Raw genomic sequence first — 121,307 nt, forward strand, 5'->3', positions numbered from 1 at the left:
AGTGAGAACTAAGTAGGCACAACAGCTAGGCATGTGACACGAAAGCTGGATGGATGGCTGGTTGGTTAGTTGGTTGGTTTGGTTTGGTTTTTTGAGACAGGGTTTCACTGTGTAGCCCTGGCTGCCTAGAAATCACTCTGTAGACCAGGCTGGCCTCCAATTCAGAGAACAGCCTGTCTGAGTGCTGGGATTAAAGGTGTACACTGCCAACAGGGTCTCACTAGAGCAGAAGCTGGTCTCAAACTCACTATTACATCCTGCCTCTGCCTCCGGCGTCCTAGATTACAGGTATGCATGGCCTCTCACAGCCAAAGCTGTAATTTTTAAATATTTGCTGTCTGGAGCTAGGCATGGTGGTGCACTCCTGTATTCCCAGCACTCAGGAGGCTGAAGCAGAACCAGTTCAAGTTCTATGCTGTCCAGGGATCTATAAAAGTCCTGTCTCATAGAAGTAAAGAAAAAAAGGAAGGAAGAAGCAGGAAGAGAAAAAACGAGTTATCTATCCTACCTCGTCCCTTTATGTCCAGTTACCAGGATAATAGAGATGTGAACTTATTGTTAGAAAGACAATCTTCCTAGTTTCCCAAAGCAACTCATTTCCATGTCACCAATTTCTCAATGGGAAAATTCCTCCCTCGCCTGCCCCATTCCGTTGACGCTCATCTGCTGCTGTTGTCCGCGTGAGCCGAATGGTTAGCAACTTCTAGCAAATCTGCAGAGTGCACGATTCTGGGGTTAACATGTTCATTCACTTCAAGCTAACCCAAGAAGCATCTCTGTTGCCCCACGGTCTGGTGCTTTGTATGTGGGTGCTAATAGCTTACTCCCTGAGACTCTTACTGTTCTACAAGCAAACCTTCACATATGCCAAGTGATGATGCTGTACAGCCTCGCCTCCGAATGATCCCTCATTGACCGACAAATGCCTACACCTGGGCAGGGCAGACATGAGGTAGGCGGAGCTAAGGTTCTTGGGCTTGGAGGGCAGAAGGATGGCAGGGCGGGGACGAGGGAAAGAACAGGAGAAGCAGGGAGGAGAGAGAGGAGTCGACCTGGGTTAGCGTGGAGAGAACCGCGTGGCCAGGAGAAGCGTACTCTGAGGATCGGCGACGGAGGGAAGCAGCCCAGATGCAAAGCGTGCGCAGGTACTTACGGGAATTATGGATGGGAAGGAGCCCAGAGAGGGATAAAGCAACTGGCATGGGATGTGGGGCTGGGAGGTAACGAGGTAGCTTAGAGCGTTTATATCTGCCCAGCCCCAGATTTTAAGGCATTTTTTTAAACTAACATCTGTGTCTTTTATTAGTATGATAGTGGGTCAAATAATAACTGCCATAATAATTATATGGATCAATAGTAAATATTAATAACCACCATGTTCTACACCACATCTCCATGATGGGTAAACACACTAGTAGAATTCTTCTGTAGTGACGCCTACTCCTCATTCATGCAAACTGTACAACAAATTATAATCCTTTGGAAAGGCCTACTTATTCTCATTTGAAGGACAACAAATTTGAAACAAACGGAAGAGAATGCTATTCCAAAAGGGCGGGTGATGTCGTTGCTGATGGTATTCCCTGCTCATCTCCTCTCACTTTGCCAATCCCTTCAAGGCATGAGTAACACAGATGTCTCTCCTACAGACACAGCCTGACAGCATGGCTCTGTGCAGATGCACAGTCCAACTCACCATGTTAAAGAGGCCACTTTTCATGTGTTCCATAGAAACGTGCAAGCTCCAAGCATCACACAAACACGATGACCCGGTGTCTTAGTCACTGTCCTACTGCTGTGAAGAGACACCATGACCAAGGCAATTCTTTTAAGGGAAAGCACTTAATTGGGGGCTGGCTTACGGTTTCAGAGGTTTAGCCCATTATCACCATGCTGTGGAGCATGGCAGCACGGAGCACGGTGACAGGAAGACATGGTGCCAGATCTGCAAGCAGAGAAAGAGACTTGGTCTGGAATGGGCTTTTGAAACCTCAAAGCCCAGTGACACACTTCCTCCAACAAGACCATACCTCCTAATCCTTTCAAAGAGTTCTACACCTAGTGACTAAGCATTCCAATATATGAGCTTATAGGAGCCATTCTTATCCAAACCACGACAGCCAGTGAAAAAATAATAAGTAGATTAGGAAAAACTCCTCACTGTCCCCCTAATATATAGACATATCTTTGGGATGATGAGATGGTTCCGTGGTTAAGAATGCTGGTTGTTCTTCCTGCAGTCCCAGATTCAGTTCCAGGCACCCACACGGTGGCTCACAATTGTCTGGGACTGGATGAGATGATGCCCTCTTCTGGCCTCCGAGGGCACTGCACACATGTGGAGCCCAGGCATACATGCAGGCAAAACACCCATACAAACAAAACAAAACAAAAAATTTACATAAGCACCATGCCTGCCTTTCCCCCCTTGATGGGCAACTTTACACATAGAATGAAACTAGACTTTTCAATTCACTCCAACATAAGTTTCAGCAATCAATAATGCCAGGGTCCCATATGCCATATGGAAGTCGTGAAGACATAAAGAGTCAATTTGCTAATTAAACAATACATTAATTTATGGCAATTAAGCTAAGCCCAGATATTACTCCTTCTGCTCCAATCAACAAAAGACTAAACTAAGGTGAGCTTTGGCCTGCATTTTTAATGATGTTGGAAAGTGACCTGGCTATGAGACAGCCTATGAGACTTGTGGAAATACCCTGAATTTGACCTTAAGTTTGTGGAAACTAAAATGCTCTTAAAATAGTGCAGATCAACACAATTCACAAGACTTAGAATCTGAACAGTAAATACCACGAGCTCTGAAAAAATGATTCCAAGCCACTGAGCCTCCCAGCAGGCTTTCTACTTGAAACGGCAAGGCCCCTGTGCAGTTACACATGGCTTTCAATCCATCCATCCACCGGCAATCAAGCCACTGTGGCAGGATTGATTTAATGCTTGGGAGAATTTTGAATTTGATAAATATACGACAGCTGTTTATTTGGGCCTTTTTTTTTCCCCCTCCGTAAAAACAGTAGCTAACATTGTTTGGAAAGCTCTAGATGAAAATTCTATTTCTTCCCCTATTTCACTTATCAGGACGCATGTGAAGTAACATCCACTGAGTAGGAAAGAAATGGCCCTGGGAAGCCGCTTGGCAGAGAGGATGTAGTGTGGTGCTGAGACTGGGCATGGGAGCGAACCAAGGGCTTAGAGTGTGGTGCAAGCCCGTGCCTTCCCTGGTCAGCACCAAGGCCACTCTCTGTGGCCCCAGCTTAGTTCTCTTTGACTCCCCTCAAGTCATGACAGTTCTCCAGCCTTGACACTTGCATTGTCCGTACCTGTTATTTTGGATAATCTTGTTGCGACAGGGACCTTTATAAGGCTCTTCATGTTATCCAAGGTCTCTCATTCACCACTACCTACTCTTCACACACACACACACACACACACACACAACACACACCACACACATCTTTTCATTGAGATTGCCTCCAGCCACTAGCAGGCAAGGAGTGGTTTCCTTGTCCCCCTTTGTTATGGTCAGTGACTATTCCTCAATGGTTTTCTATGAGCTGGTAAAGGTTAAAAGAACTCTTAGATCAAATGGTAGAAAGGAAAGACTGTGCTGGGGAAATTCTCCACTCGGAGAATGGAGCTGGAGTTGGTGGTGAGCAGCCTGACACCCAGCGAGCTAATGCTCCTCAGCTGGCAGTCTGCCCTCTGCCCTTCACCAGCTAAGAGCATGTGGGGCAAACGCAGTAAGGAACAAATCCACAGCACATGCTACAGTGGCTCATATACCCGCACTTACAAACTCAAGCATAGCATAGATTTTTGTTCAATTCTATGCATTCTAGGAAAGCGTTTTAAACACAAATAAAATTACAGCGAATCAGAGTGACGCAAAACATGAAAACCTTTGTCTTTCTGGGAAATGCTTCGGTTTTCTGAGAAAGACCCTTTAACGCTCCAGCTTACTTTGAAAGCTTCCATTCCAAACTCAAGGGCAACTACAGGGGTCATTTTTGAATTATACTGAAACTCTTGCTTGGCCTGAGCTATTCACCTGGAAACTTTTAGGAGTTGTTTCTGGTGGAGGTTAAGGGGGACACGAGCAATGTCGCTGATGATCCTGGGTCAAGGAGCGCAGGTGGGAAGGGAGGTAACAGCTTGAGTTACAGGGCAGCACTGCAGGGAGTCTGCACAGTGTAGGGCAGAAAGAGAAGGGCAGCAAGCAAAGGTCTCAGGCCTCATGATGAAGACGCTGAAACTGGCTTGAGAATTCTCCCATCAGATTTGGGCATGAGCAATTGCAGAAGCAGCACGAATGGATTACTTTTTTTTTTTTAATTTAGTAAGATCACTTATTGTAATGAACTCACAAATAAAAACATCAGACAGCTAGATTAAGGTAGGCACTCAGGCAAACACTTGCCCTGTCCCAAATCCTATAAATTTCAAGTGAACTTCTATGCAGTTAGAATGGACTACTTTCTTTTTTTTTTTTTTAATAATATATTTGATTTTATGTGCATTGGTGTGAGGGTGTCAGATCACCTGGAACTGGAATTGTGACATAGAGTGAGCTGCCATGTGGGTGCTGGGAATTGAACCCAGGTCCTTTGGAAGAGCAGACAGTGCTCTTAACCAAGGAGCCATCCTTCAATCCCATAGAATGGACTACTTTTAATTAAAGGTTGGGGTGATAAGAAACTGGGACGATAATGTGTTCTGGCCACTGTGGGGCTCAAGCACATGAAAGACTAGACCAGTGCTTCTCAACCTCCCTAACACCGTGACCCTTTAATGCAGCACCTCATGTTGTGGTGACCCCAACCATAAAATTATTTTTATTGCTACTTCATAACTGTAATTTTTCTACTGTTATGAATCATAAAGCAAATATCTGTGTTTCCCAATGGTCTTAGGCAACCCCTGTGAAAGGGTTGGTCAACAACCAAAGGAGTCTTGACCCATGGGTTGAGACTAAGTTTCAGCCACTCTCTCTTGGGGACTCTGGCCCAGCAAACTGTAAGCTGTAGTTGAGCTGTGTGGAGGAGGGGGAGGTATGTGAGCTAGTTTTCAGTTTCTGTAACAATACATCTGAGATCGTCAGCTTTAAAAAAAAAAAAAAAGAAAATATTTATTTTGTGATTCTCTCTCTCTCTCTCTCTCTCTCTCTCTCTCTCTCTCTCTCTCTCTCTTTCTCTCTCTCTCTCTTTCTCTCTCTCTCCCTGATCCTTTTCACTGGCCAAACACAAAAGAAAGAAGAGCCCAGATGCAATGCAGCAATACATTTGAGACCTCCCAGAGCCAGAGCAGGGCAGACAGGTGTGGGCCATTAAAATGCAGGCCACACTAAGAATCCAGTAATGTCTACATGCGAAAAATGGATAAAGAAAGTGTGGTACATTTACACAATGGAATACGTCTCAGCTATTAAAAAACAAGAAAATATTGAAATTTGCAGGCAAATGGATGGAACTAGAAAAGATCATCCTGAGTGAGGTAACCCAGACCCAGAAAGACACACATGGTATATGCTCACTTATAAGTGGATATTAGCCATATAGTACAGGACAACCACACTACAATTAATCACAGACCCAAAGAATCTAAGTAACAAGGAGGGCCCAAGGGAGAATGTTTAAATCTCACTCAGAAGGGGAAACAGAATAGACAGCGGAAGTTGTTGATGAGAGGGACCAAGGTAGGAGAGAGAGTGCAGAGGAAAATGAGGGTGGAGATCAGATCTGGGAAGAGCCGGGGCGGCAGGACAGAAGGCCTGCAGAGAGAAGAGAGAGAAACAGGGGGTGAGGGCATCTCTGTGACAAGCTGGAGACCTAAGGTAAGGTAGGCTTCTGAGAGGATATGGGGGTGACTCTAGCTGAGACTCCTAGTAGCGGGGATCATGGGGACTAAAGAGGACACCCTCTAATAGAACAGGACGCCTAGTGGAAGGAGGGGAACACCAACCCACCCACAAGAATTTCAACCCAAAATTTACCCTGCCTACCAGATATGCAGGGATAAAGATGGGACAGAGACTGAGAGAATATCCATCCAATGACTGGCCCAACCTGCAACCCACCCCACAGGAGAGAGCCAGTCCCTGACAATATTAATAATACTCTGCTGTGCTTGCTGACGGGAGCCCGGCAGAGCTGTCCCTTGAAAGGCTCCACCCAGCAATGGATGGAAACAGATGCTGAGACTCACAGACAAACATTGGACAAAGTGTAGGGAGTCCTGTGGAAAAGTGGAGGGAAGGATGGAAGGACCTGGAGGAGACAGGAGCTTCACAAGGAAACCAACAGAACCAACTAACCAGGGCCCAGAGGGGCTGGCTGAGCCCGAAGCAGCAACCAAGAACCATGCATGGACTGGACCTAGGCCTCCTACACAGATGTAGCCAATGGACAGCTCAGGCTTCATGTGGGTTCCCTAGTAAGGGGAACAGGTTGAGAGGGCGGCTCGCAGAGGGTGGGAGGCCTGTCTCTGACATGAACTCTGTTGCCTGCTTTTTGATCACTGCTCTCTGGTAAGGCTGCCTCACCAGGCCACAGGGGAAAAGGACCTGCTCAGTCCTGATAAGACTTGATGAGCTATTTTGGGTTGGGGGAGGGGGGCAGGGGAGGGGGAGGGAGAAGAGGGAGGAAGGGTGGGACCAGGAGGAGAGGAGAAAAGGGGCTTCCATAGGAATGTAAAGTTAGTTAATTAAAAAGAACGTCCAACCCAGCTCAGGAGCTGTCCAGAGAAAGGCTCTGAGGGAGCAGATGCACACAGCTATGCTTTGGACCCCCCCATCCAAACCTAAGTGTCTAGCTTGCTTCTAATTCAGGGTAGTGGGTAGGAGACTTTTTGCTTATTAGTTTAGAGTCTTCCTTCAGTTTGGCCCAAGTACCAGCTCATCGGTCCTCCAGACACCTTTTCACAGGGTCAGTATTTCAGTGCTCAAAGACCCAGTCAAAAACCTCGGTAAATATGGCAGCCCAGGAGACTGGTACCAGCTTCCCCACTTGCAAGTACATCAGCCACGTGAATCATTTAAAAAGTCGGATGAAAGGAACCCCAGCAGCCTTTAGAAGCCAGTCAGCTCAAATTTCCCAGGAGCCTTCACCAACACAGACCACACCTCCTGCACACCAAACCAGGGCCACAGACTTTAGCAGGTGTCACAACATGGACTGTGTCTCCACCTTGCTGCTACTTCCCAGTCACCCTCCAGTGCTGGAAACCATATAATCACTGCCAGGCAAGGCCAAGGCAACTGCCATTTCCCAGGTCGCTAAGCAGCAACCCCCACCACCACCACCACCACCACTTTCTCTCCTTCACTGTTCCCCCAGGTTGTAATATCTGTTTGCTCGCTTGCTTAATTAGGCTCATTTAGCCTCTAGGCTGTGGCAGGAGGTCAGCCCACAGTGTGGAATTTGATCAGCAGGGTCCCAGCATGAAGTCCATGCCTCTACTCTGTCCTGCCCCCAGGTAAATTCCTTTCCTTTTGCCCTAAGTGCTCTCTAAGTGGTTGTTAAAAGGGAAAAAAAAAGCCTCTCCTCCTCTTCTTTCTTTTTTCTGTGTGTTGCCTCAGACTTCTTACCAGCCGTGATTTTAACCTTTCCCTTCACTCTTCTGACCCACTGGGGTGCCTTGGTAAACACAAGCTTTATGGATGTTTTTGCAAAGGTGAGATGGTGTTTAGGGACTCTGCACTGGGGCTGGCAATCCTCTTCCTAGCCATTTCGCTCACAGTCGAATCCAGATGCTACACAGCTTGATGGGTTCATAATTAGCTTGACCCAGAGAAGCTGGTACCTTCCATAAGTGGTTTCTGGAAGAGCCGTACAAATCATCACCATTATAATAGAAGCCGCTGTTTATGGAGGCTAACTAGGTGCTGTGCACTAAACAGTGTGCCTTCCATATTTATCCTTTAATCTTCACAGTGGTCAGTGCCTTATGTATTATTAACTTCACATTAGAAATTAGCCTAGAGAACTTAGGGAATGTCCCCAAGATGAAAAGCTAGGAAGCTGGAAAGACAGGATTGGAATTAACACGGCCAGAGAAAACTAATCTCAGTGGCCAATGTGTCTCCCACCTCAATGGGGAGGGGCGGGGTGTGTCACAGCTTCCACAGCCCAGGCAGGCAGTGAGACGAATTCATCTTCTTATACAGAAGGACAAGAACATGTTCATTTAAAACAGTAACAGGGCCGAAGCACGCCACTCACATCATGGACATGAAAATAATATGGCTCCGTAACCAAACAGGATGGTCTGTGTTTTCACCTCATCACAGTAACCTGAGTATTCTTTGATGCACATTGTACACTCACTACTTTCTAGAAACTACTGCATAATTCACATTTCATTTTCTTAGCACTAGTGGAAATATTTCAAGTACAGGGCAATTAATATTTTCACAACCTTATTAATATATTTAACTATGATGAGAGCGGAGAACACAGCTCTGTGCTAAAGTGCATGCCTAGCACGCACGAGGCCGTAGATTCAATGTCTAGTACTACCCAAAACAAAACAGAAGCAGCAGCCATGATCAAGGTTATGATTGCAGTCAAGGGCAGCAACATCCCTTCCTTGAGTGCATTTCTAACATCTATAAGTACGCAGGGGTCGCTGGGCTTGTCACTGCCACCCTCCCTGGTGGCCTGTACTTTTCTTTCAGTGCCCCACTGTGACATGATCTTTTAGGAAAGGAATGATGTCTTTCCTTAACTGTCATTGTGTCGATGGCTAAGGCACCTATCTCTGACCTAAGATGGATAACAGAAACACAGCCAAAGGCATCAATAATAAGTTCTATTGGACACAGTAGGCTTTGTAAGGAAGCTAAGACTCAGACAAGAAAGCGCGTGTGCTTTTATGCTTGGGTTTGATGGAGAGATGGGTTGTAATGGCAAAGCTTGACTGGACAAAGCAGGTGGCCGAGTGGTCATCAGAGGACAACACACAAAGCCCGTTTGCTCAGATTCATCTCTGCATCTATATAGCTTCGGGGATAGAGATGTTTCTTTCTTCTGGACACAGAAAGGGTAGTTTTATGAGTAGCTTTGGGAGAAAACAACAACAAAGGGAAGATGGGAATAGCCTTCTTGCTTCTGCTGTTGGCTCAAATGTCATGGATCCACACGTGACACACCATAGAGAGGTGGCATGTCCTGATGAACCCTAACAACCTCAGAGGTGACTCCCAGTAGATGACGATGTCAGCAAGATCGCCACTGTGGACCCACAGTTTCCCCGTGCCCAAAAAAGACAGGCAATGGACCAGGCTCCTTCCCCCAGGTGCTGACAGGCTGAACCCAAAGCTCAACAAAATGAAGTGTACACACACACACACACACACACACACACACACACACAGACAGACAAACCCCATCCCCAAAGTCAAACTGAAAAACTGGTGGAACAAATAAAAATAAAAATAAATGAAACTTTTAAACCTTGCATTTAAAGGCACCAACAGGCCCCTGTCAGGTACCATTTCAAAGGCTCGCATATGTAGGCTGTCTTTTCTCTTAAAGATCTTGAAATGAAGAAAAGCAACTGGCTTTTCCCTGTTCAGCCACTCTGCTTTGCCCACGGACTCTCCCAACAAATAAGAAACCGAGTCAGACACCTCCGACCTCTCTTCCCATGATAGGAAGAGCCATGAACGCTTGACTGCCACAAGCCAGTTATCCCTGTGGTGACTTTTCTGACAGCTCCTGCTTAAAACCCACAAGGTCAGAAGGATCGTGAGGCCCTGCTTCCATGCTCTGTATTCATACCGAAAACCAAGATCAAGCGAGCTTTTGCCCTTCTGCTCCACAGGAGGTTTCTGTCCTCCCTGAGCTCGCCTTAGGACACCTGCATTACCATTTGACAATGCACCGCCCCGCCTCTCTTCCAACTTGGCACCTCTGGAACTGTTCCTTGAAGCTCCACCCCTGCAGGAGGGGTAGTTGGGTGACTGAAGCTTTCCAGTGGCTACACACCCAGAACCCCAAGTCATCCACTTTCCATCCCACATCTCCTGGGTTTTCATGGGACAGAGACGTTTTAAGAAAGAAAGGGAGGCAGGAAAAAAGGAGAGAGAGAAAAAGAAAGGAAAAAGTTACCTAGTACTGCAAATACAGTAAAGTAAAAGCTGAAAACATCCCCTACTTGTTCAAGATGGCTTAAACCTACATCTAAGCGTCTTGTTCCCCTTCAAGGGCCATGCCCCCAGAAAAGCCACAGGCCCTTTCAGTCCACAGTACTTGAGTAAGCACTGATGGCTCAGGCATCTGGAAAGAAAAGGGAAAACCACAGGCTTCAAGTTAGGGGAAGACAGCCTGGACAGGAGAGGCAGGATGAAGTGCTTCGGCCTGGATGCTTCCGTGCTTTCATCTTATTCCCTTCTCCAAGCCTGGACTGCACTGGGCATTTGTAGTCAGGCTGAGAAGAGTAGTGGAGCTCTCTAGCTAACATTTCCAGCAGCTCTCTGTCCTACCTTCCTGTCCCTCTCAGTGCTCTAAAAATCACACTGACAACTCTGCAGTCAGATAAAATCTATACGACTGACACTAGGGTAATTCCTGGACCGAGGAAGCCTCCCTGGCGGGGTCTTTTTTTCATGGAGGAATCTCACATTCCTGGCCCTAAGAGGTACAGCCCAGAGGGCAAACTCCTGTGCTGGGTTCAGTTCTCTGGGAGAAGTGTTTAGAAAAGTCCTGACAACACAGTGTACCAATTTCTATGCAAATTTGTGCCTGTGAGGGAAACAAGATTGGCCCAACCATCCTGTGCTAATGGCCCACGTACTCCAGTGGAGTGTGGCGGGGGACAGGGGGAGACTTCGATTTGTTCAGCTTTTGTGTCTGCCTCCACACTGATGCTCAAAGTCAAGGACTGCCTAGGAAAGAGGAGTCACAGTCTCTTCCTAGAGGGACTCCAGGACAAGACTGTTCATGGGCAGAACAAAAGCCGGCCCATCCATGATTCATGAACTACGAAAGCCGGTTACTGACGGAATAATAATTACAAAGGAATAATAATTAATAATTTCCTACTTGAACTTGAGTTCCGGGTAGCCATGGGGCCATCACTCACAAGGCAGAGATGGAGACAGTGAGTGGCAGGCTGAGTTCAGGGTCTAGAGAGTATCCTAGTCTCCTCTTCCATGAGTCAGGGCAGGTGGAAATAAAGACAGTGGGATTCAGTCAAGTCCTCAGGGCCCTCCATTCCGCAGCAGGTCCAAGACCCCTGGTGCCTGAAGTCTCCAAGATGTACCAGGCCAAGAAAAGCCTGGGGGACTCGGCTGCCAAACCTTTGAGGACAGCATCCTTCTTTTCTAAGACCAATCTGTGTCTGGAGGTGCCTCCAGCTGTCTGTCTCCTACCTTGAGAGAGAAAAAGCATATTTACCTCAGTCTTACTTGGGTTCAGTTTTTGAAATATAAAAACCTCAACAACAACAACAACAACAAAAGAGAAAGAAAAGAAAGAAATATAAAAGCCTCTGTGAGGCCGGGAGGCAGAGGCAGGCGGATCGATGTGAGTTCGAGGCCAGCCTGGTCTACAAAGCGAGTCCAGGACAGCCAAGGCTACACAGAGAAAGCCTGTCTCAGGGAGAAAAAAAGCCTCTGTGGCTTCCTCCAGAGGGAGCCTCTGCAAGGAGTAAAAAAAAAAAAAAAAAAAAAAAAAAGCAAAGAAACTTCAGGAAGACTGATAGCATGAAAAGCTTTGTGATCTCTCTTCTCTCTCTCTCTCTCTCTCTCTCTCTCTCTCTCTCTCTCTCTCTCTCTCTCTCTCTCTCTCCCCCTCTTCCCTTCCCCCTGTCTCGTCTCTCCTGTTTCTCTCTCAGTATCTGTCTCTGTCTCTCCCTCCCTCCCTCCCTCCCTTTCTCCCTCCCTTTCTCCCTCCCTTTCTCCCTCCCTTTCTCCCATTTTCTTCTTTCAGGTCTTAAAATTAAAAGTCAGAAGCAAGAAACTCCCAAAACACTGCATATTAACATGTCTATTTGAATTAAAAGCTGAAATAAGACTTTTTTTTTTCCTGACAGAAATATACAAATTGGCAGGATGGCTTGACAACAGATCTAGCCGCACCAATTAATTTATGTGATGGACAGTTTCTATAAACTTAATGAGCTCACTGAAGTTTAGACAAAAATGTTCTTTAACATTTTATTTGATATAGGTAGATCATGTGACATTCACTTTGCAAGTATTTAAAGTTACAATAAAAGTTTCAGAGACCAATTCTTAAAGGGTTTCCAATTCTTTTGTGGAATACGCAAACAGCAAATGTGAAGCTGCTGGTCTGTTCAGTTCTTTCTAGATCAGCACATGCCCATGATGCCAGCGCTTGTATAGAGACAAGGAGGATTCGAAATTCAAGATCATCCTCCTCTATCCAGCAAACTCAAGGCCAGCCTGGGCTAAGTGAGTGCCTGTTTCCAATCAATCAATAGCTTTTCCAAGTGCATCGCCTGTCTTGGTATCTTTCTTTCTCTAGCTAGCATTCAAGGCTGCTCTGCTGTCCTGCTTCGTCAGCCGTATCTGAAAGCACCCACAGCTTCTAGTACTCCGTGTATTGTTTAAAGTTTCCCCACCACCACCACCCAAATGAAACACACCTGAAGTACCTAGAAAAGAAGTAAAACAAGCTATGCGTGCCCACTGTAAAATCTGACAAGCACCCCACACTTTGACCGTCCTATATGGCAAGGGACAAGAATGTAATCTGAGTTTACAACCAGTTCCTCCAACGGATTAAATTCAATATTTCCTTCCCACTCATAATAAACGGCTATGTTATTCAAGGTCATCACTTTTATTTACCTTTTTTAATTTTTTTACTTTTAATTTTTTTTTGTATGTGTGTCATTCTAATTGGACTTAAGGCCTGCCCACTCCACAAGATGGAGCCCATGCCCTGACTCTGCTCGGGTGGCCATAGCCATGTGCCTACAAAAACCAAATACCATTGTTCTGCTAAAGGAACACAGAAGAAAAATGACTCTTAACAACATCCTCTTGTAGCCACCATTCAGTGTCTCACTCAGCCATCATCAGAGAAGCGTCCCTTTGCGGCAGATGGGACCAAACACAGAGCTCCACAACTGGGCAGTGTCCACAGAGAGACCGTGAAGCACTGAGCCCTAAGTGGGATGGCTCCATCAGACCCTTCCCCTCAGGGTCCAGGGAGAGGCAGTGGGGATGGAGGACGCCAAGGAAACGGTGTCCACCTGACACAACAGGACTGGCACACATATGAACTCGCAGAGACTGTGGAAGCATGCACAGGGCCTGCAGAGGTCCAAGCAGCAGGATCCTAGCACTGAGAGAGGAAAACAGACAGGGCCTTCCATCACTAACCAAGAAGCTATCTGCAGTCGGTACCCATTTGCTAAGGAAAACTTAATTTTCTCCAATAGAGTCTCATTGGGTATATTAGCCACACTCCATGCCCAACAGTCGGGGCAACACAAAAGGAATTCAATGGTATTTTTTGTAGGCTTTTGTCTGATATTGCCTTGTTTGGGCAATTCCTGTCTTAGTAGTCTTGTGTGTGTGTGTGTGTGTGTGTGTGTGTGTGTGTGTGTGTGTTATATAATGCTTTCCCGCTTCATGTTTTTATGGGGTTTTTGTATATGTGTCTGTGTGTATTTCTTGTGATTTTTCTTTGTTATTTTTTCTTTTCTTATTGTTCTGTTCTGTTTGCCTGGTTTTTTCTTCTGTTTTGTGTGTGTGTGTGTGTGTGTGTGTGTGTGTGTGTGTGTGTGTGTGTGTGTGTTTGAAGATAAGATTTCTCAGTGTATCCCTGGCTGTCCTGGAACTCACTCTGTAGACCACACTGGCCTTAAACTCATAGATATCTGACTACTTCTGCCTCCCTGAGTGCTGGGATTAAAGATGTGAACCACCACCACCCAGCACCTGGTTTTTTTCTAAAGAGAGAAAGAAATAAAGCCATGGAGTTGAGGGGTGGGGAGGATCTAGAAGCAGTTAGAGGAGGAGAAATCATGATCAGAATATATTATATGAAAATTTTATTCAATAAAAATTTTCAAAAAAAAAAGCTGGGCAGTGGTGGAACTTACCAACTACCTCATATAAGTGCCTTTTTTTTTTCAAATTGCTTTCATACATCCATATCCTAAGTCATATTTTTCTTAAGGTAGCAATTCTTTCCCCTGTGTGGTAAGGCAGGAATTATTATTAAATAATGTCATGGTTTTAAGACTTACCCAAAGCTGGGCGTGGTGGCCCACACCTTTAATCCCAGCACTCAGAAGGCAGAGGCAGATGGATCTCTGAGAGTTTGAGGGAAGCCTGGGCTACAAAGTGAGTCCAGGATAGCCAAGGCTATTACACAGAGAAACCCTGTCTCAAAAAAAAAAAAACAACAACAACAACAACAAAAACAAAAACAAAAAGCACAAAGCACAAAGACCCGGGCCAGGGCTCTGGTGCCCCCCTTTGCAATTCAGTCATTTTCCATGCAGTCTTCTTTGCCACGCAATCTCAGTCAGGAAAACTGCTGCTAAGTATACCCTGAAGTCTCCTGACCCCCTTCGTGGGAAGACCTTATTGCTCCCCCTCACCCAAAAGGTCCATGTGTGATTATCCTACCAGACATCCGGGAAATAACAAATCCCGAACCCTTGTAACTTCTGCAACTTGAGACAGTATCTCTCACTGGCATGAAATTCATAAACTAGTCCAGGCTGGCTGGCCAGGAAGTTCCAGGAACCTATCTTTCTCTATCTTTCTTATACACTGGAATTACAAGAACGCCCAATCATGCCTGCTTTTTTGTTATTGTCTGTCTGTCTGTCTGTCTGATTTCTGGGGATCAAACCCAGGTCCTTATGCTAGCAAAGCAAGCACTTTACCAGTTAAGCTATCTCCCCAATCCTCTCAGTGAGTCTTTCCCTGGGAGAAGATGCCTCTTTTGCTCCTCCCACTACACTTAAGACTAAATTGCCATGATCAAAACTGCAAACCTTTGGCCGGGCGTCGTGGCACAGGCCTTTAATCCCAGCCCTCGGGAGGCAGAGGCAGGTGGATCGCTGTGAGTTCAAGGCCAGCCTGGTCTACAAAGCGAGTCCAGGACAGCCAGGGCACCACAGAGAAACCCTGTCTTGGGGGGTTGGGGTGGGGGGAAGCAAACTTTTGGATAAGAAAAGTCTGGATTTCTGACCTTCCCTAGCTCCATCCGTCATTTACTACTGTGTTCTAGTCTGTGACTGAGACACAGCCTAGTCTGAGACAAATACGGGTTTCGGGGGGCTGCTGAAAGGATTAAAGCAGTGGGAACAGCACTACAGGATAAGTGACTACTATAATAATATAATATTCATGAAGATGCAAATAAGTCGGTATAGTTCCAGTACAGATATACAAGCTGAACTTAAGTAAAATTATAGATACATATGTGCATGTTACATACACATGTCAAATTTAACTATTTATATTTTCCATTTTCACCAGGCATGTTCTTTTATTTCACAAGCATCTACATAAAAGAGTGTGTGGAGGAGTCATGGTAGGATAGTGTTAGGGCTGAGCCCAGAACCTTGTCCTTGTAAAGCAAGTGTTTTACTACTACACCACACCTCCTGGCCACACTTTTTTCAATCACTCTTATATACCAGCATTTTAACTAGTCTTTATTGTGAAGCTCTATCTGTCTTGGGAAAACATTCAAATGCAATAGTTAGGGTCAGCTGATCACAAAGAACACAGCATGATGAAAATGCCCTCAGAGCACCACAAAGAAACACTTCAGTATTTACAACGGTTGATGGACTCCAACGACTGAGAGACAATCTGCCTATCAGCAGCTCAGTTTCAAATATATAGCACTTGGCTCCAACCTGCAGCCCACTGAATGTGACCAACACAAGGACAAGACACTGAACTAAGTTATTTCCCAACACAAAGACAGAGAGGACAAGACAATCGTGGGTTAGTAGATGCTAGTCGATGCTTGAGTTAGTCGATGCTAGTCAGTGCTAGTCGATGCTTGGGTTAGTCGATGGCTAGTAGATGTCATCCTGGACTAGCTGATATGAAGGTTAACGTTGCAGACTCCCTCGGCGAATCCTCTTTAGAGAAAGCAATGTTCCAATTCAGCTGGGTTAGTATTGCAACACCCTCTTAACGGTTAAAAATCTGTCAATATCCCTTCATCTGGGAAGTGCTTAGGGCTCAGCTTTTAACCAGTCTTGGCAGGGAGTAATCTACCTCACAATTCAAGTGCAGCTTGCTTCATTTACACAGACTCCTCCCAATGGGGGACTCCAGAACTCTGTGCGGAGGTAACAGGGAAGGCAGAGCTTCAGGGGGCTTCCAAAGTTCTGAGGTTTTGTCTTCCAGGTAACAACAACACAACACATTTAGGGAAACACGGAAATTCCTCAATTTGATGTAAGTACAGTATGCGAGTTATCCATGATGCCACAACCAAATACCGCACATTTTAAAAGCAGATTTAGTAATATCAGTTAGGAGATTAAAAGTTCAAAGCGCAAGTCGTCATCAGGGCTGGCTGCTTCTAAGAGCTGAGAGAGAATCTGTCCAAGCCTCACCTAGTTTCTGGAGACCCTAGATGGTCTGTAGCTTGTGGCTCTCTAACTGCAGTCTCTGTCTCCATCCTCACACAGCTGAGCTCTCTCTGTGCGTGTCACATCATCTTCCCCCCACGCACATCTGCCTGTCCATTTTTTTTTTTTTATCCTTTTTGAGTCAGGGTCTTAATATATAATCCTCTCTGGCCGGAACTCACTATGTAGACCACGCCAGCCTTGAACTTGTGTTTATCTTTCTGCTGCCATCTTACTTGAGTGTTAGAACTATAAGTGGGAGCTGCCACACCTCACCCAAATATCCATCTTAGGTCCTATCTTGAGTAATATTAGAGTAGACCCATCCTGGTCATCTTATTCTCATTTAATTAGTTCTGAAAATAGTGTCCTTTTCTGAGATAATGAAGTCTAAGATTCAACATCATTTTAATGTCCTGGTGGGAACAAATTTAACCCACAGCATACACTATGCGAAGCTTCCAAGACAAACAGAGCAAGGAGATGACAGTCACAGCAATGGAGACTTGGGCAAAACACCAGAGCAGGCCAGAGAAGCCCTCCCAGAATGTGATGCCAACTCCCCGTTGCTTAGTCCCATTTCTTCAAGCCATTTACCTTTAATATTACTTCATATCCAGCCACTACAGTAGATAACTCTTTTCCCAGATCAGTTCTGGGAAACCTAGCTCCTAAGTGGGTTCTTCTGTCACATACAAAATCCCTCCAACAGAAGTTTACAAGAACGCTGCCGGTCCTTCTGTCTCTCATTTTCCTTAGAACAATACATGTGGATGATGATTACAACTGAGTGTGTTAGTCATTAACTGACTTTTTCTTTTAACCTTCTAAACAGAAGCTTATCATTTATTTTGTAGAGACCAAAAAAAAAATATGTTTTTCCTCTCTTCACCTCTTGCATCTGCATCTTAGAACAAACCCCACCTAGGAGCTGGTCAAATAAAGAATGGACAGCATGTACGGTCTCCTCACACTGTAAATAGTCCTCTGGCAAGGACGAGGCTCCTAGAAATGGACTTTCAGGTTCCTTTTATATTCAATGAAGAACGCTAGAAATCATGATGCCTTCTCCCCTTTCCCACAGCTCGTTTTAAGCTCTTGAACAAGGTAGCAACTGCTGTATTCAAGACAAGAGACTAGTTAATACTAACCATATCTGAACCCAATCTTGGATCTAACGTAGGCTTTGGGGGCTGTGCTTCTCAGTAGAAGCATTAGCGTAGGAGGAAAAAACTGAAACGGGAAGTACGCAGCCTGCGCTGGGAATGCAGCTCAGCTGGTGGAGCGCTTGTCTTGCCAACCCAAGACCCAGCTTCCGTTGCCACCAACGCACAAGCCAAACACAGTAATGTACGCCTGTGATTTCAGCCCTTGGAAGGTAGAAGTAAGATCAGAAATCCAACGTCATCCTGGTTTACCTAGTAAATGTTTTGTTTTGTTTTGTTTGTCAAGACAGGGTTTCTCTGTGTAGTCAGGGCTGTCCTGGACTCGCTTTGTAGACCAGGCTGGCCTCAGACTCACAGTGATCCACCCGCCTCTGCCTCCCGAATGCTGGGATTAAAGGTATGCGCCATCACCCCCGGCTTACCTAATAAATCTGAAGCCAAACTGAGCTACACGAGTCCCTTTCTCAAAACGATAAGTTTGCAGATTTCAAAGCTAGAAGGGAAACCGGAACACACATAAAGGCTCAGAATCACATAAAGAAAAACCAAAGGGAAAAAAATGTCTCATTGCTAAAATTTACAAATCAGGAGAACAAAGTTGCCAAATCCAAGGAACGTGTAGCAGCCTGTTTTTCCTGCGTAACTAGAGTAACGGAAAATCCAGCTACAGAAAGCACATGAGCGATAGAAGCAGGCCAGGCTCATGTTCAGCCTACAGTACCGGGCTCTCCATAGGTGCTAACAAAGAAAGTAATAACAACAGCGGCATATTAGAGTCATCTCCCCAAACATGAACTATTAACTCTGAGGAGACGTCACTTGGCTTAAATTGCTGTTTGTCTATGATAGAATGCTGGCCTTGGAAATCTTTGTCCCAAGTGGAATTGTGGCTTTGTCATACGCTCACTTAAGACATCACCTACCACTGGTCTGTCACAGCTAAGATAGCTGTGGTGCAGGATGTCAAAACTAAGCCTTAATTCTTTCTCCTCTAGTGGAAACTAAAAGTCGCTCGGGTCGTCTATTGCAGACCCTCCCTTTTGTCCCACAAGCGGTGCTGTGGGATGGCCGTACAACTGCAACTTGAGATCAACACCCCCGCCCTGATCGGCTGTATCTGGCTAGCACTCCTACCAAATCTAGAAACAGCCCCAAATGGAACCCTGCCCATGCCATCCACCCCTGCCAACACAAAACGCCACTGTCTACCTCTTCCCGTTGCCACTAACGGGGGCTGACCTGTTCTGCGCATGCCACTACTCCCTAACTCTATTTGCTGTGACTATACGCTAGCCAGAAAGAGCGGCCCTGCACTTCTGCCCTTACAACAAAGGTAAAGGCCAGATGAAAAGTGACATCTTTGCTGGACTTAAATATATTTGCTGCTGCAGTTGGCCTTTGTGGGCTTTATTGAGTGGCGCTTATGTCACTATTTTTGAAACCTCTTTCTGGTCAGTGAAAAGAGCAAGCATTACCTTCAGTGATCATAAGATCCAAATAGCCAGTTCCAGGAACATCCCCGGGCATAAGTCATATGTCCGATCAGCTGATTTATAATAAATCTGCCCCCTCGTGAATCTTGATAAAAGCAGGACCTTTTAGGACTTTTATTTCAAGTTCTCTACCAAAGCTTTCTTTTTCATATTATACAAGTTTATAATTTTTCCTCATTGACTATGGATATGATTGGACTCATAATCCTTCAAAGCGTTACCTTGAAATACAGTTAATTGGCCCCATTTCATTTCATACACACACACACATCCTGACACATACCTGCACATGTGTACATGTGTATATGTACACACACATACACAAAGAAAGAAAATAGGTCCTGCTCTCAACATTGTCTCTCCTTGTCTTTTTTCTTTTTCATTAAACTGCAAAAGGTTTCATGCAGGGCAGCGCAGCTGGTGCCTGCTCACTCCCATTGCTGCGACAATCCTCTTCATTATTAATAACAGTCATGACAATAAGCACAGTAGCAACGTCCACGCGCCTTCCCGGGAGCACAGAGGTCGTGGCCCTGAGCGCAGCACAGGCTTGCACTAAGACACACAGCTGGTGCTGCCTATGATTTTTTTTAACTCCCTGAATGTCAAAGCCAGTTGTTTGTTTTTTTTGTTGTTGTTGTTTTGTTTTTTTAAGTTACTATGAACGGTCTAACAATTCCTAGTTACCAACGGGAGGAAAGTAACAAAATAACAATAATAATAATTGAAATCAGCCTCTCTCTTCCTTTACCTTTTAACAGAGCCATTTCACACTTTCAGCCTTTCAACTCTCTCTCTCTCTCATGTGTGTGTGTGTATGTGTGTGTGTGTGTGTGTGTGTGTATGTGTGTGTGTGTGTGTGTGTGTGTGTGTGTGTGTGTGTGTGTTAAATGTAGTGATGCTACATAGGTATCACAGAAATATTAAATAATATATAACATGGAAGACTAGCATTTATGAAGAGCCATTATCTTCCTGACCATGCAAGTATCCAGATGTCTGTGTCTTATCTAGACACAGGCCATGTCTCTGAGGCAGGAAAAATGGCCTTCAGACCCAGTCTGAACTGTTCTCTTCCACTCAGAGTACTTTACCAAAACTCTTCCCTTATTAAATTGGCCCTTTAGAACTGTGGTTTGTCTTTGAGTCATCTGGTAGACCCCTTACAGTCAATAATGAGCTTTGGTAAATTTTTTTCCTTGACATCGCACATGCCAAGCCAAAGGCAGCCATGGCGGTGGTGTCACACACCTTTAATCCCAGCACTCAGGAGGCAGAGGCAGGCAGATCACTGTGAGTTCGAGGCCAGCCTGGTCTACAAAGTGAATCTAGGACAGCCAAGGCTACACAGAGAAACCCTGGCTTGAGGGGGGGGAGGAGAGAGAGAGAGAGAGAGAGAGAGAGAGAGAGAGAGAGAGAGAGAGAGAGAGAGAGAGAGAGATTGAGTTCTTCTGAAATACAGCAAGAGAATTGGAAAATTTTTAACCCAAACTTTTTTTCCATTCAATTCAATTTACTGAACATTCACAGAACTCTAATTGTCCTAGAAAAAGTTCCCTGAACAATTCTAAGCTTTCTGCTCTCCGGGAATTTATAAACCCAGAACAGTTAGAGTGGTGGAAACTGAGAACTGAGGCAGATACGCTTAAGAGCCAATATGGGGTCTTATTGTGTTACCAAATCACTATATCACAAAGAGATGTGATTGCTAGGGATACAGAGAAGCTGCCACCCAGGCTCCTCTCAGCACCAATGTGCTGGAGCTGTACAAGTCAGATGTCATTTAAAATATAAGAAACTCAAGGCTCTAGAGAGATCACATTGGGGACATCTTGTATCTAATTATATGCAACAACCTCTCATCTCCTAGTCAAATATGACTGTGGAGATTATAATTTATGAATAATCAAATATGGCCTACCTCTATCTTCAAATCACAAATAGAAAAAAGTGTTTTCTGGTCACTGATTTCCTTTAAGGGCACAATGTAATGGTATATGAGTTTTTTCAAAATTGTTTTCCTTTATGAATGTCTCTTAATGTAGTATTTGCAGACAATGAGCATCAATCAAAGAGAAAATATTTGGTCTCCTCCTAAAGAAGTTTTCTTTCTGAGACCCTCTGGACTAGCAGAATTAAGTAAACATGAGCAAGAACTTAGAAGGATCATAGGTCTCATGGTGGCCTCCACCGAGCACATGAGCAGCATCGCCAGTGTGCTGGGAGAAAAGAGGAGAATTCAGAAGAATAAAGTATTTTCTTCTCTGTTGTGCAAATAACACAGAGGGGCCTCCCCTCCTCCACCTCAATCTAATCTTCTTTTTTTTAATATGTATTTATTTATTGTGTATACAATGTTGTGTCTGCATGTACAACTGCACACCAGAAGAGGGCACCAGATCTCATTGTAGATGGCTGTGAGCCACCATGTGGTTGCTGGGAATTGAACTCAGAAACTCCGGAAGAGCAGCCAGTGCTCTTAAGCTCTGAACCATCTCTCCAGCCCCCTGTAATCTAATCTTGAAACTCCCTAACAGACATGTACAGAGCATTATTTCCATGGCAATCATAAGTTCTACCCAGTTGACAAACAAGATTAATCATGCCAAATTCCTCCTCAGAATACTTGCTTTTCCAGGGCTGGAGAGATGGTTCAGCAACTAAGAACACTGGCTGCTCTTACTGAAGACCCAGGTTCAATTCCCAGCACCCACATGGCAGCTCACAACTGCCTGTAACTCTTCTGGCTTCCACGGTCACTGGGCATGTACATGGTGCACACACATGCAGGCAGGCAAAAAACACCCATACACACAAAGTAAAAATAAGTAAATCTTTTTCTTTTAAGTGATGTCACATGTCTTTAATCTCAGCACTTGAGAGGCAGAAGCAGCTGGGTCTCTGTGAGTTCATGATCAATCTAGTCTACATAGTGAGTTCCAAATCAGCCAGGGCTACCCAGTGAGACTGTGTGTGAAAACAAAAACAAAAAACAAAAATCTGCTTTTCCATATGTTAGGAAGTCAGCAGTATCCTACATTTCCTATTTTTAAGCAGTTCATATTTCTTTTCTTCTTTTATTCAGTCAAAATTAGATTACAAATTTTTTTCTCTTTGACTATTGTTGAATTTTTCCCCAAACCTTCCTTTATAAAATCATTAACATTCATGAAGTCATTTGCATATTAAATTTACATAAGTATGTGATAATAGGAAACTTTCCACCCCCAAGATTTATTCTTATGCCAGGAGACTCAGGGGCTCCTATAAATACCAATTTTTATGGCTTTGCTTTCATATTTGGCTTTTCTCCTATCTTCCCATGGAGCCATGAATAAAAACAGAAAGGCCCACGAGGTGGATGGGGCTCTGACCACACCAAGATGCCCTACCCCTATGCTGATGGGCTGTGATCTAAAGTCATCCTGCCATCAGCTGCTCCTGTAAGGTACTTTGTCTTGGTTATGAGAAAAACTAACTGAACAGTATTCTCTCTCTCTCTCTCTCTCTCTCTCTCTCTCTCTCTCTCTCTCTCTCTCTCTCTTCTTCAGTTAAGGATATGCACCCAGGACTAGTTAGGTGGCTCGCTGGGCCATCAACCTGGGTTCAATCTCCAGGACCCACCTGGTGGAAGGAAAGGACCAGCTCCTGCAAGATGTCCTCTGACCTCCACCCTGGTGCTGCGGCACACATGCACACATGCAAACTCTCTTTTAAAAGCTTCCAGAGTTCTGATGAAGGTAGAACTAAAGAAACTGCTTCCTGCAATGTTGTAAGCTTAGGATAAATGCTACTGGGTCTCCATCCATGACTTTGCTTTGACCACCCAGAAGGTGCTTTTCTGAGACATCTGTAGCTCTGCTGGGACCATGCACAGTGCCTCAAGTTTGATTCCCCAGAACCACACAAACAAGCACTGTGGCACACACTTGCCACTCTAGAAGAAGAGGCAGCAAAGAGATCAGAAGGTCAGCGCTGTCTTTGGCCACCTAGGGAATCTGAGGCCAGCCTGGGTTATGTGGGACCCTGTCTCAGAAAGAAGACATGACTTCTTTTATTAGTTCTATTGCTATCAACTTTTAAAACTTGGTTGAATTTTTACAAATGAACACACTCTGCTTTGATTATTAAAACCTATAGCTGTCTTTTCTAACTCAAAGTCATATTTAACTTCTTTGAGTGTTGTGTTGTGTGCCTTGGTTTGTGTGCAGAAGTGCATGCAGGGTTGTGCAAGGGTGTGTGGGTGTGTGTCTGGGTCTTTGTCTCTGTGTATCTGTAAGTGCTGTGTGTATGAAGAAGACTGCAGAGGGCAGAAGAGACCAGTGGATTCATTAGTGTTGAAGCTGTAAGCCATGTGAAGTGAACGCTGGGAATCAGACCAAGGTTCCTGTGGGGGTGGGGGAGCAAGTGGTCTTAACTTCTGAGCCATCTCCCTGGTCTTTCTTTCTTCCTTCCTTTCAGTCTTTCTTCCTTCCTTTATTGCTGTCTTCCTTCCTTCCTTTCTATGACACTGGACACATGCGTGACACTATTCATGGTTTAGTGAGTTGTGAAAGAGAGCTAGGGCTGAGAATAGAATAAGACCCTCAAAGCCCGACCTCCAGTGATCAACCTCTAACAGCCAAGGTTCCCCAGACTCTCATGAAAGGACCAATATGAGCAGCCATGATGGTGCACACCATTAATGCCAGGACTTAGAAGGCAGAAGCCGGCCAACCTCTGTGAGTTTGAGGCAAGCTTTGCCTACATAGAGAGTTCTAGGCAGACCAGAGGTGCATATTTAAAACCAACAAAAAACAAACAAACAAAAAAACTCACCAGCAGCTGGAGTTCAAGTATTCAATCAAATATCTGTGGGGACAGCTCATATTTTACATTCATATAATCACAAACTCTTGTAAAAACCGAGCCAAATTAGAAGAAGATAGAGCAAGAAGTGAAATTTTTCTTTAATCTCTGTAAATTCCAAGACCCTTTCACATAAATAAATTGTGCTGTGTGCACTTTCAGACCTTTTGTGGTACATTTTACACATACACACACACACACACACACACACACACACATACACACGGGGGAGGGAGGGAGGAAGGGGGGGGCAGATTTAGCATGTCCAGAAAATCCAAAGGGGTGAGGAAAATGATTAGAAGTTAAAATATCATAGTGAAAAGATGGATACTTTGGGGGAAATAACTGACATGCCTGAGTATGTATTGAAATGTTTTATTTTGTGACAAGTGAGGTAGGTAAACATCTAGGGTTGGAGTTGAAGTATATTTGGTTTAAAACAAGAAGAAATGGAGGCACAGCTGAAAACAACATGTAGCTAAAAATTCTTGCGGTGAATGCTGGAGGAGTGCAAAACCATCCTCTAAAGGCTGAGGGGCTACCATGGTAACACAGAAATCAAAAGGAGCGAGACTGCCAAAACTGAGATTCCCCAGGCTCAAAGTGTTTGCAAGGTCCTCCTCCTCCTCCACGCAGGAAAAGAGGAGCCACTGTTAAGCAGGAAACAGCGTGACATAACCAGTGTTTTAGGAGGAGTCACACGGCAGCCACAGGCAAAGAATATACTCTTGGAAGAACAGGGGCAGAAAGTAATACAAGATCCCAAAGGTGGGAAGTATATATTGTCAAGGGAAGATAAAGATGTATATAGTCCAGCCTTTTCATTACAGGTTAGAACAGAATAATAGTCTCTTAAACACAGAAATGACCAAAATATTCCAAAAGAGAATGGAGCTAAGTCAAGTATGATATTTGGTGCCGTTAAAAATGGTGCTTTTGAGAAGCACTAGTAACACGAAAGTGCTGGTGGTGCAGTGCTGAGTGGAAACACTGACACGGAATTGCAGCTGAGATTGACCCCAATTACAAGGATTTTCCTTGAGGACACTATTGTGATGATCTTGCTATAGAAGAAAAGACCATTAGTGGTAATGAACATGCTTTCGTTTATAATGCTCTTTTAGTAAATAAATTAAAGAAAATTTTCATGGATCAGCATGACCTAGCTAGAGGGTACTCTGATTCCTAGTAGATGTTCAGAAACCAACAATAACTGGACTTCACTTCCTGGGTGCGTGGTAGAAACACGTGAGACACAGGACGGAGTTGCTCTCATGGGGACCAAGTGCCCTGTCATAGACCTCCTCAACGCCTTTGGTTTCATTGTAATATTAATAGTACCCTTCATACTTAGGGAGTTGCTTGTTTAATTAAATTTAATCTTGAGACGTGGGTGAGGGCACGCACAACCAGCAGGATAGGTGGTAGGGCTGGTGGTGCAGGCCATGTTCATACTCTTTCCACCCTGCTATAGGCTGGCGCTTGTTTGATAACAGCATGGTGACAACATAGACGAGAACCAGGTTGTGACCCGTTACGCCTATGTACTCTTCTACCGTTGGCGAAACTCTCCTGTGGAGAGACATTCCCACCCCCCACCCCCAGGGCAGGTCACTCTGAACACCACCCAGACCTAGGCCCTAAAGCTGAGGCTGCTGCCAGCCAGGGAATAGGCCCTGGCCAGGCGCCCGTGGTGGCTCCCACATGGACAGCTCCTGAACGCTTCTCCCCCAATGTGGACCGCCAAGCCCTCACGTACAGCAACATGAAAGAGGTCAATTAGCAGGCCCCTGGCTGATGGAGGGACTGGGTTTGGGGGATCCCCTACAGAGGGCCACCTCTTTGCCACTTTTTCTTCTGTCACTAAGAGGACACTGGTTCCACCAATGGGAAATTGAGGTTGTGATTTGGGGGTGGGAACCTCACAAATTGTGACCTCGTGTCAACTGGGTCCCCAGGTTAGTGGGGCCTTGGCTTTTTCAGCTGCCTTTAGTACTGCGTGTTGTACCTTTAATTCTTTCTGACCTGCATTATAAACATTATAATTTTATCCTAAGAATTGTAAATTTTTTTGCAGTTTGGAAGTGATTGTTGCTGTTTAAATATATCTTAAAATAAGTAGAAAAAAATTTAATCTTGAGTAAAGGAACAAGTGCTTAAGACTGTGAAGTATAAAGGCAGGAAAATGGGAGAGACGCAGAAGTTCCTTCTGACTCTGGGTTCAGAGACTTGACCACCTTCATGCTTCCCAAATCAGCAGGGATAACCCATCACCTACTGGCCACAGTCTTTATGCAGGAATGACACCTCGAGACCATATGGAATGTCCCATCAACCCTAGCAAGAACTGTACTGGGCAATTATGCAAAACTCAATAGGCAGAATATCAGATACTAGTTAATATAAATGAAACATATTCTAATTTTACTAGTAAAAAGGTTTTTTTAAGGACACAGAGTTGGGTGAGTAGGGAAGGGGGTATGGACCTGAGAAGAGTTGAGGGAAGGAATATGATTCAAACATAACTGTTCCAAACATGAAGCTCTCAAAGAACTAATTTTTGTAAAGGGTAGCAAATCCCGGGGTGGTGGTGCACACCTTTAATCACAGTACTAGGGAGGCAGAGGCAGGCGGATCTCTGAGCTCAAGGCCAGACTGGTCTACAGAATAAGTTTCAGTCCACTCAGAACTATACAGAGAAACCCTGTCATGGGAAAAAAAAAACCGTAAAAGGGTAACAAAAGTTTATCTCACAACCTATGGGGCACTGGTTCCAATCAAAGGATAACAATTGTAGCAAAAGGTTAACCAATGCCACACCCCCACATCTCTGCAGTCTCGGTATGTCTATATTTTGGACTTGTCTTTACTTTCTTTTCATTTTTAAATTTTTTTTATTTTTATGTGTATGGGTGTTTTGTCTGTATGCATGTCTATGTACCATGTGGGTGCCAGGTTCCTGTGGCAGCCAAAAGAAGGTATTAGACCTTCTGAAAATGCAGTTATGGACAGTTGTGGCTAACATGTGAGTACTGGGAATTGAACCCAGGTCCTCTGGAAGAGCAACCAGTGCTCTTAATCACTGAGCCATCTCTCCAGCCATTTGTCTTTGGCTTCTAATCTTACACTTGCCAATCAAGTCCTCTGAACTGGGTTTTATACCTCCATATTCTCTGAAATTGGCTAACCTCCCTATGACTCATGGCTTTACCAGAAAAGTGAGTTTAGTAAATATTTACGAGGCTCAAAAGGCACTGCTAAACAAGTACGCATCAGAAATTGCCCGCTTATTTCACCGGAAGAGACTTTAACACCATTATTTGCTTTTCTGATTCTTGGTTATTAGATATCCTTCTTCAAAGTCTCCTCCATTCAATACCAGGTGACAATGCAGCTGTTCCAGGTGACGATCCAGCTGTTCTCTACAAGCATCTCTGGGTTCAGGTGTCTCATGAATCCTCTCACTTTTTTTTTTAATCTGAGACAGGGTTTCTCTGTGTAGTCTTGGCTGTCCTGGACTCACTTTGTAGACCAGGCTGGCCTCAAACTCACAAAGATCCACCTGCTTCTGCCTCCCGAGTGCTGGGAATAAGAGCGTGCGCCACCACGCCCAGAGAATCATCTACCTCCTGAAGGGCATCCACCATGTGTAGTGAGATGGGGCTGTCAGCCATGTGACACTGAGTAATGCTGCTGTTGTGACCTGTGAAAAAGTTCCAAAGGAGGGAGATCTGTGTGCCTATGCTACCTAATGTCACAATTTCCTTTTTCTAGGCTGCTACTCCTCATGCTCACTTGACCCCCACCACTGGATGGTTGGAACCTGGCACATTCTTTCTTTAGCATCTTTGGTGTTTTCTCGGCCCCTTCTACAGGCAGTCTCCTTCGGGTTTGCTGAATGCATTTTAGATGTGTCCACAGGTGGCAAACAAATATTCATTTCCACTAGAGAAAGTCTGTTTGGTGAAGCTTGGGGTTCTACACCCGACAGCTTCCTTTTCCTCCATTTTCCTTTGTCTGTGGTCTTCCCTGCCATCCAATAGCATCCGCCTTCCCTTGCTTGCCAGCTATGCCCGAAGTTCAAGGCATAGAGATACCCAGTCCTATTAACTAGGTCTTTATTGAAAGCAATGATTATCAAGGACATCCTAGTTCAAATAACTAAAAGAAAACGTCTTTTGATGAGGTAGCCGAGTTTCTGGCAATGTGGCATTACTGCGCTTCAGGACCCAGAGCCCTCCCTCCCTCTGTGAGGTGAGGACAAAAATTCCTGAATAAAATATAAAAATACCACCTTTACTGCATCCGCATGAGAGCCAAGTGGCAAGAAAGGCCCCTCGGACAGCTCTAGTGACTCGCAAGACTCAGTGAACTTGCGCACAGCTCGCACACTCTGGAGGCAGAAGGCAAAGCACGGAGACCACCCAAGTCGGCACGACCTACATCACAACCTTCATAACCCTGCAGCCCACAGCACACCCTCGCTGAAGGAGGGAGCTAACATAAACTCTCCACCACTCCTCCCCTAGAAACGATGTGGAAAATTAACATCTCAAAACCTAGCAGTGAGGAAAACAGGAGGAATTATACTCTGGGAACGTACAGCCAAAAGCTTGGGCCTCACACAAGTTTGCACACAAAGGCCGGGCGTGGTGGCGCACGCCTTTAATCCCAGCACTCGGGAGGCAGAGGCAGGCGGATCGCTGTGAGTTCGAGGCCAGCCTGGTCTACAAAGCGAGTCTAGGACAGCCAAGGCTACACAGAGAAACCTTGTCTCAAAAAACCAAAAAAAAAAAAAAAAAAAAAAAAAAAAGTTTGCACACAAATCCATGTTTCAAGCTGTCTTTTTAAAAAGAAAATTAACGTGAAAGTAATCTTATGAGATTGGTCCTGGAGTAACAATGTCCCAGGAACGTAACTAAGGCAAGTGCAAATCCTTTGTTGAAAATGCCTCCTTCATTCCAAGGCACAAAGACACTCCATCGACAAAGGCGCAAGAAACCTAAACAACTCAAGGTTCAAAAGTAATAAACACACAGGGCACTGAGGCTATGAGAAACAGCCTGCAGAAACAAGAAGTCTCCAGACGCCTGGATTACCCAACACAGGATATTAAAAAACATCTTTAACACATTTGTACTAGAAACTATTGATTGCTATATTTAATAGCTGGTTAAACATAGCGCCACAGAGAGACTGCTATTGTTAGATTAACAAAGAAATTGTCAAGAATAGCAGTCAAGGTGGTGAAGGAATTTAAACACTAAAAGGACAGAAAGAAAAGTTTATGTACCAAAAGCTATTATAAAGAAAAAAGGAGGGAGCTGCAGAAACGGCTCAGTGGTTAAGGGCATTGATTGGACCACCTCCCCTCGGTGGGGAGGCCTGGTGGCACTCAAAGAAAGAATAAGCAGGCTACCAAGTTGAGACTTGATAGCCTATGACCATATAGTGGGGGAGGAGGTCCCCCTCGGTCATAGACCTAGGGGAGGGGAATAGGGTAAAAGAGAGAGGGAGGGAGGAATGGGAGGATACAAATAATAGGATAACAATTTAATTGTAATCTGAATAAATTAATAAAATTAAAATTAAAAATTTAAAAAAAAGAACACTGATTGGTCTCCCAGAGGTCCTGAGTTCAATTCCCAGGAACCACTCGGTGCCTTGTCACAACCATCTATAATGGGATCCAATGTCCTCTTCAGGTATGCAGACGTACATGAAAACATAGCACTCATATACATAAAATACATAAATAAATAAATCTTTTATTTTAAAAAAAAACTCACAGCAATCCACCTGCCTCTGCTGCCTGAGGGCTAGAGACTGGCTATAATTTCTAAAAGCTGAAAATGACAAGCATTGGCATGTAGGTTTAGAACTGGAACTTTCTGTTAGCTCAGCTACTTTAAAATATAAACATATAATTACTATATGACTCACAATTCCTTTCCTAGTTGCGTATCCGAAGGCACCTGAACATTTGCTAACCTGAAGTGCCCCACGATCTAAAATTTCAAGTACCAAAGCAAAAGACAACAAAAATCTATTTTAATCAGGTCTAACGGACAAATAACATTCAGAGACAAGTAAATATTAGTAAACATAAATACAATAATTGCACACAAGTGAAAATTTCAGTTCATTGGAAGACATGCATAATATATTCTTCACGTACTTATACTTAATGATACTTTCAGCACAAATGTAACAATGTTAGAACGAACCACACTGAAAATCTGACTAACCTGTCATACTGAGATATTTTAGAACTTTTCTTGGCAATGCACTGTGAAAATGGAGAAATTGGGCTGGAGAGATGGCTCAGTGGTTGGGAGCACTGACTGTTCTTCCAGAGGACCCAGGTTCAATTCCCAGCACCCACATTGCAGCTCACAACTGTCTGTAACTCCAAGATCTGACACCCGTAGACATACAATGCACATAAAATAAAAATAAATAAATTTTTAAAAAAGAAAATGGAGAAATATACCAGCACTTATCTATAAATCAATGAATACATTTAAATTAGGAGGACACGTATGAACTGGAGGCCCTCCCTATTCAGTCCAAAAATGTGAGCAAAAGAAGCAAAAAGTGTAAGCATTCATTCAAAATTGTATGATTCCCCCACAGAGATAAGTTTTCAAAATAAAATATTCTGTAAAATGCTGGTATAAAACTGTTGTACAAACATTGATGTATTTCAATATTCCTAGAATAAGCAGGAAGTTAAAGGGTATGTATTATATTAAAGTATGAAGTGCTTAGAAAAATATCTAATAAAAGATGTTAAGCCTTAAGACAAAAACACAAATGTTTATTGAAATATATGACAAAGACTTTAATTAGTGAAGGGAGATCCATTATGACAGACACTTTCTTAGTTTGCAATCTCAGTCCTTAGAAGACTGAGGCAGGAGGATAAAACATTCAAGGCTATCCTGGGCTACACAACAAGACCCTGTCTCAGGAAACAAAATACGGAAAAAAACAGAAAGAGAACAGGCCTTTCCCTCAAGCAATGAAACAGCTGGGAACCCAGCTCACACCTGACAGTGATCCAAACACAGACCAGTGGGGAAATCATCACATTTTTTTCAATCAATAGTGCTGGAACAATTTGTTTCAAAATAAAGACATGAAGTTAAACGCATACTTCACAAAATCAGCCAAAATTAGTTTCAGGTAAATTAAAACCTAACTATGAAAAGCAAGAACACAAAACTTCTAGAAGACAAAGCCCTGAGCTATCTTTATGACTCCAACTGAGGAAGGAGTTTTTAAACCAGACAGAAGAAATCCAAGCTACAGGGCTGGAGAGCTAGCTCAGAGGTTAGGAACACTGACTATTCTTCCAGAGCTCGTGAGTTCAATTCCAAGCAACCACATGGTGGCTGAAAACCATCTATAATGGAATCTAATGCCTTCTTCTGGCCTGGAGATGAATATGTGGGCAGAGCAATGTATACATGATAATAAATAAAGAAATCTTAGAAAGAAAGAAAGAAAGAAAGAAAGAAAGAAAGAAAGAAAGAAAGAAATCCAAGCTATAAAGGAAGCTATCGACTTGTGAAACTAACGCCGTATGTGGACCAAAAGGCATTACATGAAGTGACAGAAAGGACAGATTGGGAAACAATGATGACAGCACATGAACGCTATGTCAGACTGCTTTTGGAAAACAGCTTTTAACGTTCTACAAGTCAGAAAGAATGACAAAGAACCAAATCACTGGATGAAGCGTAAGTAGCTCATAAACTCAGAAGAGGAGCTCAGGGCTGTGGCCAATAAGAGAAATTCAAACCATGGAAGGCCCATTCCCAAACAACCGGGCTTGAGAAGCGCAATAAAACGGTTTGATGAGGTTACAGGGCAGAGCATGTTCAAACTCTGCTGATGAGAATGAAAATCTGTGCCTTAGGGCCGGGCGTGGTGGCGCACGCCTTTAATCCCAGCACTCAGAAGGCAGAGGCAGGCGGATCTCTGTAAATTCAAGGCCAGCCTGGTCTACATAGTGAGTCCACGACAGCCAAGACTACACAGAGAAACCCTGTTTCAAAAGAGAAAAGAAAAATCTGTGCATTTTTTTGGTAGGCAGCTTGGTATTGCTTAGCAAAATTAAATGTGTTCCCATTCGAGAGACATCTTGTATGTGTGCACTGAGAGAAACAGAAGGACATGTAGGCTGGGTTGGGATCACAGAGCTGGAAAATAATATAAGTATATTTAACAGATGGCATCAATAAGGTATGAGGTCTTTTCATAATGAACTCCATGTAGAGCAATACAAATTAATAAGCTACAATCACCAACCACAATGAATCTGAAAACCAACACGTGAGATTAAAAGAAGCGAGTCGCAGGCAAATCCACGCAGTATGTTTTCATTTAAGGGATGTTTAGAAACAATTCAAACTGAGCAACTCCAGGTCTAACCACACACCAGGAAGTAGTGGTGACTGCGAAGACTAAAGGATGTGGCCAAAGCTCAGAGCAGATGCTGGCAGAGAAGGAAGAAGGAGACACCTAAGGACTTTCGGACACGGCGATGTCCTGCTTCTCAGCCCAGGTGCTAGAGGCAAAGCAGCCTGTTCCAAATAGTTCTGTATACCTGCTTTACATTATTAAAAATACATCAGAAGACAGGAGTGGTGGGCTGGAGAGATGGCCCGCCTGTTAAAGGCTAGGCTCACAACCAAAAATATAAGAAGACAGACATGGTGACACACACCTTTAAACCCAGCACTCAGGGAGGTGGAGGCAGGCGGATCACTGTGAGTTCGAGGCCAGTCTAGTCGACAAAGTGAGTCCAGGACAGCAAGGCTACACAGAGAACCTCTGCCTCGCAAAAAATAAAAATAAAAATAAAAATAAAAATATATATATAATTTAGATGCCTTTATTATTTGAATATTTCAAATAAAACTATTTTGTCCCACACAATAAGAAAAGGTACTTTAGTGTCCTCTTTGGTAACTTATAAAAGGCAGCCACAACACCTGGGGTTCTCTCTTTTATAAGATGATAATCAAGTGTTTTTGTGGGGCTGCAGTTAGGGACTGAACCTGGGCCTTCAAACATTCCAGGCAAGTACTAGACCAGTGACCAGCACACAAGCCCTAACGCACACTTCTAGGAATGCTCCCTGTCAATCAGCAACAGGTCTCAAGTAAACCCTGGACGGTCTCTGCATCTCAAAAACCATGGTAGAAAACTCTATTGTGTCTCATTTGCTCATAAGAGCTCTCACGCTGTTTAAGGGGTGTCATCCTACGGTTTTGCTGTCTAGTGAAAACGTAGCGTAAGCCAAACGTGTAATTTTATGGCTTCTGGAAGCCACATTTCAATATCTGATCAATACCTTTAAATTATTAGCAAGGTGTTTTATCTCTTTTTCCATAGTCTGTTTTCAAATCCAGTGTGTGCTTTACTCTCCCAGCACTTTTCCCCCCCGGAGACAGGGTTTCTCTGTGTAGCCTTGGCTGTCCTGGACTTGCTTTATAGACCAGGCTGGCCTTGAACTCACAGCGATCTGCTTGCCTCTGCCTCCCGAATGCTGGGATTAAAGGCGTGCGCCACCACGCCTAGCTCTCTTCCAATGCTTCTTGAAGAACACTAACCACATGCTGAGCAGGATGTAGTTGGTGACTGCCATCCTAAACTGCTGGGCTTGATGGGGGTGACCACCCCCAAGGCTCTGGCCTGTGACCAATGAGAGAGCCCAGCACCTCAAACACACCTCCCTGTGACAAAGGTGCAGAGTTCCGGCGGCTTTAGCGCTAAGTCGAGGCATGCACCTTATCCACACAGAAAAGTAGAAAACAGGTTGTTCTCAGTCTTATCTTTTCTTTCTTTATAGCTCCCTGATTGTCCTCTGAATCGGACCTGAAGGAACGTCTTGGGAAGCGGAAAATAATAATGCTTCGGAATTCTTAAGCCCATTTTCCTCAGGAATCTAAAAAAAAAAAAAAAAATTTAAAGACTACCACTCATCAATCAACAGCTTCTCAACACAGTTGACGCAGGCTGCCATTTTATTTCCGCTTTATTTAGAAAAATGGAGCCTAAACATAGACTGGCCAACATCCAATATGTAAACTAAAGTGGAGTGAGCGTGGGGCATGCGGAGTCCCAAGGCTCCCCTGAGCTAACGGCCCTGAGGACACACGCACGTTTCCTCACACGATTAGATTGGGCTTAGATTCCACCTGTCGGATTGTTCATGGTTAATTCCCTACATTATTTATACTGCAGCTATTGTTCTTCCGTTTCTATATTCACCCACGGCCTCTGCCTCAGTCATGACAGAAACCAAATTGAAAAGGCTGACTTCATGACTTATTTAGCGGTGTTCTGAGGGGAAATATACAGTTGCCAAGAGCTTCTGCTTCCTTCTTTCTTAAGGACCAGATATTATAATTTCTGTAGAACAACTTTTGTAGTAATAAAAGCCAAATACTGACTAATTAGCAGGGAGCTGCAGAAATGAGATCATCAATATTTATGGGAATTTTCTCCCCACCCGTTTTCGCTTCGTAGCGTTTCTAGTGTTGTTTAGTGAGTGTATTCATTCTGCAGTGGTAATTGCAGAAAGGTGTTAGTAATGAGAGCCAAGCATCTCTTCCCGGGATTCATTTGTATGCTTATAAGAACATTCATTTTCCAGGTCTTCCCCTGTTTTGTAAACCGTATTTTATCCAAAGCAGCTCAGAATAGTCTTCACTAACCCCGGCACCTGGGTTTTTTTCTACTTTTCAAACTTCATAAGCCAATAAAAATATTTTAATTATGATGTTAGCATAAAGGCACTAGTTCCATGTTTGGCCGCTTACAGTTATAGAAAAATGTAAATTGAACACTTATTTTCTACCTCATCGTCCCATTCAAGCAGCATTAGCTCACATCAGTTACACACACACACACACACACACACACACACACACACACACACACACACACACACACACGCCCTGCAAAGCACCTACTCAATTGTCCCTGGTTGGGCGTGGGAACTGCCTTTCTTGCAGGCTTACATATGCTGCTGATGCCAATGGACCTGACGCTCTGAAAATGCCTGTGTTGAAGAGAGGCCGCTTCAGGAGCAAGAATGGACACAGAGATAATCTGGTATTTAAGGATAAAGCCTACACTGAGAAAACACGGCTTTGTTTCTCTCTGGAGGTTTAAGTGAGGCTGCTTGCAGTAGCATTTAGAAATACTCTCTAAGCAACCTGGTGTGGCATCTGGATGCCTCCGACGCAGTTGATCTGGACAGAAATGTGCTGATCGGGTGAGGCACACCACAGAGCTTCTGAGGTTTTCTAACCCCAGAAAAACGTATATTTCATTAGCTATTTGTCTGTTCCTTGTTTCGAGGAAAGCTCTCGATCTACAACCTGGACAGTCCTGGAATTCTTGGTAAGCCCCTTGCCTCGGCCTCTCAAGTGCTGGAATTATGTGGGACCCACCGCCCAGCTTTTACTATTGTTTACATTGACTGGAGTTGAACTCATCACATTTTAGATGGACAGACTTAGATAAACGGCTTGTAGGTGGTAACATATCTAGTTTGACGTTATGTGACGTGATATGGCTGCTAGAACAGTTGCTGTCCTGTGTGGCTCTTGTAATGACCTTACCCAACAGGACTCCCCTAGAGCAGTGGTCTTGTTGGTCTCTCACCCATCAGCAGCACTTGAGACCTTGTGAGAAATACCTTCTCCACACTCAACCAGAGTCTCTGGGAATGGGGCTCAACATGTGAAAAACCCTCCAACCATCTCTGACCCATGTAGATGTTTTGAGTGCTGTGCTGGGACAGTGTCTGTCAAACTTTAATGTGCACACACACACACACACACACACACACACACACACACACACACACACACACACACAGAGCCTGGTGAACATCTCCAGCTCAGATTCTCATGCAGCAGGTAAAAGGTAGAATTCAAGCTCCTGCACCGTAGATTCAGGACACTGCTAATCCTGGATCCTTCCTTGGAAAAACCCAGAACATTCTCTCCAGCACCAATGAAATCAGCACACTTCCCTTCTCCAAGAAGTGGGACCTCAAGAGCCCACTGCACTGAGGGGTGGGGGGGGAGGGGGGCTGTGTTCTTTTGACAAGACATGTTTAGTCAGGACCCTTTGAGAGCTATAAATAGATTCTCCCTTCTGGTTGTTTGCATTATCAGACAACCTGCCACGTGTCCGCGCTCCCATTTCCTCCAGTAGGTTAACAGTGATTCAATCTATTCGGACCTGGAAGCCGATTCTACGAGGCTGGAACATTTGAATGAAAAATGGGTAATCCCGCCGCATCTCCCTTGGCGAAGTGGTATTTAATCAGCACTACTGTTTGTATCTGAAGACCTACGGTTTAATCTGAATTACTGTCTGCTGACTTTGGCTCCAGAGAAGGCAAAAAGAATAACGGACAGACAGGAAGCTCTGCAGCAGTGCTGAGGCCACTCGAGTTTGCCCATCACAATCACAGCCAAGAGCTGGTCAGACTGTCTCAAGTTCAGCTTGCTTGGTTCTCAGGAGATGTCATGAGGTGTTCAAGAAAAACAGTTGCCCTCCACGTGGGATGGGGCATCCTTTTTAAATTATTTCCCCACCTGAGTCTTCTATTATTACACTTTCCCCCACATCTTCCTATAGAAGGAAAATAGAGCAAACGTCTTTGGTAGTAATTGTTAACATAATACCATAATTTTGTCATCTTATGTCTTTTAAGAACTAGAGCACATGGGCTGGAGAGATGGCTCAGCGGTTAAGAGCACTGACTGCTCTTCCAGAGGTCATGAGTTCAATTCCCACCAACCACATGGTGGCTCACAACCATCTATAATGTGATCTGATACCATCCTCTGGCCTGCAGATGTACATGCAGGCAGGCTCTGTATACATAATAATAAATAATAAATCTTTTAAAAATTAAATGTTAAGTTTTTAAAAAAAAAGAACTAGAGCACAAAACGAAAAGTTAGGAAGTCCTGCTGTGTCTACAGAGTGAGTTCCAGGGCAGCCGGGGCTATACAGAGAGACTCTGTCTTGAAAAAACAAAAATAAACAAACAAAAATCTTTGATATAACACCGTGAAAGCCCTTCACTTTCTTTTTTTGAAGGGGAGGTGGGGTAGAGAGGCTGACCTCAAACTGAGAGAGCCGCCTGCCTCTGCCAGGTGAGTGCTGGGATTAAAGACATGCACCACCATGCCTGGCAAGGTTCCAGTTTCCAACCAAAAAATTTTTTTCATTATTTATTAAGAAAAAACAAAGCCAGAATTAAATAGTTAATTTGTTGGGGAGTTTTGGGTTGGGTTGGTTTTAATTTGGGGAGTTTTGTTGTTATTGGTGGTGTTGGTGGTGGTTGGTTGGTTTTTGGTTTGGGTTTTTTATTTGTTTTGGGTTTTGTTTTGTCGTGTGTGTGTGTGTGTGTGTGTGTGTGTGTGTGTGTGTGTGTTTAGTTTGATTTATTACCTTTCTCTTTCAGTTTTGGCAAAAACCTATAGTACATGGAACATAATTTGTGTAATACAAGAGTGTCCTGCAAGGTAGACTCATGGTAGATACATACAGATATAGTCATACACATGTGAACTTCCTTTTCAAAATTAAAACTATGAGTTAAACTCAACAATTAAGCTCAGTTTATAGAGTAAGACTCATAAGGAGTAGGTCCTGCTGTGTCTACATCTCTGTGCCCCTGAAGAAGGCAAGCCAGGCCAATAGGATGAAACTTTTAACTACTGAGATCTATGTTAATTGATCCTTACATCGCTATAAATATAAAACAATCAGTTATTGTTTGAACAGAGAATGTGAAAACAAGTTCTACAAATCAATACAGTAAGAGGTTAAATTCAGAGGTCCATTGTACTTGAAAATAAGCAATTTGTGTGGTTTGTTTATTTGGTTGATTGGTTGGTTTTTGAGACAGTGTTTCACTATGTAGCCTTTGCTGGCCTTGGACTACCATGTACACACACACACACACACACACACACACACACACACACACACACACACACACCACCCTCCTGAAACTCACAGAAATCTGCCTGCCTCTGCCTAGTGCTTGAGATTAAAGGCATGTACCACCCTACCTGGTTAACTTGGGTCTTTTGTATGAATTTAGATACCTGTAGATTATAAATGAGGTGGGATTTTATAGCTATTGAATTTACTATGAAAGCACATCATGTTGTCACCCAAAGAAGGAAGGCTGTATCCTGGATGGTCTGGATGCTTAGTAGCCCCTCTCTTGGGGTAGGAAACTCACAGGTGTGACAAATTTCACTTACAAGGAATTGATTGTGCATGTCACCTCTTCACACTTACCAGCCTGTTGACTTTGAACAAAGGCCCTTAACCTCCCTCAGCCCCAGATTCCTTAACTCACACCACCCACAAATAAGGATGAAGAGTTCCAACTTGTTTTCTGAATAAATTCTGTTCTTCCTTGTTGAAGCACGGGACCACAACATGTACTTTTCCGTGCTGTGGGACTATTGGCCCTGGCTGGAAACCCCTCCCACCACACCCAGCCAGCTCTTTCAGAGACCTAGCACATCAGTCCCTCTCAGCAACAACCCCTCCCCCACCCACCCCCACCCCCACGGCTCAGTCCCTCCCCCATTTGCTCCACCCACCACACTGGGCACTCTTCTGCTGAACTGACTGCTCCTCCTAGAGGCCAGAGACTCAAAAGAGCATCACTAACAAGTTCCCATGAATGATGCAGCTGCCAATCCAAAAAAAAAAAAGATTCCTTCAGAACACTTGCTTTAGCCTACCAGAGCTTTGAGGAGAAGAAGGCCAGTTTATTTTCTTTAGAATCCCTGACTCCAAGCAGACATCTGCCGACTAGGAGAATAGGTAGACAAGTTGTCCCTCTTGCCAGCAGTGGATATAAAATTTCAAACTATCCTCAGTGCACCAAAAGGGCCCGAGGCCCTTCATCATGATCCAGCTCTCTCCAAGGACAAGCACAGACGAAGGGCCCCCTGCTGAGCTCAGAACTTCAGCCTGCTATCCAATGTTGCTGAAAATGCCACCAGAAAATGCCTTTTCTCTTTTACTTTGTTGTGTCATGTTGTGGGGTGTGTGTGTGTGTGTGTGTGTGTGTGTGTGTGTGTGTGTGTGTGTGTGTGTGTGTAACTGCATCTGCAGTCCACAAATTTTGTTTTGAATCTATGAAATGATCCTCTAGGATCAGACACTTGGAAATAAATATGATAAACCTTGTCCTCTGACAAGGACCTCCTACTTAATGGTGCTCATATGTCAACGCATAAAGGAAGACATGTACGACACCAACTAATGAAACATGTCTTTAGAGCTGCTAGGTTCATTTCCAAAGTACACTATTAAGTGCTCTCTCTAAAATCAATATCCTAAATCAAGTTGAATTAAATTTCTCTGACTGTCCAGGAAACTTTTCAAAACTACAGGTACCCTGGGCGGACGGACGGACACACACACACACACACACACACACACACACACACACACGCAAATCAACTTTTTTTTTTAAGTTTCTGGTGGGTCCCACATGCAGTCGTTTGAACACACCGATTAATACTTAAGTAATATACATGTAGCTGAGAATCATTCCAGGAAGCCAGAAAATCGAGAATTTCCTCTTGAAAGGATTTTTGACCTAATAATGTTTCACCTGGACTAGGTTAGGTCACCGTGTGAAAGGCAGGGTTTTCAACCTGGAATGTTACTCTATTGCCCTTTGGTTTCCTGGAGGGGAGAAATGTGGGAGGCATTTCTTCCAAAGATCAAGTTTTGCGTCATGGTGCTATGGGGCATGAGGTACTCCACAATAACAATAGGGCCATTAGTCAATAGGCCAGGAAGAAGGGAAGCCTGTCACAGGATGACGCCAATTACCCAATTATTCTGAACTCAAACACTAAATCCCTAACTTTGTCTCCTGGCATCATGACTGGGCTCTGACCTGGAGAAGCAATCACCAGAACTTCCTGCATCGCCATTCCTGCTGGTACCACATCCGGGTAAACTAAGGTGGGTTTAGGAATGTACTGAGGCAGATTGACTGAAGATGAGTCTGCCTTTGAGTACAAATATGGTGGCGTCAACAATTAACCTCCCATTGAAAATACTTTTCCTGTTTATGCCCACGCTCTGGTGGGAAAAAATGGGGCCCTGAATATTAAGTTCGGAACATGACTTCCTTTGTGCTTAGTTTACTTAAGGTGGAATTATAGTTTTAATTCAGAGAGAGAAAATTTCTTTTTTAAAATCAAATTACCTTGGAGCCATACTTGCTTCCTACCTCTCTTCACCTTCTTGCCTTCCCACTAAGTCTCAAAGATAAAACCCAAGGATTTGCCATGCTACTCTGGACTGGCCTCTGCCCGAGGAATGGAAAAGGCCGGTGAGGCTCTGTGCAGTCTGAGACGGTTCAGTTCATTAAATTGCTTAATGTGAACACTAATTTTTACAATCAGGTAATAAAAATAGATGTTTTCCAAAATGGACAGTAGACAAAGACAGAAAAGGATATAGGTCTCTCTGACGCGGGCCCACGGGCCACTTTATAGCTTGTTAGCCCGCAACGGCACACCAGTCACCAATGAGTGTTTGATGGCATTCGTTTCCTCGGTAACTGCTGGTGTCTTTCATTAAACAACTACTATCAAAGAAAGTGTTTCTTACAAAAGGATGATATGAGGAATGAAAGGCTGTGAACGTGCAAACTAAAGTTCACTGCGTTTTTTTTTTAAATAATAATTTCAAGCCCAATAAAGATTTTATAACCAAATATATCACAGGGGAGGGGATGCTGATGCCACATTAAAGGCTACAACGCTAGGCCCCGCGCCTCTTCCTTTTATTTCTCCTCCTGCCCAAAGTAATACCCTCCCTTTCAAAGGAAGCAGGTGTGAGATCCTGCTACAGTCCGTGCGTCTAATGTCTGTAAAATCCAGGGGACATCGTAGTTTGACCTCTTCAACCCCACAGCTCATGATAGAAGGCAGGGTGGGGGTAGGGGGGGCTACACTCAGCCACTGGAGATGTAGATGCAGCAGATTCTCTTTAACCCTTGCATGGGAGGTAAATGAGCTAAAATGTACAGGAAAACACTCACCAAGGTGGCAATAAGGACGAGCTCCCTGCCTATCATCGCCTGAATTTATGTGGGTGCTGAAGTTTACAAAATTGGGCACATTTTCAGTGCCTCGCTTGCCAGAGCGACATTTCAAGCTCCCAAGAGCTGTCTGTAGCTCATTGTCATATTTAAAAGGACAGAGAGCAATGGCTATCACAGTTTGTCACAGGGGGCACGGCTGAGGAAGGGCATAAGCCTCCCAAGGCTTGAGGTATCAACCAAGGAGAGAAGAAAGAAACATGTCAGCGCTATATCCCCACCCTGTCTGCCCACGTGGATTCCATCCTTTCTCTTGCCAACTTCTGCCTGTCTTCCTGAGCAAAGAGGAAAAAAGAGAGTGGTAGTGTATGAGAGACTTTTTTGTTTGGTTTGGTTTGGATTTTTGAAACAGGGTTTCTCTGTGTAGCCCTGGCTGTCCTGGACTCACTTTGTAGACCAGGCTGGCCTCCAACTCACAGAGATCTGCCTGCCTCTGACTCCCGAGTGCTGGGATTAAAGGCGCGCGCCACCACGCCCACCCAGCTGTGTGAGAGACTTCTGAAGGCAGTCTATTTAAATACTGATCCAGCCCACTAAATGTGGTAGCATGCCTCATCCACACCATGGTTTCACACAGTAAACCTGTTCCTGGGGCTAACTCTTGTAAGAAAGTTGCTGTTGGGATTCCAGGGCCTTCCATATGACCACATCCATCCAAACAAAATTATTTTATTATGTAATCATCATACTGGCTGGCATTTGGAATTCATCTTTACGCTGCCTCTCACAATAGTCTTGGAAATCAATTGCAAGGCTTCAAAATAATAGCTTTAATATTGATAAAGACCAATCTTGTTACTACCTTTAAATAAAAATCTAACTAGGAGGAAAATCCCCCATATATTAAAATATAGTAAGATCCAATAATAATGAAATCTTTTTTTTTTTAATTTGTGCCTGGAAAAAAAAAACCAATCCTTTTATTTCCAATACACACAGGTAGATTTGGCAAGACTGTCTACGGGAGAGATTGGTAGCATTTTCCAATATTTAGCTGTTCATCATTTCAGGGTACACAGAGGTCAGAAATCCTCATCCCCTGGAGTGGGGATACAGCATGGAATTATATCTAGCCAATAAACAGAGAGCAGACAGGAAGCACCTTGCTTCCAGGCAGAGTGTCTGTTGGCAGTGGCTGGCTTCATTCTTCTCTTCCCGAGTGACAAGCCCTGAGGTCACATAGATGCTGCTGGTCCTCTGCCTCTCAGAAAGATACAAACTCAAAGCAGATTTGCCACCCATCTACACACCAATCTGCAATCAACATGGCTGCTGTACAAAGTAGTAAACCTTTCTCAGTTCAGTTGCTGATACTCAGAGTCACTTTATTTGTTGTTGTTTTTTAATTTAGTGCATGGGTGCATGTACGTGTGTGTTTGCGTGTGTTTGCACATACTCATGTACATCCCATGGTGTGTGTGTGTGTGTGTGTGTGTGTGTGTGTGTGTTTGTATGTATTCACACACATGTACATGGTACCGGGTGTGTGTATATTTGTGTGTGTGTGTCTGTGTTGCACATGCCATGGTGTGTGTGTGCATGTGTGAGGGGATGGGTATATGTATGTGTGTTTGTGTGTGTTCACAAACACACATGTACATGGTATGGGGTGTATGTGTGTGTTCTTATGTGTCTGTGTTTGCACATGCCATGGTGTGTGTGTGTGTGTGTGTGTGTGTGTGTGTGTGTGTGTGTGTATGTCAGAGAACAACTTTCAGGAGTTGGTTCTTCCTTCTACCTTGTGAGTCAGGGTCTCTCTTGTTTCTTCTGTGCTTTGTACTCAGGCTAGCTGGCTCAAAAGCTTCCAGATGATTCTCCAGGCTCTGCTTCCCATCTCACTGTAGGAACGGCGGGACTACAGATGCACATCACTATACCTGGATTTTTTATGCATCAAACTCGGGTCATCAGCTTTGCAAAGCAAGTGCTTTTACCCATTGAGCCATCTCACTGACCTCTGAGGCACAGCTAGTCTCTGAACAGTGCTCCAACCATAACCAATGCTGTCTTTCCCCGTAACCACTACAGTTCCTTCAAGTCACGAGAACTGGTGTTTCCTTGTGTTCGAGAGCTAGATACCTTTTGACATGCCATTGACTGCTTCCTTGGACGTTCACGGTTTGATATGCCATGGATTTCCTGGAGCTGTCCTTTCAGTACTGTCCCCACTTTCCTTGCCCTGTGGACCGTCATTCCAAGATCTACATAGCTGAGCTTCCCCTGACTTATTCTCAGGCACGCTCCCCTCCTGCTCTGGCTGGAGTGAACTGTGTAGTCACATAGCCCACTTACTCACCTACAAGAAGGTGAACTTCCAAGAGAAGGGCTTTTGTGTAACTTCTGTGCCCCCAGAGCCTCGCACAGTGACAGAGCGTAGGCAACCGTTAACACCTGAGAGAAGTAACGTATGGTTTGCAGATCTGCTTGCACCTGGCATGATCTAGGCACTCACAGCCAACTCTCTGTCTTTATAATTAACTTCATATTATTGTTGCTGTGCTTTAAAACTCCTAGGATGGCTTGCAATTAGCATATTAAAGTACTAGAAAGATGAGTCATTTGTTGAAAGCCTTTAAATGCTGCTCACCAGTACACAAAGCAAATGATATATGGATAGAAGCAACCAACGTAGGGTAGCCTGGGCAGCTGTGCTATTGACAGTCATTAAAAAACCATTTTAGAAAAAGTAATTCCCAACTTTTCTAAGTGTCGTCCTCTTAACTGATTATTGGATTCTGTGATGCCCTCAATCCCAGCTCATTTATCTCATATATTTACTTTCAAAATAACTGCAGAAGACATCAGTTTTGACCACATATTTCTTTTGTTTCTCCTTCGGAGCTTTAAAGACAAAAGGCGGTCATGACCTCAGTGTGATGCTAAGGAGGTAACCAGCTTGGTCTCAGCCTGGCTGTTTATTAGAACCACTGGGGAGATTCAGGTACATGCCTGGGCCTCACCCACCAGAAGCGTTCAACATAATTGACCTAGGGCACGATCCAGGTGTTTTCTAAATCCTCCACTTAGCATTGAAGACTGCTACTTTCGTCCAGTGACCTATAGAAAATAATGTTGGATTAGAAGTGAGGGACTCATCCATCCATTCAACAATCAAACCCGTAAACCATCTGGGTAAACACTAGGCATTACACTGAGACCTGGAATACAAAAAAAAAATGAATTTTAAAAAATTCTACTAAGGCTCACCTTCCAGTTAAAGAGAAAGGTAAATTACCTAAGTGCTAGGATTGAAAAAACAAAAAGAAGGCCTTGCAAACAAAGGAAGGCAATTAATTAGCCCATGCTGGGGAAGTTAGAACATGCTTCCTGGAGAAGAGATTGCCCTGGATTCGGAGCAATGGGCAGCATTTGGTCTGCCAAAGAAGGATGTCAAAGACACGCAATAGAGAAGATAGCTGTCACAGAGCGCAGGGTTATGATGCCTGCAGGGGACTCCAGCAATTAATGCAGCCACAGTCTGCCACTGAGTATGCGGAGGCGACAGGTGGAGGCCAGATCAGGGTACGACCGAGGGCCTCAAGCCTTAGCATCAAAGTCACCAGAGAGTCAGAAGCCAGTTGGCTACGTGTGACATGAGACTTAACCTCAGTGCCTGAAGGTCGCTGCTAGTGATGTACGACACACCTGGAAATGAGTTCTTATCTTCTTTAGAGCCCCTTTTCCTGCACAGCAACGGCCTATAGAGATGGTCAAGGGCTAGGCATAGGAAGATTTAGTCCCTCATCATCTGTCTTCATTCTCCTTTTCCCGGGACCATCTGAAATACATGCACAACCTTCTAGAAGACATGAATTCTTCTACAAACTGAACTATCTCTTCCCATTGTTACTGAACTTGGGGCTCCACCACCCAGCTACAAGAAGCTGATAAAATGACCAAATGAATAGTTTTGATCAGGGTGGGGGGTGGGGGGAGATTAGTTTAATGTGGCCACATTGGAATGACTCCCTCCAATAATTCCTTCCGGTTCTGAGATGAGCTTGAGGGTCAAAGCCATGTATATCTTAGAAGTCCTCCGTCCAAGTCTTTCTGAGAGGCGCCTCCTCTGGCTGGCACAAGGCTTTAGGCTTTCTCTTCTTCCAGCGTGAAATTCCTAGGAATTCCAGTTTCTCTCTCTCTCTCTCTCTCTCTCTCTCTCTCTCTCTCTCTCTCTCTCTCTCTCTCCCTCCCTCCCCCCTCTAATTTGTTTATTTTTATTTCATGTGTATTGGTGTTTTGCCTGTATGGATGTCCGTGTACAGGTGTCAGACTCCTGGAACTAGAATTATAGAGAGTTTTGAGCCGCCACGTGGGGGCTGGGAATTGAACCAAGGTCTATTTGAAGAGCGGCCAGTGCTCTTCCATCTCTCCAGTTGAGGGCCATCTCTGACCATCCCCAATTTTAGTTTCTCGGGGATGTTGTTTTGGGAATCTGATAGGCAAAATAAGGGACGAGGATGTGTCTTCAAAATATCTTCATTGCTGCTGGGCTGCAATGTGCGCGCACTCACGCATGCGCGCGCACACACAGACACACACAGACACACACACACACACACACACACACACACACACACACACACACACACACACCGTCTTTCCTGAAGGAGACACACTGAGTGCAGTGGTTCGCAGCCTCTCTGTGTATCAGAACCACACAGTGAACTTCAAAAGAAATCAGATCTGCCTTTGGCCCAACCTCACCCACCCGGCACCACTCCATAACCCCACAAGATACAGACTAACAAATGTGGACGTGTAAGACCTACAGTCTTTTTTAAACAAAGCTTCCCAGGTAATTTTAGTGAAATTGGGACACCTCCCCTTCCCCTTGACTTAAATAGAGCCCTAAATTTTGACAAGTATTTGTAGTCACTGGATTCATCAGGAGAAGTTACAGAGGTGATAAGAAGCTAGTCCTAAATGGGAGGACAAACCCTAGGTGCCCACCAAAAGAGGAACAAAAAACAGATAAAAATAATAAAAATAAAAAAACAAATAAAGGAAATGTGGTGTCTATTCACAATAGGATGGTTTTTTTTTTTCCCCGATATTGTTTGCAGAAAAGTGGCCTCAATTGGAGATAATCATACGAAGTAAATTGGATCAGGCTCAAGGTGCCTAGCATGTACTCCCTCAGTTGTGTGTCTTAGACCTCATAGATGCATAAAAATCACACATGTATAGATGACATGAAAGAAGAAACTAGGGGAACAAGGGAGAAAGAAGGGAAGGGCTGGTGGGTGCGATTGTGAGGAAATGACTAAAGGACGTCATACATTTGTATAAAATGGCTTTATACAACTCAGTATACAAAATAAATTAAATCTAAACAGAAGATGAGAAGGAGGAGCCTGCGTCTAGCCTGGCTTGATGGTTGGGGTGGGCCGCCTCAGTGGTAGAGTACTAACCGCCACCCCTAGCGAGCTGGAAACCCTATGTTCCATCCTCACTTTGCAAAGCAGAGCTAACCTGGAGCTTGAGAGAGGTTTCTACAAAGACTGGTCAGGTGCTTAAGGCCTCCCCTGTTCTACCACAGGCTTAACTGTCTCCATGTCTGAACCTGTGCTTCCTACTGCAGACCTTCGCTTCCTTACTCTCTACACCTTGACCAAGGTGCTTCAACCCTGACTTGCTGTGTTCTCTCCTCCTCCTCCTCCTCCTCCTCCTCCTCCTCCTCCCCTTCCTCCTCCTCCTCCTCCTCCTCCTCCCCTTCTCCTCCTCCTCCTCTTTCCTCTCCTCTTGCTCCTCCTCCTCCTCCCCTTCTCTCTTCTCTTTCCTCTCCTCCTTCCTTCTTTGAGACAGTCACACCATGCAACCCAGGCTGGTCTTAGACCTGAGCTCCTTCCACCCTTAGCCTCTGAGTGCCAGGATTTCAGGCGCACACTACCACACCCAGAGAACACTCGTCCCCTCCTCAGCTACAGCCACTCTGGGCTCTGCTGCTGGCTTGGTGGTCACTCAGAACTGCAGAGAGCCCTCCCGGCTGTCCACCAACAATCTAAACTTTTTACTGGGGAGGGGAGACTTTTTTCCTGAACATGATCAGAATTAGAAGAGACTTTCTTGGGTCATAGTGCAAGGAAGGAAGTATAAAAGCTCTTCTTCTTTAAAAAAAAAAAAAAAAAAAAAAAAGAGGACTAGACACTCAGGAGGCAGAGGCAGGCAGATCGCTGTGAGTTCGAGGCTAGCCTGGTCTACAAAGTGAGTCCAGGACAGCCAAGGCTACACAGAAACACCCTGTTTCGAAAAACTAAAAAAAAAGAGGACGAGGGGTATCCTAGAATCAATTTCTCAGAGGTGACGTTGTAGTTATATACCATTCTCCTCACTTCCGCCTCAGCTAATCTTTAATTTTAATTTTTAAAAAATTTTATAATAGTTTTATTTTATGTGTGTTCTGTCTGCATGTATGTCTGTGTACTTCATGCAGAGGTCAGAAGTCACCATATTTCCTGGAACTGGAGTTCCCGATGGCAGTGAGGCCCCATGTCAGTGCTGGGGACTAAGCCTGGGTCCTCCACAGGAGCACAGGTGCTCTTAACTGCTGAGCTGTCTCTCCAACCCCCTTCATCTGATTTTAACGGCAAAATATCTAGCAACCAAGAAGAAAATTAAACAGTAAAGTACTGCAATTGTGCCCTTTTGGTTTTGAAAATTCCATAGCAAAATGTTTTAAGGTTGACTCAGAGGTTAGAAAACACTTATTTTAAAATGTGCCCTTATAAATTAAATCACGGTTTAGTAGAGTTCATTCTAAGTGCAATTAAAGGTCACTGAGGGCTTGAGCGGAGATCAGACAGAAACTAGTCTGCCTTCATACAGGCCTCTCCAGTTGCACATAGCAAATACTGTACAGAAGGCAGAAGCAGGGAAGCTACTCCAGGGGCACACACAAGATGACCAGGCCAGGAAGGTAAATGTGGGTGACGGCAGAAGAGACCAATGAGAGCTATTCTTGGACTCGCCAGTGGGTTAGACTGGAGGGAGCGCAGGAAGGGATGCCGGGTGGCTTCGGGCTTCCAGCCTGAGCCTCTGGAAGGGGCCACTTTACTATCATGGAAGACTAGCAAAGATGGCGTCTTTGGAAGGACCTGCTGAGGTATTATGATAACACCACGGGGGGGGGGGGGCAAGCACCACAGTGACGGGGGGGGGGGGGGGGGGGCTGGCGAGGCAAGCAAAGCCACCCCAGTCCGACTAGTAGAGCAGCCAAAATCAGACATCTAGGTCTGCGTTTAACATTAAGAGGATTGATGAGACGAGTCGGGCATCAAATATCAGTTACGTAGATCCTCACAGTTTCAGTAACTGAGATTTTCAGAGAGAAAGGAAGCATTAGATGGAGTTTGGGCACAAGCAATGAAGCAGTGTTATCAACTGCTCAAAACCCAGATCTAGGACTGGTCGAGAGCAGAGAAGATCTGAGATGAACTCTCGGATCCAGCGCCACCCTTGTCAGGGTCTTATTATTCAAATATTTGTTAAACAGCCTTATTAACTTCATGAATATTTATGAAGTATTTGCTATATGCCAAGCACCATTCCAAGTACCTTAAATATATTGAATTGTTTCATTCTCATCACCACCCTCTAAAGTAAAAACGTTAGCCCTGTTTTCCGAATAATACAAGTGAGGTATTGATGATGGACACCCAGAATGCCTCAAGCACCCTACTACCACAAATAGCATAGTAGCACTCACAGCTAACCCACTATAATACACAGCTAAGAAAGGGCCTAAGGTAATCACATAGTCTGTCTAAATAATGACAGTTTGATTTCCACAAAGGTACAAAAACAGTGCATTAAGGTTCCTCTTGCTTATTTCTTTGGCAATGTTTATAATCCACCTGTTAATTTATGTCAGTTGAACAAGTATAAAGAGATTTCTTATTTGTGTTTGCTCTATAGTTACAGACAAATCTCAGATTTGTTCACATCTATATGTTACATATTTTAGTATATTCTTGCCTTGAGAAAAATAATCTGCAGGATGTGGTGGTACACGCCTTTGATCCCAGCACTCAGGAGGCAGAGGCAGGCAGATTTCTCTGACTTCAAGACCAGGCTGGTTTCCATAAAGAGCTACAGGACAGCCAAGTCTACCTAGTAAGACTCTTTCAAAAGAAAGAAAGAAAACTGCTCACATCTTTGACCACTGCTCTATCAGGCTTATTTTTTCCTTGTTGGTTTTCATAAGGTCCTTTGTCAGTCTTTCTGTTAATTCTTTGTCACTTTTAAACATCACAACTGTCTTCCTCCAGCCTGCCATGCCTCAGTTAAATTTATCTGTGAATTTTCTATGGCAAGCAATAAGAACTTCTCATAAGATGGCATTCTTTTCTTTGAAAGAGACTGGAAAAGTGTGAAGACTTTCAACTCTCATAACTGCAATGCCGTGTCCCCGCCAAACCGTGAGACATGGCGGCTAAGGAAGGGTGCCTGGGAAATACATAGGAAGCCCTAATTGCCAGGCTACTAAATTGGTGATTAAAAGATAATTTTGGTGCCTTCTATTAATAATACAGAGTGTCTTTGTTTACCCAAGCTTGTTCCCACAAAGGCTCTAAGGAAGCTTGAAAGAAAGCAAGCAATAAAATTAAAAAACACAAATTTTACGAATCAGGAACACAGCAGAACACACAGCAGAACAGAAGGTCAAGCTCAGGAAGAGACCAAAACCTCAGGTATGTAGGCCACAGGCCCTGGCAGTTCTCAGGGCAAAGCCAGCTCCTCGGCCCTGAGCTTCTTGGCAACCAGAGAGAAAAGGGAAAAGGGCGCACAATTGAGCACATTTAACAATATTCTCTTTGTTGATAAGAAAATATACAAGTTCCTCATTGGAAGATAAGCTTTTCCTGACCCTAAGTTCAGGAAAAGGCTCAGAGGGGGCAGCTCCCTCACCAACATTTCTGTGGTGGAAGCAACTGTTCTTGTTTCTGTGTGATGTCCCACCATGATACAAATGGCCACATGGATTCCCTCATGAAAATCAACCCAGTTGATGAACTTCCACTTAGACATGAAAAGGAGAAAATAAAACAGGATAAAAACAGCTGCAACCAAACAGGAATCTTTGGGAATCTAAATTTAGTACAATAATCAAGGTATTATAAGCCTGCTTTAAAAAAAAAAAATCTCAGTAGCTCAACACAAAGCAACTTATTTGTCACTCATACAAAAACCACAAGACCATGCTGGGTAGTGGTGGCGCACACCATTAATCCCAGCACTCGGGAGACAGAGGCAGGTGGATCTCTGTGAGTTCGAGGCCAGCCTGGTCTACAAAGGGAGTCCAGAACAGCCAAGGCTGTCACAGAAGGAAAACACACACACACACACACACACACACAACACACACACACACATACACACACACACAGACCAGGCTCCTACCATCTTAGGACCCCACCATCTACTGGAAAAGAATGAGGGTCTCGCAGCCCTGAAGACGATACTGTATCCCTCCCACTTACACTGTACTGGCTGACACTAAGCCATGTGGTCACTCTTAACCATGAGAGGAATGGGACAGTCTGGAGTCATGGCTTCAGGGAAACACATAACACTTACTGGGATCATTTGTACCTTCCAAATAGTTCCTCATCATGTCAATTCCCTAAATTAGGCCCAGCAGTATATAGTCTACAGGCTAACTTTTTTTTTCTTCTGAGCCAAGGTCTTACTACATAGCGCAGGCTATCCCCAAGCTTTTTATGGTGCTATCTCAGCCTCTCAAGTGCTGAGATTACAGGCCTATGCTACCACACCCAGATCTCCATTTTTGTAATGGCTAGAGGGGTCAAAAAATATTCTTTTGTGACATATAAAAAAATAGGAAAGTCGGGCCAGGCGTAGTGGCATATGCCTTTAATCCCAGCACTCAGGAGGCAGAGGCAGGTGGATGTCTGTGAGTTCGAGGCCAACCTGGTCTACAAAGTGAGTCCCAGATAGCCAAAGCTACACAGAGAAACCCTGTCTTGAAAACTAAAAAAAAAAAAAAAAAAAAAAAAAAAAAGGAAAGTTATTATTATTGAAAATACATATTATTATGGTTGGGGTTTAGCTCAGTGGTAGAGCACTTGCCTAGCAAGGGCAAGGCCCAGGGTTTAGCCCTCAGCTCTGAAAAAAAAATACATATTATTACATACCTACATCAGAGGTAATATTTGCTCACCCCCACCCTCACCCCAGTAGCAACAACTTTGCATGCCATTCTTTCATAAAGCCCTGGGACCCACAATTCCAAAATTCTACACTTAGCTGCTGGGGAACAGAGTCCCAGCAATGGAGACCACAGGAAGGAAAAGGCTACAGTGTTGATCTCTGGTCCTTGACAGAGAAAGTTTACAAATCCCTTTTAAAACCAGGCAGTGGTGGCACAACCCTTTAATCCCAGCACTCAAGAGGCAGAGGCAGGCGGATCTCTGTGAGTTCCAGGACAGCCTGGTCTACAAAGGAAGTCCAGGACAGCCAGAGATACATAGAGAGACCCTGTCTCAAAAACAAAACTAAACAAAAACAGCAAATGCCTTTTAAACCAGTAAAAGTTCATTCAAGTTGAGCAACAGGGTCTTTCTAGCCAGTAACCTGAAACTCTGCTATGCCTGGTTGGTTGGCTACACATATTAATGGCAAAAACTGATGTTTTGTTTTGTTTTGTTTTTCAAGACAGGGTTTCTTTGTGTAGCCCTAGCTGTCCTGGACTTGCTTTGTAGACCAGGCTGGCCTCGAACTCACAAAAATCCGCCTGCCTCTGCTCCTGAGTGCTGGGATTAAAGGCATGCACCACCACACCCGGCCCAAAACTGATTTTTTACAAAGGGATGCTGGGCCGTCTAGACAAGAGGACATCGGCCCTTCACCAATGTGCAGAGCTGGATTAGGGAGAACTGGTTGGCAAAGCCAGCTTTTTTTTTTTTTTGTCAGCAGCATTTCCCAACACTAAATCTCATCTCAGTATTAATATTCATTTTTACATGAGCCAGAGAAGAAAACATTGCCTGAATTCCTTAAATAAGAAAGGGTTCCTTCTATAGACTTTCTGGCATTTACCTGAGTATGGCTTGTTTTAAACAATTCACTCATCTTAGTGTTATAGAAAGGCTCCCGCTTTCTGGGCTTTTTAAATACCTTAATTCTAATGGTGAAAAGACGAAGGAAGGAGACTAAGGATCATATTTCAAAAAAAAAATCAAATATCAAAGAGTTTGCTTACAGTTTCCTGGTGATTGTTTTAACATAACTTGCATTGTTTCTTCATAGTCCAGACATCAGATCAGGAGCAAAAGTAACCTAAATGCTCCAATTCTGACTGACAGCATTTCTCTCTACTGAAGGTGGAAAAGATAAACAGGCTCACCATGAACAGGTCCAGCTAGTGCACAGCTGCTCCCATGGCTTAGGGCAGAAACCTCACCACAATTTCCTCTAACCCACTAAAGCTGTCTTCAGCCAGTGCCAACAAAACTCTCTACCTTGGGGAGCCAGGCTACCTAAGACCAGGGTGCCCCATCCTTGGGAATGACCTCAGAGACCATTGCTCCAGGGTCCCCACCTCCCTTCTTGTTTTATATAAGAGGAAAACTGAGTACAGGCTAAGTAAGGCATCTGCCCACACCACACAGCTGGACCACAGCCCTGGCCTAAGGTCTTCGGCCTGCCACTTTCTCATCTGGTATTCTTCCTCTACAGCACAATTCCTCCCATACCCTGGCTCTCTCCCGAGCCATAGCTGACTCCTGATAATTATGCTCAACTATGTGTCCATCTCCTAAGATAGATAAATTCAAGTCTAACACCACTTCACCTCTTTGCTCGCTGGAATCTCTTTCTAAGTGAGACCTATAAAGAAGAGGTCCTGTTGGTTCTGCAGGGCCCCAAAATTCCCACTGTGTCTTTTTGCAAGAGCTGATTTTACCTCAACTCTCTGGCCAATGGCCCAAGAGTCTTCCACACTTCCCCTCTCATGCTCACTCCCACCCCTACCTTCCCTGCCTCCTCCCTCTGTAGCAACAGCTTTATACATCACTCTTTCACAGAGCCCTGGGACCAACAACTCCCAAATCCTCCACTCGACCACAGGAGACCAGATCCCCAGGCAGTTACTCTATACTAAGCCTGTGTGATCACATCCAGGATATGTTGGTAGATTTATTTCTGTTAAATGATTTTTAAAGTAACTAAAGTCATGATGAAATTGTATCAATTTTTTTGTTTGTTTAATTCTAAGACATCCCAACGAGTGTCACTTTCCCTTCTCTTTCTTGACAAGTTATTAGGGGGAAAAATTCTAATCAACCAAACATAATTACTATTTGGTGTTACTTAACAAAAGTAAATAGTAATCTCCAACTTCCCCCAGCTTTTATATGGGACCAGATCTCAATTAATGGCATTGATTTATTTCAAACAAACAAACAAAAAAAAAACTCTATTTCTTCTCCAGTTCCCAATTGCAAGTCCCACAATTTCTAACTAGCAATGATTTATTCTGCACAACTATTCTTTTTCTCATCAATTCCCAATATGCATTCTCAGGTGTTGCTTCCAATCCTGACCAGAGACACCAGAGTTCTTTCAAAATCCAGCAAAGCAGATAGCATTCAAAGGGGTCTAACACTGGATGGAGAGGCGACTCAGCAGTTAAGAGCACTTGGCTACTCTTCCAGAAGGCCCAGGTTCAATTCCCACCACCCAGCCCACTGCAGGTGGTGTCAGCCCTGGGCATCTGGTCCTGGATGGTATACAAACACAGGCGGAGCAAGCCATGGGCAGCAAGGCAGGAAGCATCATTCTCCCGTGGCCTCTGCTTCAATTCCTGCCTCCAGGTTCCTGCCTTGCTTGAGTTCCTGCCATGACTTCCTTCACTGGCAGACTACAACCTGCAAGCTGAAACAAAGCCTTTTCCTCTCCAAAATTTCTTTTGGCCACAGTGTTTTCTCACAGTGCTTTCTCTTAGAAACCCTAACTAAGACAAGTTATAAGAATAATTTTCATTCAAGAGTTTTTGACCATGCTGGGCATCTCCCACGGTTTCTGAGTCCCCTACCTAGGTCTCTGCCTCGTAGTGAGGCACAGAACTGCGCAGAACCACCTCACAAGCAGGAGTAGCTGAATAGGAGGCAGCTATGTCTCAGAGAACAAACCTGGGAAGGCCACCTACCCATCTGGGAGTGTGAGAACCACCGCGGATGCAGGTCACCTCTCGCTTTCACGGAGGTCCGTGAGCATGAGGAGGAGAGAGTGTGGAATTCTACAGTCCTGTCCCTGTCTTTAGGAGATCATCATCAACAGGCACTGTGGCTAGAGGCCACACCCGGGGTGGGATGACAAGGCTGCAAACGCTGTCGCCATCAACTTCTCTATCAGTGTTCTGGTTTATAAAATAGGATGACAACGGCACAATCCACTTGGTGAGGCTCAGGATGAACTAATAGGCACATACTTATAAAGAAAGAGCTTACTACCTAGGAAACATTGATGAACAGTTTGATAAATTAGGATCCAAAGGCCACTGAGGTTATGTTACTTACCCAGGGTACCAGCTCAAGAGGCACTCGAGTTCCATGCCTCCCCGCTCCACACCCAGAGCTCTCCACAATGCATCCTCCTCCTCAGATCTGTACAGACCGAGAAAACAGGCCTAAATGACATTTAGTGTCATGCCACATGCAAGAATAACCAAAGCTTACCTGGCACTTTGTGCCCTTTAATCAACAACTCTCCATCTTCACATGCACACACACACACACACACACACACACACGCTCCAGTTGAAGGCACAATTGTAGCCTTGCCTGCAGCTTCACGGCCATTTAGGATGGGGTTGCTATTGTCCAAAAGCTGTTCCTCTCGCTGCGCCTTGAGAAGGGGATGAGCTCTGCCCTCAGTTATGAAACAGTACAGGGCTGTCCAAGGAGATCACCCTCCTTCCTAGCCACCTCCTTATGACAATGCACAAAGATACAGGCAGGCACCAACTTCCTCCAGGAATGTGAGCATTCAAATCATTTATTCCTTGTATGGGAACAAATCTAATAAAGAAGCCCATTTTTCATGCCACTAAAGACCAAATGAGGCCAAACAAGTAATGTAGAATCAATTTGAGAGAGAAAGTAATTCCGTTATCATCAGTCAGAGAAGCGTGCCCTTACTTAATAATAGTTCTTTAAGTTTTGGGCTGTCTCACATGGTGATGAAATTCAAATGGACTATACTTTTTAACTTCAGGATGGAAGGAGAAAGGACCATAAGCTGATCACACCTTGAAGGCTTGAAAAGGGATATTTAAAAGTTCTCCTCGACTAGTCCCAATAGTGTGTGAGCCAGAGTACTCATTACAAAATCTCTTGTAATGTGTAATATGTGAAGTAGATAAAAATATCCAATAAGGAAGAAATAGATAAGTGATGACACATTCCCATAAGAGAATACTATACAATCATCAACATTATTGGGTATAAATCTATTGTTGTATGAAGTTGCTCATGAGGAACATCAGTTATTGTTATCAATAGTAACTTTCATGATCACAGGTCAATAAAATATGTGGTAAAAATAATAGTTCCCAAAGCAGAGCATGGTGGTGCATGCCTTTAGTCCCAGCACTCAGGAGGCAGAGGCAGGCAGATCTCTGTGAGTTTGAGATGAGCCTGGACTATAGAGTGAATCCAGGACAGCCAAGGCTCCACAGAGAAACTCTGTCTAAGAAAACAAAAAACAAACAAAAAACGTAATAGTTCCCATGTATATTTAGACTTAGAAAGAAAGACTGGAAGGACATACACCAAAATAGTAACATTCGGGGACTGGAGAGATGGCTCAGAGGTTAAGAGCACTGGCTATTCTTCCAAAGGTCCTGAGTTCAATTCCCAGCAGCCACATGGTGGCTCACAACCATCTATAATGAGATCTGATGCCCTCTTCTGGTGTGTATGCAGAATACTGTATAAATAATAAATAAATCTTTAAAAAAAAGAAAAAACAAAATAGTAACATTCGTTTCTAGGCAGGAGAACTATGAGGGGCTATTTATGTCTTCTAAATGTTTACATTCATATGTTTACCTGCTTAAATAAGGCGCGTAGTACCTCAGAAAGAGATTTGTCCAAAAACAGATAATTATGACGCTCTCTCGGGAGGCAGGAGCAGGTCTAGCTTTATGATTTTGAAGCCAGCCTGGTCTATATAACAAATTCCAAGATACATAGTAAGATCCTGTTAAGAAAAAAATAAAGGAAGGAAGGAAGGAAGGAAGGAAGGAAGGAAGGAAGAAAGAAAGAAAGAAAGAAAGAAAGAAAGAAAGAATTGGTTTCAGGCCAAGGGGTAAGACTCAGGAACAAAGTACCACATAAGCACAGAGACCAGAGTTCATACCTCTGGCACCCTCATAAAAGTGAGGCATGGTGACAGGTGTCTGTAATTCCATCCCTGGGAGTTAGAACCAAAGTTAGGGGACAGCTGGGCGGTGGTGGCGCACGCCTTTATCCCAGCACTCAGGAGGCAGAGGCAGGTGGATCGCTGTGAGTCTGAAGCCAGCCTAGTCTACAAAGTGAGTCTAGGACAGCCAGAGCTACACAGAGAAACCCTGTCTTGAAAAACCAAAAAATAAAAATAAAGTTAGGGGACAAAAACAAGCAGATCCCAGGGGCTCACTGGGCAGCCAGCCTAGCAAAAATGGCAAACTCCAGGTTCACTGAGAGATTTTGTCCCAAAAACAAAAGTGGAGAAAGACTAAGGAAGACAAAGAACCATTAGCCTCTTACAAGGAAGGGAGAAAGGCAGGCAAAGGGTTACAGAAGTGGGGGTGGGGGGCGGTAGGGGCCTCAATTGTCTGGTGCTTAGCTCTGCAGCAATAGACTCCACACCTGGGTCACCTGGCTAAACAAGGAATTGCTTTATTTCTTCCATCACTGGCTAAACTAAGTTATTAAGGAAAATCAGAGGAGGCAAAACTAATCAAAGCACAAAGGCTATGGTCTGTTACAAGGGCTCACTGACTCATGTATCCAATGAACACTCAGCACGCAGCTAGGACCTAAGGAACACGAGAACACGTGCGCAGGCCTTGCTTTCAAAACTATAGTTTCTATGACAATAGGAAGCTTTAAGGAGGCTACAAAAAAACATGTATGAAGGGCGGGTTCCTTCCATTCCGAGAAGTAGAGAAACACCCTTGAACAATGAAAGAAGCACAGTTGAGACTCAGTGTTGGAAAGACAAATTCTTGAAAACAGATCTCTGTCTCTTACCCTGTACAAAAACCAGCTCCAGACATGAGAGTTGCCTCAATGGTTAAAAGCACTCACTGCTCTTCCAAAGGATCCGGGTTCGATTCTCAGTGCATATACACATATGGTGGCTCACAAAAACTAATTCCAAATGAATCCTCGGCCACCAGGTACACTTGCCTAGACATACGTGTAGGCAAAAAACTCATACACACAAAACAAATAAATGTTTTTTTAAATTTATTCACTTGCTATTTATTACATATACAGTGTCGTGCCTGCACACCAGAATAGGGCACCAGATCTCATTATAGATGGTCATGAGCCATCATGTATGTGCTGGGAATTGAACTCAGGACCTTTGGAAGAGCAGACAGTTCTCTTATCCTCTGAGCCATCTCTCCAGCCCACAAATAAGTCTTTTAAAAAAATAAATAAATAATGTCATCTGTCCTCTTCCTTTAATGGCCAGGAAGAAAGCACTAAGTTCCCAGGGGCTCTATGCTTAAATAACATGATATGAATAATTGGCTGGAACTGATAAATAAGAGCTAGAATATTCCATTTCTAGAAGAGAATGCTAAGGTTACATCCGTTACCCTGCTCTCTCTGCAGAGATCGGATGCAAATACTGTTAGGCTCTTCATTTTTGTTTCTCTATTCAGATTTTTGAAACAAAGCCTCATGGAACCCAGCCTGGCCTCACGCTCACTATGTGTGCTTGCCGAGTCTGGCCTTGAACTCCTGTTCCTCCTCCTGCCATTGCCCAAGTGCTTCACTCATGGGTGTGAGCTACCATGAGGTCAATCTTATATTTTTATATTAGAAATATCCAAAAGTGTCTGGCGTATAAATTCAAACTAGGGAAATAGACCGTTAAGTACTGTAATGGATAATAACAACAAAACCAAGCAAAGGCACATCTAAAATAAGTGTTCCTGAAAGTCTTTGCCGGTGAGCAAGATCTTCAGCTAGAGTGAGGAAGGCTAGCACACAAACCCCTGCGAACTTGGGAGCTGGCTGCTTAAGCCGCTTCCAAAGCCAGGGCTCCACAGTTCTATGACAAACACGAAGCATCAGACAGCCTTAGAATCTGTGCACAAAGGAGCCAAAAGTGCAACACTCAAACTCATCACAAGAAGCGTCATATAAGAGTCACTGAAGAAAAGACTCACAGAATGTAAGACTTCCTGAGGATGTATATAGGACACAGATTTCTGGAAAACTCCAGGCTGATTTCTTCATACATATTTGCAAAGCTTTCTAATTTTTTTAATTAGCTGGTTATTTAATAATTCAGAATGCCCTAAATAAAATTTTATATTAGTCCAATATAATTCTTTTGGCTCCAAAATGCATTCAGCACATACAGTGGTGTGTGCAGCCGGAATAAGAAATGTCGCCACAGCTCTTGGCTCTTCTTACGTATCAACTGTTATATTGTTCCCTTCTTGGGCCATTATTTTTATTTTAAATATAAAACTGCTATAATAACTTATATGTTACCAAACAGCCTTTGTATCTCTGCCTTTCCAAAAAAAGAAAGAAAGGAAAGGAACGGGAAAAATAGTGAATGAGTGCCCCAAACCTATTGATTTAGTACCAAATTTAAATAAACCCAGAAGCCCTCTCCTAAGGCACACTGAGTCGAACAAGGTCAGACTGGGCATCTTCCAAATGCAAGGGCTTAATTGGACTAACTCTTTCATGACAATAATGTATATTTAAGATAGCCACTAAAAGTTGTCAATGCTAATTTAGTAGATCAATTCCATTAAAGGCTCTGAACTTTTCCCTACTTGCTAATCTCATCTATTACAGATGCTGCTTTGGTGGGAAAACTGAAGCTATAACTTAATATCAAGCCACAACGGTTATAACCAGGTCTGAAATACACTTTCCTGTATGTGAAATGAAACCTCAGAAGATCTTGAGTCAACAATTTAAGCCATAAAACTGTTTTTGGCAATTGGTATTATTGTAAGATGCCTACAGCATATGATTTGTGGGGAGGGAGGGTTGGGTTTGGAGGGGTTTTTTATGTATATTTTTGTTTATTTTTGTTTTCCAAGACAGGGTTTCTCTGTGTAGCCTTGGCTATCCTGGACTCACTTCTAGACCAGGCTGGCCTCAAACTCTTTAGCGATCCACCTGCCTCTGCCTCCCAGAGTGCTGGTTTATGTATCTTTTTAAACACATACTTTTCCTCTGCCCAAAGTAAAGCTTCTACTTTTGTAATTATTGGTCAAAGACCAACCAACCTTTATACAACCATAAAGTTCAGGTTCAGGTTTTAGTATCAAACACAACGTTATTGAGGGACTAGCCCGACTCACGTCAATAAAAACGTCCAGCCTGTACTTAACATCTAGGTGAGCAAGGTAGACAGTAGGACTGGCGGCGAGTACAAAAATAACAGATCCATTAATCAGCTAATGAGGAATTCAAGAAGGCTCCAGAACCCTTGTCCACGCCCACCACGGCGCATCTGTTTGAAGCTGGGTCTCTGAAGCTATTTTTGCGCCCTGACTGAGCACCCGGGTCCTCTGGGTGATAGTTGAGGAAACAGATGCAGGGAATCTGTGGGCCAGCGCGGCTCTGACTCACGCGTCGGCTCCCGCTTTGTACTCACATGAGAAGGGGTGGAGCGAGCGAAAGGCTGACTTCCAGCCTGGCTGCCAGCTTCCTCAGAGTTTCCACTTACGCATTTGCCTCCCTTACCAACTTCGTTTGAAGTTCCCTAGCCAAAATCCTGAACGGCGTGTTCCCAGGATGCATTAAATTTGAAAAGAAAGAAAAAAAAAATCAGCGGGGATTTTCCAACTGAAATAAAAAGTAAATTGAAAACTAAGAAGAGACAATCTTTTTTCTTTTCTTTTCAATTTTCTTCTTCTGCCCCCCACCCCCATCCCTCTTTGAGTTGTTCCTCACTGAGGACAGCTGGCATCTGCGGAGCGAGACTTAGGTATGAAAATTACATTGAAAATGTTCCCCTCAATTCTTACTGGGGACCCATAACCCTTCCCACCGCTTCCTACCCCCTGATTATTTACTGTGAAACGATTGAAACTAATAGCATCCAAATCTATTTGGAGATTACATGTCAATTGTCAATTAAAATTAACGTTTATTAAGTGTCCACAAGATATAAATCTTTATTCTTTCTTACTGTATCAGGGCTGACAAGAATACAGGGGCAATAAAATCTATGATGCTTAAATACTTTTTATACTGGATTTAAAACAGAAACATGGGCCGTGTTATAGGCTGAAAGTGTGGTTTCTCAAGCAGCAGTTTCCATTAAAGCTAAGCCTTTTACAGAGAAATTAAATTCAATAGCCAGAGTTTTACAGAGCTTTACTATAAGCTACTTTTCATTCACTCCGTTTAAAACAATTGGCTCTGTAAAGGTAATTTTTTTTATTCTGATTTTTACTTAAATGAGTGAAATTTGCTTCTTGGGTGCCACTGTAATTTCTGTGATTTAATGACTGCCTAGAATAATTAATTCAGGCTTTGGGGTTTTTTTCTTGATTGTTGTTGGTGGCGGTGGTGGTTGTTTTGGAGGGTTTTTTGGGGTTTTGCTTTGTTTTGTTTTTTGTTTTTCGTCACTTTGTAGATGAGTCTGGCCTCGAACTCACAGAGATCCACCTGCCTCTGCCTCCCAAATGCTGTGATTAAAGGAATGTGCCACCACCGCCCGGACTAATTTAGGCTATTTTTACAGTAGGAATATACAGCAATTGTTAATGCCTTTCCGTTGAAACGAGTGTGACTCGGGTTCCCCGGTGTAACTGCAGCACCATCCCTGTGACAAAAATCTGTCAGTTGCTAGGTAGAGTTGGGGAAAGTATTCATTTGTTTCCACATACCTTAAGAGCCTAATAAAAGGCCAGGCGGTAGTAGCACACGCCTTTAATGCCAGCACTCGGGAGGCAGAGGCAGGTGGATCGCTGTGTGTTCCAGGCCAGCCTGGTCTACAAAGTGAGTCCAGGACAGCCAAGGGTACACAGAGAAACTCTGTCTCGAAAAACAAAACAAAACAAAAAGAACCGAATAAAGACTGAATTAACACTTTGCATTATAAAATGACTGACCAGGGAAGGGGTGGGGCTCAGGGGTAGGACCCCGGACTTCCGGTGCTCAAGGCCCTGGGTTTAATCTCAGCAGTGTAGATGACTGAAAATCTATCGTCGTGGTGACTACCGTATTGTTCTCTGGGGAATCACTCATCAGTTGACTGGACCCCCTCACTATCACCTCAAGAATATTTCTTGGGTCTGGAAAGATGGTTCAGCGTTTAAGAGCAATTTCTGCTCTTGCAGAGAAGCCAGGTTCAGTTCCCAATGTCCACATGTTGGCTCCCATTGTCCAGACTTCTGTTCCAAGGGATCCAACACCCTCTTCTGGCCTCTTTGGGCCCCAGGCACACGTGTACAGCACATACATACATGCAGACAAAAGCACTTATACATGTAAAATAAATAAATCTTTTTCTAAAACAAATAAATAGTTCTTGACAGCTCCAGGAGGGAAATATATGGCACCAATCTGTAACATTCTGGAGGGAAATGGAGCACATTAAATGAGGGAAGCGACTTCCATGGAAACGAAACGCAGTGCGATGCTCAAAAGGACCAAACTCAGTCTTGACCTGGAGAGTTTCCAGTGGACGGCAGCCTCACGCTTAGAACCGCTACACCCACCCCAACATCCGCACAAAATCCGATCTCTGGGGCTAGAGATGTGGTTCGGTGGTAGAGCTCATAGGGTTGATACCAGACACTGAGACCACACTACATTTAAATTTTCCCAATTATATTTTGCACAGATATTAAAAGACAACCAGACACGGGGTGGGAGGGAGGAGGACATACCTCTGTAGCTTTAACTGGCAACCAAAGCTTCGTGGCTATACTTAATTCAGTAATACATACTTAATTCAGAAATTAAGCAAGTCTGAGCAACTATTTGGCCTCCCAGGCAAAGAGGTAAATTCACTATTGATATACAATTTTTTTAGACAGGCTCTCCTGGGTGCCCTGGAATTCACTATGTAGATCGGGTTGGTCTCAAACTCACAGAGATCTGCCTGCCTCTGCCTCTGAATGCTGGGATTAAAGACATGGCCAACACATATTTTTTTTTAAGGCAATGTCTACCATACAGTGATACATATTAGGGAAGGGAGAACTATTTCAATCAGTGGTTCTCAACTTGTGGGTCACAACTCCTTTGGCAAACCTCTGTCACCAAAATTATTTACATTACAACTCATAACCGTAGCAATATTACAATTATAATGTAGCAACAGCATGAGAAATTGTATTAAAGGGTCACAGCATCAGGAAGGTTGAGAACCACTGCCTTTACTGAGCACGTCAACCCTGGTATATAAAATCACAAAAGGGTGTTTCTTCCTTCGTACGTAAATACAGTGCCTCACCCACATCCTAGGCAACGCCCGTTGAGGGAAGACATTCTGTCTTTGTAATGTCCCCTGATTCCATCACATGGCCCAGTAAGTATAATACTGAAGACCAATCCTCCAGCATCTCAGGGGTTAAATTCTTCTGTTGTGCCTAATTTTGAAGAAGTATCCCAGTAAAGCAACCTGCTTAGGCTAGTTCCGCATGGGGACTGTTCCATAATGAGGCTTGGCCTCACCGGTCCCAGTAGAATTAATTTCGTGCAGTAGAACACCTAGATAAATTAGTTTTGCTTTAAATATTGAGTCCTAAAAGAGTTAAAAGAGGGAGAATATCAATCAATAATTTTTAGATTAACTACTTTGTATATGACAAAACAAAATTAACTTTGGCATTATAACCCCTTCACCTGGCATTTCTGACTGGCCCTGAGTTCTAAATAAAGAATTAGGCAATGTTAAAAACCAACCAACATGTGCGTGTGTTTTCTTGGCACACAAAGCTAACTCACTGCCTTGTTTATAAGAGACAGAATGATTACCTACCACACATTTTGAAAGACTGTAAACACAATTGCTACTTATTAAAATAATACTTTCCTGGAAATAATTTTGAAGAAAACGAAGTGGGTTTCTGTAAGGTTTTTTGTGTGTATTTGTTTTATTTTAATATTGAAGGCACTCAGCTTAAAATTTAAGTGAAACTAAAATAATGACTAATGTTAGGTTTTTTTAATTACACTTTAGTCAGCTACATTTTCCTACTAGCTAACTTTCCTGGTTACATTTTTTCTGCCATCTAACTTTCCCTTTCATATAACTGACTTCTACTGAAATTCCGTTATGGAGTTAAAGTCAGTTCTAGAAGTGACAACAAATTTAAACTAAAACTCTAGTACCTTAATGGTCTTTTCAGGTTAAATACCTACCAAAATGTAAACAGAAGATTTCTTTTCAAGCAGGATGAAATTGGGTTTTTAACCTGGCCAATTGCTCATATAAACAATCTTTAATATTATGTAGTCATCTTTTGGTAATTAAAATGGCATATCACAACCACGTTGGATCCATATCCATGTGACAAGAAAGTTATTTAGATCATAACTGTGGATAGAGGAGATGTCTCTTTAACAGATTCTTTGACGGGCACATCTAACAGGAAACAACTGCTTTCAAACGCACATAAAAACTAGACGCAGTTGAACAGCGCCACCCAGAGGTAAAGAGTATATTACATCTGAAGATTACATCGCTACCCTTAACTCTTTCTCAGCCGTCCTTCCTGCCACTTCCAGATGTTTCTCTAGTAACATCAGAAATCGCTGGCTCCTGGTTCTGTATTGAAATCTCACATCTTAAGAGGTAAATGTTTTGGTGTAGAAAAGGTGCTTTATTTCTGCGTGTTATTTTCTCTCTTTTGAAACCATAAGCAAGCCAACTGAACAGCAGGCAAAAGGCCTTCCATCTTCTTGTAACTCAGTAAAATTATTAGGAAAGCCCATCTTTAAAGGACTACTCTGTCGTTACTCCACTGTCTCCATACACCCTTCCTTGCACTTCTGTCGTTTTTGTTGAACTACGCCTTATTTCTGAACCAAGAACCAAGAGTCTTTTTGTTTTGTTTCGTTTTTCGAGACAGGGTCTCCCTGTGTAGCCTTGCCTGTCTTGGACTCGCTTTGTAGACCAGGCTGGCCTCGAACTCACAGGGATCCACCTGCCTCTGCCTCCCAAGTGCTGGGATTAAAGGAATTTTTTTTTACCACCGCCCAGCCAAACCAGGAAATCCATAGAACCTTCCCCATCAGCACCCAAGTAAGAGGGTGGTCATAAGAAGGCTGGTCAAGTGTGAAAACACGAATAAAGAGTGCTTTTTTTTTTTTAATTATTCTACAGGAACTATAAATTTAGCCTTTTAAATACTATTTTGTGCACAGATGTAGTACACAGACATACATGCAGGCAAAACATCTATACACACAAAAATAATTTAAAATTGCTTAATCTTATTTGGACAGAAATCAGAATGAGCTTGCCTATCTGTGACTACAGAAGCCAGGTACCCTCTGAACCCAAGACAAGGCGCCGCTGCACCGATGAGAATTCCTGAACCGTGCTGCAGAAAAAGGGCCTCCTGTTCCCACCGCCCTCCACCAGATAAACCAGCACAGGCAAGCTTTTGAGAAACGCGTAGAACCGGTCTCGGGGGTTGCTCCTAAGCAAAGATGCACGCGTGTAGTAGGTAGCCCAGGGTTTGCAGGGCGTGCCAGCCTAGTCTGTAACTGCGTTGCCATGGCTATCGTCATGCGGTTCTGTCCAGGCAGCTTTCTTGTGACAAGAATCAGGCTCGCTGGTTCTGATCTGCATCTTTAGCCTAACAATGAGAAATGGGTTTCCATAAACTTAAAAAAGGCAGGGAAGCGATGCCAAAGACATTGCTTACTGCTCCGGGCTGGAAAGAAGACACCTGTCCCTTTTTAGACGAGTAATAAAGGAGAAAACGATGACAAAGCCTTTAGCGTTTCATCTAAAAATAAAGGGAATCGGCTGGCGCGCTCCTAAAGGAAAGCAAAATGCCTTCACCTCCCACACTGAAAGCTGAAATCTGCATCAGGATCTAGCCTTGATTTCATGTTGTGTTCAACCTTACAAAAGAAGAGAAAATTATACTCTCATGAAAACCAAGACAGAAGGAGCTTCCCCGCCCCCCCCTTACCCACCCCCACCCCCTGCCCCACCCCCCAAGATAGGGTTTCTCTGTGTAGCCTTGGTTGTCCTGGACTCACTCTGTAGACCAGGCTGGCCTTGAACTCACAGCCATCCTCTGCCTGCCTCTGCCTCCTGCCACCACGCCCGCCGAATCTTTTTTTTTTTTAATGCTTCCCTCTTGTCTTTATCCCTTTCCTCTAAACTGCAGTGTCACAGCCCACATCAGTATTTCGGTTTTAAGCAGCTTGGGGGTGGGGGGGGCTTCTGGTTTTGCAGCCTGCGGCTTGAGGTTGGGCAGGCTGCAAACTGCAGCTGAGAGCATGTCTGTAGTAACAGCTTGTGGGAACCCCGTGGCTTAAGGCATTTGGAGTTGGCCTTACCCAAACTGCCTCACCCAGAATAGCACAGCGTTCCCTAGAGCCTGGTTTTTTAAAAAATCCACAGAAGTTACCGCTAAGGCCTGTGCGCGCCACCTAGTGGACACTGTCTGCCTGGGGCGTCATCAGGACACGGTGGAGTTATATAAAAATCTGCAAACCCCAATAGTCGACCAATAAGAACAATTTTCTTCATACTATATTTGAATCGGTGAGGATGGAGACGTGTTTAAAAGAAAATGGCAAACAAGCAAACGAGTCAATTCATAAGACGGCCTTTCCGAGCATAAATACAAATCTTACTGAGGCCTGAACAGGATGTCTCTATCAAATCCCGCCCTTTGAGGCTTCAGGGAACCTTGAGGGGAAGAGGAGGCAGAAAGAGTGTAAGACCCAGAGGGGATACAGGACACCAAGAAAACCAGGGCTTTAAACACAGCAGGACTAATGCAGAGATCCTATCGGCATGCGCAGGACCTGCCTGAGTCTGAAGAAGTGGGCACCTGTGCCCTCCTCCCTAACCCGGAAGCTATCTACAGCTGATAACCACTTGCAAATGAAAAATTAGTTGTCTCCAAAGGAGTCTCACTGGGGAAACACACCACTCTTAAGGGCAAGCCACGTGCCCAGCACTAGACAGCTGGTCTCGAACTCACAGTGATCTGCTTGCCTCTGCCTCACAAGTCCTGGGATTAAAGGTGTACGCCACCACCCCTGGCCTTAAGCTTTTATCTCTATGAAGGAAGTGTTCATAGCATATTTGCTGGCACATATGAAGCCCTGGGGTTGAATCTCAGCAATGCATTCAGTCACCCCAACAATTTGATTTGCATCACCCCAAAAATAGGTCTTTCTTGTTCCCCCCTCTGTCTTTGGACACATTATTTGTCTTAGCCAAGTTGTATAGGATCTCATCCAAACTGCAGCTCCTGGAAAGCACCTCAGGCTGCTCAGTACTCACCTCCCGCTTCACCTTCCTAAACATGGCTTCTAACTGTCACTTGTTATGATTTCCCAATTGTCTCATCCCACGATCAGTACTTCTATGTGATTGGCGTCGTCTGCCCCCGAAAGCTTCTTTAGTGTTGAGTAAATGGCTATGACACAGATGACAGCTCTGTTGGGATGTTTTGGGTTTTTTTGTTTTTTGTTTTTTGTTTTTTTGGTTTTTGGGTTTTTTTTGTTTGTTTGTTTGTTTGTTTTTGTTTTGTTGGGTTTTGTTTTTTTTTTTCAAGACAGGGTTTCTCTGTGTAGCCTTGACTGTCCTGGACTCACTTTGTAGTCCAGGCTGGCCTCGAACTCACAGCGATCCGCCTGCCTCTGCCTCCCGAGTGCCGGGATTAAAGGCGTGCGCCACCACACCCGGCTGCTCTGTTGGGATGTTACAAATACCCAGCATCCCCTCCCGTGCACGAACTATACCAAAAAAAATGCCCCCCAGGAAAGCCAGCCCTTTGCACATAGGCACTGGGTGCTCACCGCAGCCCCTCTCGGTGCTCACCACAGCCATATGAAATGCATTCAATACAAGGGCTGTTCTCACTCTGAGATGAGGAGAGCTAAGCATGAGAGACAGGAGCCTGAGTGAGTAGCACAAGGAATAAGGAGAGAGCCACGTGGGGACCGTAGCTCAGCTTTTCTGGCTCCAGAGCTTAGACACTGAACCACTCACCTGCATGTTGTGGTTACGTAAAAGCTGCACTTTAATCTTACTGTCGGCTGTGCCCCATTTCATCTCATCGCCTCCCTTCTCCAACAATCAGTTGTCAGCTGATTCCCCCATCAGTCAAATCACTCTAGATAGTTGGAGGAAAAGGAAAAAAAAAAAAAAGAAAACCCTATTTGAATTTGTGAATACTTCCTACTTTGTTTGTTCCTCAAAGGATGAAGTTACTACAGTCAAAAGATTTGCACAGAGGAAGGAAAAGAAATTACTGATCAAAGGGCCAAGGTAAGAAAATACGCCAGCTGGCTTCATCTCTGGCTAAGATTGAAACAATGAAGTGCAGAGCTGCGGGAAGCGGAGATCTGGTGCTAAGAGGCTCTTTGTTTTTCAGTTCACCTGACCTCTTTGGACAATCTGGTTGAGGAATAAATACTCTCGGGGCTCCTCGGCTCGCCTCGGCCTGGTAAGTAGGCAAAGCGATTCGACGGGACCACCCAACAGCTTCAGATGCAGGAGGAGGAAGGAATCCCAAGGCTCTCAAATATTTGAAGATACTTAAAAGTTGAGCTTGGAACTCGTGGTTGCAGCAAGGGACTTTTCAAAGAAGCAGGCGACGTCCCAGTTGTGAACCCTCAAAATAGCCTGTAAGTTCCTAAGTCATAAATTGGACAAGTGACATGGGACTCGTATAATCAGATACTGCTAGGTGGTAGAGCACTTTCCTGGCTTGTACAAAGCCCTGGATTTGCTCCCTAGCGCTGAAAGGGGGAATAAAAGAAGAGGAAGAAGAAGAAGAAGAAGAAGAAGAAGAAGAAGAAGAAGAAGAAGAAGAAGAAGAAGAAAAGGTATTTAAACAGAATTTCAAAATCAAGGCCATTAATGGTCACTTCAAAATGCATGAGGAAAAAAAAAAGCAGTTTTGTACTTGACTCGTGTTTTTGGTGAGAGTTTACCAGCTTTCCGGTCGCCGACATACATAGGGAGAGAAGAGCAGCATGGAGCTCTGTCCTAAGACGGGGAGGGGCTGTCATCAGACTTGGATTCTCCCTAAAGCCCAGCTACTTAGCCACTGTGAGCCTCCGGCTGCCATGTAAACCTCTCAAGTCCTCAGCGGCTCAGCTATAAAACAGAGACCGCTTAACCCTATGTCACAGGATCATCTCAAGGCTTAAACTGCTTACTGCCGGGAGGTTTCATCTACTGGATCCAAAGCAGAGGAGGAACTCACCCTGGGAAACAGAAAGGCTGAAAACCCACAGGCTACCATCCCCGAGGTCCCTTTCCACTCATCTCTGGGTCACTCCTCGGCCCAACTGGCTTCTTCGAAAATCACTCACCTGGGACGACCCTAGCAAGAGTCACCAGGGACCTTCTAGTCACCAAATTCAAGGAACAGGCTTTGTCTGTATCCTTTGTCAATGTTGCCTACAGCTTCCTCAAAACTTTCATCCCCGTGTCTTCTTTGATACCCTTCCTCACACTGCCCAGCCTGATGCCAAGCCTTCCTAAGTTTCCTTGTAACCAGCAACAGCCTCGTCACTGGTCCTCAGCAGGATGGCCCCTCTGTCGTCCCCCCCCTCTCACCATAGCCAGTATTTGTCCCGCCTCTTCCTTGACTGGAGTCAGCACATTCCCTCCATTTTCTCTGTCCTTCACTCAGAGTGCGCCTTTCTTGCCTCACCATTCCCATGATCCAAAAAGAAGTGGGTGATGTGGGCGGGGGGGGAAAAATCAGTTTCCTAAGGGTGGCAGACAATTTGATTTTGGAAAGTAAGGCCTCCGTGGGTTAAGAAGCAGCTGGTAGAAAAGCCAGGTGGTACAAATGACTACAGTCGGGTGAGTGCAGCAGTGGGTGAGCGTAAAGACCTGCCAGGCCCTCAGAGGCCGAACAAAAATAAGCATGCAGCAAGAAAGTGGGAAGGCGGCTCGGTGGGTAAAGCGCCTGTTCACTCTGATCCTCAGCACCCATGTTAAGAAGCCGTACACAGAAGGATGCTCCTGTAACCCCAATGCTGAAAGGCGAGACATGTGGAACCCAGGAGCTCACTGCCAGCCAGTCTAGTCCAAACAGCAAACTCCAGATTCAGCGAGAGACCCGTCTCAATAACAACAATGATGACGACGATGACGATGATGATGATGATGATGATGATGATACATCCTGCTTTTACTCTTACCTATACACACAAACACATTCCTTGTATACATATGCACTTATATATATATATATCATGCATACACACATATAAGAATTAAAACAGTAAGTGTTCAACAGATATTTGTTATTATTAAGTCATTATTAAAGCTGTACATGGTGACTCATGCCTTTAATCCCAGCAGTCAAGAGGCAATGGCAGGTGGATCTCTGTTAGTCTGAGGCCAGCCTAATCTACATGGCAAGTTTCAGGCTAGGTTAGCCAAGTCTATATAACAAGCCATTATCAAAAAGAAAACACATGCCAGGTGTGGTGGCTCACGCCTTTAATCCCAGCACTCGGGAGGCAGAGGCAGTAGGATCTCTATAAGTTCGAGACCGCCTGGTCTACAAAGTGAGTCCAGGACAGCCAAGATTATACAGAGAAACCCTGTCTCATAAAAGAAAAAAGAAAACACACACACAAATCACTGTAATGCCCTGTGCTTTTCAAAACTAAAGGTCACCTTGGTATGGGCAAAGCCTCAGTAACTATATTTTCACCCAAAGGAAACATTCTAAAATATGTTTCTATCAAGTGTGAAGTAGGGGCGGGTAGGCAAGACAATGTAACCCTTTTGCTTATTCTATAGCTAAACAATCTAAACTAGAATAAATTAAATGAAAATATAGATTCTGGGCTGCTCTTCCAGAGGTCCTGAGTTCAATTCCCAGCAACCACATGGTAGCTCACAATCATCTATAATGAGATCTGATGCCCTCTTCTGGTGGGCAGGCACACATGCAGTCTGTGCATATATAATAAATAAATAAATCTTTTTTTTAAGAAAATAAAATATAGATTCCACGCAATAAATGATAGCAGATAGCATCTTCATACTGAAACCTGTCTGTGTTTTTACTAAATATGTACGTTTTTTTGTTGAACATGATTTAAAGATATGGTATAAAAATTATACCAACACAGGCCAGGCGGTGGTGGCATACGCCTTTAATCCCAGCGCTTGGGAGGAAGAGGCAGGGGGATCTCTGTGAGTTCAAGGCCACCCTAGTCTAAAGAGTGAGTGCCAGGACAGCAACAGCTGTTACACAGAAAAACTCTATCTCAAAAAAAAAAAAAAATTTATACCATCACAAAAAACTAATTTTGCTATTTCTAGTTTATGTGCATAAATTTTCAACTAAAATGCTATTATATTTTAAAATGATGAGTTTGAAGAATGTAATAGAAACAGAAATACAGAAATGAAAAGAAACTAAATTATTTGCATGCACAGGAGGGAGGGGGAGAGGGGAGAGGATTTTCAAGACAGGTTGTCTCTGTGTAGCCCTGGCTGTCTTGGAACTCACTCTGTAGACCAGGCTGATCTCGAACTCAGACACTGGCCTGTCTCTGCTTCCCGACACACCACCACCCTGTCTTAAGTGCTGGTATTAAAGGTGTGCGCCACCATGCCCAGCAGAAACTGAATTCTTAAATACAATGTTATGATGACATTCGCATGGCCTTTGTAAATATCTTTGGAAGTTAAATTATATTATCTATTTTATTAATTAAATTACATAAGTATATAATTTATATTACAGATATTCTTTAAAAAATCATACTTTTCCATCATTCACCTAACAATGAATGGACTGGTTACCTACAAAACTGACCTCCTCAACCTCAGGAGCTGTTCTCCCACAAAAACACAAGCCTGAGTCACTCCACTTGAGCGGAGAATGTTGTGCCAATGGGATTCATATGACAAGTATTTTCCACACTGTATTCTTCATGTCCAGAACTGTACTGGCTAAGATAATACATTTTTGAAAGTCAATAGTGCTTATTTTGAAGTATAAAGCATCATGCTTTAAAAAAAAAAAGAAGAAGAAGTCATTTCCTTTAACAGGAAATGCATTAATAATGACACAAAAGACCGTACAAGTCATACTAGTATAGAGTACTATGTTTCCCTGGAGGAAAAAAAAAAATCCCAGTCTCAAAGGGCAATAGAAACCCGTTAGCATAGTTGTAAAAAGAAAAAAGAAAAGCAAGGAAACTGTCAAGAGGGAAATTCTATACTTCCTCTGACACGCACATGTTTTGCTGAGCTGGGATCAACTGAAACATTTATGTATTTTCCTCAGGATTGAAGTTGGGAATACCTGAAATTTATAACCTCATCGACATAATCTAGGTCTTGCCAAATAAATCCTATCTGATTTCAACATACATCGCTCATTTATGTTTATGCCCGCATCTAAAGGCTGCCAGTCCCGCAAAATGACCCCCTGAGGTGGTGCAAAGATGGCTTGCGAAACTGATACATGTCTGCAGGTTCCTAAAGTTTGAATACTTCTAAACCGAGTGTCTAAAATGGAAACATTTTACTGGTGTTTAATTGTACTTTATTTATTTGCAATGACGCTACAGAATGATATGGGAGGTTTGATTCCAAGCAATTTCATTGGCCATCAATTCAAAGCCCTGAAGAGTCACTAACAGTGTATTTTCATTTCCTATTAGCTAAACTATACAACTTTATTTTCTGTCTCAATTCACTGCCATACTCATTTTTTTTCCAACAAGCTTGATTTTTGAGACAGGGTTTCTCTGTGTACCCTTGTCTGTCCTGGACTCACTTTGTAGACCAAGCTAGCCTCTGAACTCACAGAGATCCACCTGCCTCTGCCTCTGCCTCCTAAGTGCCAAGGCTACACAGAGAGACCCTGTCTTGAAAAACCAAAATAAATAAATAAATATACAGATAAATAAATAAATTCCTCAGCTTGTATACACTGAGGATAATGGTCCATGCCTGTAATTACAGCACTCAGAAGGTGAAGGTAGGAACATCAATATTTCTTTTTTTTAATGTATTTAATTATTATGTATAGAGAGGGCACCAGATCTCATTATAGATGGTTGTAAACCACCATGTGGTTGGGAATTGAACTCAGGACCTTTGGAAATACAGCCAGTGCTCTTAATCTCTGAGCCATCTCTCCAGCCCAAAGGTCAGTATTTCAAGGTCATCTTCAACTAAAAAGACAGCTCAAGGCTATCCTGGGCTATATCAGATGCTGTCTGGAAACCCTTAAGGCTAGCCTAGGCTACATGAAACTCTCTGAAAGAAGAAGAAAAAGAGAATGATGAGCTTGGACCAACTATTCTAAGATCTTTTCCCTAAACAGCTAGCAAACAGATTTTCTTACAAAAAACAAATGCCTTTGTGGACAAATGCCTGTGTGGACTCGTCCATGACGTCATCCCATATTTGCAAGCACAACTTCCTCAGGGGAAAGTCTTTCTTTTCCCAGGTTCAGGATACAAGATCTCTAGAGATTAGCAGTTTATCACTTTTTGAAAAGTGACTTTCAAAGACAGGACTACAAGCTTCTACATCTATTGCCTTGAGTTTGCGATGGCTGCCCAAGCATCCAGGGTGACCGTTTCCCCCCTTGAAGACAATGTATTATTAAGTCCTGGTTTGAGAAGTGATTTGGAAAACATTTCTTTGAAGTCTCATTTTTATGAGCAGAAGATAGGTAAAGATGGGGAGGAGAAATGGCAAAGGTGGGATTTTAATTTTTTTAAGATTTATTTATTAATGTATTTATGTAAGAGTGCTCTGTCTTCATGCACACCAGAAGAGGGCATCAGATCCCATCATAGATGGTTGTGAGCCACCATGTGGTTGCTGGGAATTGAACTCAAGACCTCTGGAAGAGCAGCCAGTGCTCTTAACCTCTGAGCCATCTCTCTAGGCCCTGGATTTTTTTTTTTTTAATGAAACTGGAGAGTGCATAAATATATTGGCATGAAGAGGCATGAGTTTCCCATGTGAACTATAGTGTTAGGCAAACATGGAAACACCAAGCACCGTGTCACTCAGTTAAGGTGACAAGAGAGAAGCCAGTGCATACAGGTGGTTTAGTGACAATCTCTACATCCTCAGAGCACACATGGGAGCAAGGGTGACTCAGACTTTGCTGGTTCTTGTTTGTTTGTTTTGTTTTGTTTTGTTTTGTTTTGAGACAGGTTTTCCCTTGTAGCCTTGGCTGTCCTGGAGTCGCTTTGTAGACCAGGCTGGCCTTGAACTCACAGAGATCCGCCTGCCTCTGCCTCCTGAGTGCTGGGATTAAAGCCGCGTGCCACCACACCTGGCTTTTGCTATTTCTTGAACTGCTTTGTGAGCCCAGGTGCCCACCACTTTAGACAACATGATGTAAAGGGATGTAAAAAATCTAGAAGAGGCTGGATGTGGTGGCGTACGCCTTTAATCCCAGCACTCGGGAGACAGAGGCAGGTGGATCACTGTGAGTTCGAGGCCAGCCTGGTCTACAAAGTGAGCCCAAGACAGCCAAGGCTACACAGGGAGACTTTGTCTCAAAAAAAAAAAAAAAAAATCCAGAAGAAATGAAACCACATGCACAAAAATATTTCCTTTCTCCAAATATTTTTCCTAATAGCATGTGAGTTTTACTACACTATTAAATTACTCAAAGGACAAGCACTGAGTCCACCCAGACTGCATGATGCTTGATCACGAACTCTCTCTCTCCTGGATGAACACAAATCCTGCCACGCTCAGACAAAGGAGATTTTTTTTTTTTTTTTTTTTTTTGGTTTTTCAAGACAAGGTTTCCCTGTGTAGCCTTGGCTGTCCTATACTCACTTTGTAGACCAGGCTGGCCTGGAACTCACAGCAATCCACCTGCCTCTGCCTCCCAAGTGCTGGGATTAAAGGCGTGCGCCACCACACCCGTCTTAAAGGGGAATTTTTAAATGTTCTTTGTTACCTTTTTCATTTCCTTGTCAAACCTCTTTCCAGTCCTTAAATGCAAGAACTCAAAGAAATTGTTGAAAAGCTCAGACAAGGACCCCAAGCTAAAGGGTTTGCTCACTATTAAGGAAAAATGAAGTAAATTTCCAATGTGAACTCATATATAGGAGTGCTGGTCTGGTTAGACCCAGTGATTCTCAGCCCATGGGTCACAACCCCTTGTGGGGGGGGGGTGTCACATAATCAGATATTTACATTCATAACTGCAGCAAAACTACAGTTATAATAAAGTAGCAGTAAAATAATTTTATGGTTGGGGATCAGCACAACAGAAGGAGCTGAATTAAAGTGTCTCGGCATTAGGAAGGTTGAGAGCCACTGGACTAGAGCCTTATAAAAGGAAGAACACAGAGCAAATGTTCTGTTCCGATTCGTGAACATTTGGTTACTGGATAATGAAATACATTCTTTATCATAAAAATTTTGTGACCCAAAATTCAGTGGGTGGCAGTCCGTCCTCAACTTCATACACTCCTATAAATCCTAATTCTAACCTTACTTCATTGAGCAGTCGGAGTAGTGGACTAAGTGATGAAAATAATTCGGGCACACAGCTTCTCACCAGCCCACCACTGGGATTGCCTGTTAAAATACCAAAGGACAAATAACAGATGTCTGCAGCGCGGGCATTCCAACCTTCGTGAAAAGCCACCCATAAATAAAACCCCCTCCACCCCCTCCACCCCCTCCACCCCCTCCACCCCCTCCACCCCCTCCACCCCCTCCACCCTCTCCAAGGAGCCTGTGGGCCTAGGAGAGTCTGGACCGTTTGTAACCTAGAGTCTGATACAAGGTTTCGGAATGAGCCCTACCGAGAGCCAGGGACTCTGGTGGACCGCCAACTCTTAGATTACCTGCTAAAGAGAGGCCGTTAGGGCAGATTGTCTCACCGCCCTACTTCAAAGAAAAGGCAACAGAGCTGCGTTAAATTCAGGAAAGTTGTTTAGTTGCCTCTTTGTTAACAATTTGGAAGCATCCATTGTATGACTTCTGTAATATGCTATTGAGCTGGTTTTATTAAGGGAAATTTATAGCAATGTTAGAAATTAATACCACTCCTATTTCCTCCACTGCCTGACTTTATTGAATGCCATGGGGCATATTAATCAGTAAAGCCAAGTAGTGCATGAAATAAAAGTATAAATTAACCTGTAACATGAATGTAAAAAGGGCTTAATAAAATAGAAATAAATAACACTTTAATGATAACCAACCTGCCCTTCCTGAGCCAAGCAAAAATTGTGACAATGCCAAACACCGGCTCTCAAGAGCCCTATCTATCCACACGAAGTCAAGCGGAAGTTCACACAGACGCGGAAGTCAGAGATGACCAGGAGCCATGGTCTGAAGGAACACAGCAGATGAACTCGGGCGCTGGTTTCACTGCTTTTGAACACTGCACAGTTAAGTACCTATGTTTTGCCAACTAGTTCTGTTTTTGGTTTGGGAGAGCTGTTTGGTATTTTTAGGGATAGGGTGGGGCAGCTGGTTTTGAGGACAGGGTCTCTCTGAGCTGTCGTCCAGATTGGTTTAGAACTCACTCTGTAGCCCAAGCTGCCCTCAGAGCCTCCTGGCTCAGCCTCCTCCCAAGTACTGAGGCACAGGCCTGTACTCCCCCGCCCCGGTGGCTGGTCACACAGTCTGGAAGAAAAGGACTGTCTTAGCCAGCTGCGGTGGTACATACCTGCAATCCTACTACTTGGAAAGCTGAGGCAGGAGGATCTCAAGTTCAAGGCTACCCTGTGCTATACCACAAGGCCCTCTGAAAAACAAAATGAAAAAGAAAATGTTTGCCTTATTGAGCCTTCTCCCCATCCCAATATGTTATGGTACTTTTAAAAAGATACATACCCTACCCAGATCTAGCCAATGGACAGGACATTCTCCACAGTTGAGTGGAGAGTGGGGTCTGACTTTCACACGTATTCTGGTGCCTCATATTTGACCATGTTCCCTGGAGGGGGAGACCTGGTGGCACTCAGAGGAAGGATAGCAGGCTACCAAGAAGAGACTTGATACCCTATGAGCATATACAGGGGGAGGAGGTCCCCTCAGTCACAGTCATAGGGGAGGGGAGTAAGGGGAAAATGGGAGGGAGGGAGGAATGGGAAGATACAAGGGATAGGATAACCATTGAGATGTAATGAGAAAAAAATTAATTAAAAAATAAAAAAATAAAAAAATAAAAAGATACATATCCAGCACTTAGGAGGCAGAGGCAGGCGGATCGTTGTGAGTTCGAAGCTAGCCTGGTCTACAAAGCAAGTCCAGGCTAACCAAGGCTAACACTGAGAGACCCTGTCTTGAAAAACAGAAAGAAAAAAAAAAAAAGAAATCAAGTGATCTATTTTAATTTCTCTGCTGGGGGTGGGGTGGGGTGGGGGAGAATGAAAATTAAAAAGCTGGGACTGGAGACACATTAGGTAAGAGCAGGGGCTACTCTCACAGAAGACCAGGCTCAGTTCCTGGCACCCACATGGTGGCTCACAAACAGGACCCGACCTCGGACACCAGACATGAGCATGGTGAAAACACATGCATGCGGACAAACACCCATACACACAAAATAAAAATCCAAAGAAAAAGAAATGTACGCTGTAGCTACAAGTGACAGAAGACAGCTGCAAAACTGCGTAGGCACTTCAGATGATTTCAATAAAGGTTTGTGTTTTGTTTTGTTTTGTTTTGTTTTGTTTTTCTGGTCTACATTAAAAGACAAAGGAGCCAGTTGGTGGTGCACTCCTTAATCCCAGCACTTAGGAGGTAGAGACAGGCAGATCTCTATAAATCGAGGCCAGCCTGGTCTACAGAGTGAGTTCCAGGACAGCCAGGGCTACACAAAGAAATGCTGTCTCAAAACAAACAAACAAAATAAAAATAAAAATAAAAATAAATAAAAACAAAACAACCAAAAAAAGAGAAGGGAGAAAATTGTTGCTGTCAAGTTCTCATCAGTTATTCAGCTCCTCCATTTACACACACACACACACACACACACACACACACACACACACACACACACACACAGCCCCCACCCACCCTGTGTTCCTTGCATCCTGGCAAGGTCAGATATTTAAAGAATAAAAATGAAACCTCTGTGACTTAAAATTGTCATTTAGTGAACGGTGATTGTGTTCTACAATCTTTGTTACACATGTACACAGACTGTAAACATCTATGTTCTAATTGTAAGACCCGCAAATGTCATATTTATTCCTATCTAGCTTGAGAAACTGAAGACCGTAAAACAGTATGAGCTCCCCCTGCTGTTCCGACTGCTAAACTTAACTAACATTTCCGGTTTCCCGGGCTGGATGCCCTGATTCCAAGGCTGGTTCGTAAACAAAGGGTAAAGAAAACAGAATTAAAATCCCATAACGTTAATAAAAATCAGTGAGCAGACGAGGAAGAGGAGAAGTGAGGTTACCAGGGCATCTCACGCGGGGAGCCTCGCTGCGTTCTGGTGGCCCAGGTTAGCCCAGAATTAGGAAGTTTCCTGGGTGGGCTCTGGGGACACCGGCCTAGAGCTGTCACCTCTCCTGGCCTGAGCCTGGCAGGGCGCACCGAGCAGAGGATTTGGAGAAACCGTAATGACATTGAACAGGAGGCTACAGGAGGCTAGCTGAGCATCTTGTCCAAGTGCCATCCCGAGCCTCCTCCGGATGGCTGCGTGGAGCGCGGTAGGCTAATGAGGGGACCATCTGCAGCGCTTGGCTGGCAGCTGCGCCCCCTCATCCTGCACCAAAGCCTCCTAAAGGGATGCTCTGCAGAGGGCTCCCGGCTCCCAACGCGGGGGAAGGCAGCGCAGCTTCGCAGCCATGGCATCTGGAAGCCAAGCAAATATTTAACTCTGTGTGTCTGCGTTTTAGTAGGCCTCACGTCTGCAGACGTGAATGTCAGACGCAAGTCTGTTCATTTGTAAGTTTCTCTTTATTGTCGTCACATTCAGGGCCATGAGTAAAAATGTTTATTTCTTTTATAAAAATTTTATAGACCGTCTCACATCCAAAGATTGGAATTTAGTGAACTGGTTATTTGCTGGCATCATTATGACACAGTCATGGACTGATCTCCAATGACTTTTTTTTTTAACTCAGGAATATATTCAGATACATTTCCTTTAAATGTGTTCATTTGCCATATACAGTTAATTTCTGATTGCATAATTTCAAAAAGAGGAAATAACACTGCAATGATAAATCTTAAAATCTTTATGAGCAAATTTCAAATTATGATGGGACGGTATTTTGTAGCATTTGCTTGGCAGCATATGGAGAGTTATATACGGATTATAGTAGGCATCAAACTATTTTTAAAGCAACCACTAAACATTTTTAAAGATATGCCTAATGACAAACTCAGCATTTAAAATAAGCGCAGCATAGTGCAAAGCTGATGTTTGGTGTGATTCTCAAATTTTTATGGCAGTTCAATTTTCCTTCACTTCTATTTCAGTTTATCCTCTGTCATTAATAGAGCCCTATTGAAATCAGTTATCTTTTTCCAGAAAAACACAATGATACCTCCTTTCAGGTATGACTGGAAATTTAATTCAATTATATAAGCTTGGCTTCCGTCTTAAGAAGTAAAAAGGAGAGAGAGAGAGAGAGAGAGAGAGAGAGAGAGAGAGAGAGAGAGAGAGGGAGAGGTCTTTAAAATGTTTTCTCCTTACACATCAAAGTGAGTCCAGGACAGCCAAGGCTACACAGAGAAACCCTGTCTGAAAAAACCAAAAATAAAAAATATAAATAAATAAATATGCATGCCTTTAATCTCAGCACTTGGGAGGCAGAGGCAGGTGGATCCCTGTGAGTTCGAGGCCAGCCTGATCTACAATGCGAGTCCAGGACAGCCAAGGCTACACAAAGAAACCCTGTCTCGAAAAAACCAAAAATAAATAAATATAAAAAATACAAAGGGGTAAGGGCAACATTTTGACTAGTTTGGTAGGAACTTTCTATACAAAACACTCAGATTCCAGCAAGAGGTTAAACTATCTCCTACAGCAGCACCACGACCGTCTATTTTACAGTGGGATATATCTCATCAGTCAGATTTTCAACAGCACATACATCAGCCAAGCTTCCAGATTTAACTGTGACTGTTCCTCCTCCCCCAAACTCCAAAGCTAGACTTACCTTTCAAGACTATTACAGAAAGTTCCAGCTTGGACCGTCCTTGCTATCCATAAGTAACACAGCCCTGGGAATGAAATTTCCAGAGAAAAGCCCTTCACCACCGTCAGCTTGTTTTTGTAATAAATCCCACGTATAGTATTAGTAATATTGATTCTGGCAATAAGCAACAGAGTTATAAACACTCCCACCATTTAATGAGTGTAATGTCTCTACTTCAGGATTTATTTATTAGCGGCCTCTAGAACCCCAGTGTGGTCAGATGCCGCTTAATTAAATGAAAGAAATGGGCTGCCAAAGATTGTTTGTTCTTGAGATAAATAGCTCATTTCCGGTCTTCATGAAAACCATTACGGCCTCCTTCTGTCTGAGAGTAGACTGACTTCCACGCCCAAACGTGCCTCCTTTAACCCAAGGGGTGTGCTTGGCGGGGAACAGGGTGCCGGATACAAATGCCATCTTAAGGAGTTTCTGCTCTCCTAAGTATTTGAGAATCATTCCTCTCAGAATTCCTGTCCACACTAGAAATATTTGCTACTTAGAAGCAAACATAAATGTCCACTTACAGCAATGTGTGGTGGGGTTCGTAGTTACCACATGGCTTAGGAATGGATTCAAGCCTATCAACAAATGAAAGACAAAAGGTTCAAAGTTCACCGGCAAAATCAGAACTGCTCTACTGAATGCCAGGAATATTTAAAGAAATAAATGACCTCAAATCCTTTGGGAGAGTGGTTGCATTTGACTGGCCTTTCCTCTTTATCTCTCTGCCCTTGGGCTACTGGGGCTTTTCTTTTTTCTTCTAAATTCATCTCTAATCCCTAATACTCCTCGATAACCAGCTACAACGACCCTCGTGATGTTGATGAAGAAAAACACAGGAGGATACAGGAGAAAGACAGGCAGGTGCCAAAACAGACCTCAGGAATTTAGCGTGGTCGTGCAGTTCCTCTCTGCTACCACTAGCTGGCGCCAGAGCTCTAAAGATGTGATGATATATTGCGTCACAGCTTGTTAATTAATAAAACGGTTTTCAAATTACTAGTACTTACCCGAGGAAAAGCATAAAATGATCTGACCTAACGCAGGAGTAAAAAGGCCGATATGTCTCCGAAAATAACGGCAGCGTATACTTTTTTATCTTCTAAAGAAATAAAAAATGTGTCTTTAAGAAATGGCGTTTAAGCCTGGCGTGGGGGCGAATGCCTTTAATCCCAGCACTCTGGAGGCAGAGGTAGGCAGGTCACTGTGAGTTCAAGACTAGCCTGGTGAGTCCAGGACAGCCAAGGCTACACAGAGAAACCCTGTCTCGAAAAACCAAAAAAAGAAAAAAAAATAGCGTTTAAGTTTTGCTTTTTAAAGTTCTTCCAAATAATAAAACAGAAAGGAAGGCTTCCCCTCCCCCACCCCGCGACACACACACACAAACTACTTGTAACACATAAAACTGTAAAAAATAATTTTTGGTTATGTAATATTTTGCTAACTTAAACAAGGTGTATGTTTTATAATCTTGGCTCTAAATCAGAAATGTCTCCCACGTCAGGGTCACAGGAAACACTGCGTGTCTTTTTCCCAAGCTGCCACAGCTTTGCTTTCAGTACATACATCCCAAAAATGCAAAATATCCCTTGCCAGGAAAACACGTATTTTTCAGAAACATTTGGCATGTGTGTAGCGCGCATGTAGTCAAAATGTGGGAAATGTACGATGGTAGATCCCACATGCTTTGGGAACGGAATGTGCACTCAAACAACACAATGGCACACTATGATTTTTATAAAGAAATACAGTTTCACTGCTGACCTTTTAAAGTTCTGGTGAGCTGACTGGAACCTCGCCTCATGTGCCATCACCCACCGCGCCGCCACCTGGCTCCTTGGGCCTGGGAAGAAAGAACACCTGGGAACAAAGAAGGTTGAGGCTGGTCTCTCTGATCTCAGCTGTGCCTTCCCTCCTTCCCGAGGCCTTACCTAGTTCTTCAAAGAAAGAAGATGGCCTTATTTGGGGTACGCGTAGATTAAAACACGTTTTTCTGGTCACCTGGCCCTAGGAGGCTGGAGTTTGGTCCAGAGGCCCTGTTGATAGATGCTCCAGTCCCCCCTATGAGATGGCATATGTGACTTGCACAGATGGGCGACCCCCTGAATTATTTAGATCCCTCCACTTTCTTTCTTCCTTTCTTTCTTTCTTTCTTTTTCTTTTCTTTTGTTTGTTTGTTTGTTTGTTTGTTTTTTGAGACAGGATCTCTCTGTGTAGCCTTGGCTGTCCTAGACTCACTTTGTAGACCAGGCTGGCCTCGAACTCACAGCGATCCGCCTGCCTCTGTCTCTTGAGTGCTGGGATTAAAGTCATGTGCCACCACGCCCGGCCTCCACAAAATATATTTAAAAAGATGTAATTTTTAACAAGCTGATGCTTCACTGATACTTTAAGGAACATCTCCATTCAGGAAAGGGTATTAATTTTGGCCTGGAAGGAACCATTTGGACACATTTGACTGACAAAGTCGCAAGTGCAGTTATCACTCAGGATCCTCCAGCGCCCTATCTGTGGATGCACTGGGGGGGGGGAATAGCACGTACTCGTGTGCTAGCACACACACGCACGCACACACGCGCACGCACACACGCGCACACACACGTGCATTCGACAGCTGCAGTGTGAAGATCAGAGGACATCTGGCAAAAGTCAGCTCTCTTCTTTTACTCTGTGGAGGTCTGGGAGGTTAAGCTCAGGTAATCAGACTCGGCTACAAGCACCTTCAATCCAATCCATCACACTGATCCAGTTGTTCCCATATAAGCAGCTTTGCAAGCCTGCCTCCAGGCTGCCTAGCAACCTATGACATCACCACAGGCCGCCCACCACCAGGTGGCAAACCCGTCCCGTTTCCCTCCCTCCCTTCCCCCTCCCCCCCTTCTTTCTGTCTCTCTCTCTCTCTCTCTCTCTCTCTCTCTCTCTCTCTCTCTCTCTCTCTCTCTTTCTCTCTCACTCTCAATGTCACCTTGAGGTGCCCCTTTCCCGTTTCTTCCTTTCCCACATTTCTACAATAAATCTTATACCATGCATGTTGTGTGGCACATATTTCATATGTAACACCGTTGGAGCGTCATCTTTGAATGTCCCCACAGGGTGCCAAGCAAGCCAGGACAGAGAGTGGTCTGTGGCGTGGCGTAGGTTGATGTTCTTTTGGATGCTCCTGTTGCAATCTCTTTTGTGAAGCTTTTTTCAGGGCACCTGAGTGACTTGCTAATTTTACTTTGTGTATGTGGTGGGGGTAGGCCCAGAAGAGGGGGCCAGCCCCTGCGACTGAAGTTACAGGCAGCTGTTAGCCGCCTCATGTGGATACTGGAAACCAAACTTCAATCCTTTCAAAGAAAAACAAATACTCCTGACCCCGCGCGTGCACGCGCACGCGCACACGCACACACACACACACACACACACACACTCACACCCAACGTTTTCAGTGGAGAACATTCAGAAACTGAAAATGAAGTCCAAAAAAAGTGTCCAAAATCCTCTACCGCAGACAAAAGCTCGCCCAGCCTGCCATGTGATAAAGGTCGGATTTCCTCCTCCCTCATCACCAGTAGCTTTTCCTGAATCCTTTTTTTTTTGGGGGGGGGGGGTGGGGACTGGGAACAGCATTGATCATAGCGTGGCATGCCCTGACCTCCCTGCAGTTAATCCTTTGCTATTTGCTGGCGTTGACCTGTGTATGGACTGCACTGGGCGCTACCGGCACCAGCAGGTTTCTCTCCAAAGCCTCGTGCAAGCCTCAGTCCCGTGCAGTTTAATTCATATTCCACTCAACACGCCGTTTTATTTCCAGTGGAAATTGCTCATTTAATTGCACTGTAAGTTTTATGGGGTATGCCCCAGGCTGCGTTCTTTATGCTAGGCATTTCAGGATTTATGAGCAGAGCTGGACCCAAAACTTCAAACATAAAGTAAAACCAGCAAAATATGCTCTCCTCAGGTTCCATAAATACTTTTCACCGGTTTCATTATTTTTTTCCAATGAAATTAAATGAGTGTGCTAACCCTGTAGCACAGGCTGTTGCCTGGCTTCGCCACAGCTGCTTTTGTCCTTCCGCAGTGTAAGAACGGGGGCAGGAGTAGGGGGTGGGGGAGGGGAGGGCAGAGAGATGGCTCAGAGGTCAAGAATGCTCACTGCTCACTGGACCCCAGCACCCGTGGCAGGGGATTCTCAGGTGTCTGTAACTCTGGCTTCAGGATGTCCAATGCCTCTGGCCTTCAAAGGATCTTGTACACACATGATACAGGTAAACTAATGGAAGTGCACACACATGCACATAAACAAAATATTTCTTTTCTTTTCTTTTCTTTTTTTTAAGGAGGTACAGAACAGCAGGGTCCATGCTGTTCTCTGGCCACAGTAAAGATACCTCTGGCCATAATATAAAAAAATTTTCTACAGGAAAGAACAGAAACCAATCTGGGAGAGGTGCTGGTGTTGCTGTTTTATGACCAGAATTTATGTCCCTCTGGAGTACAGGGCTGAGGGCTGAGGGCTGAGGGGCGTGTTGCACACTAGGGCTGGTTTAAAGGGTTAACTATGTCAGCCTTCTGCAGATGATTTCGCCTGGAGCAAATCAAAAGGCATCCCCGGGCCACTCAAATGCTGACCTCCCTTTGTTTTGCTTAACCTATGACTTTTTATATACTAGTGTATTCCCACTATATAAAATACGTGAAAGCCCGTTTCCAGGGGATTTTGGAGTTTGGGACAAATGGTTCTTCCTGAGGGCCAGGAACAGCTCTTTGGGTAATTTCAGAGAAGAATCATGGGAGTTTCATGAAAAGGGAACAGGTTGGGGAACGAACAAAGCCAATTGTCACAGAACCATCCATCTGTGGGTTTGAAATGTGCTGTCAGGTCCAGTGGGGAAGTCTGCCAAACTGAGGTGCGTAAGGATACAGTCAGAGCCACTGAGGAAAGTGGCGGAGTGCAAGGATTCCATGTTGCTGAGGGAGAGACTAAAGCTGTGCTTTCAAAGGAAGAGGGAACAGCTCCAAGATTGACAAGGTGTGAGAGGGGACCACAAAATCTCAGGGAAGGGGAACCTTGGACTTGCACCTCCTAAGAAAGCTGTCCGGCCTCTTTGAAAAGAACCTGGGAACAAGGGATTCCCACAAATCCTGCTGAGGGTCGGGTGCGCGACCAAGGGCAGCCCTTCTTAGAGGACTTGGTTTAAATCTACTTATCACCGAATGAATCTATATGGCCATTCCTCCATTAATGGATTCCAAGTTCAAGACTAGCCTGGGCCACATAAAGAGACCCTGACTGTCTTCAAACAAACATACAGAAAATAGGACTGCACTTTCTCCCCAACCCCCACCCCCGTTTTAAAAAACCACACACAGGTAGAGGGACTGCTGTCTACCTCACCAGTGGGTAGTGCTGGCTGACTCTTCATCCCCAAATTTAGACCTGTTTGCAACCTCTGCCATTTGTCATTTGCTCCTAAAATGGCAGTTTGAAAGTGAGAGGAAAGCCAGCTGACAGGAAGCTATGGTAAGAGTGACAGGAGGCTAAGCAATGGTGGCACACTCCTTTTATCTCAGCACTCAGGGGAGGCAGAAGCAGGCAGACTGCTGTGAGTTCGAGGCCATCCTAGTCTACAAAGTGAGTTTCAGGACAGCCAAGGCTACACAGAGAAACCCTGCCTCAAAAAAAGAAAGAAAGAAAGAAAGAAAGAAAGAAAGAAAGAAAGAAAGAAAGAAAGAAACTAAGAAAGAGGAGTGAGGAGAGAATGAAGCATCACGGGCCACATAGGCAGAAGCAGGTCAACCAAGGCTACAATGCAAACCCCCAAGAGAGAAAAACGGGAATTCACTCATGAAGCAAGCCGTGGGAGACTGCGGTACACGTCTGAGCCCTGCAGCCTGGGAGTCACAGCTTCCAGAAACAGAGGAGTCTGAGCCCAGCAAGTGGCTGCAGGTAGATGAAAGTCTCCAAGGTTCTTCCGAGAATGGTGACATCCACATGTTCTGAAGGTGGAGTTCGGGTCCTGTCATCAAAGGCCACCCATCAGACACTCGGACAGGCTCAAAGGAAGGCTCAGTGGCTTTATTACTGATAAGGAGACAACAGTCCCCAGGATTGGATAGAACACTGTGGGGGCTGGAGAGATGGCTCAGCGGTTAAGAGCACTGTCTGCTCCTCCAGAGGTCCTGAGTTCAATTCCCAGCAACCACATGTTGGCTCACAACCATCTATAATGGAATCTGATGGCCTCTTCTGGTTTGTGGGTGTATATGCAGGCAGAGCACTGTACACATAATAATAAATAAACTTTAAAAAAAAAAAAAAAGAACACTATGTATGCACCCTGTGTACCCATTCATCTGAGCACTGTTAAAAAATAATAATCACAGCCAAGTGGTGGTGGTGCACGCCTTTAATCCCAGCACGCGGGTGGCAGAGGCAAGCGGATCTCTGTGAGTTCAAGGCCAGCCTGGTCTACAAAGCAAGTCCAGGTCAGCCAGAGCTACACAGAGAAAACCTGTTTCAAAAAACAAGCCAAACAAACAAAATCCTACATTGCTCTTTTTTACAGTGTTCTCTGTTCAAAGCAAATAGGAAAACTGTGTTTGCTTTAACCCCTGCCCCAAGTTCATTCTTGGTCACCATACCTTCTATAGATAACTTCTTAATTGTCAAAGATATGCCCTTTAAACACTACAGGTAGACCAGAGTGGAACACAATCTGGCCCTCACAGTACTCATGGTCCAGGGTATGCAAAGAAAAAAAAGGGCAATTTTTGCAGCAAAAATTAAGCATCAAGGGGCTGGAGAGATGGCTCAGTGGTTAAGAGCACCGCCTGCTCTTCTAAAGGTCCCGAGTTCAATTCCCAGCAACCACATGGTGGCTCACAACCATCTATAATGTAACCTGATGCCCTCTTCTGGCCTGCAGGTAAACAAGCAGACAATACTGTATACATAATAATAATAAAAAAAAAATAGAGCCGGGCGTGGTGGTGCACGCCTTTAATCCCAGCACTCGGGAGGCAGAGGCGGGCGGATCACTGTGAGTTCGAGGCCAGCCTGGTCTACAAAGTGAATCCAGGACAGCCCAGGCTAACACAGAGAGACCCTGTCTCGAAAAACAAAACAAAACAATAAATCTTTAAAAAAAAAATAAGCATCAAAATAAATATCAGAGAAAAAGGCACAGGGCAGGGCAGAGCAGGCAGGGGCACGGGATGGCTCTGTCCTTGCACTAGCTTTCCTTCGACTTCTCCTTCCTTTTCTGCTTCCCCTCTCTGTGAACACGGAAGGAAACCTAACTGCTGCCGGGATTCGAGCATGCCCGCGCACATCTCTCAAACCGGTGTGGCCGGATTTGTCCTGCCCTGCCCTGCCCTGGCAGGGACTCAAAATGGGTCTGCTACTTAAACTCACACACATCCAGACAAGTGTGGCAAACAGACGAGGAGGCAGTCAGACTGGGCTGTGAGTGGGTATGTCTGAATTTGAATACGCTTCCCAATTCCCTCCTTCCCCCCCCCACTCCACCCCCCCAGCCCTTCACCCCACCCCTGACCCTCCACACCCCACCCCTGCCAAAAAAAAAAAAAAACAACCCACATTCTCAGAGAAGAGGGAGCGTCTTAATCATGGAGTTAATCGCGTGACAAGGGAGGGGACTGACTCATTTCCTCCTTTGAAAATAATTCACAGGATTATTTTTTACTCTGAGGAAACCGGGACAGGAGGTCAGAATCCATGTACCCAAATGGCATCGTCTTGGTTAGAGTCCCCAGTAGGATTTTTGTAATAAAAAAAAATCAACAACAATAAGCCTGAACCGTGCTTCGGTACCCACGAGACAACGGTGTCTGCAGGGGTACATGGCCAAAGGACAGACAAGGGCAACTCCCAACCATGTAGGGCTGTTATGATCACTTAGCACCATATGGCCGCCTCCTCCGTTTCCCATTACATCATAAAACGTAACTGGTGAAGGAAGCTGGGTTGATTATAGTGTGGCCAAATCAAGGACAAAAGCTCTTTGCTTCTTTCCCCATGCCTAGGTCAACCTTCTGGTTTTTGACACACCATGAGACATAGATGAGACATAGATTTAGCCATGAGCTGACTTAACAGCAAAAGTCCTTTTCGGGAGGGAAGGTGACTGGGTCTCAGGTTACCTTCCTTGTCTATGTTCTTTGTTATAGAGACTTTTTTTTAAAAAGATTTATTTATTTATTATTTGTACAGTATTCTGCCTGAATGTGTGCCTACAGGCCAGAAGAGGGCACCAGATTTCATTATAGATGGTTGTGAGCCACCATGTGGTTACTGGGAATTGAACTCAGAACCTCTGGAAGAACGTCAGTGCTCTTAACCTCTGAGCCATCTTTCCAAGCCCTGTTATAGATACTTTTAAAAACCTGCGTAGGGTAGTACACACCTGTAATCCCAGCACTCAGGGAGGCAGAGGCAGGCGGATCTCTGTGAGTTTCAGGCCAGCCTGGTCTACAGAGTGAGTGAGTTCAAGGACGGACAGCCAAGGCTACAGAGAGAAACCCTCAAAAAAACCAAAATCAAAACAAAACAAAAAAACCCTACTTTGTCTCAAACAAAATAAAACAACAACCCTACTTTGTTTGTCTGAACTCCTTTTGAAAAGGAGTGTTTCAAGGGTTCTAGGGATAATGGATACAAAATTCCCATATGTCCAGGCCCAGCTGAGTTCTTTGTCCCTAGGTACATTGCATAGGGCCCCTAGTAGGCCAGAGCCTTCCGTACATCTTTGCAGTCCTGCACGCCTGCTCAGCCTTAATTAATGAGTAAAGAGAGGTCTGATAGAGCATGTGTGCCTGTCTTTACAATCTTATTCTTTCTAGAAAGGCTATCAGTGTGCAGTCCTGGCTGGCCTGGCATTCCCTATAGAGTACAGGCTGGCCACAAACTCACAGTGATCCACCTGCCTCTGCCTCCAGAGCCCTGGAATTAAAAATACCCACCACCACACCCAACTTGTATTTACAATTGTTACTGTCTGCTGTGTCACACCTGGCTCCACCTGGTTCCCTCTCAACACAGACAGGCTGTTACTCAATCAGTACAGGAGGTTCTGCTTAGAGTCCTGCTAAGCCAAGAAACCCTCAAAACCCTAAAGTAGACCAAGCTGCACATTAATCCAGCCACCTCTCCTCCCCACAGATCTGTATAAAAGATGCTGAGAAGAATGAGAATTGAAACCGGGCGTGGTGGCTCACGTCTTTAATCCCAGCCCTCGGGAGGCAGAGGCAGGCGGATCCCTGTGAGTTCGAGGCCAGCCTGGTCTACAAAGTGAGTCTAGGACAACCAAGACTACACAGAGAAACCCTGTCTCGAGAAAAAAGAAAGATAGAAATGCTCATCATTTAAGCTACCCAGTCTCTATGCCAAAAAGTCAAAACCAGCTCTGCCCAAAGCACACAGTTTATAGATTCACCCCTAAATTGCTGTCTCCCTCCAGCCTTGTTTTGGCTAACTAGCCTCCTGGGATAGACCAAAATATAAAACAGCCAACCCAGAAGCCTGAAGCTGGCTAAGAAAAAGACATCCTGAGACTGAGACTAATGAGCAGCAGCCTGTGGTGGCCCACACCTTGATCCCAGCTGTTGGAAGGCAGAGGGAGACAGGCCTCTGTGAGTTCGAGGCCAGCCTTGTCTACATGGTGAGTTCCAGGACAGCCAGCAATACATAATGAGATCCTGTCTGAAATAAATCAAGTACAGGGCTGGAGAGATGGCTCAGTGGTCAAGAGCACAGGCTGCTCTTCCAGGGGTCCTGAGTTAAATTCCAAGCAACCATATGGTGGCTCACAACCATCTATTATGGGATCTAGTGCCCTCTTCTGGCATGCAGGTGTACATGCAGGCAGAACCCATGTATACATGATAAATAAATGAATAACTCTTTAAAAAAAATAAAGTAAAAAAAAAACAAAAAAAAATAGAAATAAAAATAAAGTAGGTAGATAGGTAGATAGATGGCCAATGAGCAAAAATAATCCAACTCCATGACTGAAAAGGAACCAAAATATTAATACATTTAAATATTAAACAAATTCTGTTCTCTAGTCCATAAAACAACTGTGGTACCATTTTTCTGCAACACATTCATTTCTTTTCTTTCTTTCTTTTTTTTTTTTAAGAGAATTACTTATTATGTCTGCAGGCCAGAAGAGGACATAAGATCTCATTATAAATGGTTATGAATCACCATGTGGTTACTGGGAATTGAACTCAGGACCTCTGGAAGAGCAGTCAATGCTCTTAACCTCTGAGCCATCTCTCCAGCCCAACACATTCGTTTCTATAACCACAACCAATACAGCTAAATTTCCTAAATTCCACCCTGTTAGTAATCAGGCAACAATGCAGCCACCTCTGAAGGAAAACAGGCTACACAACAACAACCCCCCACCCCCACCCCAACCCCACCCCCCACCCCCGCCCCTCCACCAAACCCCACCGGCAGGACTTCTGCGCATGCGAGCTAGGAATTTATAAAGGGAACTCCTCCCTCTCCCCTCTTCTTCCCTCTCCCCCCTCCCTCCCCTCTCCCCTCTCCACGTGAGTCTCCAGAGAAGTTTCTTGTATCGCCCTATTAAATCTTTTAAGTGGATCTGTTGCGTGGTGTGATTCCATCCCTCTGTACAGCTCCGCCGTTCACCCCTAACCTCCGCCGCTCACTTTTAACACACCCTAACAACCAGGAGCTTTTCCTTCCTTAAGGCATCTTTAATTTTTTTTTTTTTTAAAGGCATCTTTTTTTGTTTGGTTGGTTTTTTGAGTGAGGGTTTCTCTGTGTAGCCTTGGTGTCCTGGACTCTCTTTGTAGACCAGGCTGACCTTAACTCAAAGTGATCCTCCTGCCTCTGACTCCTGAGTGCTGGGATTAAAGGCGTGTGCCACCACACCTGGCCTGGTCTTAAGGCATCTTAAAGCACTTCAAATTATACGTCCCTGGCAGGGGAGATACCATGATCATGAAGGTGGTTTTCCCAGAGCGAGGTTTATCCGTTGCACGCTGGATGTGCTGATGCCAGCGATGTCCCCAAATGCAGGAAACTGCATAATTTGTGGTAGTTGGGGACTGCGATCCCGTTCTCCCCTGGGGGCCGGGGTAAGCACTTCAAACTGCTAGATACAGATTTATTAGAATGCTACCTGTATGTTGTGTCACTATTCCTGTTTTAGTCGGTGGACTTTGATCACAGCACTCAGGAGGCAGAGGCAGGCCTAAATCTGTGAGTTCGAGGCCAGTCTGGTCTACAGAGTGAGTTCCAGGACAGCCAAGGCTACACAGAGAAATGTTGTCTTGAAAAACCAAGAAATAAAAAATAAATAAGTATTAACGATAATAAAGCCCTCATAAGAGAAAGTGATGAGGAAAATGAGTTATAGCTCTTCTGGTTGCCTGGCTTTGTTTTTTACTTGGAAACGAAGAAAACATCCATCTGAAGCCTGTGGTTCAAACTTCTCCGGAGCTGCAAACTCCTGAGAAACTCTTTGAAAACTGTATTTTATACAAACATGCTCTTTTCCAATAAGGAGAGCAGATCTGCTCCAGCTGTGTGCCAGTAAATGTTTAACAAGGAGCTGGGCCAGAGAAACTGATGGGCAGCTCTGCTGCATTTCTGGGCTTGAGTGCTCCAGCTGCCTTCACTGAGGCAAGCTGGGAAGGGACAACACTTTTAGCTAGGCTGAGCAACTGTGCCCCCACCCACCCAAGACCTTGGGACCTCATGTCCCAAGGACTCCAGTCTGAAAGCACAAAGAAAGCAGCCTTGTACCTGCACACTTCTGCATGGTCATTACTGCTTGTGCTGTATAGTTTTGTGTTAACTTGTAACACAAGCTAAAGCTACCTGAGAGAAGGGAGCCTCAAGGAAGAAAATGGTTTCTCTGTACAACAGCCTTGGCTGTCCTAGAACTTGATTTGTAGACCAGGATGGCCTCCCACTCACAGAGAGCCTCCTGCCTCTGCTCCCCGGGTGCTAGGATTACATTTTGTTGTTGTTTTTTATTTTTTGGCTTTTCGAGACAAGGTTTCTCTGTGTAGCCTTGGCTATCCGGGACTCACTTTGTAGACCAGGCTGGCCTCGAACTCACAGCAGTCAGCTTGTCTCTGCCTCCCGAGTGCTGGGATTAAAGGCATGCGCCACCACGCCCAGCCTGGATTACATATTTTTAAGAAAAGATATTTTAAGGTCAGGTAGTAGTGGGGCATGCCTTTAATCCCAGCAGTTGGGAGGCAGAGGCAGGTAGATTGTTTTGAGTTCGAAGCTGGCCTGATCTATAAAGGCAGTCCAGGACAGCCAAGGCTACAAAAGAGAAACACTGTTTCAAAACAAACAAACAAAAACAAAAAACAAAAAAGGGAGTGCTAGGGCTGGAGAGATGGCTCAGAGGTTAAGAGCACAGGCTGCTCTTTTAAAGGTCCTGAGTTCAATTCCCAGTAACCATTGGTGGCTCACAACCGTGGTGTGCAAGTGTACATACAGGTACAGTATTGTATACATAATAATAAAATAAATGAGTCCTTAACTGCCTTCCCCCCCAAAAAAAGATATTGTATCTTATGTTATCAGGGGACAGAAAACAAGCTTCTCTTCATAGGCTAGGAATCCACAGTGAAACTTTTGCAGATTTTTCCATAGACACAGCAAGCTATCTATGGAACAAAAGAAAAGAGCGTGGCCAGGTGTGGTGGTGCTCACCTTTAATCCCAGCACTAGGGAAACAGAGGCAGGTGGATTGCTATGACTTCAAGGCCAGCCTGGTCTACAAAGAAGCCCTGTCTTGGGGGGGAGGGGAGGGTGTGGGAGGCAGAAAAAAATGGGGGAGGGACCTGGGAAGAAAGGTGACTAGGTCAGAGCTAGACCACATGACAGGCAGCTGACCTGTTATACCTTCACCGCTATTCTAGATGAGCCAGCACTTTGCTGTTCCTCTGCCCAAGAACTCTGGTTTGTCTCCGGTATATTGGGATTTTTGTGTTTGTATGGCAGTAGGCCGTGGATCTGCTGATTCCCAGCCTAGCCCATTACCTCCCGGGTACCACCACCACCGAAGTGATGAGTTTCAAAAAACACTGACGACAAGCAAGCACAAAGCTGTGGGTTCAGTTACCAACTTTGGAAGAATAAAAACAAAACGGACAAACAAAAACCCCAAGACTTTCCTGTACCGAGGACAGTTGGCCATACATGTAGAGTTGAAAGATCCAGCCTCAAATCTCTCCCTGAGGATAAAGTTTAGGAGTGTTAATAGCATAAAGAAAAGCAGGCATGGTGGCGCACACCTTTAGTCCCAGTGCTCAGAAGGCAAGCAGATGGCTCTCTGTGAATTCCGGGCCAGCCTGGGGTACAGAGTGAGGTACAAGACAGCTAGGGCTATTTAGTGAGACTCTTTTTTTTTTTATAATAAGATTTATTTATTTATTTATTATTTATACAGTATTTTGCTGCATGTGTGCCCACACACCAGAAGAGGGCACTAGATCTCATTATAGATTGTGTGAGCCACCATGTGGTTGCTGGGAACTGAACTCAGGACCTCTGGAAGAACAAACAGTGCTCTTATCCTCTGAGCCATCTCTCCAGTCCTATAGTGAGACTCTTGTCTTGAAAAAACAGGTATCAGCTAGGCGTGACAGTGTACTGTTTAATCCCAGCAGTAGGGAGGAGGTAGAGGCCAACCTAGTCTACAAAGAGAGTTCCAGGACAGCCAGGGTTATTACAGAGAAATCCTATCTTGAAAGAAAGAAAGAAAGAAAGAAAGAAAGAAAGAAAGAAAGAAAGAAAGAAAGAACGAACAAGTATCATTATTACTTAATAATATTTAATAATTATAACACTTAATATAATAAAGAAATAGAGTGGTCTAGGGTTGGGGAAAGGTGCTTGGAGGTCAGGAAAGTGGAAAAACAATCTGTGGTCTATCTGTACTCAACCTTCATGGCCTGGACTGATAGCATTAGCATGCCCCTGAAGGCAGAACTTTGTCCCCGTGACACTGAAGGCCACTCACTCACGTCACTCCTGTACAGGCCTCACAGAAGGTCCATGATTTCAACCAGTTGGAAACCTCTAAGTTCCTGAAAGGTTACCTTCAGGTCGCATCCTCAGAGGCTGGATCTGTAGCAAAGAGAGCTGGAGCCTGTTGCTCTGCTCTGCCACCTCCCAACTTGATGACAAAAGCAGGTCATCAGAGAGGTCCAGTAAGGTCAGAGAGCTTACGCATGCTCACCCTTGGTTTCACATTAGTTTCCTGGTCCAGGCAGCATTTGAATAGGAAACACCCTTAAGGCCTGAGACCTCTCCTCGCCCTGGAAGAGAAAGAGCTGGTCCCTGGATAGGCAGGCAAAGAGGTAAATGTTCACTCCCCTGGACCAGTCCAGGCATGAGACAAACTGAGAGAGGGGAGCTTGTGAAGAGCCGAGGACTTTGAAGTCTGGAATGCACTTCATTAAGGAAGAAGGATTCTGGCCGTAAGGAGGGAGGCAGAACAGGAGGATTCCAGTGGGTACAGCCCCGGGATACAGTGTCAACAGCAAACAGGCAGCTGAGGAAAGAACAGTGTCCACCTGGGAAGGAAAATCTGTCAACTAGAGCTATCAGGAAAAAGAAACAAAGAATTCTCTGTTTCCTAGGACTAGGCTGCTGGAGTTCACACAGGGCAGGAGCTGGTGCTAGGTTCTGGAACGTGCTGAAGACAAGACCCCAGACTCAAATAGTATACAAACAATAAAGAGTGTTTATTCTGTAGAATCCAATGTGTTGGGGTCACCATTCAGATGAGATGGTTTCTCTGGGTCACCATGGCTGTCTTGAACTTGCTCTGTAGACCAGACTGGCTTTGAACTCATAGATATCCGCCTGTCTCTGCCTCCCGAGTGCTGGGATTAAAGGCATGTGCCACCATGCCTGGCTTTTGTAGGCTCATTTTAAAGGCTTTTAGAGGAACTCCTATGGGGCCAGGTAGGTAATCATTAGGCTAGAGAGCCCAGGCATACCGAATAAACATGGGTGACTCTGGCCAGGTCATAAGTTCTTCATAAGGCAGAAGATTTCCAGACTGGCAGCATATCTTTCTTAACCAATTATAATAACAGTAAGGAACCATCTTTAATTAACCATATCTTGCCGGGCATGGTGGTGCACGCCTTTAATCCCAGCACTCGGGAGGCAGAGGCAGGTGGATCACTATGAGTTCGAGGCCAGCCTGGACTACAAAATGAGTCTAGGATAGCTAAGACTACACAGAGAAACCCTGTCTCAAAAATAAAAAATAAAATAAAATAATTAGCCGGGCGTGGTGGCGCACGCCTTTAATCCCAGCACTCGGGAGGCAGAGGCAGGTGGATCGCTGTGAGTTCAAGGCCAGCCTGGTCTACAAAGCAAGTCCAGGACAGTCAAGGCTATGCAGAGAAACCCTGTCTCAAAAAAACAAAAAATAAAATAAAATAATCAACCGTATCTTTTTCTGGCCAGGTTGGCTGCCCACTCTGCAGCATTTCCAGTGACTGCTGAACCCACGTCTGAAGAATGGAGGCCCAGGCCTGCTCTGAACTAACCGAAACTGAAGCCTGTTCCTAGACCTATTTAACCAGGCCTCTCACTAGAAGGTGTAGCAGGCTTGATGTGTGTCAAATACTCAGCACTTCGCTGGGCGTGGTGGCATATATGCCTTTAATCCCAGCACTTGGGAGGCAGAGGCAGGCAGATTGATGTGAGTTCAAGGCCAGCATGGTCTACAAAGAGAGTCCAGGGTAGTCAAGGCTACACAGAGAAACCCTGTCTCTCGAAAAACCAAACAAAAAACATATACTGAGCACTTCAATGGAGAATTCATTTCACCACCAATAGTATTCTGAGTGATGGGTAGAATTAATCATCCTCATCTTGTTTGTTTTGTTTGTTTGCTTGTTTGTTTGTTTTCTGAGACAGCGGTTCTCTGGGTAGCCCTGGCTGTCCTAGACTCCCTTTGTAGATGAGACTGGCCCTGAGATCCACCTGCCTCTGCCTCCCAGGTGCTGGGGTTAAAGGTGTGCACCACCACTGCCAGCTTATCCTCATCTTATAGGTGGGAAAACCGAACAAGGTGGCTAATGAGTTCCTATACAGCTAGGTAGTGTAAGCCAGAGCCGGTCACCAGGCTATCACCTAATCAGAGGAGAGTCACAGAGTGGAACTGGAAAGAGCAAGTTAATGCTTTCCAGGGAGCACTATGAAGCGAGAGTCCAACAGTCTAACTCGTTTATCTGTGGAATGTGCACCCAGATTCTTCCAGATCAGTGGAAAGATATTGGCTCACTTGACAAATGTTGAGTGCATTGCACAATGAACACAAATATTCCTTCAACAAATATTCTCCCCAGTTGCAGGCCTGGTGCCATACAACAGGGACTGCTGCTCTCAGTTACAGTCACCTGTGAACTCTGTGCTAGTGGATTATTACTAGAACTCAGAAGACAAAGTCCAGTCCTCAGGTTTAAATGTGTGTGTGTGTGTGTGTGTGTGTGTGTGTGTGTGTGTATGTGTGTGATTCTTTTCAGAATGCCTATGTTCTGTAGTGCTCGTGTGAAAACATGACCTGTGCCTTCGTTTAACAACCTAACTGCAGCTTCAAGGACATAACCACAGCGAGGCCTCAGGAGACACAGCTGCCACGACACAGCTTTGGTTTTCCCGTCATCCCATATCTAACTGCCTGCTACCTGGCGTCAAGTTTGAGAATGAGTTGTCCCTTTGCCGTCACCACGCCTAGCAAAGCCCTGTCTCAAAAAAAAAAAAAAAAGAAAAAAGAAAAAAGAAAAGAAAAGAAGAGGTCAGGAGGTGGGGCACACGTCTTTAATCCCAGTACTCGGGAGGCAGGCGGGTCTCTGTGAGTTCGAGGCCAGCCTGGTCTACAAAGCGAGTCTAGGACAGTCAAGGCTACACAGAGAAACCCTGTCCCCCCCCCCCCCAAAAAAGAGAAAGAACAAGAAGGAGGAGGAGGAGGAGGAAGAAGAGGAGGAGGAGACAGCAGACATTAATAGATCTCCATGGGGAAATTTCAACTCAAAGTCTGAGAAGGAAAGCAATATGGGAGCCTGTTTCTCTTTCCACTTGTGCTTAGGTGGTGAACACTAGGTAGTACAAGTTACCTGTTAGACATGCTGAGACTGGAACAAGTAAAAGATTAACAGTGGGCTGGATTTACAGGAGCCTGTCGGGCTGGAAAAAAGAAAAGAAAGAAAGAGCAAGACACAATTTGGAGAACATCTGCAGACTTGAAGAACCAGTTTGTCTTCCCTTGGGAAGGAAGAGGGTGGAAATCCCCCAGTGATAACTTCTGGCTCCAGTAAGGAAATGATAAAGGCCCACGCCTTTAATCCAAGACTTGAGAGGCAGAGGCAGGTGGATCACTGTGAGTCTGAGGCCAGCCTGGTCTACAAAGTAAGTCCAGGACAGCCAAGGCTACATAGAGAAACCCTGTCTCAAAGAAAGAGAGAGAGAGAGAGAGAGAGAGAGAGAGAGAGAGAGAGAGCGCACCTCATTCTATCTGGGAGAGACTATACTCTTAGCATATATAACAAATGACTGGGCTTTCACCTGTCTATAAAGGAGTAGGCTGCCAACACCAAGGAGAATCAGAAACCCACACATGCTAGGCAAGTGCTCTCTTCCTAAGCCAAATCCCCATAAAAGTCCTTAGCCTTTTATGATTAAAAGAAAATAAGATAGAAGACAATAAGATAGAGACTAGGGGACTGGAGAGATGGCTCAGTGGTTAAGAGCACCGCCTGCTCTTCCAAAGGACCAGGGTTCAATTCCCAGCAACCACATGGCAGCTCACAACTCTTTGCAACTCCAAGATCTTACACTCTCACACCAACACACATAAATTAAAATTAAGTAAAATATTTAAAAAAAGAGATAGAGCCGGGTGTGGTGGTGCACGCCTTTAATCCCAGCACTCAGGAGGCAGAGGCAGGTGGATTGCTGTGAGTTCGAGGCCAGCCTGGACTACAAAGTGAGTCCAGGACAGTCAAGGCTGCACAGAGAAACCCTGTCTCGAGAAAAAAAAAAAAAAAGAAAGAGATAGAGACCAATTTTATGATTAATATAAGAAAATAAGATGATAAGATACCAGACAGCAGATATTATGTTATAGAAGAGTTTTTTTTTTTAAGATTTTATTTATTTATTATGTATACGGCATTCTGCCTGCAGGCTAGAAGAAAGTACCAGATTTCTTTATAGATGGTTGTGAGCCACCATGTGGTTACTGGGAATTGAACTCATGACCTTTGGAAGAGTAGTAATCAGTGCTCTTAACCTCTGAGCCATCTCTCCAGCCCCTAGAGGAGTTTATTAAATGAGCATGGGGGGAGAAGGAATGGGGAGAGGGGTACCCCGGGAGGGGGGGAAACAGAGACAAAGGAGTAGAAGGGGGTAGAGAGAGGGCCAGGAGGAAAGTCTGTCCTTTTATACAGCTCTGGGCAGGGCCACGCCCCCATGGCAGGTGGGCAATGACATCACAGGTAGGCAGACTGAAGAAGACTAAATCCTAACAGTTGCCATCTACGGAACCCCACTTCTGTTAGCAAATTGTACCATCAGCCTTGTATTTGTTTCTTTTCTTTGGTCTCATAACTGTTTGAGGATTGGTTCTTCTACACTGGGGCTAGGTTGTTCTGGACAGATATCTGTAGGCCACACGAATGATTTAAAATATAACACCAAATTATTTTTAAAATGTGCATCGTCGGGTGTGGTGGCGCATGCCTGTAATCCCAGCACTCGGGAGGCAGAGGCAGGGAGATTGCTGTGAGATCGAGGCCAGCCTGATCTACAAAGTGAATCCAGGACAGCCAAGGCTAACACAGAGAGACCTTGTCTCGAAAATTTAAAAAAAAAAAAAGTGCACTCGGAGCTGGAGACACGGCACATCGATCAGGACTTGCACGAGCATAAGAAGCAGAGTTCAGGTCCCAGAACCCATGTGACACTGAGTGTGGTTTCACACGAACCTGTAGCCCGAAGACTCGGGTAGGAGAGAGACAGAAGCACCCGGAAGCTTGCTGGCTGCCAGCCTAGCAGGAATAGGAAAGGTGAGCCCTGGGTTCACTAGTGACCCCACCTCAAAGGAATGAAGTGCAGAGTAGCAGAAGAGGAAACGCCATGTCTTCTTCTGGTCTCCATGGATACAGCCACATGCACATCCCTGCACATAAATGCACACACATTACACACACAGACTTACACACACAAGGGTGTCCACAGAGATCAGAAGGAACATCTGAGCCCTGGAGCTGAGTTACCAGTGGTTGCGAATCACCAATGTGAGTGCTGGGAACGAATTCCAGAGCCCTGGAAGAGAGCACCAAGCACTATTAAGCCACCCCCAAGTTTGCCTTCCTTGCCTAAATGTTATAGTGTGCCATGCCTGGCGGCACACGCCTTTAATCCCAGTACTCGGGAGCCAGAGGCAGGCAGATCACTGTGAGTTCGAGGCCAGCCTGGTCTACAAAGTGAGTCCAGGACAGCAAGGATACACAGCCAAGGATACCCTGTCTCAAAATGAGGACTGGAGAGATGGCTCAGAGGTTAAGAGCTCTGACTGCTCTTCCACAGGTCCTGAGTTCAGTTCCCAGCAACCACATGGTGCCTTACAACTATCTATGATGTGATCTGATACCCTCTTCTGGCCTGCAGGTGTACGTGCAGGCAGAGCATTTTATACATTATAAATAAATCTTAAAAAAAAAAAAAAAAGCATTGACTGTTCTTCCAAAGGTTCAATTCCCAGTACCCACAGGCAGCTCACAACTGTCTGTAACTCCAGGGAATCCAACACCCTTATACATAAGTAAAAAATAAATCATTTAAATGAAAAGATAGGGGCTGGTGAAGAGCACTGGCTGCTCTTCCAGAGGTCTCGAGCTCAATTCCTGGCACCCACATGCCAGCTTACAATGGTAACTGTAGTTCCAGAGGGTCTGCCACCCTCTCACAGACATACATGCAGGCAAAACACCAATGCAAATAAAATAAATTATAAAATATATAAATAAAAATAAAGTGAAAAGATAGGTTCAAAACCAACAAAGGGGCTGAGAAGACTCAGTAGGCAAAGGCCATTGCTGCCAAGCCTGATCACCTGAGTTTTATCCCAGGGGCCTCCCACACCACATTGCTCTGATCTCCACACTCTTGCTGGGACATGCACACACCTACATACATAAGTAAATGTGATAAACAAAAAAGCAGACAAAGCCAGGCCCAGTGGCTCTTGCTTGCAGCCCCAGCACTCTACAGGCTGCAGTAGGAGATTGGTGAATTCAAGTGCAGACCAGGGCTACATAGTGAGCTTCCTACACAGTGAGACCTTGTCTAAAGAAAAAGAAGAAAAACACCATCAGGAGCCCTGTGAAGAGAATAAAAACCAAGGCATGATCAATGCTAAAGACACACGATTTTAATACTTTCCCTGGGCAAAGGTCAACAGAGAGTGTACCTAGTTAAGTAGATAAGTTGTGAACATTTGCAGGGGAAAATAAAAGATTGATCATCAGTCAGGAATTATTATTGAGGCAAGAATTATGGTGTGGGCTGATCCATAGTCTCCTAGTCAACTGAGAGTGGGAGCACCATAAATCCTTGTTTAATTGATCTCTACTTACTGGTGATGATACGCAAATGCTCTCTTAGCCCCCAGGTGACTTGGACATCTTCCTGAAAAGCAAATCTTCAGTTATCCCAGTATTCTGGATTTCAAAGACCTGAGGCATCAAGTAGAATAAAATACAACTCAAGAGGCTGAGATTACAGCGGTGGTGACTGGTTTGCCAAACCAGTGAGGTCCTGGGTTCCATCCTTAGCATTACACATGGTGTTTTGTACCTTACCTTGCACTCTGTTTACATTGCTAACCAAGCCAGGGAATGTAGGCCTCTAATTCAGCTCCCCGGAAGCCTAAAGCAAAAGCACTGCAAATGTAAAGTCAGCCTGGACTACAGAGTGAGCCTAAGGGCAAACTGAATAATAGTGTAATAGTAACTTTTATTTGCCTCATGTAATTTTCGTCTCGGAGGCCTACTGCTAGCCTAGGCCTGGTTCTGGAAGCTTCTGGCCTTCATACAACCTAATCTAGGCCTAGAACATTTTCAGCCTCTGAAACTTGCTGCTGAATAAGCTCACCCTTTCTAGCTCTTTCTGAACTCTGGCTCGCTGGTTCAACTCAGCTGCTCTGGCTCAAACCCCTCTCCAAACTGAATGATCCAAAGTGGCTTCTCTTAACTACTGACTGAATTGCTCTGCTTGGCCTCAAACAAACTCTTGCAATCTGTTGTAATCTTCTGGCTCCTTCTCGTTCCTCCACCTCTTTCTGTCTTCACCTGCATCCAGCTTGTTCCGTTTTCGACCTGTCTCTGTAAAGCCGTCCCAGTAGAAGATGCCTCCACTTTTCTCTCTCTGCGCTGTTCTCTGACTTCAGCTGCCTCTGCTGAGCTGCACCGAACTCACAAGCAAACTCCAAACTGGCTGCTTCCTTCTACGCATGAACTGTACCTTCCCTGTTTGGGATTAAAGGTGTGACTGGGCTTGGTGGCACACACCTTTAATCCCTGATCTCAGGGAGACAGGGACAGGTAGATTGCTATGAGTTTGAGTCCAACCTGGTCTACAGATCCAGTCCAGGACAGCCAAGGCAATACAGAGAAACCTTGAGAAAACAAAAATAAGACAAAAAAACAAGCCAGGTGCTGGTGGTGTGGCGCACGCCTTTAATCCCAGCACTCGGGAGGCAGAGGCAGGCGGATCACTGTGAGTTTGAGGCCAGCCTGGTCTACAAAGTTGTCCAGGACAACCAAGGCTACACAGAGAAACCCTGTTTCAAAAAAAAAAAAAAAAAAGCGCCAAAGAACCTGCCCTTCCTTCCCAGCAATCACAGTAGGTTTTAGAGCTAAAACCCAAATCAAAAGAAGCAGCAAGTGTGGTAAGAAGAAAAAAAAAAAGTGTGGTAAGGAGCTTTGTTATTTTCACAGTGACCCCTTCAGGTCAGAAAAGTCCATAAAAACTGAGACAAAAACCGGGCGTGGTGGCTCGGGAGGCAGAGGCGGGCAGATTGCTGTGAGTTCGAGGCCAGCCTGGTCTACAAAGTGAGTCCAGGACAGCCAAGGCTGCACAGGGAAATTCTGTCTCCAAAAAACAAAACAAACAAACAAACAAACAAAATCCAAGACAAAGATGGTGCTCAGTTTTGTTTTGTGTCAAAGGCTGGAGGACCTCCATACTTCACCTACTGGTTCTTTCTTCCTTCCTTCCTGTCTTTCTTTCTTTCCTTTTCCTTTCTTTTTAAAATAAAATTTATCTTAAAATACTGAAGAAGGAAATAAATCTAAAAATCAAAGTTTATATTTCACCTAGCAGTGAGAATTCAAATGAGAAGCTGGACAGGGTGGTGCACCCCTGTAATCCCAGCTATTAAAAGGACACTGTCAGGGCCCGGAGAGATGCCTCAGTGGTTAAGAGAACTGACTGCTCTTCCAAAGGACCAGGGTTCAGTTTCCAGCACCCCCATGGAAGCTCACAACTGTCTGTAGCTCCAAGATCTGACACCCTCACACTGACATACATGCAGGCAAAACATCAATGGACATAAAATAAAATTTTTTCAAAGGAGCATTTCACTGTCCTATGGCAATGGTTCAATGGTAGGATGCTTGTCTACTGTCTTCGAGAACAACAGCGAAATCTGGCGCACACCTTTAATCCCAATGCTGGGGAGGCAGAGGCAGACGGACTGTTGTGAGTTCAAGGCCAGCCTGGTCTAAAAAGCGAGTCCAGGACAGCCAAGGCTACACAGGGAAACCCTGTCTCCAAAAAAATTAAATAAAAAAATAATAACAATCCACCAAAATGTGTTTGTTTAGCTGCAAAGATATGAACTAATGACCTAAGGGGACCCCTGACCTGACTCACTGGGAGGATGGGAGCCTCTGGCTTCTGTCATGGAGCCCAGATGGAAAAACAGCAACAAAAAAAGCAACAGGAGGAGTGGATCGCTGTGAGCTCAAGCCCAGCCTGGTCTACAAAGTGAGTCCAGGACAGCCAAGACTACACAGAGAAACCCTGTCTTGAAAAACCTTAAAAAAAAAAAAAGAAAAGAAAAGAAAGAAAGCAAAAGCAAGCCGGGCGTGGTGGCGCACGCCTTTAGTCCCAGCACTCGGGAGACAGAGGCAGGTGGATCGCTGTGAGTTCAAGGCCAGCCTGGTCTACAAAGTGAGTCCAGGACAGCCAAGGCTACACAGAGAGACCCTGTCTCAAAAAACCAAAAAAAAAAAAAAAAAAAAAAAAAAGAAAGAAAGCAAAAGCAGCAGGAATAAGCCACACTATGGAGCTTTCATGAACATGTTAGGTTTAGTTTGTGAAAAGTCTAGGCTGGCCTTGAACATGTGATCTTCTTGCATGACCCTCTGACACATTAAGATTACAGGCATACATTACCATACTCAGCAAGCGTTTTTTATTATTACTTAATCATAACTGTGGAGATATTTTATGGAGATAACGAAAAATAGATAAGAACCACCAACGTGGAGTTCCAACTTGAACTCTGCCCAGGAGTAGCAAGTAGACTTTGAGCAGATGACTCAGAAGACAAACAGAAGATTGGTTTTGATTGAGCTGGGAAGAAACAACAATAAATGATTATAAAGCATTCGGTTGGGCTGGAGAGATGGCTCAGCGGTTGACAGCACTGACTGTTCTTCCGGAGGTCTTGAGTTCAATTCCCAGCAACCACATGGTGGTTTAACCATCTATACTGAGAGCTGGTGCCCTCTTCTGGCCTGCAGGGGTACAAGCAGACAGAGCCCCATATACATAAAAAATAAATCTTCTGTTGTTGTTGGTTTGGTTTGGTTTTTCGAGACAGGGTCTTTCTATGTTAGCCTTGGTTGTCCCGGACTCGCTTTGTAGAACAGGCTGGCCTCGAACTCACAGCAATCCGCCTGCCTCTTCCTCCTGAGCGCTGGGATTAAAGGTGTGCACTACCACGACCAGCCAAATCTTTTTTTTTATTATTAAAAATAAAGCATTCAGTTACTAGAAAGCAATGTGTGTGTGTGACTGAATGTAAATAAAAAGTTTACTTTCTTTAAAAATATTTGTATTATTTTCATAAAATAAGTATACATTTTTGCTGACACTTGTTTTTAAGCTCCTTTTATTTGGGGGTATTAAAGCCTTTACCTCCTTCCACCTAACTTGGGTAAGAGAGAGGTTAGGGAGGGAGGGAGGGGGAGCAGATCTCTTTACTTTTGGCTGTTTTAGAGTCAGTGGTTCTTTTGGGACAATGCCAATTTCCATCAACAGCAAACACAGCAAGCAGTGTACTCGAAGCCGCTGCGTTGGAACATTTCTCTCGGTCTATCTCCAAGCCGCCACACCACGTCTCTGGTCTCTCCAAACTGCAACAGGCCACAGGCCACCACCAAAAGGCTCCTTTCTTCAGCCAGGCTCCCTATTTATCTTCCTCTGAGTCCTAGGCCACGCCCCTCTCCTTACTGCAAGAGGCAGGCGCTTACCAGCTGGCCAAGACCAAGCCTAGCAAATGAGACGGTTGCCAGCTGCGGACAAACTAAAGGCCCAAACTAAAATTCCACACTAGAATTAAAACACAAACATATTTACATAATATAACTGAGTTTACAAAGAAACCAAAACCTCCATTACACATTTTATTATCCAATTTGATGTTGAGAAAATAAACATTTTCTTTTCTTCTTTTGATGCGAGGAACTGAGCTCAAGGCCATGTATGTGGTGAGCAGAGACACTGCCACCAGCAAACTATACTCCCCTGCCTCCCAGGCACTAGAAACATTTCATTTCTCTCTTGTTTTGCTTTGAAACAGTCTTTCCTGGAACTCCAGCCTAGGCTGGTCTCAGATTCCTGTCTGTCCTGATGGCTGAGTGCTGTTACTCTAGGCAAGGACCAGTATACGTAGTTTAACATCTAATTTCTCAGTTTTGAAAATATAGCAGTGTTTTCTCAGCAACATGATCTAGCCAGGGCTCCTGATCTTTCTAAGGCAGTCTACCCACAGGAGACTATACAGACAAACCTATTTAAAGGATGAACAACTCTCAAGACATCAAGGGGTAGGTCAAATCAAAAAGACTGTGACATTTATTTCAAGGTTAAAAAAAAAACCACTAAATATAGGCAGAATGAACAGAACATCTTTCATGTGCCTCAAACCCAGCCCAGCCAAACTGCCCATCACCCCACCCATGAGTCAGTGCGGCTGCCAGCCACTCAGTTGCAGAAACCTCAGCTCCTATTTTCTTTTTTTTTTTCCCCAACATTTTGTTCAAGTTTTATTTTAGGTGATGTTAATTACAGCATTTGAAGGAAAGGATCTAATTCCACACAAAATGGAAGCTTCTAAAGCATTTCCACTAAACTGCTAAAAAAAAAAAATAAGAGTGTGAGACTATATAACAAGTCAATTTAGATCCCTCGTGTTGTCATTGTGTGACTAGTGTCCACAGCTCGGAGCTGTTGATTCCAGACACTGTCTTATGCTCTGGTGCAATGGCAATATAATCATAGAGGCACACACCCAGCCCTGGGGTGGCAGAGGCAGGACAAGCTCTGTGAATTCAAGGCCAACCTGGTCCATAAAGCAAGTTCCAGGAACAGCTAGGGCTCTTAACACACAGAGAAACCCTGTCTCAAAAAATAAGTAATCCAGCCGAGCAGTGGTGGAGCACGCCTTTAATCCCAGGATTTGGGAGGCAGAGGCAGGAAGATTGTTATGAGTTCGAGGCCAGCCTGGTCTACAAAGCGAGTCCAGGACAGGCAGGGCTACACAGAGAAACTCTGTTTTGAAAAACTAAATAATAATAATAATCATCATCATCATCATCATCATCATCATCATCATGGGAAACCACCACAGCACAAGGAAGGATTAAGTCCTGAACAATTGGCTCCATCATGCTCAGCCCTTAACCACATGCTCAGATCGCTTTTGGGTACAAAACAGGTATTGATAGTCTACGGTAGGAAGAGAACATGAAGATTTGTCTAAAAACTTCCATTTCAGACAGCACGTACATACTCTTTAGCAGTTAGGGTAGGACACAGTGGTTGGGCACCCAGGAAGTCACAATCTCTTCTCTGGACTGAGTGCAGATTTATAAAGAACCTGTGCAAGCCGGGCAATGGTGGCACACGTCTTTAATCCCAGCACTCGGGAGGAAGAGGCAGGTGGACCTTTGTGAGTTCTAGGCCAGCCTGGTCTACAAAGTGAGTCCAGGACAGGCAAGGCTACACAGAGAAACCCTGTCTCAAAAAAAAAAAAAAAGAACCTATGCATTGCCAGCTTCCACTCTGTTTCTAGATTAAAAAGAGAAACGCAGGAATAGAGGAGGCCCTAACGTGGCATTTAGCAATGCTTGCATTAAAAGGTATGCTAAGGGCTGGAGAGATGACTCAGAGGTTAATAGCACTGCCTGCTCTTCCCGAGGTCCTGAGTTCAATTCCCAGCAACCACGTGGTGGCTCACAACCATCTCTATGTGATCTAGTGCCCTCTTCTAGCCTTCAGGTGTACATACAAATGGAGCACTCATGCATAAAATAAATAAATAAAATCTTAAAAAAAAAAAAGGACGCTAAATTCTTGAAGGTAGCTACTTGGCAAAATAGTTTAAAATCAACGATAGTACAGTATTCATTTAGCTTAGTCCTAGACCAAGCTTGTGGACGCACCATTGATGTTGTGGTCCAGAAGAACTTGGCAGCATCACTTTGGTAGCTGGCTTTGGCGTCTGAGTATGCCCTAAGCGGATCAGGCTGGAGTTGTTCATTTTGGCGGGCCTGATTCTTTCAAGCCCCAGACCGTATGTCAGGCAGCTCACAACTGCCTGTAATTCCAGGTCCTGGGGATCCTACCCCGCTGACCTCAACAGGGCCTCCACACACATGGCCTATGCTCACAAGACACACAAATGTACATATGATTTAAAATAACTCTAGGTAGATCATAGATTTTATTTATTTATTTTAAGAAAGGAGAGAAGGAGGCTGAGGGAAAATAGGAGAAGAGGCAGGAAAGACTGGAAAAGAACTTCAGCAACGTAAGCCACCATTGGGCAGTGAGTTAATGAGGAGGAAAAAACGGTGAACAAAATGCCTCGTTGCCAGTGAATCCTATTTCTATTGGTCAGAGTTCACTCTGGATATAGCCAATACCTTAGCCCTTTGCATTGCATCATCCAAAGACTTGGGCAATCATCTGTGAAACTGGAAACCTTGCTCTTTGATGTGTGTTTCATCAAACGCCAGCCATTCCAAATGCATGACTGTTACGTTACGGCAGCTGCCAAGAAACTCCTACATCCAAGACACGAAACTGGTCAGCTCCAGGCAGCAGAAGCATGGCCCCAACGCAGCCAGTCAACCGTGATGATGTCCAAGTCAGAGCAGGCAGCCCTGAGGTCTAGGAAGTCTGAAAGAGTGGGCAGCACATGGTAAAATGTCTCTGATGGATACATGCCTATCCTAAGGTGCAGAGGACAAGAAGTTCTGCTTTCTCTAAATTCCTCCCGAGCACTTTCTTTTGTTGGTTTTTGTTTTTTCGAGACGAGGTTTCTCTGTGTAGCTAGCCTTGACTGTCCTGGACTCACTTTGTAGACCAGGCTGGTCTCGAACTCACAAAGATCTGCCTGCCTCTGCCTCCTGAGTGCTGGGATTTGAGGAGTGAGCCACCACCACCTAGCACTTTCAGAGGCAGTGTGCTATGCTAGCTAGAATAAACACACGCCGCCTCTGTGTGTCTCTAACAAAATCACTTAAAGAAATGTATCTTCTGGCTGCCCATGTCACATAGTGCTGAGCAGTGAGAACTACATGCCTTACACTAGTAAAACACAAGTTGTAAATATTCTAGGCCTCAGCCAGGCATGGTGGTGCACTCTTTAAATCCCAACACTTGGGAGGCAGCCTGGTCTACACACAGAGAAACTCTGTAACCAGGAGGGCCCATGGAGGATGCTTGAATCTCACTCAGAAAGGGAAAAAATAGAGGTCTAAAGTAGATGGGGGTGGGGGACTTGGTGGGAGAGAGGGTGGGAAGGGGAAGAGGGTGAGGATTAGGTTCAGGGAGTTGGGAGGGGGAGAGCACTGGGAAATAGAACAGAAATCGGCTGAGGGTGGGCATCTCTGGGACAGAGGAAATTCCCGGGAGTCTGTGGGGGGTGGCCTTAGCTGAGACTCCTAGCCGCAGGGAATACAGAGCCTGAGTTTGCCACCTCCTGTAGCAAAGTGGGACTTCCAATGGGAGGAGGACACCAACCCACCCATAAAGCCTTGGACCCAAAAATTGTCCTGCCTATAAGAAGTGTTGGAAGCTGGCCTTTAATCCCAGCACTCGGGAGGCAGAGGCAGGCGGATCGCTGTGAGTTCAAGGCCAGCCTGGCCTACAAAGCGAGTCCAGGACAGCCATGGTTGCACAGAGAAACCTTCCTCTGCCTCCTAAGTGCTGGGACTAAAAGCGTGCACCACGACGCCAGCCATATGTAGCAGATGTGCAGCGTGTTCTTCCTGTGGGTCTCCTAACAGTTGGAGCCGGGACTGTCTCTGACTCTGTTACCTGCCTTTGGATCGTTTCCCCTAGCTGGCCTCAGTGTGAGAGCATGCACTTGGTCCCACTTAAAGTGGATTGGTACCAATGGGGGGCCTTCCTCTTCTCTGAAGAGAAGGGGGACAGGGTTAGAGGCATGAGGGTGGGGCTGGGAGGAAAGGAAGGAGGGGGCTTTGATCAGGCTGTAAAATGATTAAACAAATTATAATGAAAAATCTATGGCTTAAGCAATCTACTCTGGCAATTGTATAGACTCATCAGAAGATTCAAAGGCACAGCTTTCACACAGAAGTAGGCTACTGGCAAATTACTCTTTAGAAAAACAAAGCTGGCCTGGCGTGATGGCACACGCCTGTAATACTACCACTCAAGAGACAGAGGCAGATAGGTCTCTCTGAGTTCAAAGCCAGAAGCCTACAAGGTGAGTCCAGGACAGTCAAAGCTACACAGGGAAACCCTGTCTCGAAAAACAAAAGAAAGAAAGAAAGAAAGAAAGAAAGAAAGAAAGAAAGAAAGAAAGAGAAAAACAAAGCTGGTTATTTTGCAATATGAAATGTAAAGTTGTGATTATTAGCCACCAACCTCCCTTGACTCAGTGGCAGTGGGTGTGGTTGTCCATGCCTATAATCTCACTACTTCCAAGGTCACCCTCTGCTGCAAATTCAAGACCAGGCTATCCTGTGAGACCCTGTCAAAACCAAAACAGAGGCAGAGGCAGGCAGATCACTGTGAGTTCCAGGTCAGCCTGTCTAACAAAGCAAGTCCAGGACAGCCAAGGCTACACAGAGAAACCCTGTCTTGAAAAACCAAAACCAAACCAAAACCAAAAAATGCATTTTTTGCACTTGGGAAGTAGAGGCAGGTGGATGTCTGTGAGTTCAAGGCCAGCCTGGTCTACAGAGCAAGTTTCAGGACAGCCAGAGCTGTTACACAGAGAAACTCTGTCTTGAAAAACCAAAAACAAACAAACAAACCAAAACCAAGGGAACAACCACTGGAAGAAAGCAACTCACTCTAGTTTCTCTGCTCACTGACAACTTCCCCACTGTGGGCCCGTTCCTTGGGCATCAGGTGGGGAGATAGTGACATGTGCACGATACGACGTGGGGCCTGAGTATAAATGAAGGCTCCTGCTCACAGGTTGCTCCCACCTCTTTCCTCCTCCTGCTCGGGTCCCCAACAGGAGGAGTCCGTTTAAGGGGTCATATACACAGGAGTGGCTTGCGTAAGCAAAGACAGACACAGAGAAGGGACACGTCAGGTTTTACAGGGTCTTCCAGGCTATCTGGTTAAAGGATTTAGGACTACCTGAAAGCCAGGATACTATTCAGAAAAAAAGAAAAAGAAAAAGAAAAAGAAAACTTTCAACTCTTGCTGTAGATGGCTGAGAGCAACGGGTTTGACTCTGTTGTTCTGCTAAGCAAGTTTCTAGGGGTGGTGTGAGTGCTGCTTGTCTCTAGGTGACACACTGACATTTGGGAGTTAAATGTCAGTGTCAGAACGTCAGTCAAATGTCAGACACAAAGATGTTATGGGTTTGTTTGTTTGTTTGTTTTCCGAGACAGGGTTTCTCTGTGTAGCCTCCCAGCACTCGGGAGGCAGAGGCAGGGGGATCCTTGTGAGTTCGAGGCCAGCCTGGGTCTACAAGGTGAGTCCAGGACAGCCAAGCTACACAGAGAAACCATGTCTCAGAAAACAAATAAACAACCCTGAGCTTTTAAGCCGGAAGCAGCAGCAGATCTCTCTCAGTTTAAGGCCAGGATGATCTGCACTCTGAGTTCCAGGCCAGCCAGAGCTATACAAGGAAACCCTTTAAATTGTTTTTCCCCCCAAAGGAAACTCTGTGGGAAGAGATGATAAGGAGGTAATCCCAGTACCCTTTAAACTGCAGAGTACTTGCTTTGTTTGTAGAGAGAGAGCTGGGTAGGGTAGAAAGATTAGGAAGATTTTTCCCATCTTTTATCCTCATTTCTTGGAGACAGCCCTCGGAAAGAAGTCATTCCTCTGGCACAAATGATAACGCTTTTATTACAAAGTTATGCCATTTCCCTCTTATCTGAGAGAGTGTCTCTTGTGAGGAAGTAGCTAGTAGCTTACTTTGTACTCAACTCACACATCTAATTAGATGAATAAAACACAGTTAACATCTAAATTTCACACTATTTGGGAGGGAAAAAAATCTTTGGTGAAATCCAGCTTGAGCTCTAAAGAAGGAAAAAAAAAGCCCAAACCCTATAAATAGGAAGACCAAAGGGAAAGGCTTGAAGAACACAATCTGGACGGAAGGCTTGAGGCCACCGGGTCGGGGAGCAGCAGCACTGCTGTGTCTCTCAAAGGACAGCAATAGAACACTGCAAAGTTCCCCACCAAACTGCTAGCACGAGAGGTAATTCAGGACCAGCAAAATGGTTCATGTCAAAAAGCTTGCTGTAGCCGGGCGTGGTGGCTCACACCTTTAATTCCAGCACTTGGGAGGCAGAGGCAGGTGGATTGCTGTGAGTTCGAGGCCAGCCTGGTCTACAAAGAGAGTCCAGGACAGCCCAGGACACACAGAGAAACCCTGTCTGGTAAAATCAAAATCAACCAAATCAACCAATTGAACAAACCTGAGAGGAGAAACCGGTGGATCAAAGTGAGTTCGAGGCCAGCCTGGTCTACAAAGTGAGTCCAGGACAGCCAGGGCCACAGAGAAACCCTGTCTCAGAAAAAAAAAAGGTAAAGCTCACTTGGCTGCTCTTCCAGAGGACCCAGGTTTGATTTTCAGCACCCACACGGTGGCTCACACCTGTAACTCCAGCAAAACAGGGATTCAATATTATACCTTAATTTTATTTTCTGGATATAAGATCTCCCCTTGTAGTCCAGACTGACCACCTTAGTCTGCTGTCCACTAGAATTACAGGTGTATGTTGCCACACCTAGAAACTTTCTTTCTTTCTTTTTTATTTTTTATTTTATTTATTTATTTATTTTTTTTTTGGTTTTTTGAGACAGGGTTTCTCTGTCCTGGACTCACTTTGTAGACCAGGCTGGCCTTGAACTCATGAAGATCGGACTGCCTCTGCCTCCTGAGTGCTGAGATTAAAGGCGTGTGCCACCATGTCCTGCTTTGAAACTTAGGTTCTTAATGGTATTTTCCTCAAGTCTATAGGGTCAATTATGGCTGTTATTTAAGAAAAGGCAAGCTTCTGCTTGGTAGCCATCACCTTCATCCTGCACAAAGTCTCCGGGATGCAGCCACAGCTTTTCGGTATGTCGTGGCCAAGAACAGGGGAGTTGCTTAAGGTTTGAACCAGTTCATCTTGGCTCTCTCTATATTTCTTATTTTTCTAACTTGACCCCGAATCCTCTTCCAGCCCTTTATTAGCTATGTGATTATAAACAATTACTTAGCTTTTCTGACACACAGTAACTCTATATCTTCCGTGGAAATAATAAACCGTGGTCAGCAAGAGGATTAATTTAGACAATGTACCTAAACACGCTTGACAAGGGGCAGGCTCTACGGAAGTTCCCACCTACCGCCATCTTTTAAATAGAAGTGGAAATAGGAAACCCTGTTCCTACTTTGTTATATTTGTTGCTTAGGAATTCAAACTCCCAACACAAGAAAACAGTTCCGAATCTAATGCTGACACTGAGAGAGAGAGCCAGGAAGGGAAAATGGCTGCCTCAGCTGCTCGAAGAATCGCTCAACTCCCGGCAAACAAGTCCTGGAAGGGACAAGAAAAAAGTTTAACTTTAGCTATGTTTTTAAAATATATTTCACTGTGTAGGAATTTGACCTTTGCAGGTTTTTAGAAACTGTCTTTGTCCTACACAGTAAGGAATATTTTAATGCCAGCCATCCTCTTAGCTTCTACTATCATGGAAAAAAAAATGTCTCGGAAAGAATGTGATATTCTTGGCACCTACAAACAGCCGAGCTGCTGTCCTTTCCACCGCTCTGCTAAAAAGCACCTTTCACTTTTGAAAGCTGTGCGGTCGTGAAAATATGAACAAGACTGAAGTGTTTGTCACAGAATTTAGCTTGAAGATTTTAACACATATTCTTTTTATTTGGTTATTTGTTCTTGATTGACTTGCTTTGGTGTGATTTAATTTTTGGTTTTTATTGTTTGTTTGTTTGTTTGTTTGCTGTTGTTGTTGTTTTTTTTTAAATACAGGTTAGCCAGGTGTGGTGTTGCACACCTTTAATCCCAGTACTCAAGAGGCAGAGACAGGTGGACATCTGTGAATTTGAGGCCCGCCTGGTCTACAAAGAGAGTTCCAGGACAGCCAGGGCTATTATATAGAGAAACTCTGTCTTGAAAAAACAAAAACAGCTGAGCATGGCCTTTAATCCCAGCACTCAGGAGGCAAAGGCAGGTGGATCTCTGTGAGTTCAAGGCCAGCTGGATCTACAAAGTGAGTCCAGGACAGCCAGGGATACACACAGAGAAACCCTGTCTCAAAACAAAACAAGACAAGATAAAACAAAAAAACTCAAAAAACCAAAAACAGGGTCACTATATATACTAGGCTGTTATCTCCCAGGCTTCCTCCTGCCTCTGCCTCCAAAGTGCTGGGATTAAAGGCAGGTGCTACCACACCCAACTTCAGCACATTTTTCTTTCTTTTCTTTTTACTGTTTTTTTTAAAAGATATTTATTTATTATGTATAAGAGTATGCTGTCTTCATGTACACCAGAAGAGGGCACCTTATCATATTATAGATGGTTGTGAGCCACCATTCAGGTGCTGGGAATTGAACTCAAGACCTCTGGAAGAACATGCAGTGCTCATAACCACTGAGCCATCTCTCCAGCCCCTTGTTTTGTTTTTTTCAAGATAGTGTTTCTCTGTGTAGTCTTGTCTGTCCTAGACTTACTTTGTAGACCAGGCTGCCCTCAAACTCACAGCAATTCACCTGCCTCTGCCTCCTGAGTGTGGGGTTACAGGTATGTGCCACCACACCCAGCCAGCACATATTTCTAAGAGCTGAGATATCTTATTCAAGAGAGTATGTTAATGTTTAATGACTATATTGTAGAAATAAATAATTTGCTATCAAATAACATGAAGAATGATACATAAAAAGTAAAGCTTTTCGAGCCGGCGTGGTGGCACACGCCTTTATTCCCAGCACTCGGGAGGCAGAGGTAGGCGGATCGCTGTGAGTTCGAGGCCAGCCTGGTCTACAAAGTGAGTCCAGGATGGCCAAGGCTACACAGAGAGACCCTGTCTCGAAAAACCAAAAAAAAAAAATAGTAAAACTTTTCAACAAAATAAAATTTCAGCTCTGCAGTGGTGGGGTATACCTTTAGTCCAAGCACTCAGAGAGACAGAGACAGGCAGATCTGAGTTTGAGGCTAGGCTGATCTACAAAGCGAGTTCCTGGATAGGCAAGGCCACACAGAGAAACTCTGTCTCGAAAACCCCCCACAAAAAAAAAAAAAAAAAAAGAAAAAAGAAAAAGAAAAAAAAAAAAAGAAAAAGAATGGAGTTAAGCAGGCATGCACCACTAGGCCTAAGTGACATAATTTTATTTATTTATTTATTTAGTTAGTTAGTTAGTTAGTTAGTTATAGTTTTTCGAAACAGGGTTTCTCTGTGTAGCCTTAGCTGTCCTGGACTCACTTTGTAGACCAGGCTATCCTGGAACTCACAGCAATCCCAAATGCCGGGATTAAAGGTGTGCACAACTAAGCCTGGCCTGGCACACATTTAATTTCTACCATAAAATTTCATAGACAATATCAAGGAAAAAATAACCAAAGCAGCAATGAACGAACTGAAACACACTAGGCACAGAATTCTTTCTAGCTCTCCTACTAGGCAATTATTTGACCGGTTTAAATTTACATGGAACTTTATCATTCTAAAGGAATTATAGTGTCTCAGAAGAACTAGGGGGCGCAGGCCTTTAATCCCAGCACTCAGGAGGGAGAGGCAGGCAGATTGCTGCAAATTTGAGGCCAGCCTGGTCTGCGGAGCAAGTTCTATACAGCTACCAAAAAAAAAAAAAAAAAAAAAAAAAAAAAAAAAAAAAAAGAAAAAGAAGTAAAGAAAAGAACTGCTGAGGTCCATAGGGAACAAATGACATGTTAATGTCAATGTCATTGATATTTGTTAAAATAGTCAAATGTCAAGAAAGGAAAAAATTTAAATAAGCACACTTGGTTTTGTCTCTGGTTTAGTTATTTTTTTTTTCCAGACAGAGTTTCTCTGTGTAGCCTCTGCTATCCTAGACTCCCTTTGTAGACCAGGCTGGCCTTGAACTCACAGTGATCCACTTGCCTCCGCCTCCTGAGTGCTGGGATTAGAGATGTGTGCCACCACACTCAGCTCTCTGGTTTAGTTATGTAAGGCAAGGGTCTCATACATGCCAAGCTGGCCCAGAACTAGCCATGTAGGGAGAATGACCTTGAACTTCTGATCCTCCTGCGTCCACCTCTTAGGGGTGAGGGCACAACAGTGTGGCGCCATACCTGGCTTTCTGCAGCCCTGGAGATGCAAGCCAGGCCTTCATGCCCGGGAGGCAAGCGTCCCACCAGCTGACAGCCCCAGGCCTGTTTCCTCCATTCAAGTGAACGCTGCTAGAACTTCGAGGGCTGTATGAATTTAGAAGCCCAGTGATAAGAAGCAAAGCCCAGATTCGTGCCCAGGGAAGGACCACTCAGTTCCCTTGCTAACTTCTATTTCACTCTTCAAAATTAGGGAATTTAATTAGATGTCCTGTAAATCCCATTCCAGCCCCGAAATAGTCTCATTACCCTTAATAAAGGCTTGATGCTTTTGAGAATTCTAAATATTTCAAACTGTCTTTTTTTTTTTTTTGAGACAAGGTCTCACTGAGCAGTCCAGGAAAGCCGGGAACTCTATGTCAGCCAGGCTGGCCTCAGACTCCCAGAGATCTGCTCCTATTTCCCAATTACTGACATAAAGGCATGAGCAGCCACTCCCAGAGATATCTATCTATCTATCTATCTATCTACCTAGGACACAGTCCTACTCTGTAGCCCTGGCTGCCCTTGTAGCCAGGAATGACCTTGAACTTTTGATCTCCCAATCTTTGCTTCACAGGCACTGGAATTTCAGGTGAGCTGTTACTATGTCTGGCTCCCTGTAGAAATATTAATATAAAATTTCTATTGGGTTTAAAGCCTTTTGCATTATCACTTGAAATGACATTACTGTACATTTGTCAATAACAGGAAGAGTTGTTTGATTCTCTGGATATAATTAGAATTGTAAATTTTGAATGGCTGTGTAAAATGGCTTTAAATATTTTATCACCCACTTATGCCATCACAGCCCCTCAACGATAATGAGTGTTCAGAATATGAGAAACTCATCATTAAAAAGTCTGAATCGAAAACTGCACAAAGACATTTCAACCATAAAACTCAATACTAAAATATAGTCACAGGATCAAGTTCAAAGTGATCATTAAAAAAAATGGAATTTTTTATTTGAAAGTCTTATGCAAATTCCATGGGTAATATCTTCCCTAATAATTTGCATGTTATTTCTTAATCACCATTATATAAAGAAAATGTTATGAAAACTTTAAATCAGCCACTACTTAGATGGCTCAAAATTCCTTGCTGTTTACTCTGGTGTCCTTTAAAAAATTATTTTCTTTCTTTCTTTTTTTTGGGGGGAGGGTTTTTTTTTGTTTGGTTGGTTGGTTGGTTTTTCAAGACAGGGTTTCTCTGTGTAGCCTTGGCTGTCCTGGACCCGCTTTGTAGACCAGGCTGGCCTCGAACTCACAGCAATCCACCTGCCTCTGCCTCCTGAGTGCTGGGATTATAGGCATGTGCCACCACACCCAGCTCTCTTTTTTGGTTTTTTGAGGCACAGTTTTTCTGTGTAGTCTTGGCTGTCCTGGACTTGATTTGTAGACCAGGTTAGCCTCCCACTCACAGAAATCTGCCTGCCTCTGCCCCCTCAGTGCTGGAGTTGGAGGTGTGTAACACTGCACCAGGCTTAACAAACAATTTTCTAAGTTGGGGGTCACCCTCAGTTACACAATGAGTTCAATACCAGCCTGGGCTACATTAAACCCCATCTCAAAAGAAAAAAAAATTTTTTTTGGTTTTTCAAGACAGGGTTTCTTGTGTAGTCCTGGCTGTCCTGGACTCCCTTTGTAGACCAGGCTGGCCTCGAACTCACAGCGATCTGCCTGCCTCTGCCTCCCTAGTGCTAGAACTCACAGCGATCTGCCTGCCTCTGCCTCCCTAGTGCTAGGACTAAAGGCGTTCTAAGCTAGGCTTGGTGGTGCACATCTTTAATCTCAGCACTCCAGAGGCATGGGAGGTGGATCTCACTGAGTTCCAGGCCAACTTGGTCTGCATAATGAGCTTCAACAAGCCAGAGTTACATGAGACTATAGGCCATGCATCCCACACGTATCCCTAGTTCCCTCTCCACACCCGCCTACCCTCCCTCAAAGAAAGCTGGGGTGACCAGGTGTGGTGGGGTAAGCCTTTAATCCTAGCACTCAGGAGGCAGAGGCAGGCGGATCCCTGTGAGTTCAAGGCCAGCCTGCTCTATACAAAGTGGGTCCAGACCAACCAAGGCTTCACAGAGAAACTCTGCCTCAAAAAACCAAAAACCAAACCAAACCAAAACAAAGCAAAAGAAAGCAAGCAAGCAAGAAAGAAAGAAAGCTAGGACTAGGAAGATTGCCTGAAAAAAAAAAAGTTTGACAAGGTTTGAGTGTGTTTTATAGGAACAAGAGCTGGAACAGGAATACTTATATCTGAGATATATTGGGCCCTAGAAATAGAGATACTTTTTTTTTCTTCTTTCTTGCTGTTTTTGGTTTTTCTTTCTCTTTTTTTTTCTTTTCTTTTCTTTTTCTTTTTCTTTTTTTTCTGGTTTTTCAAGTCAGGGTTTCTCTATGTAGCCTTTGCTGTCCTGGACTCAATTTGTAGACCAGGCTGACCTTGAACTCAGAGATCCACCTCTCCCTGCCTCCCCGAGTGCTAGGATTACAGGCGTGAGCCACCACTGGCCTAACCGGAGGTACTTTTAGCAGAAAAACTACACAGGAAAATAGCTGGGCATGGCTGCTCACCCAGAAGCTGAGCTTTACCAGCTGGGTCTGCACTGTGAACTCCAGGCCGGGGCTACATACCAAGACCCAGCCTCAAAACACAAAACTCTAAACCATAAAGCAAAGCAAAGCAAAAAAGCACAGAAAATGGTATGACAGGGATAGTGGCTCAAGTCTGTGAAATATGTGATAGGCTGAGGCAGGAGGATCTCTTCAAGTTTGAGGCCAGTCTGGACTGCATAATTAAGTCCAGATCAGCCCAGACAGTGAGACCTTGTCTACAACAAAGTGCTACCTAAAAACCATTTACAATTAGGGGAAATTCCAAAGAACCAAAGGAGGATGTCCATCCTTCCTTGATGGAAGAATTTACCATTCCAACTTACCTTCTTTCTCAGATAACAGGAATTTTAAAAATGATTGATTAGAAAGGTGTTGTAGCCGGGCGTGGTGGCGCACGCCTTTAATCCCAGCACTTGGGAGGCAGAGGCAGGCGGATCACTGTGAGTTCGAGGCCAGCCTGGTCTACAAAGTGAGTCCAGGACAGCCAAGGCTACACAGAGAAACCCTGTCTCAAAAAAAAAAAATCCCAGCACTCGGAGGCAGAGGCAGGAGAATCTCTATGAGTTCGAGGCCAGCCTGGTCTACAAAGAGAGCCCAGGACAGCCAAGGCTACACAGAGAAACCCTGTCTGGAAAAGCAAAACAACAACAACAAAAAGAAAGGCGTTGTAGACCGCACACAGGCGCGATGGCAGATCTTCACTGCTGAGCGGGCCCCTGCCTTCGTTCTAACTCAGAGTGCAGCTTTTGCTTTTCTTTCGTTTGGATGCTGGCCAGAACCTCTAAGCCTGCTTCCCCATATGCCCTGGACCTTCTGTTCCTCTGAAGGACAAACTCCCACACCCCACTTTTCTAGGGCTGCTTGCCCACCTCCATGCCCTACTCAAAAGGCGAGGTTTTCCTCCTTGTGTGCCTCTTTGCAGCAGGTGCTCGGGTTTACAGCTTGCCTCCTCTATTCTTTTTCTCTCAAACTCTGTTAAAATGGTCAAACTTCAAAAAGAAAGGGAAAAAAAGGTCCTAGACAAACATAAAATGCCCTATTCTGAAGCCACGTCAGGGTTGGGGGCTGGGGGTGGGGGGACGGAGAGAGGGCAGAGGACCATACAGCTCTTCCTCGCTGTGCTCCCTGGAGAAGCGCGGGCTGCACAGCATCTTCTGCAGCCCTCTAGGATTGTCCTTCCTGCTAACTCAGCATTGGGCAGCATATTAGGAATACTTCACAGGAATCAGGCTCACAAGAACCCTCGCATTAGCCTGATAGCGAGTCTACACCTTTTTCTAGCGTTTTATGTCTGTTGGTGGCTAATCAGGAGAACCTGAAACGCAGAATATAAGTTTGTTTGTGGTAACGGAACCATAGTAAAAAGAGTGGCTCCTTACTTCAGCCCATTTACAGTAAGGCTTAGGAACTGGTTTCTAGCCAAGAGTATCAGCTCCAGGCCGGGTGTGGTGGCCCACGCCTTTAATCCCAGCACTCGGGAGGCAGAGGCAGGCGGATCGCTGTGAGTTCGAGGCCAGGCTGGTCTACAAAGTGAATCCAAGACAGCCAAGGCTACACAGAGAAACCCTGTCTCAAAAAACAAAAAACAAAACAAAACAAAAAAGAGAATCAGCTCCTGTTTCCCAATAGTAACATTGATCCTTTATGGACAATACTAAGGGCTAAGAAATTCTTGCCCTCTTCACGTGCTTTTTCCGAACTCTGAGCCTTACTTCCTAATTGTTAATACAAATCTTAGGGAATTTTTGTTTTTAACTTTTTGAGACAGGGTGTATTGGCTAGATTTTATTATCAACTTGATATAAACTAGAATTACCTAGAAAGAGCGAACCTCACTTTCAGAACTGCTTTGATCAGAACGGCCTGTGGTTATGTCTGTGAGCAATTATCTTGATGGATGATTGCTGGGCGATGAGCCTGGGCTGTATAGGAAAGCTAGCTAAACCTAGCGGTGGTGGCGCAAGCCTTTAATCCCAGCACTCCTGAGGCAGGGAAGGGTGGATCTCTGAGTTAGATGCCAGCCTGGTCTATGGAGTGAGTTCCAGGAGAGCCAGGGCTACACAGAGAGACCTCCTCAGAAAAACTAACGGTAAAAAAGAAAGCTAACTGAGCACGCGGCAGAGAGTTAGCCAAGTTAGCAATGGTTTCCCCTGCAGCTCCTGCCTTCATTTCTTTCAATGACGGGCCATGACCTGGAAGTATAAAGTGAGTTAAACTCTTCCCTCTTCTATGTTTCTGTTGTTTTCCGAGACAGGGTTTCTCTGTGTAGAGACCAGGCTGGCCTCCAACTCACGAAGACCTGCCTGACTCTGCCTCCCCAGTGAGTGCTGGGATAAAGGCCTTTGTCACTAAGCCTGGTTCTTCTATTTTTCTTTTGGTCATGGTGTTTGTTACGTCAACAGGAAGCAAACAATTAGAACCAGGGTATTGTGTAGCTAGAGTGGCCTTACCCCACCCCACCCCCCGCCCAACTTGTGTCGGTGAATGTCCTTGAATTTTTTTTTCCTTTTGAGATAGGGTTTCCCTGTCCTGGAGCTAGCTGTGTAGACCAAGGTGGCCTGGAACTCACAGGGATTTCTGCATCTGCTTCCTGATTGTCAGGATTAAAGGCCTGAGGCACCACACCTGGCTGTTCTGATTTTTTTTAAATCTCCCACCTGCACCCCTCAAACATTGGGATTAGCTGTGTCATCCTTCCGGGTTTGAGGAGGAGCATCTGCCTCACGCCTTTGTCTCCTGAGTGCTGGGAGTAAAAGCCTGGGCTACCACCTGAATCTATTTCTCTTTTTCACAGGGAAAAAAATAAATTGCAAAGGAAGATTTGTTTTGTTTTTTTTGTTGGTGTGTGTGTTTTTCACGACAGGGTTTCTCTGCATAGCCTTTGTAGATTAGGCTGGCCTAAAACTCAGTGATCCCCCTACCTCTGCTCACCACCTTGCCTGGCTATCAGTTGTGCTTTCATCCTCCTGCCCCAAATTTTATTTATTTTATTGGTTTTTCAAGACGTGGATTTTGTGTAGCCTTAGGCTGTTCTGGAAACAGCTATGTAAATCAGGCTGGTCTCAAACTCACAAAGATCTGCCTACATTTTCCCCTGAGTGCCACCATTATTTATTTAAATAGAGATCTGCAGATATCTTGTTTTCTTTCGAGACAGGGTCTCACTATGTAACACTGGATCCCTTGAACTCCACGTAGGCCAGAGACTCACCAGCCTGAGCCTTCAGAAAGAGCTGGAGGCGTGCCACACCACGCGGCAAATCCAGTTTGTTAATTTACAGTTTTCACCTGTTGGGAGATCACCTAATCCTACGTTCGCTTTTATTTGTAAAATTAAAGTCCAGATAATTTCAGCACCCTTTGCCAGGCAGAAAAATGATTCGCCTTACATCGTGTTCATATGCTGCACAATAAAACTTGAAACAGACGACCAGATTAAATAAAATGCACTCACTAGCCAACAGGTAGTCTGTTTGGCCACAAAACCTTTTTTTTTTTTTTGGAAACCCTGAGAATCGCTGCATCCTCTGAATTCTATGCCCTCAACAAATAGTTCTGCTCCTTCCTCTAAGATTGATAAAGTCCTAATTCTTTAAACAGGCGAGTCGCCTAAGGGGAAAATCTTATTAAATCGGCCGCGTTTTGCGGCTCGAGCCACGTGCTCGACCGAGGCG

At 44.4% G+C, this 121,307-nt stretch overlaps 3 long non-coding RNA genes across 3 annotated transcripts; 1 reads left to right on the forward strand and 2 right to left on the reverse strand.

Annotated features, from left to right (window-relative positions):
- Positions 1–34,003: 34,003 nt before the first annotated feature.
- On the reverse strand, positions 34,004–80,123 carry LOC311606642. Its single transcript, XR_014782383.1, has 3 exons — positions 79,850–80,123; positions 54,851–54,937; positions 34,004–34,073 (listed from the first exon to the last, which is right to left on the reverse strand). It is a non-coding gene; the product is annotated as an uncharacterized lncRNA (long non-coding RNA).
- A 1,736-nt stretch (positions 80,124–81,859) lies between these two features.
- On the forward strand, positions 81,860–99,218 carry LOC311606641. The gene is made up of 3 exons (XR_014782382.1): positions 81,860–81,913; positions 94,286–97,655; positions 98,277–99,218. It is a non-coding gene; the product is annotated as an uncharacterized lncRNA (long non-coding RNA).
- On the reverse strand, positions 98,511–101,659 carry LOC311606640. Its single transcript, XR_014782381.1, has 2 exons — positions 100,556–101,659; positions 98,511–99,242 (listed from the first exon to the last, which is right to left on the reverse strand). It is a non-coding gene; the product is annotated as an uncharacterized lncRNA (long non-coding RNA).
- Between the last annotated feature and the right edge of the window lie 19,648 nt (positions 101,660–121,307).

This window comes from Acomys minous, assembly GCF_964271855.1.
Source record: "Acomys minous genome assembly, chromosome: 10".
Lineage (NCBI taxonomy): Eukaryota > Metazoa > Chordata > Mammalia > Rodentia > Muridae > Acomys > Acomys minous.